The sequence below is a fragment of the Pipistrellus kuhlii genome, unplaced genomic scaffold, assembly GCF_014108245.1.
Source record: "Pipistrellus kuhlii isolate mPipKuh1 unplaced genomic scaffold, mPipKuh1.p scaffold_m20_p_2, whole genome shotgun sequence".
Lineage (NCBI taxonomy): Eukaryota > Metazoa > Chordata > Mammalia > Chiroptera > Vespertilionidae > Pipistrellus > Pipistrellus kuhlii.
Genome location: NW_023425515.1, coordinates 125,280,848 through 125,425,026, shown reverse-complemented (window position 1 = coordinate 125,425,026; position 144,179 = coordinate 125,280,848). Strand labels below are relative to the sequence as shown.

Genomic DNA, 144,179 nt, shown 5'->3' with positions numbered 1-144,179 from the left:
TCTCTCTCCTCTCTGGTAAACAGGGTATTTAGTAGTTGCTGGCAGTCATCCCAGGTGGGCTGGTGAGTGTAGAATACAGACTCCAGTAAAGTTATCAGCCCCTGGGGGTTCTGCAAAAAGGGGGGATTCTGATTCTTCCAATTGTATAAATCCGAGGTGGTGAAAGGAACATAAGTCCTTAGGCTCAGCCCATGGGAGTCCGTTTCTCCCACCTCCCTAAGCGGTAACAGGGCAGCCAGTCGGCTTTCACTAAACTGAGCTCCCGAACGAGTGTGGGGAGGGCTGAGGGGGAGCTCATCAAGGGTGGTCCCTTTCCTATCCCCCTCACCAGAACTGGAAGAGTCAGGTGACACAGGGGGTTCCTTCTCGGCGGCTCCTTCTCGGGGCAGGGGGGGATACTCCACTCTCATCTGGGATCTCACTGGGGGGTCAGGCCCCTTCTCCTTGTTTGGCGAGGTAGTGGAGGCAGCTGCGGCCACATAAGGGGGTGGGCAAGGGAATTTCAGGCCCGACATCGGGTCTTCCTCAGGAGCCTCTAAAACAGGGGGTGCTGAAGGGGCCTGACTCGGCTTCTCTCTGCTCGCCTGTGGCCGGGCGAGTAAGACGGACCCGGGAGGTCTCTTTCCCAATTTTCCTTTGTCAGGGAGACAACCACACTTCTTCAGCCATTTGGGATTATCAAAAAGAACATCAATCCAGATATCAATGTATGGAATTTGGTCCGGATGCCAGGGGCTTCCATAAACTATCCGCCGGACTCCCGTACAGGGCCCCATGTCTACGGTCCCTGTTGAAGGCCAATCAACACCAAATCTCGGCCACTCCAACTCACAGAGACTCCGGAGAGTGAAGGCATCTACAGAAACACCATAGCCTTCACCCCGTTTTCTGAAGTCAGAAAAATTTTTAATCATACATTCAAGGGGACTTAGGTGACTCTCCTTCGAGTTTCCTTGCCCCATTTCTCTCTTTCTTCCCAATCTATAAACAGTTAGGCAACAAATAAGTCCAAAACAAATCCAAAAGAGGAAAAACGAAAACACTTTTACCAATTCTCACACACTTGATTGCGGCCGCACTCTCTCAACACTCACAACACTCATTCAGACCAGAACAACACTCACTCAGACCAGAACCATGGAGTCTCCACATTCCAAAACCAACCAGAACCAGGGAGTCTCCAGACTCCAAAACCAGGCCTCGGTGGTCGTCACCACCTCGGTTGCGAACCGGGAGTTTAGCGGCGTCCTGCCTCCCGAGTTCACGATAACAGGGTACGTACCAAACCAGGACAAGAAGCTTCAAGAAATTTAAAAGAAAAACCAGGCCTGACTTACCGGCGCTGAGCAGGCAGATCCGGGCGTGGTCCGATGTTCCAGAGGACGTGAAATTTCTTAAATTTTTTAGAGGGGCTTACTGAGAAGCCCCCCTGGTGGGATCTCACTGGAGCCTCCAAATGTTACGAAGCGAGTCCCCAAGAGATGGACCACCGGAGCCAATTTAATTAAGCATGCTAGAGTTTATTACAGATTCGAATCCGGGCTCAAACCTTGGCTGACGCAACAGCCGGCAAACACCCAGGTGAGAGCCCTGATGGAGGGGCAGTCCCTCCTCTTATACCTCCCTTCCCATTCCACTGCTGGTAAGTCACTCCCGATTGATCCCTCAGAACAAGGAACTGGCCCTATCTCTTGGGCCCATTAGGTTGACTGTCACATGGTTTGTCACACCCTGGTTAGCCCCTCAGGACAAAGAACTGGCCTTATCTCTTAGGCTAGGCTGACTGTCACAGTCACACATGCATCGGGCCTTTAGTACTATATAATAAAAGTCTAATATGTTAAGTGTCTGTCCTTCCATTCTACCAATCAAAGAGTAATATGCTAATGACATGCTAAGGCCGCTCAAACACTCACTATGATATACACTTACCACCAGGGGGAAGATGCTCTGATCAGTTGATTAGCTTGCTGCTGGGATCCAGCTGATGAGGACTGAGCAAGACAGGCCGTACATGCCCTGGAGCCTTCTTGCAGTCCCTCCCCACCTGGCCAACTTCTTGCATCCCTCCCTGGCCCTGATCAAGCACCAGGCGGATCCCTCAGCCTGGCCTGTGACTTCTCACAATCTGGGCTGAGGGTACCTTCCTCCCCCGCTCCACCAGAGTACAGAATTTCATGCACCGGGCCTCTAGTTCTCCATATAAGAGGCAAGATATAGCATAGACGAGCACTGCCTAAAAGAAATATGAAGAAAGACACATATAAGTTTTAAATTTTCTAGAAACTACATAAAGAGGAAATTAATTTTAATAACATATTTTAATGCAAAATATCATCATTAAACATTTATTCAACACCGTAATTGATGAGACATACATTGTGTATTCCTCTTATTGTACTAATTTTTTTTTAAATCTAGTGTGTGTTTTATCCCTATGTAACTTCTTAATTCATGTTGGCCACATTTCAAACACTCAGTAGATATACAGCATAAGTGGCTACCATATTGGATAGTACACTATCCAATATTTTTTATATGCTTTTGCTATATGGTAATAGTTTTTGTCTGATATTTCCCAGCTGTAAACACAGGTTAAGATAACCATATCTACAATTACATTCTAGAGATTAAAAATTAATAAAGCTGGTAAAATTTTCTTTCATGTGGCCACGGCAATGGCGCCCTATGATCCAGCTGTAACTGTATCACATCTTTACTTAGAAACATACTTCCTTTCATTCATGACAGAGACTATACACATGACTGACTAAAAAAATATTCTGGTCACAGTTCCAAAAATATAAGATCACTTTTAAGGGAGCACTAACAGACTGTTAGAGAAAGAGAACTAGAGAAAACCTCAAACAAGTTTCCAAATTACACCCTCTCACTCACTGTACTAAGCTGGTCCACAAAGAGAGATGAGTGATGCAGGGAAACTCATGCAGCCACCTAAGCCGATCCAGGTTGAGAATCCCCATTTCTATTTTTGTAAAGTTTTGTTACAATATGTTGAATGTCACCACATTCAAGCCTACTGTGTATGTATTTCTACTGCACAGTATCACATCGTATCTCCCCATATGTATTCTGAGTTCTTTTTTTATTATTATCATCTCTTACTACTCTTACTCACTCTACTTAAGCTATGTTGGTTTCCTCAATTTTTACTCAAGCAGGTCATGTACTCACATGTCTTATAGCCTCAGACTTCCTACACTTTCCTTATAAATTACTCCTCCCTTGATATATTCATGAACAAGTTCCTCACTACTCTCATGCCTTTACTTTATTATTATTATTATTATTTATTAATATTTTTACAATATACAAAATAAATCTATTACCAGATTTTAGATACAAAATAATTAGCCATTTACATGCAATGAACATTTATATTTCAAGAAAAGTGATTTTGAATATAATAATATTACCTGTACTAACATATTATATCACAAAAGTTGTAGAAAATCTGCAAATAACAGGATTACTTCTATTATGTTCTAAGATATCTTTTTCCTCTAGCTCTATTTTTGTTCATCAGTTTACATTGTTTATTACATTCCACAAATAAGTGAGATCATGTGATATTTATCTTTCTCTGACAGGCTTATTTCACTTAGCATAATGTTCTCCAAGTTCATCCATGCTGTCTTGAATGGTAAGAGTTCCTTCTCTTTTAAAGCAACATAGTATTCCATTGTGCAGATGAAACACCATTTTTTAATTCATTCATCTGCTGATGGGCACTTAGGCTGTTTACAAATCTTAGCTATTGTAAATTGTGCTGCTATGAACATAGGAATGCATATATCCTTTCTGATTGGTGTTTCTGATTTATTGGGATATATTCCTAGAAGTGGAACTATTGGGTCAAATGGAAGTTCCATTTTTAATTTTTTGAGGAAACTCCATACTATTTTTCCACAGTGGCTGTAGCAGTCTGCATTCCCACCATCAGTGCACTAGGATTCCTTTTCTCCACATCCTGGCCAGCACTTGTCATTTGTTGATTTGTTGATGATAGCCATCCTGACAGGTGTGAGATGGTACCTCGTTGACATTTTGATTTGCATCTCTTGGATGATTAGTGGCTTTGAGCATGTTTTCATATATCTCTTGGCCTTCTGTATGTCCTCTTTTGAAAAGTGTCCCTTTATTTTTTATTGGGTTGTTTATCTTCCATTCGTTAATATTTATGAGTTTCTTATAAATTTTGGAGATTGAATTCTTATTGGAGATAATATTGGCAAATATTTTTCTCTCATGCAGTGGGTTTTCTTGTTATTTAAGATACCAATGGCATATTTCACAGACATATAACAAACTCTCCAAAAATTTATATGGAATTAATTCTGAGAAAGAGGAACAAAGCTGGAGGGATCATAATACCAGATGTTAAGCTGTATTGCAAAGCCACTGTACTCAAAATTGTCTGGTACTGGCATAAAATAGACATACATACAAATGGAACTAAACTGAGAACCCAGAAATTGACCTGAGCCAGTATGCTCAATTAATATTTGACAAAGGAGTCAAGAGCATACAATGGAGTCAAGACAATCTCTCCAATAAATGCTGTTGGGAAATTGGACAGATACATGTACAAAAATGAAACTAGACCACCAACTTACACCATACACAAAAATAAACTCAAAATGGATAAAGGACTTAAACATAAGACAGAAAACCATAAAAATATTAGAAGAATTAGGCTGCAAAATAGCAGACATATATCATAGCAATATCTTTATTGATACAGCTCCTAGGACAATGGAAACTAAGGAGAAAATAAACAAATGTGACTACATCAAAATACAAAGCTTCTGCACAGAAAAAAAAAACCTTCTATCTGAGTTCTTATAATACAAAACTTAGACATGAACAAGCAAAATGACTTCTAAAATGTAGGAACTGCAGACGAGCTCTGAACTAGAGGAACGAGGCTAAAATACAGCTGGTTTGCAGATTATATACAACTTTGGAACCAAGGGAGAAAAATGAGCTATGATAAAAACTAGCTGCGTGACCTTGAGTAAATCTCTCAACCTCTCCATGACCCAAAGTTCTTATCCCCAAAATGACTGGCAGTGGGAGGATTAGATGATTTCTGAGGTCTCTTCCAGTTCTGAGACATTTATTCTAATACATGCTAGACAGGTGATTTTATAATAATAGCCTTTCTAAGTTAGTCTTCTGCTTAGAAGAAAAAAGAATGCTGCCACCTGTTCTCTTTTTGGGCACTCCTAAGGATTTATCAAATGATACTAAATATTTTATAAAGAAAAATAATTAAATTTCAAGCAATCACTACCACAAAAGTTTATCTCTAAGAACAAGCTTCCTATAACAGTAAGTAACAGACAAACAATAGCATGGTAAAAATTATACTTTTTTTCAAAAAATGTTACTTAAATAAAAGGGGAAAATGGATCTCTTATAACAAGGTCATAGGGATAGAATTCTTTTATTACATTTTGAACTGAAAGCTAATTGTTTTGTTTTAAAGGCTGTTAAAGTAGTTTCCACCACTTTCAATTCATTCCATTGATACATATATAACACCTTCTTGAAGCCAGGCAATAGTGAGCTAAATTGACCTGTCCCCATGGGTTTCATACTTCAATGTATAGATCTAAAGGAAATTAATTGAATGTTCCCTTAAGGACTGCCTATGTATAATACAGCCACATTAACCTTCTATATTAAAAATTGGTTTTTGGGGGGGAAAAGCATCTCTCTAAAGATATAAACCCTAATCCATGTTTACCTTTCTACATGTACATGTGATAAAGAAAGCAGAAGTGTGCACATTGGTTCTAAAGAGAGTCCTGGAAATACAGACTCCCGGAAATACGGAGTATCATGTAGGCTAAAGTAACTCCCCAAACCCAGAAGGTTTCTGAGTCACAAAGACTGTAAGTATATATTTCTATTACACACAACACATGCTCTCAGAATGGAGCTAAGACCCTCCTCCTGATTCCCAGCAATTAGCAATGAGGAGAATTGGTGGGAAGAAGAATGCAATTGTTCAAACTCCATTTTCTGGTTTCCAATTGAATAGACTCTAAGCAACTAATATGTATGTGTTTTGACTAAAAAAAAAAAAAAAAGAACAACAGCCCTGGTGCTCCCTTTCTTCTTTAATTAAGAGTTCTCAAATTCTAGTAAGAGCTTAATGGTTGCCAAATATCACTCTTGCTACTAACTGTTTTCTGTTGAAACAATGTGAAATGCAAAATCTTATAGAATATTTTCCCAATAAGAAAATGTAAAATTGTGAAACTTATGCAAAATATTGCAAATCCTGTTATGCTTTTCTTTCTGAAAATACAATAAACTAAATGTACCACTGGTCATTCTTGGAAACCAATATTGGCATTTCTCACTCTTATGACTATAAACCTAAGCTCAAGTTCATTTGTGTTATGAACTTGGATTACTATGGTTCTGGAAAAAAGATGAAATAAGAGCATCCCTGTAGCTGAACAAGGAAAACATATAGTACATTCAACATCATTTGCCCCATATCTATTGAGTGTCTCTTGTAAAAATTGATGTCTACCTCTGATAACAAGAGGGGTGGGCAGAATCTAATGTGGGTGTATCACGTTTTAAAAGAAAGCAGGGGGGAAAGATCACTTCTATAAGGCACTAGACAAATGCCAATTTTTATGTACTGGTTTCTTTCAAAATATTCAATCACACCTAATAATTGGCAGGAAACAAAAAAAGGCTTTCACTTCCATGCTGTGCACTCACTCCCCTGGGGTACATGGCCATTTGTGACCACTAGCAGCGGCAGGGAGCAACCTCAGGGAGACCAGATTTGTTCAATTATGCCTCTACCACCCAACCCACTTTTACTGTTGTTAATACACTGCAGCATTGTGGGTTACAAAGGGTCCTTAAAATCATAGAAGTAACATGTTTCTGGGTGTATAGAGAACTAAAGGATTTTTTTAGTAAAGAAAAATATAAAGACAAGGCAAAATATTAAATTCAGTTGTTGTTTCCTGGACACTTGATTTAATAAGCTTCTCAATGGTGCGTGAGAACTAAGAACATGCCTCACTCCTGGAATAGGATAGACGTTTTATGAAAGTGTCACAAAAAAAATAATAATTTTTTTGTATAAAATGCTTGCTTCGTAAAAATTTCTACTTTTGCCACTTAAGTCCATGGTTTCTCATCTTCACTAAGCCTAAGTAAAAATGTATAATTAGTTGGTTCTGATCTCCAAAGAAGGATAATAACATATGAATCTTCTCTCTGACAAATTCCATAGCTATATGGATGGAATACTTCAATTTTAGGTGATATTCTATGCTTACTGAAATAGATTAACTCATGAATTTCACCATTCATGTGTACTTACAACTACCAGTACAGCAGAATTCCGAGTGACTTATTTAATATGAATTACTAGAATATACAGAATGAATAAGCCTCTGACAATCACTTATTTCCCAAATATTTTTTGAGCACATAGCCTGCTCCCATTTACTCTACTAGTTGCTGAGAATACCATACAGAAGAAAGATATAGTTCTCCTGCATTGTGATCCTTACAGTCTAATGGGAGAGATCAGAGGCAAAAAGCAAGAATAAAAGGTTATTAAGTGTTTTGTTTGGGGACTAAAAGGGCACACACAGAGGATAACCTAGGCTAGTCTTGGATGCCAAAAATGATTTCAAAAGAAACATAATTACTGAAGAGAGCCCAGGAAAGCAGGGAGAAGTTAGCCAGACAATAATAAGCAACAAATACTCTTAAAAAATCAGCTTAAGAGTGAGGAATGCTTATGGACATATGTTGCTCCTAAGCTATTTCATCATGATACTTTTCTTGCAGGAGAGAAGACTTGAGCATAATTTTCAGAAAAGAAAAGTGTGGCTTTAGGGTAAAACAGCATTCTTTGAGTGTTCTATCAGTCTTTTGGTCTTCAAAAAACACTTTGCCTCTAGGATAGGGGTGTCGAACTCAATCAGAGAAGGGGCCAAAATCTAAAATCCAGCCTAAATCGCGGGCCGAATGGTTTACTGAACAGTCATAAACTGTCATTGTGATGGAAACGCAGCGGAGTGCAGTGATGACAGCGCGGTGCGGGCCACATTGCAAGGCCTGGCGGGACGGATTTGGCCCGCGGGCCTTGTGTTTGACACATGTGCTCTAGGACATTCCTAGATGGAAATGTACTAAAGCACACCCAACCAATTGAAAAAAAAAAAAAAAGTGAGGGGAGATGAACAGTGAGCATACATTTCCTTGAAATATTTTGGATATCTCTAGACTTTTAAGATAAATAAATAAGTGACTCGTCACTTTAAGAAGAGTTATCCACAATAATGCCACCAAGCTCTCAAAGCCTAATGCCAGATCACACACTTCTTTGTCTGCAGAATAATTTCCCAATAATGAAAGCAAGAGCAGTAGTAGAAGCCATGGTACCAGCAGTCAAATTTTATTGAACTTTTACAAAGTGATACAAGGGCTTATGTTCAGGATCTCATTTCACCCTCACAAAACTTCTGTGAGGTAGCCACCATCATTATCCTTATTTTATGATGAGGTAGCCCAAGCTTTGGGAAGTTAATTAAGGTGCCCCGGGTCGCAGCTGGTAGGAGCCTGGGGTAAGATTTAAACACAGGCTTGCCTATATCCAGGCCATTATATGAACTTGCTTACTGCTTCCAACACTATAGACAATGCCAATGTATACTGCCACGTAACAGAGAAGAAAGGAGAGGTTCCCGTGGAACAGGAGAAAGATGTGAAGGGATCACGTAGGACTTCAAAACTGACTTAAGTTATTGAAATCACGCGGTATAAGTTGATTAAAAGAATCTGCAAACAATACCAGATATAGTGACAACTCTTCCATATTTACTATTTTGCACATTTTGAATGTTGTGTCTGCTCTTTGAACAGAGGTCAGGCTTCCTCCTTGTCCCTAGGTAACCAGCATTCAGAGGACAAGTCTGAAAAGGAAAAACTTCCATTCTTCTATGTATTGAGTATATAACAGCATCATATTTTAGGAAAGAATATATTTTAGAAAGAATAACTTCAAATCTTTACTTTGAAACTGTTTCATCTCTGTCATCTCTAAGAGAATAAATTTGGTGAATTAGAATTGAGTTCTCATCTCAAGTAATATCATTTGCCCCTTTGTCATAGTTTTTATTGAATTGTTTAAAACCCTCCTCCATTTTTAATACATTGATCTTCTTCAGTATACACATATTAATAATCATACCCACATAATGATTATACCAATATTCAGCAAACTACAAAACTAACCCATTGCTTGACTTTGTAAATAAAGTTTTATTGGAACACAGCTGCATTCATTCATTTACATATTGTTAAGGGCTGCTTTCTCAACTAAGCTGAGTGGTTGCAACGGAAGCAATATGGTTCATAAAGTCAGAAGGATTTTACTGCCTGGCCTTTTAAAACAGTCTGCAGAGAGAGAAAAAACTTCATTATTTTTCTCTTAAAATTTGGCTTTACTCATTTATTCATTTTTGTTAATCAACTCATGTTTGTGAAGCAACTTCTATGCACCTGGCATCTAGGTAAAGACTAGGTTACAGACCCATTAAGAAACAAATTAACAAAAGACCAGGTAATGACTGCTCTAATGAAGCAGGAGTGTGGAGAAGAGGAAACCTGGACAGCATCCTAAGGGAGGCAAAGAAATTTAAATTATTTTTGATACAGAAGTAATCAAAGGGGTGAAAAGCAAAAATATGTTATGTTTTGGCCTTTGCTAGGAAACACAAGAATCATAATGAAAGTAGTGGAATGAGATTAATAGAAAGAAGGGTAAATGAGATAAAACAAAATTAAACCATTATAGTAACTCAGATAATTCCAGGTGAGGTGCAGCTTAGCATTTAAAGGTATTTGAGACTTTTAATTGCCCTGGCCAGTTTGGCTCAGTGGATAGAATGTCAGCCTGATTAGGGCTCATGCATGAGGCAACCAATCGATCAATCAATGTGTTTCTCCCACATTGATCTTTCTATCTTTCCCTTTCTCTTCCACTCTCCCTAAAAATCAATGAAAATATATCCTCTGGCTAGGAGAAAGAAAGAAGAGAGAGAGAGAGTATTAATGGTTTAAATAATGATGTCAAAAAATCAGCTTTTATGACTTTACTAAAGGAACATTCTGTCTTATTGTTAGATGTTCAATATTATAGAAGTGTTGACATGGTTTGGAAGAGATGTAGCTTGTTTGTGAGATTGGAAGAGTAGATCTTCTCCAAGCATCTAGTGTTATTACCACTAGCTCTGCCCCCAAGTTATAAGAAGTACATAAAATCAGGTATTGGACAGAAGGCAGTAAGGGAAACCCTTTAACCTGGATCTAACTAGATTTGGTACCTCAAAACAACCAACTGCTATTTTTCCCTTTTGTGTTTATCAACAACATGCCCCAAACTCATTGGTCCATGTTGAATCTTTTAATTGGAAAAGCCAGCCTTGTGTGTGAGCAGAAAATAAATACCTCATGAATAAATGACTGATGAGTGAGTGAGGGTGATTATTCTTTAGCTTTTGGGGCAGTGACAATAGATGAAATGAATACTATGGGTCTACATTATCAAAGTGAATACCTAAAAGTTTCACTATAGTTAAGGCAGCATAAATGACATTTTAAACTATGCTTGTTTTGGTTTGGGTTTTGACCCACTTAATATTTACCTCTCTAAGATGAAAGCCATACCAATGAAAAATTCTTACCAACCTAAACAACCAGATAGGATGCACACCAAAGAAATTCAGTGTAATCATTTTATTATTAATCAGACTATAAACATTTGATTTGAACAGATACCTGGACAAAGGCTATACTTAACATAGAAAGTAGGAATCCGTCATTTAACAAATGTTAATTAATTTATGCTAACATTTTCCCTTACTTAAGTGATTTTAAAGTGACATTTATTTCTATAACTTTGAACTGAGATACTCAAATGATTGTCCATTGACCTAAGCAAAGTAAGTAGCACAGACGAAGGGTGAAAAAGTTCACTTACTAAAATAACAAACAAAATTGTTTTATTTTGGAAGGAGCACCACAACAAGACAATCTTTTATTCAACAAATAAAAATTGACATTTAATTCAGTTAAGAGTGTTACTATGGTTGGAATCCTATACAATTAAATATTCTTTTAGGGATTCTCAAAGTGAGTAAGGACAGGAAATATAAATTACAACATCAGAAAGTACACTCTTTTAGCTTCATAAGCTATATTTATATGCTGAAACATAAACACTACTGGGATATAAAAAAAAAGAAAGAATATTGATGGATTTCTTGGCCCTGACATTACTAGAGCATTTTGTTTTGTTTTAACTGTGGACTCTGATGCAAGTAGAATGTACTTTTTGGAAACATATATATCTAAATGGTTCTGAATGTTTAAAAAAATAAACACAACCCTAAATAAAAAGAAAAATTGAACATCAACATTTTCTCTTGTCTATTTTAATGTGGCCAAGAAATCTTATGTGACAAGTTGAAAACAATCTACATTTATTCTTTTCCCTCAGGTCACCAAGCTTGTTTATGTGATATCACAGCATGTTTTTACAAAAATTAATTTCAAGTCAAAAGACAGGACAACTCCTTTCAGCAGTAAAAGGTAACAGGAGGATACTGTGGTTTAAGCACATAATGAATAACAAGAGAAATCAAAATATTCTTGACTGTACATTGCTTTTCTTTTTCTCCTGGTGGACTTTCAGATTGCTTTAAAAGACCTACTAAAAATCTTCCACTGGAAAAGATATAGTATAAATCACAAGTAGTGATTTTAGTGGAGAACACAGGAGCAGGGAAAAAATGGGTCATCTTATAAAATTGATTATGTGAGCTCTCTACATGCAGCACATATGTCAGCAACGGGGGAAAACAATCTCCAGATAAATTCTGCAGATTTTCTTTCTTCTGGAGAAAAACCTGTGTCTTCTGTACATTGCAAAGCAAAGAGGGAGGGGGTAGCAGTTAAGATATATACATGAGATAAACATCAGACCAGCTTTTGAAAAATGAGCCAAGCCCCAAAATAGCTCAGAAAAATTATAATTAAAAAAGTGTGTGTATGTGTGTGTGTGTATTTTTTTTTTCCTCTCTCCTTCTCTCCCCTCCCCCCTTCTAAATCTGGAATCCTTACTATCTTATTTTAAACAAGCCAGAGAGTGCAAGCTTCAATCTGTTTGGATAGAAAATAATTTATATTAATGTTTTGTTCAAGCCCAAAAGGGAAAGGGAGTTTAAATATACAGTGTATGAAAGATGCATGCCCAACTTCAAACAGCCTAGTGCACAGAAGAGGAAAAATAATCTGACCTTCTTAGTCATTCCCAGCAGCCTTTAAGCTGAAATATCTTGCAATTTGCAACATCATTTCAATGACCCCAACAGTAAGAGATTAACCAAAATTTTATAACTGTCCTGCTCTTTTCCTCTCGGACCTCTTAGGGGATGGAAGGAGGGAAGGGAGAACAAGAAGGTCAAAGAACAAATGGAAACAAAACCTGTATTTTGCACCCTTCCTCTGCACTGGAGAAAGAAAAGCAAGGTAGATAAGTCTGTATAATACTGAACCAAATCTCTTTAATTCCAGTCAGCTTTTATCATCCAGTCACTGAGTCTGTGTGTGGAAAAATTCATGCTAATTCCCCCTAGCAACAGCCTCAGCCTATCAGAGACTTTATGCACCATGCAGCTGCCAGCCAGGGAGAATAACTCTAAGTAGGTCAGGCCTGTATTTCTAAAAATGCTACGGTCTAATAACCCCACTGTCCCGTCTGTCTGCCCTGCCCCATAATAACCTCAATTGCTTGGTGACACAATGACATACTACCCTGTTAGAGTGCAATCACATCATGCTACATTATTCTGCTGCGAGCATGACTGCTGGGTGAAGGACCCTCGGAGGGGCAGCATTAATCAGGCAGCCATTCATGTCCACCCGCACTTCACTCTGGAAATGGGGACTGCATTAATGACCAGCTGTTTGAACTAACACAAACAAAATAATGCCTTCCACCCTGTTGGGTGCACAGAATACCCTATTCTGCTCTGGCAGGTTCCGCTTCTTGACTAAATCGAAGATGTAAATTAAACGGGCTCAGACAATGTCGGCTTTGGCAATCTCGATGTAAGTATATTTAAATTATATTACGTGTGATTCAAAAAAGCTATTGATTTAATATACACAGCTTTCCCTGCCTACCATTTTCCCTTAATCCACATTAAAAGGGGAAATGCATACACGGGTAATGCAATACATATACACGTATTACCCAGGAAGCCAAATGCACAGAGCTGAACTAAAATTGACTTCTTTCGGGCAGAGAAACAAAACAGGTCAGGAGTAATTGTGCCGCGTGAACACAAATACAAATTCAAAATGAATGCTGTGGAGGAGCATGGAAAACAAATAAGAGTAAACATTCTAGCCTCCCAACCAATCAGCGCCTCCCTCCGTCTCTTTGTGGGGGCTGTAGGCACACCAAATCTCTAAGCGCAAGGGACCAAGGGACGAGGAAGGGGAGTGAGCACGGCTTTCAGATCTCAACCAAGGCAGTACCCCTGCTTCCCAGGGCGGTACCCCTGCTTCCCGTGGGGTTGCCAACAAACTGCTATGTGGCTTCAGGACAACCGAAGCTTCTCCAAGGTTTAAACTTGGGCTAGGAACAAAAGTCAAACCCTTACAGCCATTTTTTGAGTTCTATAAAATGGGAATTTTAGAATTTAATTGACCGTATTTATTTGAATGTCATTTTTTACTCCTCTCCATTTTAATGCAAACACATACACCCAAATAATAATAATAATAATAATAATAATAATAATAATAAAAGTGTGGATGCAGATCTAGGAGATTGGCAGTGCTGTTTTTGGCTATTTGAGGAACTATCTTGTATGGCTGGGGCTTGCATGGACATTTTCTTGCATGATTAATCTGCATTTTTAAGGGTTCGGAGTCTCATTTCATGAACATACCACACCACCACCACTACCACCCCTGGCAAATTGAAAATTCAGCCTTCAATTATGCAGAATTCAGCAAGTCTTCTATGTGTAATCCGTCAGTATTTGATTTACAAACAGAGAAAATTCCTTAATCCATGTGCCCTTGTCTGAACTGGGCTTGATAACTTAGTTATGACTATCTTCTCACTCTGTGGCACACAGCACACAGTTATTCTTGGAGCGATACAGGCACTGACGCAACCAGGAACCGCTAATTACAAGCTGCTGACATTCTGCTTGTCTTTGCAGCTTTGAAGTTCTAAGTCTGTTTTTCTCTCTTGTGAGCTTGCAAAGTTTCATTCTCTTCCCCCCAATGCTCCTCACCACCACCACCACCCCTTTTCCCCTCCATGATTTCTCCTGTCCTTCTTCCTATTGTAAGTCTTTCTGGACTCACTCTAGGACTCCGTGGAGGAAGTGAGAGCACTCAGATTCTCCAACTTGCTTTCTTTCCGTCCCCTCCCTGCTCCCCTGCACACAGATCTACAGTTTGGAAGTACAGTAATAAGATCCTCACCCATCCCCACCCACAGGAATGCATCAACAGCTGGCCAAACATAATCCAACACACAGAGCTGCCTTTGTAGAAATAGTAACAAACAGTGGAAGGGCCAGACAGGCGTCCCAGCAGAGCTGCCCATGACAACTGCAAAAGCTCCTCATTTCCAGGTCTGAGCGGACTCCACCGAGCTGAGCTGCAGTTGGAGCACCACTGCTTCCTCATCTGAGTCAAAAACCCGCCTCGGTGCTTCCTCCATCCTCGCCAGGGGCTGTTCCGGGGGTGCCAGCCTCTCCGTACCGCCACTTAGACGATGCTTTCTCTGTGGCCATATTCTGCCACATGGCTCACACCCTTGAAAATGCCACACTGCAGACTCCCAAAGCTCGTGAGCGGCACCCACACCTGTACCTCACTCAGGATCTAGCTGCGAGCCAGTAGGACCACCTCTCTTCGCCAGAAAAGGCTTTCTCCTTTTAATTATAGGCTGAGCCTTGGAATCCTAAAACATGTAAATCTAACACCGCATTCATCTCCATTGAGCGTCTAGCGTCTGAAGCCCGTGGTAGCCAGCTGGTCTCAAAGTCATCTGGGATACATTTATTTTGATTAAATCGATCAGATTTCTATTTACAGGATAGGATTTTTCGCCATACTGAATACAGCTGTGTTTACAGGGGATTGTAGGAGAAGAAGAAAACAAAACTCCACAATCAGCCCTAGCCCAGCACAGAGCACTCAGAGCGTCAAGGAGTTAAAGCTAAGGGGCTTGCTTTCACATCAGCGAGCAAACACTGCCTGCAGCTGCTCTGGCCATGCGCGCTAGCCAGCCAGGAAATGGGTGTTGAGCTGGAGCTGAAAGTACAAGCTGCAATCAAGCCCGATCCAGCCAAGGGACAGACTTCCTGTGTAAAATGGCCAGAAATCTCTCTTCTTTATGGCATGCCTCTACATGCATGCACATGCATTTAAATCCGTGCAGCAAGGCTGCTGTTCCCTCTGGGGGCACTGGCGCAGCTCGCCCAGCCCTATCCGTATCTCTCTTGACAGCGCCGGGGACATCCAGGCTACAATTTACAGGTCCTGCATCCATGCACAGGGTTATAAATTATCCATCCTCCCTAGGCTGAGAATGCAGAGCCAGCGGCGGGCAATCATGCGGCATTCGGCATCTCCTCTTTCTTGTCATCCACTCCTCACTGTGCCTCTCTCCAACTCCGCCCGGGCAGGCAGACACGTCAGATGCCTGCTTTATCCATCTTCAGCTGCACTCTCAGGTACAATGTCACCACATCTCGACATGGTCTCCCCCCCCCCCACTTCCACCCTCCACCCTCCTAAACCAAGCCCTGGGAGCAGCCCGAGCCAGGGGCCCACGCCAGGGCTGCTCTGCCCTCGCCCGGCGGAGGAGCGGTGGGCACTGGATGGATAGGATTCCTAACTTGCCCTTCCGCGGTCCTTGGCGTCCTTCCTATTCGTCCCACCCCGGCTCTTCTGCTGCTTCACACTGTCCTCCGCGTGCCCTCCTCCAGCTGCGAGGGGCCTGGCCGAAGCTGTGAGAGCAGGTCCTTCTTGGCACCGTGCGCGCCCGGAGTCAGGTGCGGGCGCCGGGCGGGACGAGGCGGGATGCAGCAGGTGCAGCTCAGGTAGCCGGGGAGGCTGGTGTGCCAACGGCGATACAGCCCTGGAGCCTGGAGCAAAGATGGTCTGGCTTCAAGATTTTTTAAAAAGAGAGAAAGACAGGAAGAAAAAGAAAAAGAAAAAGAAAAAAAACATACACACGAAACAGCGCAGCTCGGTGCCTGCATGGGTAAAGAGAAGAAAAAAAAAGACACAAACCATAAAAAAACAAGAGTTAAAATCAAATTAAAAAAAATAAAAGAATGCATAGATCAGAGTACTTCATGCGACTTTTATTTCTAACGTTTTTCGGTTTCTTGGCCTCCCCGCGCCCCTCCAAAATCTCTCCCGTGCCCGAACATCCTGTCCGTGAGCACCGAGTCTCAGAGGCTCTAGCTCCAAAGTGCAGACCCAGCATCACATGAGAAACCACATGACAACTGGAGTCGGCTGCTGATGTGGTCCACTATTTGGCGGAGACACCGGGGAGAGGAAGGAGACAGATCTCCAGTGTGAGGTGCCCCTCTCGCTGCCAGGAAGAAATTTCCTAAAAAAGAACAATGAGGAGAATGCCTTTCTGTAGAAATGCCTGTGGCTGCACATACACTTTTATTTATGCACACTTACGTAGACTAAAGAGACCGTGGGTCCTTAAAGACGTTTCGAGGATGCTGTACCGCAGACACTAGCTGGATGGCAGCAATATTATTTCTAGATTGTATTAGTCAAAGCTGATTCTACTTAAGTGGATTCCTGAAAAGCACACACCATGTCTTCATAGCATGATCAGGCTTGGAAAACCAATTCTATTATCTCTCCCTGCAATCTGTATCTGAACCTGCATTCTGAATAATTTATTTTTAGACTAATAAGATGCTTGCCAAGACCGCTCCTTTCTTCCGTGAGTGGTGCAGGCAATATTCATCCAAGTGGGGAAAGCTTGTCCCTTTGTAGGGAGAAGAGATGGTTTTCGTCATTTTCAAAAAATGCAACTTCTTATTTAAAGGCATACAAATGCATAGCAATAAAGGTCTCCTGCAAGTAATCATTAAAAACAAGTGAAATGTTTCTGCTTCATTGGATTGACATGCCTCTTAGTTGCAGTTTGGCATCTCTTGTTGGTAAATGGTAGTGATATTTTTCTAACACTGTTCATGGCTGCTGCTAGAGTCTTTAAGCCACACAGATACTGCTACTTCTCAGCAGGGCGAGAGCAAACAATTGCTTTCTGGAGCACCTCTCTGCAGAGGTGCTGCACTGCCTGCCAGGTACATTTGACCAGTTACATTAAGGCGTGTAGGAAAGAGAAGGCCTCAGGCCTATGTATTAGATTCCATCACTCATCCTGGAATGAAAGAAGAACATATTTGGGACATAATGCCCCAAATGTGAAAGGTATACGTTTGTAGAAAAACAGCTCATGCTAACTAGAACCAGGGATAGGAACTGTCTACACCTTGCCTTTTTTAACTGTGCAGATATCGATGTAAGTGGCCTTTAATTTGGTCAAGATGCACTTGGCCTTCGATAGTGTGAACGTGTCAGAGACTATACTAGACACTGGGGTCCAGTGGTGAACAAAATGGGCATGGTCCCGCTGTTGTGGAGCTCACAGCCTGGTAACGGCACACATCTCTCTTTCTTCTAAGACAACCTCTTTTCAATGTGGATACTCCAAAATTATCCACAAAGAAACCCAGCAGTCCCTTTATTACTCTTTCCTCGCCATCATCCTCTAGGAATTCACACATCCCAAAGATTCTTTCCTTGAATTTAAGATGTCCTCTACATTCCCTGTTTCTAGAGTCTAAGCTCAGATACTTATGCCCTCACACTCAACAGTCCTCTGCCTAGCCTCCCTCTTTTTGTTTCAGTCCATTTGTCAGCCTAACCCCAACCTAATACTACCTCCCCACCAGGTCTGGATGGTCTTAGACAACCCTTTGTCCAATACCAAGGATTACTCCTTAGTTTTTTACATTCAGATGCTACTAGAACAGATATCCTATGATCCACTTGTACCTTAACTGTTTAAATAAATGGTCTGGGGGTCGATGAGGGAAGAAGGAGGATATCTGTAATACGTTCAACAATACAGACACATTTTTTAAAAAACAAATAAATGATCTCTTCCTGGTCCTTGGAGTACATCATGCACTGAACCAGAAAAAAGTAATAATTTTGGCTTACTTTGGTTAATAACTAGGCATAAAGCACTATAGGGAAAACATGCTGAAACCAGTTTGGCTCAGTGGCAGAGCGTCAGTCTGAAGACTGAAAGGTCCCAGGTTTGATTCCGGTCAGGGGCATGTACGTTGGTTGCGGGCACATCCCTGGTAGGGGGTGTGCAAAAGGCAGCTGGACGATGTCTCTCTCTCATCGACCTTTCTAGCTCTCTATCTCTCTCTCTTCTCTCTGTAAAAAAATCAATAAAATATATTTTTAAAAAGCACTATAGGGAAAACAAATAATAATTTTGGCTTACTTTGGTTAATAACTAGGCATAAAGCACTATAGGGAAAACAAAGTAAAGAAAGCAGCCCCTTGAGTTTCAGAACTGCTAGCTATCTCTTCCAGTTTTATTTTCTATAAAAATAATAAATAGGTCTGAATATACTTGCTAAGTGAGCATTGAATGAGTTATGCCATTGAAGAGCTAAAAAGGGACAGATTACTTCTACCAAGATGTAAAGAAAGGCCCCCAAAGAACCCTGAGATTTGCAAATTTGCAAATATTCATAAAAATCTGACCAGGCTAGAGGGTCAGGTTTGGGTCATAACTATAATATCAATGGCAACAGTGAAACACTAGCATGTTTTATGTGCTATGGTCCCTTCTAAGCATGCACATCAGTGAACCCACTGAATCTTAACAATCTTATGAGCAAAGTATTGATTTCATCAGCTCTTTTCAATTGTACAAAGCAGAAGCACAAAAAAGAGGTTAAATAAGGTGCTCAAGACTGCAGAGCAAGTAAGTGGAAAAGCACTTCTGGCCCCTGAACACATCTTCTGACCACCAAGTGGAACCACCTTGGAGTTGCAAAACCAGCTGGAGGGACATCAGAGAGGGGGGAATACTTACCTCTGCCTAAAAGTATGTGAAGGGATAGATTTGGTTCATGGGTATTCATTTCGTAGTAGTGGGACTAGATTGAGGACAGCCACATTAGCCTTATAATGTGGCTCTCCTTTGTCTAGTCCCACTACTTATTGTAAGCCATGGAATAACCAAATTTTAGGACAATGAGTTTAGTACCCATGACTGAGATGGATAGGGGGAGGAGGATTGGATAGAAGAATAGCAATAAAGAGGCTATAAAGGGATGGTGCCTGAACTCTGCTAGTTTCAGAAGAAAAATTGAGATGGATTCTGGAGGCTTTATAAAAATAAGAAATTACATTACTAAGATAGTAGGGAGAATGATGATAGCAAAGTTGTCCGCATGCTTTTTTGAACCTGGAAAAATAAAGAAAGCAGTTCCTTGAGTTTAGGAATTGTGTCATTAATCTTTGTTTGCCCAGTAGTTAAAACAACACATTACATTTTTTAAAAATGATGAATGAGTAAATAAAAAGAATGGAGGTTAAAAATGGGGAAATTAAAAGCAACGCTACATATGAAGAAAAATTCTGCTGAATTTTATATTTCATAAGACATCCAAGATAAAAGGTCCATCATGAAATTCTACACAGAGAAACAGAACTCAACCTGTTGACAGGAGAAGGAAAGTCAGGCCTGGCTTACCAATGATTTTGCATGGTATCGATGACCAACCAGAAAGTGGACTGCTGCAACACTAAGACCAGCTCTGGGCATTCATGAAGGACAGTGGGTAACAAAACTATCACAATGGGTGGAGATTGGGGCAGTGCACCTCTCCATCCACTTTACTTGGATGACAAATAACCAGACACGCAAGGAGATACTGCTTCATGGCTCTGGCCATGCTCTTGCAGCAATAGCCAGGGACATGAAAGAAACATGGTCGGAAGACCCTTCACAATGACATTTGGACAGAAGTTTGTTGGACAGTTCTCACTCAATGGGCAAAATATACAAAAAGAATTTGTGTCTCGTATAATGCTCAACACAGTGAAACCTCCCAGTTGAGGACTTCATTAATCAAGATAAAGTGGCACATTCTGTATTTTCCTTCATCTACGGAATGAAAAACCACAAACAAATCTCCCAATGCAGATTAAATCATGATGGTTACAAGAAGGAAAATAAACAAAAACATGAGGCAGGATAAGGAGGGAAAAGGGGATCAAATACAAGAGGACAGAAGAGATGAGACTTTGGGTGGTGAGCCCATAAGGGAGTATGCTATGTTGTACTATAAAGTCATACAAGTGAAATTTATATAATGTTATTAACCATGCTACCCCCAGAAATTTAATAATGAAATAACTTTTTAAAAAGTCTGTTAGTTCCACTTTCATTCAATAAAAGAGAAGACATTTTTCTGTTTTTTTTAATAAAAAACCCCACATTTTTGTTTATCTACCAACATATATATATATAAATTCATTTTCTCTTTCCTGTGTATCACTGAATAAAACAAGGGATCAGACTTTGGCTCAGATTTTGATGATACCTGCCTTCTCCCACCACACACCTCAGATACTACTCTTCAGGCCTATTTAGATCAGCTGGTGCTTGCTCCCCCTGCTCCAGCCACCTCAATCTGTGCCAACCATCTGCACACCCATCTCATCCAGGTCCAGCCTCAATCCGAGTGCTGCACTTACCAAGGCAATAAAATAAGTGTGCTCACGTACTTTTTCTTTTTTTTTCACACATAGCAAAGAAAGACACCACAGCCTTCTCTCACAATCTTAGCTAACCAGAATGCTAAATTAACAAATGCACCTCATTTCTTAGGCAGTTAATGAAGGTTAATATGACATAGTGCCTCTGGCTCTGGAAGTAAAAAGGGGTGTTATTACCTCATATTATAGCTGGGGGGAAAAAGTGTTAATAATCTTTCTCATGAGCAATAAAGAATTGGGCTTTTAATACCCAGATATATTTTAGAAAAAGGCTAGTATATCATCTCTAAGTGGGGTTCAAGAGCAATGTTAGATAACTAGGACATTTCAAGAGACTGCTTACACTAGAGACAAAAATAAGAGAAAAAGAAAAAGAAAGAAAAAAGAAAAAATACAGCCAAAATCATATTTATTCCTTCATTCTTGAAGGGAAATATAAATTTATATTGGGGGTGTATTTACTTATATTGCTTTAGATAAATTCTAATAAGTAATATTTAAATATTAAGAGGGAAACTTGGATCTCACAAATAAGTGATTTTGAGTAAACAGGTAATATATGAGCAAGGTCATTGTTTTATTCAGTGATGCACAAATGTTATGTGAGCCTGCTAATTAATATATGCAGTGTGTTAAACATTATGGGAGGGGGACAAAATAAATGAGGCACTGTCTAGGCCCATGATGAGTTCACAATACCCTTACTCAGGAAGACATATCCTTTCCTATGACAAAGATGACTTATTGCTTTGGAGGACAGTAAAGCACAGTAGAAGTTAGTAAAAAAAAAAAAAAAAAAAAAAAAAGAATATACCTTCTCAAAAGGAAGTCAATGCATATAGGCCACTTTGATGTCTTACCATAGAAGAATTAGCTTGGATGGATGATATAAATATTCAATAAGTATGACTCTTAAGAATGCTATGCTTTATCTTTGCAATCCTGGGAAATGTTAATGATGTGATGATAGTGTAGAGAAAGGAAGGGTCTATAGCAGTGGTTCTCAATCTTTCTAATGCTATGACAATTTAATACAGTTCTTCGGGTTGTGGTGATCCCCAAGCATAAAATTATTTTTGTTGCTACTTCATAACTACAATTTTGCTACTGTTAATGAATCATCATATAAATATCTGTGTTTTCCGTTGGTCTTAGGCTCTACAACAGCGGTTCTCAACCTGTGGGTCTCAACAGGTTGAGAACCGCTAGCAAGGTCCTCTAAGGCCTTCGAAAAACACAGATATTTACATTATGATTCATAACAGTAGCAAAACTACAGTTATGAAGTAGCAACAAAAATAATTTTATGATTGAGGGTCACCACAACATGAAGAACTATATTAAAGGGTCGCGGCATTAGAAAGGTTGAGAGAAGAAACCAAGATGGTGGCATAGGTAAACAACTGGTCTGCCGCCTCACACATCAATTTCAAAATTAAAACTATTATAATATAAAGGACATCTATCACCAAAAACCACAGGAAAGCTGGCTGAAAGAGAAAGGAGCACAAGCGCTGAAAAGCTGAGGAGCTTAGGTACAGAGGCATGCAAATCGGGCTGGTGGCAGGCGACTGGGTGAGCGGCTTTTTTTTCAAGTTAAAGGGAAACAAGCTCCTGATCACTTTCACTTTAAAATCCAGTTTCAAGGGTCACGTGGGGTTCCCAGATGCCTATGAGGAGAAACCGGTCTGTCCGCCATCGCTTGGAAAGTGAGGGCAACTCTCTTGCAGAGGTGCGCGCAGCAATCACTGATTAGTGCGCTGGATCCCAGGGACTCAGGGACTTGGAAATGCTGAAGGGCAGGGAAGGCTGAAGGCAGCCATTGCTGTTAGCCATACCGCAGCCTAGTGACGTCCTGAGACCCTCGCCCCACTCTGAGGCCCCGCCAGCACATTCTACAGACCTCCCAGGCACCACACAGCTGCTTTTGCATGTAAATGGCCAGTACTGTGGCAGCTTAACAAAATAAACTGCAGCTCCAGCAACAAAACCACCAAGTCTCAAGCAAATGAACTGTACTCCATTGGTGATCCAGAAGCCAGTGTTACTAGTGGTCAGTTCCAACCCCCCACATCCATAAATGACTCATTCGGGAGATGGACTCAGTGAGCACCAAAGCCCCACTGAAACAAAGAGTGTCTCCAGCACAGCAGTTCTTCCTTTATAGACACAGCTGGTCCTCACAGACAATTGGCCTGGAGATCAATTCCTTCTAGGATACCAAAAACAATCAAGGCTTAATTACACCAAGACTTTGCACTCAGCCCACAAAGGGATATAGCAAAAGCAACCACCTCAGGTGATTGGGGAAGCTGAGCTACTGGTCCCTATAGGTCACCTACCACACAAAGCCTCTCCATGAACAAAGGGAGGCAGCCATAATGAGGAGACACAGAAGCAAGTCACAAATGGGAGAGATAGAGGAAAGTAAACTATGGGATGACACAGAGTTCAGAATCACATTTATAAGATTACTCAAGAATTTTCTAAAAACCTTTGAGTAACTTGATGAGACCTCCAAAAAGCTTGGTGAGACCTTCAAGGACCTTAGTGAGAATACCAAAAAAAAAAAAAAAAAAAAGAAAAGGACCAGTCAGAAATTAAGCATACACTGTCTGAAATAAAGAATATTCAGAAACTCAACTGTAGATCAACATACCCCAAGGATAAAACCAAAGATATGGAATATAAGGAAGAAAAAATCACCCAACCAGAGAGGCAGAAAGAAAGAAGAACCTAAAAGTGTGAGGATAGTGTAAGGAGTCTCTGGGATGGCTTAAAGAGTACCAACATCCAGATTTTTGGGGTGCCAGAAGAGAGAAACCAGGATATTGAAGGCCTACTGAAAGAAATAATGACAGAAAACTTTTCCTACCTGGTGAAAGAAATAGACTTACAAGTTCAGGAAGCGCACAGAACCCCAAACAAGAGGAATCAAAAGAGGACAACACCAAGACACATCATAATTAAAATGCCAAGGGCAAAAGACAAAGAGAGAATCTTACAAGCATCAAAAGAAAAACAACTAGTTACCTAGAAGGGAGTACCCATACAACTATCAACTGATTTCTCAACAGAAACTATGCAGACCAGAAGGGAGTGGCAAGAAATATTCAAAATTATGAACAACAAGAACCTACGACAAAGATTACTCTACCCAGGAAAGCTATCATTCAGAATTGAAGGTTTCAAAAGAAGACAGAAGGAAGGCCAAAAGCCACATGAAAACATGCTCAAAGTCACTAATTATCCGAGAGATGCAAATCAAAACAACAATGCGGTACCATCTCACACCTGTCAGAATGGCCAACATCAACAAATCAACAAACAAGTGTTGGCAAGGTTGCGGAGAAAAAGGAACCCTTGTGCACTGCTGGTGGGAATGCAGACTGGTGCAACCACTGTGGAGAACAGTGTGGAATTTCCTCAAAAAACTGAAAATGGAACTCCCATTTGATCCAGTAATCCCACTCCTAGGAATATATCCCAAGAAACTAGAAACACCAATCAGAAAGGATATATGCACCTCTATGTTCATAGCAGCACAATCTACAATAGCCAGAATTTGGAAACAGCCTAGGTGCCCATCAGCAGATGATTGGATCCAAAAACCATGGTACATCTACACAATGGAATGCTATGCTGCCATAAAAAAGAAGGAATTCTCATCATTTGCAGCAACCTGGATGGAATTGGAGAACATCATGCTGAGTGAAATAAGCCAATCAATGAAAGAGAAACACCACATGACCTCACTCATTTGTGGATAATAAAGATCATTATAAACTGATGAACCAAAAGATAGATATAGAGACAGTAAAGCAACAAGCAGATTGTCAAATTTCAGCGGGGAGGGGAGGAGGATCTGGGGGAGATAATACATCAACCGAAGGACTTGTATACATGCATATAAGTACAACCAATGGACATAAAACTCTGGGGAGGGAGGGGATGTGTGGCAGGTAGGGAGGGGGGCAAAAAAAAATCAATAAAATATGTAAAAATAAATAAATAAATAAATAAATAAATAAATAAATAAATAAATTGTTTTTTTTTTTTTTTTAAAAGAGCTTCACAGACAACAAGTGAATCTAAAAATCAAGTGAATAAAAAATCTGAAGAACAAAATGGACTGATGAATATAATAGAATCAGGGACATAGAAAGGGATTGGACTAACAATTCTAGAGAGTGCAAGAAGAGATTAGACAAAAATCTTACACCTATGAATGAAGATGGGGCGGGGGTAAGGGCATAGGGAAGAGTTGGGAATCGGGGCGGGGGGAGCTGTGGGGGGAGGAGGAGAGAAAGAGGAATGCCTGTAATAATCTGAATAATAAAGATTTATTATATATATTTAAAAAAAAAAAAAAAAAAAGGTTGAGAACCACTGGTCTATAGGCTTACTTGGTAGGTAGTTAGAGGACTGCAAATTCCATGCTGTGTTTTCCAACTTCCCCCAAATGGATCCTGAATTAAGATTAGCTCTTCACAAAGCTGACTGACAAGCTGACTAATGACTGGCTGCTGGCGGAGTACTGATTTCCCCTTTTTCTGCTCCCCAGTATTATTACCCCAATCCTTTCTACAGGGGCCAAATGACAATTTGAAGGTGGAAGGACTGTGTTTGTTCACCTGTCAGTGGTTTGACCTTAGACTTCGCAGAGCACTGTCAGGAAGTCAGTTTTTCCATGCTCTTTACAGTAAACAAAGACAGTGTGGCTGGGATCCAAATGTTACAGAAGGTCAGGGACCAAACCGCCACGAAGACAAAGACTGCTTCCAGAAATTCAAACACAAAATAGATGTGAGCGCCATCAACATTCCAGACTGTGATCCTGTCCATTCTCAGTGTTTGGTTCAAACAATGTGACACATACCCAACATCAGTGCATAATAGAAACTGAATCATAAAACCCCAGGTGCTGGAAACCACCTTAAAGGTCATTTGTTCAAGGGTCAACTGTATTTGTAAAAACTCACCTCTCTTTCATGGAAGACCCAACACCCATGAGGACATGAGTTTTTTGAAGGCAATGAGGACACTTCTGCTTTTCCCGTATCACACAGTACTGCACCGAATGAAATACCTGCTACCTAAAGTGGCCTGGCCTAGTAGGAAGACTACTGAACTAGACATCAAAAGCTCTGGGTTCTGGCCGAAGCCGGTTTGGCTCAGTGGTAGAGTGTCGGTCTGGCATGGGGAGCTGCATAGCATTCGGACAATTTATGGTTATGTGGAATTTTAATTAAATTTCTAACATCAGTTCTTTAATATAATGGCATAAATAAAATATTAATCCTTGGTTAAAGTTTCCTACAGACTTTTGCTGAAATTAGATGAAATTACATTAAATTATCTCAAAGCAAGTGAATGGCATGTTCATGAAACAAAAAGTTCATATGTACAGAGTTGTTTTTTAAAAGAATGTGCCAATTAGGTAAATGAGGTAAGTCCCACTGGGGGCTCTGGAATCTTTACCCTCTGATGAAATAACAGTTTTGAATAGGTGAACCAATTACTGGGATTCTTGAGGTAAGAAATGAAATAAATGTCATAATGTGATATCATCGCTTTCCCATAATCCAAATGTCTTCTTAAAATGTCTTTAATTAACTATACAGAGAGAACCTTTAGGTTGAAAAGATCTAGTTTCTTTCACATTTTTAACTGGAGCCATGACAACAGTTACTTGATGTCAATCAGCAGTGCTCACAATGGGAATACTATTCACATTCTTAGGTAGAGGGAGGGGATGATAGCATATGGTCATAATAGAACACAAGCCCATCTTGAGACCGTGCACGAGAGTAAAATTAGCTCTGTGATGAGATTCTAAGATACATCCAACCCTCCTAACATTAACCTGACAGAGCACAATAGTTGATCTTTTCGCTATGTTATTAGACTATGCATTTTTCTCTTAGATCAAAAGAACTAAAAATAAAAATTGGAACAGTAGGCTTGATTTTTCTTAAAATCAGAGCCCTGTTTTGATGCAGTCTTTCTCTGTGCATGCCCCTTCACTGTCTGGCATCATCCTCCTCCTCTGTAAAACAAGGAAGCCACCACATGTCCAGGCGCTGATGTTAAGAAGTATTTTGTTGTTGCGTTTTTGTTGTTGTTGTTGTTGTTGTTGTTATTTGGCTTTTTAAAACCTTCTGTTTCAACATGTAAACTACCATAACTGTCTATGATTCCGGAGATCCACAAGTCATATTGTCTTTTATTTATTTATTTTTAAATATATTTTATTGATTTTTTACAGAGAGGAAGAGACAGGGATAGAGAGCTAGAAACATCAATGAGAGAGAATCATCGATCAGCTGCCTCCTGCACACCCCCTACCGGGGATGCGCCCACAACCAAGGCACATGCCCTTGATCGGAATCGAATCAGGGACCTTTCAGTCCACAGGCCGATGCTCTATCCACTGAGCCAAACCAGTTTCGGCCATATTGTCTTTTAATTTATCTCGTTTTCAGAAGACTTATTGCAGAGTCTCTAGTGCAAAAATATTATTTTAGCCTCAAATCATTGTCTGAGAGTCAGACAGAGAGATCTCAAGCTAAGACCTTGAGATCCTGAATAAGAAGCCACAGCTATGCAAAGCATTTATATTGTACTTCAGACAGACAGCATTGGGGAGATGGACTGATGCTTTTTGGCATTTGCAAAATATATGTAGGTAGCACATTGTTACATAATTAAGTGCCTAATTATACTTTATATGAACAAAAGTTATAAACATTAACTTTTGTCACCATTATAATAGAGACTCTAAAATGCAATTAGCACAAATGACCACATCTCCATTTAAGGAGTGAGGCAGACTTTTAGAGGAAATTTTAAAATAATCAAAATGCCATGTTTAAGATGCCAAATGAATACAGATATATCACTGGCTGCTAAAGCAGTGAGGCTTTCTCTAGCAACAGAGGAGGCAGCCATATGCCTGAGACATTCAGCTAGATTGAAAGTCTCATGGAAGATGGCTCCTGGATTTGATGGCCTTTTCTACTGGCCCCCAGTCAGGGCTGCAGTGTTCTGGTGGCTATGGGAATGTGAAGGTGCAGAAGGGAAGAAAAGAGTACCCAAGTAAGAAAGGCAAGTGATGTTCATTTGTCCTTCCTTTGCGTGAATGCATGGTTTATGTAAAATTCATTCCACAACATTACAAATTGAAATTCTTAAAAAATTCTAGAACAGGTAATACATGGGGAGCCAGACTGCAAATGGCAGGCAGTTGAGCTCCCGAGTTCTGGCACCAGAGTCCATTCCTTGGCCTTTTATTTCTTCCATCTTTCTCCCCCCTCCCACCAGAGCCCAAGACTCCCAATGCAGATCCATGGCAGGTCTCCCTCTTGGGTCTACTCAGATCATCACATTATTATTAAGACAACAGATGGCAAAATGAAATTCTAATAATATGTTTATACTAGTGAGAACTATTCAAATCACATCCTATAGAGTTTTAAAGAAAATTAAAGCAGGGCACAACAGTTGAAAAGTTTGCTCATAGTACAGAAATATGACCAGAAAGATATGCAAATGTATACATCAACACGTGGGGCTTAGACATGGCTGGGAGCATCAGAAAGCCAGTGAGGTGGGGCTTTATATAAAAGTGAGCCAGATGAACTCAATCAAATCATTATACTGATGACACTGAGTGTATATTAAACATCCATGATAATGATCAGGTTTTCTAGAGGAAGTTTAGAAACATCTAATTTTTGTAATTCTGCAAACCCACTATAATTATTTTCATTTTACAGATGAGGAAACTGAGTCCCAGTAGCTTCCTCAAGATCAAAAGAGCTAACAAACATCTCAGGCAAGATTCACACCTTGCTCTATTTCAAGCTTGTGCTTTTGAGATTATAGTCATAATACAATAGTTCAACTTCAAAGCATCATCTAAATGAAAAAGGATCAGTAGGGAAGTCTGGGTAAACAGGATTACTACCCAGACATTTGGGTTGTTAAAATAGTCTGGAAAGAAGTACTGGAATCGCAGAGTCACAGATCACAGGCTGCTTGTTCTTTGGTAATGGGCCTTAGTGCTGTACCCGCTGAAAGTAAATGCCAACTCTGATGTGAGTCAGAGTTGCCTGGATCATCTCAGAGCCAAATAAATAAAATTAGTTGCTGCAAAGCCTTTGGGGAATTAACCAGAGTGGAAGTAAACACATAAACTTAGAGCATGAGTGCTGATCAAGTCTGAAAACAAGGAAACTTGAAGTTTCTATGAGATATGACCAAGATGTAAATGAGAAGCCGAACAGGCAAACTGTAGGAGAAAGCCACGCCTGAGATGCTCTATGATGGGCCCACAGACAAAACAATGGTGAATTCTAGACAATAAGAAATGTTGATGAGATGGAAAAACCACCTGTTTTATGTAAAGCTCTGAATAACCAGATCACAGTGGACAACCACTCAAATAATGCCTTCATAAAACAGTGTTATTGAGAATAACTCAATTCACAGGGAGCTTAAGGCAGCCAGTATTAGATAGCCTGTCAGGGAAAATAGAATGATAATTACAGAAAAGAATCATATCCTCAAAAAAACAAAAATTAATCAAACTAAGTTTGTAAAGTCTATCTTACAGATACATTGTCTGGACTCATGCTCTCAAAAATACTGCTTTTGATCTTATGCCAATTTATTTAGCTAATTTAATAGGTGTGTCATACTCTAAACTGGATATATTCTATGACTCATAACATTTTAGAACCTTTATAGTTTCCTAAAGAGTCTTAAAAAATTTTTAATCTCAGGAAATAGAACCATTTCCCCAATATTAAACAATAATGTAATGGTTTGTGTCTGTTGTAGAAAAATCAACCTATGGAAACACATTTAAATATTGAATGACTCTAATCAACTTGAAGTAATTCTTCATCACAAATGATAAACACACTTCATTGAATAGCACTGAGATTAAGTTGAAATATTTTATCACAAAAATATTTAGTATCTGTAAAATTTTCAAATAGTTTTGAATACACAGAAAAATTGAAACTAATTCAGAGAGTTCCTAGTATCCTCCATTATTAACATCTTAACATTTGTCACAATGAATAATTGATGGAGTATTTGCTAAAGTTCATATTTTACTCAGATTTCTTAAAGTTTTACCTTAATGTCATTGTTCTGTTCTGAAATCACATGTAGGCCACCCCATTAAATTTATGTGCCATGTGTTTTTTGATGCCTCTTAGATATGAGTTTCTCAGACTTTCCTCACGTTGGATGGTCTTGACAGTTTGAAGAGCACTGCTCAGGTATTATATAGAGTGTCCTTCAATTTCAGTTTGTCTGAATTTTTTTTATGATTTACCAGGGATATGTGTTTGGGGGAAGAAAGCCACAGACATGAAGTGGTTTTCCATTCTCATGACATTGATGGTCACACAGCATCAACATGCTTTTACTGTTGATGTGAACCTGGATCACCTGGCTGTGGTGGCACATGATACATTTCTCCACTGTAGAGTTACTCTCCCCCTGACCCCCCTTCCAATTCTCCATGCTGGGCTCTTTGGAAGGAAGATTCTACATGCAGCCCATACTAAGGAGTGGGAATTTATATCCTAACGACTTGTGGGCAGAACATCTAAATTATTTGGAATTCTTCGGGGGGGGCGGGGGCGGGGTGGCCAAAATGGTCATTTCTCACCCATTTATTTAATTATTTTTATATTAATATAGATTCATAGATATTTATGTTAAATTTGGGGCCATAATCCAATGCTACCACAATAAAGACATTTTGAAAAGAGATTTATTCAAACTCATTGGCCAAAATGGCCCTGCACCTTTTATCTCCTGGCTGAGCAAAGAGACTATGGGTGGAGCAAAGTACTTGGATGTCATGTATACCTTCAAGACTAAGATGTTGAAGATCGCCAGGAAGGCATTTTACAGAGACCATTACAGAGAAAACATAGATATATGCCAGTGTTCCAGGGGACTTTCCCCTCTATTTCTGATATAGTCACAATAAAATTCAATATACATTCAGTGGCTTCAAAGTTAAGCATGACTTTATTATTGAAATTCTTAAAGCAGATACTGGGTCAATACTTAACTCTCTGAGAGACAGCTTTGATGATGTAACTGGGTATCATAAAATCAGATGCACTAAAAAGACATCTATTTCAGGTATAATTGTGAAAAACATCTGTTTTTCTAAAACTATTTACAAAATGGTGTCATACTTGAAAATATAGGAATAGAATTGGGAGTTATGGGAATATGCCATATATTTTACTACATATCATGTAATAGCCCAAAGTAACTTTAGGCATAAAATTCCTGAAAAGACTTCATAATAAAGAAAAGTACATGAACGTTGTGCGGCAGAAAGATACAGAACATAGTGCCAACTGGCTGGAAATAAAGACAATAAAAATTTGTATGTATTCATTCATTCAACAAATATTTATATAGCACCTGCTATTGGTCAGCAGCTGTAATAAAATCTGGATATATCATACTGAGTAAAAACAGTTACAAATTCTTCTCTCGTGTACTCTGTTGGGAAGATAAATAATCAAAGAACAGCACTGTTGAAACCTGTGCAGGAAGGGGAAAACTCAGCAGGCAGGTGCTCGAACCCTGCAGGTTCACAAATCTTCAGGAATGGCCTTTGCTTGGCAGTGGGGAAATGACCTTGTGAGTCCTTGAAGTATCCCATCAGAGAAAAGTGTCTTTGTGGCCTCGGGCCACAACAGTATTTAATAACTGATTCATTGCAGAAAAGACTGAGAATGTATTGCTGGAAATATGAAGAAAAAGAGGAGACTGATATACTCTAGAAACCAAGAGTTCGTATTCAAAAGGAGGAATTTTTTTAAATGCTATTAAGAAATTTTCTAAGAGACTATTGAAAACAGAAGGTCACTGTAAACTTAGGAAAAGCTGTTTTGATGGAGTGATTAAGAGGGAAGCTAAACTAGAGAGGGGTGGTTGAGAATAAGAAAATGTAGAGAGAGAAATGTGTTTAACAAATTTGGACATAAAGAAGAGGGAGGAAAGAAAGGGTGGTTTGTATGTGTGCAAGATGGGAGAACTTTAATTAAGTTTTAAAGTCAAGTGAAAGAACCCAGTTGAGCGGGTATAATTGAGAATACCTTGTAGAAGAGGTTACATTGATAGTGTAAGCTTCTTTAGCCATCAGGATCAGACTGATGTCACTAAAATAGTATATTCTTACATATTCAGGTAAAACCAGTTAGCAAAATGATACTTTTCATAATATATGTTGTAGAGACTAGTAATAAGTCCAGGCCCTGCCAACTTCTCCGGTTTGCTCCCATACCATTCTCATATTGATTTCCTTATCTTCCTTAGCTCTCCCTGACTTCTTCACAACTTACTATGTCATGTCCTCCTCAGTTAGATACTAACGCATGCTCTTCTTGTGACGGACAGTGGCCTACACTCTGCGCAGGGCCTTATTTCTTATCCAGTTTCTAGTCTGGTAAAAATGTTCAACAAATAATTATTGTAGATAACTGAAATGTACTCAAAATACTCACTTACGCAAAAAACCCTCTAAAATGCAATATGACTTTAGATATTTATTTCATTGTGATTCTGGTTTTTGGTTACCAATATAATATTTTTACCAATATAAGTTCAAATCATATTTAAAGAGGATGTTGGAATATTTTAAGTATTTTGACTTTATGTAATTAGCTATATTCTTAGATCCAGATTGATTTCCCACAAATACAAAAATGTATGCATGAGCCATCTTATTATTTTATCATGAAAAATAATATTTTCAAGTGAACAGATGACTGTACTTAGCATATAATGAATTCTTTCCTACTAAGCAAGCAATATATAGAAAGCCAAGTTTCAATCAGAATGTCAATCAATTAATTTACAATGGAACTGTCAATTCAATCAGACATTCTTGTCAATCTTACCAATGCCTTTTCAGCCCAGACAAACTACAACTGCAGCTTGGTGAACCTTATATAAAAATGTGATTGGGAACATAAGACAGAACAATGTCTTCTAGGAGCAAAGAGTGGAAGCAGGACTTTTTTTTCGAAGGGGCACAAATGAATTGAGGGCCTAGCAAGAAACTCTTCTTATAATTTGATTGTCTTGATAGCTATATGACCCTATCAGTGTTTTATGTGAATACCTAGAAGATCTTAAGAAGTTTCTTTTATTTGTAGGACACAGTATTGGTATAAGAAAGTCACATAGACCAGTGGTCATTAGAGCCCCTGAATATGGGTTCAAATCGCAGTTTAAAACTGAATTTCTTGGCAATAAGCAAACAACTAGGAATAATCCCTAAAATTTTCTAAGCTTTATTTTCCTGGTCTTAAAATATAGATACTTTAAGAGTCATGAGTACCTCAAAAGCCATTTTGAAGATTTATGAGAACAGTGTAGACAACGCTTTTAGCACATACATGGCACATAAAAGAGGCTCAATTATCAGTAGTGTAATGTTCACTGCTAGTCATGTTCAAGTCCCATATTCAGGAACTCCAGACTGTGCTTTAATGGGCACCAACAACATTTGCCTTTGTGATTTTTCTTTCCTATACTTTCTTAGTCACTAACCATGCTATATTTATACAGCCTTTCACAAAACAGGATACAAAATTCTGATTATGTTTCTGATTATATTGTCCAGTCCTGCCTCTCACTTTTTCCCAGAGACTACCTTGATTAGAATCTAGGGACTCTGTATTCTTTTGAGTCATATATTTATAGAAAGTTTCTTATTAACTACGATATATAAAAATCATAACCATTTTGAAGGGCTTTATGCAATTTAACTCTCAGCATACAATGTTGTATCCAAGTTATTAGGGTATACTTTCTCATAATGCGCATATATTAACAACATAGTGCAGGGGTCTTTCTCAGCATCTGCTAGGGTTCAGGAATCTGGAAAAGGGGCTGTGCATAAATGAATGAAGAGGCTACAGAAGAAATAAGAATTTGAAAGGCACAGGGAAAGTCAGATAGAAACTCAGTTCTGGTAGTAACTAAGCTACTGGAATCACCAGACTCAGGGCTTTTTATTCACACATTTCCCTCTAGCAAAGCAGATATACATATCAAAGGTAAATTCTGGTAAACAATAAAGGATGATCAGGTTTAGGGAATTGCTCTAGTAGCAGGTAATAATATGCAGGTTCTCAGGCCTGGTGAAAGAGTCCATTCAACCTTTTGAGGATTTCTCGCATTTATTATGACCCGCTGGACTTAGCATCCAGCAACATAGTTTAAGTTTCTTCAAAGAACTAATATGGGACCAGTCCAATGAACTAATATGGGACCAGCACCTTTGAACTGATCTATAGGAATCAATACCTAAAAAAAAAATACTTTTGCACAGATATTGCTTAGAAACAACCTTCAGTCTGTTAGGATTGTCATTAATGAATCAAGACTCAACGGGGCAGAAAAATGGATAACAGGTATGCAGGATCTGTTCAGAATGCAAGTAGTTGATTCTAGCTGTAATCTAATCAGCCTCATCAAAATGACAGAAAATATAAGACACTGAATATTCACAGGATAGCTGAGCAGAAACCTACCCGTTACCAAGATCTTCAACAAGAGTCTAAGTGGAACAGAGGACTTGCTCCTTTTTCAGCAAGTAGCAGGGAGGCCTTGATCAAGCTATCTTGTAACTTAGCAAAGGAGTGTGCCTGTCAGTTCATACAACTTCTTAAATGTGCCAATTAGCCCTTGCAACAGAGAGGCTTAATGATCATAAAGCATACTATACATCATGACATATAACACTGAATAATTTAGGACCTGCAGGATCTTTAGGGACATGGTCCGACAGCTTGAGAAGTCCCTGAACTCTAAAATAGCTAGGAAACAATTGATTAAGCCTTCAAAAATTCTGCAAAAAAAACAAAAACAGAAAACAAACAAACAAAAATAGCTTCTAGCCTTCTAGCATTTATAAACTAGGCTCAAGCACCTTAAAAAAAAAAAATAGAGCTCAGCCATCTTGGCTCAGTGGTTGAGCAATGATCTATAAAACAGGAGATCATAATTTGATTCCTGATCAGGGCACATACTCAGTTTGCAGGCTCAATTTCCAGTAGGGGGCATGCAGAAGGTAACCAATCAATGGTTCTTTATCATCACTGATGTTTCTATCTCTCTCTTTCTGTCCTTTCCTCTCTGAAATCAATAAAAATATATTTTTTAAAAAAACATAGGGGTTGGCCAACACTAATGTAAGTCATAGCAGTTTCAGAGAGCAAAGAATAGACTCATGACAAACCTGAGTTATTTGGTAATAATTATGAAGGAATAATTTTGATTTGAATATTTTATAACAGAACTCCTTGTAGGATGAAATAAATTTTGAGCAAAAGTTTTGGAAAAACAGAGTGATTTAGTTTTAAATTCCATCTTTCAAGTCAAATATTAAACCACCTAAAAGGGAAAGGAAGGAAGTATTCAAAAAAGGTAAGAGCAACAAGGAAAACAAAATTCCCACCATCTAATTAATCTACATAACAGGACCAAAGAATTAGTCCCTTTGATATTTTAAAGCGTTTGGGATGAAAGAGACAGATTCCAGAGGGGGGAAAATTTTTAACTCTTTCTATTCCTATTTGTATCCTGTTTCCTTGTTAGGAATCTGAATTTAATAATCTCTACAATTTTCTTTACATAGATATAGGGAGAAATGAAGCAGTGATGAAGACTTGCTAGATCATAGAGTAACAAGATAATATACTTCGTGCTGGCTTCATGAGATCTAGAAAGTGTTTATCAGGTTGACTTAGGATAAAGTATTAATATAGATTATTAAGCACCATAATTTTTTATTGAAAAAAATTTGTAATTTTTAATGATATAATACTTATGTTCTGACAAAAACTCTATAAAAAGTAATTTAACTTATATGTGATCCAGTTTTCTCATTAGCAAAAAATGTTACTAATATAGTAATGGGAGAAAAAATATATTTCCCTAGGACATGTCTGGTTAATAAATTACATTAAAAAAAACTAAGAAAAGAGAAAAGATCCATCATCTTTATTAAAGTGTGCTAGTGTGAAATTTAAGGCCCAGAGATAGCAATTGCTTTGGTCTGATGGTGGTCTTAACCATTAGCAAGAAGGGGAGAAAGAGCCCCCTGGGAGAGGGGAGTGGAAGGAACCTTTCCTTGTAGAATATTCAAGTCTCAAAATGCCAAAATTTTATTGAAAACCTAAGGAAGACATTGTACATCAAACACACCAAAGCTGCTGTCAGCATACTCAGAATTTACCTTTCTTTTTAAAGGCATATCAGAGAAAATATATTTTGTGCTTATATATGCTGTTCATGTTTTGTAAAATAGATCCAGCCTCTCTCCTAGTGCATAACATATAATATATATTACAACATATATTTCCTATGATGGGCATTTGTAAAAAATGCATCAGGCTCAGAAATACAGAGATTACAACTATTAATCAAAGGAGTTAGAGTCTCTTTCAAAATGGAATCAGAAAAGCTTGATTTGTTAGTTTGATGCAGAATATTATCCACAGTGTTTTTTATGTCCTCATGCCCACTTAAAGTTGAGAGAGTGTGGTTTTCAAAAAGTATGTCTTGAAACATTGTGCTGGGCACTGAGGATGCTCAGATAAGATAATTGGCCTCCAATTCATGGGCCTCTTATGTTGCTGTGAAGAGGAATGAAAAGAAAGTTAAGATTAGAGTACATATAACAATACAGTTAAGGACAAAGAGGCAGCAACAGAACATTATGTTAAGTGAAATAAGTTAAACAGAGAAAGCTAAGAGCTATATGGTTTAACTCATATGTGGAATATAAAACTGAAACTCATGAACACAAACAGCAATGTAATGTTTGCCAGAGGGAGGGGTTGGGGACAGTAAGGGGTTCTAATATGAGGTGACAGGAGATTTGACTTTGGGTGGTGGGCACATGGTCCTATATACACATTTTGTAAATTAGTAATCCACACATGTAACCTATATGTTCATGTTAACTAATGTCACCCCAATAAAATTTAAAATAATTAAATAATAATAATAAAGATAAATAAAAATCACCCATGGGGAATTGCAAATAGTTCAAAGTGCTCTTATAAGTAAGGGAAATTCCATTGAAGGCCTTTGTAATTCAAGTGACTTGAAATGTAACCTGTATGAGAGGAGGGAAATAATTTACTAATTAATACTCATTAGTTGAGTGTCATCTGAGCAGGTTTTTTTTTAAAAAATAGAAGAGGCCCAGTGTACGAAATTAGTGCACAGGTAGGATCCTTAGGCCTGGTAGGCAATCAGGGCTGACCTGTGGGGCGACCAGTAGGGCAATTGAAAGGCCCCCCGCTGGCACCCACCTTGGTAGGCCTAGTGCTGCTCCTCAGCTGGCTCCACCCCCCGCCCCCACCACTGATCACCTACCTCTGCAGGGTGACAGGTGGGGAGATCAGGGAGGCCTGGCTGTCACCTTGGGCTGGGGGCAGCTTCTGCATTGAGCATCTGCTCCCTGGTGGTCAGGGCGAATCATAGCAGCCAGTTGTTCCACTGTTCAGTTGATTTGCATATTAGGCTTTTATTATATAGGATTTTTTAAAATTGATTTCAGAGAGGAAGGGTGTGGGAGAGAGAGAGAAAAATCAATAATGAGAAATGGGGTAGCATGAGACTTGGTTGGCATGTCTCTAAGGAGGATTCTCCAAAAGGTCCAGGGGTCTCTGAGGGGACATTGCCACAAAAAAAAAGCAGCTCCTAGCTTGACTTTTCCAAACAACTCCAATCCACTGGGGTATTATGCCAGAATCTCTATGTCTAGTTTCTAAAGACCTGACCTCGTAGAAGTATTGACCATATATTTTCATTTGGTATCAGTTTTCATTTGGTATTAATTTTTAATTGATACATATATTTTCTCAAGGATACTTACCCTGCTGATTATACCTAGAGGTGAATTTGAATTCAAGGTATTGTTAAAATAAAAAGCCAAGGAGACAGATGAACAAGACTGCTTTTACTTCTAAAGTAAAACAATCCCTTAGCCTCCCTTTCACAGAAACCTATGTCGGAGTAATCTGTTCATCCATTACTTAGGGTCTGCTGGTCAACCCAGCAATGAGAGAGAATCATTGATCAGCTGCTTCCTGCATGCCCGCTACTGGGGATTGAGCCTAAAACCCAGGCATATGCCTTGACTTGGAATCAAACTGTGACCTCCTTTTTCATAGGTTGATCCTCTGCCATGGAACTATGGTGGCCAGGCTGAGTAGGTTTTTTGTTTTTGGAAGTATCAAAAGGTATTTTTGGAACTTTTATGCAAGTTGGAACAGGGTGGTGAGAAATAGGTGACAGAGAGTCTAATTAAGACAAACAGTGTGATAGACCAATTATATTTATGAATCATAATTGAGAGAATTTGGTATATAACTGAATGTAGAAGGAAAAGATACAGGAGGATCTTTTAAGAACCCAAGTCAATATTGAGCATCTTTTCATATATCTATTGGCCATGATGGAAAACTAATTATTTAGTTGCTCTGCCCATTTTTGAATTGGTGGTCATATTTTTGTTGTTGAGGTTTATGAGTTCTTTATATGTTCTGGGTAGTATCCTTTTATCAGAAGTATTGTTTACAAATACTTATTTATAAAGATATACATACCCCTATATTCACCGCAGCATTATTCACAATAGTGTAGATATATAAACAACCTAGGTATCCTTTGATGGATGAGTAAATATATATATATATATATTAGATATATCCTATATAATAAAAGGGTAATATGCAAATTGACCATTTCTCTAACACACAAGATGGCCACCCCCATGTGGTCAAAGATGGACATCCCTATGTGGACACAAGATAGCCATCAAAAGATGGCCAGCAGGTGAGGGCAGTTGGAAGGAACCAAGCCTGCAGGGGAGGGCAGTTAGGGGGGACCAGGCCTGCAGGGGAGGGTAGTTGGGGGGGACCAGGCCTGCAGGGGCGGGCAGTTGGATCAACTAAACCTGCAGGGAGGACAATTAGGGATGACCAGGTCAGTAGGGGAGGGCAGTTAGGGTGACCAGGCCGGCAGGGGAGAGCAGTTAGAGTCAATTGGGTCAGCAGGGAAGCAGTTAGGCATAAATCAAGGTGGCAGGGGAGTGCTTAGGGGGTAATCAGGCTGGCAGGTAGAAGCAGTTAGGGGCAATCAGGCAGACAGGCAGGCAAGCAGTTGGGAGACAGCAGTCCTGGATTGTGAGAGGGGTGTCCAACTGCCCCTTTAAGCTCAATCCCACCAGGCAGTCAGACATCTCCTGAGGGGTCCCAGATTGGAGAGGGTGCAGGCTGGCCTGAGGGACACACCACTTCATGCGTGAATTTCATGCACTGGGCCTCTACTATATATATATATATGTGTGTGTGTGTGTGTGTGTGTGTGTGTATATATATATATATATATATATATATATATATATGATAAAATATACAAAAAGATGAAATATTTCCATTTACATCATGGGTGGATCTTAGAAAGTGGTCAGATAGAAAAGGACAAGAACTATATGATTCCATTTATATGTGGGCTATGAGTCAAAAAGCAACAAATGAATAAACAAAACAAATAAACAAAATCGTATAGATACAAACAACAGAATAATGGTCACCAGAAGGGTATGGGGTGAGCCAGAAGACAAAGAGGGTAAGGGGTCAAATATATAGTTACAGAAGACCAGATTTTGGGTGGCGAGCACATAATAGAGTACACAGATGTACTACAAACGTGTACACCTAAAACTTATGTAATATAATTAACCAATGCTACCCCAACAAATTTTATTAAAAATTTGAAAAAATAACATGTTGTCAAGAGGTTATGTGGGATGAGAATAAAACATAGGCCATGGGTGTTCGTTGGTCTGTGATTTGTTGGTTCAGAGTCAGACTTTGGTAATAAGATGAGGAAATGAGAAAGGAGAATCAGGGTCTATTTAGAAATACTTTCAAGAAACCTGACAACTAGGAAATTTGAATGAATAATGGAAGTAAGACAATCGACTTTTTATTTAATGCTTATGAAAAACTTGAGCATGCTCTTTGGTTGAAGGAAAGAAACAGAGGAAGGGAGAGATTGAGATAAAGAAGAGTGGAGGAAAGTTAATCCAGTAACTTCCTAAAATTACTTAGGTTAATTTCATGCAAGAAGGTGGCATTTTTCATGAGGTAGAACAGAAAAACATTTCAGCTATAGGTAATAAAACATATGCTGGAGAGAGAAATGGAGGAGACTGTGCTAGATCATATTTATCATATATTATAAGGCAAGTTTGTGTGTGTTAAAAAGGTATGTTATGTGGTTAATGGTGGAAGTAGGAAGAGGAGGCTCACATTCTAGATAATAGCAAACTTTCTTTTTTTCACCATCCTATGTCAAATATCTATCACAATTCATGGCACACAGAGAAGCTCAATAAATACACATTAAATGAATGACTGAAATTTGAGGAATTTAGGCACATAGCAAAGTGTAGGCCAGCCTACATGTCAAAATGAGAAGAAAAGCTAACCAGGGGAAAGTAAAAGGTATTCCTAATATTTTTAATGTGTCCAAGAAAATAAAAAGCCCAGAAGTGCTATAATTTATTTATATGCCCTAATGCAGAGCACGGGATGACTTGCAGTGATCTTGGGAGAAAGAAAGATATACAACCTTCTCAGGAGTTGTTCAACTATGCCTTCCTCATACGTGTTTAGTACACAGGTCTCCATTGAATGAATGAATAATTAATTACCGACAGTTGGCAGATAACAAAAGCAACTTTTTATCCAACATCTAATACTCTTCAGAAAAGATGGACAACACAGAAAAGTGAGTTAATTACACTGTCAGCTAGTCACCTGCCTCTGCGGACTACACAGAAGAAAAAAGCAGGACCAGCAGAGTCCTCTGCAGCAGCACGTGTCCAGTTCAATAAATGAGAGGGCCAGGTCATCTGTGCTTGGAAGCCCACAGATGACTTTCCCCTGGGTAAACCCATTCAAATCTGAAAATGCAAATCCCTCTCAGATCCCAACTAAAGGCCACCGAACACAGTGAATATAAGGCATATTATTAGCTCTCTTTCGATGAAAGGCAGTTGCCTGGATTCCCAGTGACTTGGGCGCATGATGGGTTTCAGATGCTATGTTCAGGTGTCATTTGAATTCACATTTTAACTAATAACTCACAGTATGTTCACTTGTCCTATTAAAAAAAAACCTGTATTCTACCTTACCAGGTCTGAATAATTTGTATAAAATTGATTGCTACAGTTCTCACTAGAAGCTCCTAATTGCATTCCTGGTATAACTTAAAATGATAACCTTATCTTAATTAGTAGCATGATGCAGAAATGCTTTTGAAAGCCTCTGAGAATTAACCTGCATTTTTAAACAGAAGCCCTGGGGCTTAAAAAACAACTTAAAAATATTCCTGTTGAATACGTGAGCTAATGTTCATTTATCAAAACTACAAAAGGAAATAATCACATAGTGAGAGACTAAGCATTGCAGCTAACACCTCCTCTGATCAAGCAGTGTGCATTTCTCTTGCAGAATCACACGTAATGTGATAGTCAGGTCTACATTTCCAGGGCGCCCATTGATCCTTGGTGCCCACAGAAGGGTCTCTGATTATTCTAATGAGACTCACCTCCTTAATAAGTGGAGCACTAGCATTGTGAAAATGAGTAGACACAGGGAATTAATCACCATAAAGAACACCTCCGGTCCTCCCTTAGGTTCCACACCAGGCTTCTCCCCCAATCAATCCTAGTTCAATTAACTCTGGCTTTTCTCATCCACTCCAAGCTTTCCAACAGCCCTTTCTCGTCCATCCATATTTGCAATGTCTCAGTGAAAGAAAAAGATTCGCAAAGAAAGAGATTCCCTGTGGGAAAGGCTATCCTCTCTATGTGTATATTTGCCTTATTGCCACCTGGTCAAGAGCTACACACTGGTTCCCCGATGATAATCATTGTCTAACAGAGCACACCAGGATATATAAAAATTAACGTTCCATCCACCTTAAATGAGGCAAAGACAAAAAGACTTGGCAGCAAGTCATCAGAACAAAAACTCAAAATAGATGTTAAAGATTCACCAGAACAGTGCTTACAAATTGAGGGGCCTTTTAATGCTATGCAGCTTTGCATATGTATAGTCTTAAATGTCCAGTCAAGGAAATATATTGGGTAGATCATGCTATCATCCCTAGAACTATTGCCACCTCCAGAACTATTGCCATTTCAAACACAGGAGAAAACGGGTATGGGTTAATAAGTTTAAAAACAACCTTTTAAAAATATTGTCAGTACCTTCATCAATAGTATTAAACACTTTTAAAAATGTCTACTATATTCAAGGAGTTGTGTGTTGTAATTGCTGTGAAGGTAAATTGCTCTTATAAAATAGTAAAGTATCATTTTATGTGGAGCCTCTTTTCAATAAGATTCATTATGTCAGAGAAGGATTATTGCATGGCATATATAGGTATATACTTATATAATCATCTATATGTTGAAAGTCTCGTCCGTGTATATATCACTGGGCACATTTTCTCTTATTTAAAATTCTATCTCTGGGCTTAAGGACAAAAATTAAAGACTAAACATGTATTAGCACTGTGAAAATTCAGCCTGACAAACTCTAGTGGAAAAGACATTTTAATCAACAGATATTTCAAATCTGTTTAACAAGACTGTTTGTTCTAAAGAAGGAAAGACCTCAGATAATTTAACTTGCTTTTAGTTTTGCTGGTGTGACAACCACATACTGATTGCATCTTCAGATTGCAAACCCTAAGTATTTTTACCTTTGCAGTTATAGTCTCATTTACAACGTTAATGTACTAAACAGGGACTGCATAAAAATATTCAATTATTTTCAGACAGCTTATGTAACATTGCTGCTAATTCTAATGCCCAGCAAGCATAATCATTATAACCTCTGCTGTGATCCCAACAAGGATTTTCAAGCTCCTTATAAATGCATTAATCATCCCTATGAAATTCACTGCCTGCTTTTAAGGAATGAAGATAATGTATGTTACCGGGATTCCACTGCATGTAGAATCATTAAAGAAAGATAGACCGGAATTTATGATTAAGCCTTTGGACAGCAGGGCACCATTTTAACCATAAAAATTACAATCTGCAAGGATAGTGGCTAAAGCAGAGGAACCATTAAATACTTATAATTAGCATCAATCAAGGTGACACTACTGTTGACAACTTTATTACTTTAAATATACTAATCAAATATGTCTGCATTGAGATGGAAAGATTGATAGACAGAAAGACATCCTGACGTAGCATAATTTAAAATGATCTGCTCGAAAGGTAACAAACAAAAAAAGTATTGGCATTAGTCAGGTGGAATCCAAACACAGTTCTCAAATGGAGAAACTCAAAATGGACCTACTGAGTTGGAAGGGTTCTCATATGGATGCTTTATCGCCAAGTATTCCTCCAAACAAACCCATATTTGTATGTCACTTCTGTACAACCTACTGGACTTGCTTAAATTTGTATAGGACAAAATAATAATATAACTCTGGTTAGTATAAATTTCAGGCAGCTCTGTCAGATAAACAAACAGCCAAACACTCAGCCCAGCATTTACTCACTCTCAAGCCCTCTCCTTCTGTGTGCACATGGAAGTGAAAGATAAAGGGAGTGTTGAACTTGGTGTTATTTACATAATTACAATAGGGGCTGTCAATATTACCTAATTGCATTAGTGCTCAATTGCATAGCACACAGACTCTAAAATATGCTGTTTTATTATTACTGCGCATATAAATATTTCAGTCTAATGAACAAGAAGCTGCTCAGCATCTTTGCCACCCCTTGAGCCCATATGGCATTAGACCATAATGACTGTAATTTTTTAAAAGGTGCTCTTCTCCAAACAGTTTCTGGCTGTTCAATGTTCACAAACCGAATCCTTGAGGTTGAAAGCATAGACCACAAAGAAAGGATGTGAAGTAGTTCGCAGATAACAGTCTGGCTTGGCATCCATTCAGAATTATGGATGAAGATTTGGCAAGGCACCTCCCAAGGGGACAGCTTCATCTCTGCCAAATGAGATTATAATGGCAAAGGCTTTCATTATGAAGATGACAAGCCCCAACAATCATTTGGCTCCAAAGTTCAACTTTATTTATAGGTTCCTTAATTGGTGCATCTACCACTAGGTTTAAAGTCCACTTTAATTCACTCTGAATTAGACACTTGCTTCTTTCAGAAAAAAAATGTGTTTGTTCATCAAAAACTGGACAGAGATGAATCAATGAAAATTCCCTATTGTTTCTTTCCAAGCAATGGAAAGAGCACTGAGGAAAGAGGAGGGGAATCAGAGTTGATACAATTGGAGAGAGCCAATTACACAGAATGCATTACCCACAAGTCACTGAAAGAGGAGCAGCTAACTCAAACCCAGTTCCTTTTTTAATTTCATGGTTAAGGGAAGAAGATTTTGCAATATAGCATGATAGCCTTACAGAGGCAAAGTAATGAGAAAAATGCTGCAATTGGGCTATTGAAAATCCCACTAGTTTAAGCTAATATCTATCAAATCACTTCTCAAACATTATTCTGCAATTTCTAAAAAGTTCCATGCTCTGACCTTTTCTCAAATGATCACAACAAACTCTTCTGGCTCTTAAAAGCATAGTAGCTTATTTCATTTAAATAGGTTTTTACAGCTTACGGAGTTATTTTACACATATTACCTCTGTGAGGTAGCTATGATTATTTCCACTGTACAGATGAAGAGATAGACTGGGAGAACTTCGGAGTCCTTCCAATGGACCCCTGGATGTTAGGTCTGCTAACTCAAAACCCTCTTCACTATACTGTATTGACCCTGAGTTGTCTTCCAATGTTCCAGAACTTTATTAATTAAAGAGAGAAACCAAAAATTATAGATGATGATTATCTATAGTAAAACACATTTTACAGAGTACTTTCAGCAAGAGAGAGCTGCTGCTGGAGAACCAACAAAATGTATAATGAACATGAGAGAATCCTTCTAGTCTGAACATGGGTTTGCTTTGTTTGGAGATTGGTCATCTTTCTTCCCTACTCCAAGATTTTGTTTTTCACTATTAAGAGTCATTTGATTCTCACTGACGCACAAAGAGTTAGGAGGGTTGTGTAATATTGCATGAGGCTGACCTTACCACTGGTGGAAAAACTGCCAGCCAGACACAACGTGTCAGCTAAGAATGACTCAGGGATGGGCTCAACAGTATCAAAGACCTTTATATCAAATCCTTAACAAAGAAGCTTAGTGTAAACAGGACTTCAGGGCTGGGAAATGACACAAGAAGAGGACAGTCACTTCCTCCTCAGAGGACATGGCTTTTGCCAAAATTTGCTGAAATGTGTCCACATTAGTTCCAAATACACACGAATTAGAGGACTCATATCAATATATGCTATGTTCTACCAGGGACACAGAGAATAGTGTAGTCAAAGGCTAGGAAGGAGTGGGCACTGGGTAGAGGAGGGAAATGGAGAAAATGGGGGGACATCTGTAATATTCTCAACAATAAAGATTTTTTTAAAGTATTTAAAAATCTGTGCTGTGTTCTAGGTCCAGATGAGGAAATATTTGAGGCCTGGAAAACTTTCTTTCCTACCCTCCTTAAATAGTTCAAAGCTATTTACACTTTTCAGTTAATATCACTTTTATATCAAAAAGAAGAAGAAAAAAAGATGATAACATTGAAAGAGCTAAGTGGAAATGGGAGAACTAAAAAGAAAAAAAAATATCTGCATGTAAAACTACATAATAGATACAAAGGAAAAAACCTCTCATCTAATAATAATAATGGCGAGAGTAGGCTCATTGTAAGCACATCCTTACTACCTTCTCTTTTACAATAAATACTTCAATGCCTCTTTCATTGTTACCCCAGCTATAATTCAAGTATATAACTTCAGCCCTCAGTTGACTACATAAATACAACTCATGCGAATTAATTTAATTTTTTTTCAATTTTTAAATATAGCTAGGAATATTTTTAATTACATTCATATGTTGCAGAATGAAGCCATTATCAGTAGAAAATTTGAGCTATAGTAAAGACATTGAGTTAATAAATATGGAAAACTTTGGTAAATCAAATAGGCTTATCAGTATAAATGTTCTCCCAACTTATCAAAAAATAATCCAAAAAGTCATTTTAAACTATATATATGTTCTGTTGTCATTTCTTTAGTGATGGATGAGAAGATATAATTTATTTAACTGAAGAAATTTCTGTATCAGGCAATGAATGATATAAAATGTGTAATAAAGAGACTTTTCACTGTGGCACACACCAAGATGGGTTTACTCATCAGTGGTGGTTAGTAAAGATGCATGGGAAAAATTGTGCTTGACAGGAAGACTACAAATCTACCTATACTAATAAAAGCCTAGATGGACCTCATGTGATGCCCTCACGTCATCACAATATGGCTGCTCCCTTGTCATTACAATACGGCTGCCCTATGTTATCACAGGATGGCCAGTACAAGATGGCCAGCAAAGGAGGGCAATTGGGGGCAACCAGGCTTATATGGGAGGCAGTTAGGGGTGAGATCAGGCCAATCGGGGAGGGCAGTTGGGCACAACCAGGCTGGCACGGGAGGGCAGTTGGGGGCAATCAGGCTAGCAGGGAAGTGGTTAGGGCGCAATCAGGATGGCAGGCAGAAGTGGTTAGGAACAATCAGGCAGGCAGGCAGGCAGGTGAGTGGTTAGGAACCAGCATTCCTAGATTATGAGAGGGATCCCAGATTGGAAAGGGTGCAGGCTGGGGTGAGGGACACCCCAATACACGAATTTCATGCACCCTCCTATACACGAATTTCATGCACCAGGCCTTTAGTCTTATCTAACAAAAAAAAAAAAGCAATATCTGCCGAAACCGGTTTGGCTCAGTGGTAGAGCATCGGTCTGCGGACTGAGAGGTCCCAGGTTCGATTCCGGTCAAGGGCATGTACCTTGGTTGCGGGCACATCCCCGGTAGGGGGTGTGCAAGAGGCAGCTGATTGATGACTCTCTCTCATTGATATTTCTAACTCTCTCTATCCCTCTCCCTCTCTGTAAAAAAATCAATAAAATATATTAAAAAAAAAAGCAATATCCACATCATTATCATTCCCACACACAAGATGGCTGCCCTATGTGGTCAAAGATAGCTGCTTCCATGTGGACACAAAATGGCTGCCCAAGATGGCCAACAGGGGGGGCAGTAGGGAGCGATCAGGGATCAGGCCAGCAGGGATCAGGGCAGTTAGGGGTGACCAGGCCAACAGAGGAGGGAAGTTGGGGGCAACTGGGCCTGCAGGGAAGGGCATTTGGGAGGGGAGGGGGAACCCAGGTCTTCAGGAGAGAGCAGTTGGAGGGATCAGACTGGCAGGGGAGTGGTTAGGGAGTGATCAGGCTGGCAGGCAGCAAGTGGTTAGGGGCAATCAGGAAGGCAAGCAAGCAAGCAGTTGGGAGCCACCAGTCCTGGATTGGAGAGGGATCAGGCTGGGCTGAGGGACACACCCCCTCCCATGCATGAATTTTATGCACTGGGCCTGAATAATATAAAAATGCTAAAGAAATTTAAGACATTAATTTATAACCCTCTAATGGCTAATTTGGTCCAACTTTGAAAGTAAAAATTACGTAAAAGGAACAACATGCACTCTTAACATCCTAGAAGAAATTATTTCAATAGTAAGCTGTATGACTGGTGGTGGTACTGCATGGTCCAATGAACTCTGATGGAAAATAGAAAAAAAATTCCTACACAAGAAGTTGAAACCTCCTTTGATGTGTACCTCTCAAAGAAACAGACAAATTGGGTTATCCATACGCCTGACTAGTTACAAAATATATTACCAATGCAATACCTATAGGTTGATTTCTACAATCATGACCAGTAGCTCAGCAAATTAAACTAAATAGAATATTGTGAATAAAAAGCTAACAATGAAATGTGACATACAGTACACAAACATACTCAAAAGGAGGATACTCCTGAACATCAAATTATAATTTCTCTTTCAATTCTAATAGCACCCATCTATCTAAATCTGGGTTATAGATATATAACATATAACATATAATCACTCTCCTGAAACAGGGCAAAACATGCAGCACTTCAGGGATCTAGGTCAGAGTTAAAAATATAAGCCATAAATTCACTAATGCTAGAGGTGAATGAATAGCAAAGAAAATGAGATAGTCTCTATTACTTTGTACTGAAGTACATAAAAGGTTTGAAATTATCTTACAGAATATGTCTGCTTTCTATCTTTTGTATTCTCTTGGTTTCTGTCCATTATATGTCTAAATCCACTATACATCAAATAAGAATAAATCATTTCTAATTTAATAGTTACACAAATCCTTTGAACTCATACATTATTGACAATGACATAGAATATTGACCTTGAGTGTATAAAATATTGACTCACTTTTCTTTCTTTCTTTTCTTTTTTACATTTTTCCTAGATATGAAATGATTAGAATGCATTTTCCATAGGTCGTTTTGTTTTGCCAAGATGTACTCATAATCTATTGCCTAGACAGATTGTTCTTCTGAGATTTTGTCTAAAACAACCAAATCAAAAGAATCAGTGGCATACTAGATAACAAAAGATTATTTTATTTAAATACATCACAATAAAGCTTTGTGGCACATGGCCTTAAATTAAAAAAGGAAATTGTATAAGAGGTCCTAACAAATAATCTGCAAAGAGAGTAGAGAGTTCCAGAGAGAAATAAAATGAGGCCCCATAGAGTCACATGTGTGGTGGGTGGCTCCTGAGCAAGGAGGAGGACCTGGGCTGACAGCTGGGCTCTTTCTTTTCTCTCTCTCATCAGCTACCTGGTCCTGAACAAATCTTCGATGTCCTCACCTGAAACATAATAATATTGACATTTCCTTACAATGTTATGGGAAGAAATAGAGAGGGTATATGTAAAAGCATTCTGTACCCAACAAAATATTACAAACTCATAGACTATAAACGTAAACACTATACATATATAAGTTATAAACAAAAATACAGGCAAACTAGTTGTGCTGATTTGAAATTTACTCATTATAACACAGATGTGCAAAATTTAATTAAAAAAAAACCCACAAACCTGTGTTTCCAGCCCTAAATTAAAATTTAAATTCAGTGATTGGAGTGTCAGCCCATGGACCAAAGAATCACAGCTTTGATTCAGTTGCAGGCTCGGTCCCAACCTCAGTTGGGGTGAATGCCAGAGGCAACCAATCAGTTTGTCTGTCTCAAATCCATGTTTCTCTCTTTCTCTCTCCTCCTCCTCCCTCCTCTCCACTCTAAAAAAAAATCAATGGAAAAAAATATCCTCAGGTGAGGATAAAAAAAAATGTATTTCCCATCACATAATTGACCTCATCTTGATCAAAAGTCTTCATTCCCACTTGGTATAAAAACCAAAACAAAATAAAAATGTAAAGTTTGTTCATTTGTTATGACTCAGGTTCTTCATTAAATAGTTAGTTTGGGATACATTTTACTCTTCCTGGTTTTCCTCTCCCTTCCCCCTTCACCTCAAGAAGTTTATGCAATATTGTGGTGGTGGGAGCGGAGCTTCTGCAGCCGTTAGTGGCCTTCCTGGGTGGGCTGCTACATCCTGAGTAAGACAAACCGAATCCAGCCTTCTCCTTGGGTTTTGGTCTCTACCTTCGCTCTACCTGTTCAGAAGTGTTTGGGATGCTCCTTTCAGCATAGGCATGGGGCAATGTTTGCTTCTGTCTGTCTTCCCTGATTGACCATACTCTTCATCTCAGCTCTCACTCCTCACTCCTCATCTCAGAGACCTGGCTGTGTGCAGTGTTGGCACCTCCGGTGGAGAGGAGCAGTCTCTGCCCGATTACCCTTGCTTTCAACACAGAGACCCCTAGAAAGTGTGCTGACTTCTACGAAAAGCTCAGTTCAGTATCTCTGCCACACCAGAGCATCTCGGCCAATTCTAAGACATGAGGTACCTGGAGGAGAGGTGAGTAGAATGGCCCTTTCTCAACATGCCCTTTTCAACTCTACTGCCCACCCCACGGTGGTTTAGAGACTCCCAAGAAGCATTTCCTTTGAGTTGGGGGGAGAGAAGTTAACAAGGCCTCTTTTGCTCTCATCTCCTTCCTTAACCTTCTTGTTTTCTTTTTAGATCACCATCCTTTTTGTTCCTATTCCCAGTCTCTCATCAAGCACCATTTGCACCACCGGGGGGGAGGGAGAGGAGAAGTGGCTTCCATTCCTATGTGGTTAGGTCCCACTTTTATAAGCTTTAGCCTTATATCCTCAGGCTTTCTTCTCAATATGTAAATGGCAGCTTTAGCATTTTCAACAAATCATAGCTTGTGTAAAAACTTTGGTAGCAAATGCACAATGACACATTTGTTCTAGAATAGGCTGTATCCACTCCACACCTAAAGCAATAAAGGCCATTGATTTTATGACTGTGGCAGCTGCAGGGCAACAAGGTTTACAGGGAATTTTTTTTAAAGCATCATGACATACTTAACGTTTTTTTCCTTACTATATAAACTAGGTAGTTTAAGATTATGGGAGATTTCAAGAGTTTCTTGAATAAAGGAAGAAAAATTACTTTGTGAAATAGCAGTCAGGGAGATGTAACTAACCCATTTTAGAGACGACTGAATGAAGGCTCAAAAAAGATAGATAATTTTCACAGCACGTGAGCAGTGAAGCAAAAATTTAGATTCAATTACTGATATGATAACTTCAGTGTTCTTTTTACTATCGTATGTAATAAAACCCTAATATGAAAATCCACCAAATGGTGGAACAGCCAGTTGCTATGACATGCACTGATCACCAGAGGGCAGACACTCAAGACAGGAGCTGCCCCCTGGTGATAAATGCATTCCCACAGAGGGAGTGCTGCTCAGCCAGAAGCCGGGCTCATGGCTGGCAAATGACAGTGGTGGAAGCCTCTCCTGCCTCCATGGCAGCCCTAAGGACCCTTCGGGGATGTCTGCTTCCCAACTTAGGCTAGCTACCCATGGGGAATGGGCTTCGATAGGCAGACATCCCCCAAGGGGTCCTGGACTGCAAGAAGGTGCAGGCCAGGCTGAGAGATTCCACCATGACCACTCCCAGTGCACGAATGTCATGCACCAGGCCTCTAGTAAATATATCAATAGAAGTCCTTGACAATGTCAGTCAACCCAAAAGGGAAACCATGAATATGAATTCCTGAAACTTGCTATTCAAACAACAAAACTACATGACCTCAAAGAAGATTTAAAAATGGGAAATCCTGATGAGTCATTAAACTTCTTTATTCATTATTTTCTTAATTCAACTACCATTTAGTGAATACTTCTGAAATAACAAATATTGTACCATGTATTGGAAATCTTATAAAGGTAATTCTCCCTATTCTGAATTAAATCCCAATATAGTGGGGAAGACAAGAAGATGTAATTATAACACACCTAAGCAAATTCAGTGCTATATGATTTTAAAAAAATAAAATCCTGTATACTAAAAGCGACCATAACGACAGAACAACCAGAACAACTGCTCAACCAGACACTATGCACTGACCTCCTATTGGTCCCTTTCCCTGGTCAGCAGGCTCTCATTGCTTGATGCCTAACAGGGACCCTAAGGTGGGTGGCAGGGAATGTGGGTGGTGCCAGACCAAGGCCCCCGCCCTGCTGGTCGCCCCATGCACAGAAGGCAACCTGTGGTAGAGTTGGGGCCAGTGACCAGGCGGGAGTGGCTGACCTCGCAGTCCCTCCCCTGGCCATAAGGCTTCAATCACCTGATGGTGAACAGGAAACCAGGGTGGGTAGCGGCAGAGTGCGGGGGGGGGGGGGGGGTAGGGAGCAGGACTGGTGAATGGGTGGAACGGCTGACCTCTTGGTCCCTCCCCACTACCCACAGGCTCTGATCACCTGGGATGGGTGGTGGGGATGTGGGCAGTGCCAGGCCAAGGTCTCTGCCCAGCTGGTTGCCCCACACACAGAGGACAACCTGCAGTGGAGGTGGGGGTGGCGAACGGGCGTAACAGCTAACCTCTCCGTCCCTCCCCCAGCTATCAGGCTCCAGTCTCCTGATGGCAAACTGGCAACCCAGGTGGGTGGCAGCAGGGGACAGAAGTGGCTGTCAGCAGCCAGGGAAGATGGTCCTGGTCACAGGCCAGGCCTAGGGATTGTACCTGCACATGAATTTCATGCACTGGGCCTCTAGTTTTATATATATATATATGTGTGTGTGTGTGTGTGTGTGTGTGTGTGTGTGTGTGTGTATGTGTATGTATATGTATATGTATATGTATTTATTAAATATATATATATTTAATCCTCACCTGAGGATATGTTTTTAATCATTTTGGAGAGAGAAAAAGAGGGGGTAGAGATGAAAGAGAGTGGGGGCGGGGAGAGAGAGAGAGAGAGAGAGAGAGAGAGAGAGAGAGAGAGAGAAAATTATTGTTTTTATACAAGTCTGGCCTAGGGATCAAATTGAACTGCAACCTAGGTATGTGCCCTGACTGGGAATGAAACCCACAACATTTTGATGCAGAGGATGATGTTCCAACCAACTGGGCCACCTGGCCTGGGGAGTGCTATATGATTTTAAGTATCATGAGGCTCTCAGGGTTCACAAATAAATTTTCCCATGCCTCGAATGTTTATTAGAATTCATAGTAATTCTACAGTCCCAACACATGTTGAGATGTAAGGGATTACTTAGACAGTTGAAAACGCTTCTCTCAATAAATCTGCAAATCACAAAGAGAAAGACAGAAATGCAGAGTGTACAGCAACTTGGAAGTCATGAGAGCCACCCATCTCCACTTCTTGCCTATTTCTCACTGGCCAATTTACCTTTCAACAATCTAAATGAACTGAAAACAGTCTCTCTTTGGGGCACCTGCAGTTGCCTATACACACACATACTGCATTAAAAAAAAATTGGTAAACTTCATTAAAACATCTTCCTCAAATATGACCTTTTCCAGTGATCTCAGAACAGTGACAGGGAGAATCCCCGCAGAGGAATGTTGTGACTTTGAGTCAGCGTTTTGGTGTCTGGTTCTGTGAAGGTTTTATGAGAATAGTGCAAGATTTCCTTTGATAGCTAAGAGTGACAACAGTATTCGAATGCCAAATGTGGTGAAAGGAAAAAGTAAAAAATGTGTCAGAATTCTATTCTTCCAAATCTCAAAACTCAAACACCTGCCCTGATATATTAAAATCCTTGACTTAAAAATGGAACTTGCCCTGGTGGGTTTGGCTCAGTGGGTAGAGCATCAGCCTGTGGACTGAAGGGTCCTGGGTTCCATTCTGGTCAAGGGCACATGCATGTTTAAGGGCTCATCTCCTCTCATCTCTGAAATCAATTAGATAGATAGATAGATAGATAGATACATAGATACATAGATACATAGATGCATAGATATTTAAAAAATGGAACTTAACAAGCTGCTGCATCACTTAAAATTATTAACTCCATTTAAAAAGTGCAAATTATCCCCTAAATACTAAATTGTCTAGAGACATTTAGTAAGGAAAACAAAAACCCATATCCATTTTTCTTCTCTTGTGAAAGGGGATCATTTACATAGCCATATATATATATATATATATATATATATATATATATATATTTGATATATGCTAATTACATGCTAACATAAATATTTAAAATATAATCTATAAAAACAGCCAGTCAAAGAATTATCAAAATCACACAAAGGCAAAAAAAAAAAAAATAGATCTGCTTGAAAACAAATTCTGTCATCTTGCTTATTCATGTGTAAACATCCAATATGCTCAATGCTTTGACATCTCTATTCATCTCAAGTTTGAATCAGCTATAACTATTTGACCTTTAACTGTGTTATTGATTCATCAAAAATTCTGAAATATGTTACATAGGGGACTAACATCATATGTGCAAAAATATTTTTATGGCATCCTGTTTTAAGTGGCAATTCCCATAAGGATTTAAGAAACCCTAAAGAAAGAGAATGTTTTTATTTAATTCACGTTTGTACAATTATTCATACCTAAAACTATTTTTTCACTACGCAGCTTATATTTAAAACATCTTTTGCACCTGTGTTCCCAAAAATGCTTGACAAGAATATTCTAAAAACTCCAGAGCTGATGAAAGGCAAAGAGAATTAGTGTTCTATTTTTGCTCTACTGGTGCAGTCAGACTTCTTTAGGCAAGATCTAGGCAAAAGGAAAGACACCCCCTGGATTAAATGGCAAAAGTTCCAAACTTTAACTCCAGGTTCCTCTGCCTCAAGCAGCAAACTGGCTATTGCATCTTGCAAACATATGCAGAAAACTAGGCCAAATATGATTGATAAACTTGGCCAAGTTCTTCCATGTGACCCACTGTGACAGTCAAGCTAAAGTTTCCAATGTCAATTTTATCTCCAAATGAAAACTTTTTTGTCATTAAAATGTGTTAAAATTAAAGATATACATAAGATAAACCCACCTCACACGTTTGGAGTAAAAAGCAATGCATGTTTTAAAATAACAAATATGCTATATTTGTTTTATTGAAAGGAGTGAATGTTTAGAATAAGATGAATATTATGGAAACAGAGCAGACCATACAATCTTCTCCACACAGCTGAGTATTTAGAAGCATAAGGAAGAATGTTTTCAGTGCTTGTGCCAGGCAAATGCCTTCTAGGTTGACCAGAGCAATGGGCTGTCTTGACTAAATCTCTCTTTTGAAATTTGAAATTTCAGTATTTCTAGAAGTTCTACTAATTGCCAAATATAAGATTAGATAGACACATGCTTTAAAATGTTGATAATCGACTTATATAAATGAATATCTCAACACATGTGACATTTTGTGGCATCTGCTACTAGGAATGATGATAAAAATTTGAATGTGTATACAGTCCTTGTTCTCAAAGACATCACTGCAGTAGTAGACACCTGAAACTCAGCCTACTTTGCTGTTTTCACCGGGTGCTTTGGGCTCTCCTTTTTCAAGCCATTTTCCATTTTGTCAAGTTAGATGGAATGACTGAGTTATTGTGTCTGTTACATGTTTCTGTATTAGAGTGACAGTTGTTTATTGCACCATTACCAAAAGCTGTGTTCTGACAGAGTGCATATCACACATCAGTGAAGATGAAACAACTTTGTCCTGGCTAACTCATTCAAGAAAACCTATAAGAAAGATATGTGTGAGATTAATATATGTGTCTATAAGAACAGATAAATTTTTATCTCACATAACAAATATATTGGAACTGTACCAATTGTATATCTTTTTATATTTACATAAGGGTATTTGTATTCCTAGAAAACTCTCTCAGTACATATCCCAGACACATCAACAAACCTTATACCACCTTATTTATTTGTCTTATTTTTCTATTTATTATTTTTTCTTATAACAACAAACTTTCTCATTCTGCTATTTGCTTCCTCTTGTCTTGTAAATAGGCTCAAATCACACTTATCCTTGAAAACCAACCATCTTCCCACATCATTCATTATCTGTACATCAATCCTCTTCTTATCCAAACTTTTTGGGAAAGTGGGATATCTTTAGTGAACGATCTTTTTTACTCCATATTCATTTCTGAAACCAGTGGATTCTGGTTTCAATATTTACAATTCTATTGAAACTACTTACTGCTAAAGTGAGATAATTTTCTAAATTGCAAAGTCTAGTGGAAACCTTCCCTCACTAATCTGATTTACCAGCTCTGTTAAATTTGGTCTTTTTTATTGCACCCCTTTCTTAAAACCAGATGTTCCCTTGAGCACTTTATTCTGAATCAGCAACCCTTCTGATTTTCCTCATTCTTCTCAACAATCCTCTGCAGTATTGCACAGCCTTTATGCGGACTTTGGAGCTAGATTATCTTGACTAAAATGTGTTTTTCCATTGATTGGCTGTGGGATTTGGGGCAACTCATTTAATTCTTTCTGTTCTTCTGTAATTTGGGAATTATACTAGCATTAGTCACTCAACACCTATTGGCCAAGTGGTGAGGTTTGGGGTGTATTCTCTGTTGTTCTTGTCAGTTAGGCAGACACCCAGATCCTGGGTCTTAAAAATGGGACCTTCTCCACTCCAACCTGCAGGTCTGGGCCCGAGATGTATGCCTGTCCCTTAGGACACTCTTTCAGCTGCAACGAGTTTTCATGAGTGTCCTAATAAGAATTTATTGCTCTTCTTTATGTGGGGTTAGGTTTTTATTCTATAAGAGAGAGACCTGCTTTTCCCTCAACCACAGCTGATCCTCTCTGCCTGGCCTTCTTACAAGAATGATTTCTCAGGACATCTGTTTTCTGTGCATATCCTATGCATCAGTAGAAGAGCCTGGAATACTGCAAATTTCCCGTATGTCTGCAGTTGGCGGTTGGCAATTAGTTAAAAATTTTAGTTGAGTTATTCTTATCAGTGTCCTCACACACTTGGTTCTGGTAAACAAGTGTTTGACCCTCATTTCTCCATGGAGACACTTGTCCTCCAAGTTGGTTTCCTTGGGCCCTCAGCTCTCTCATAGGTTCAAGGAAAAGTTATGCATTTGTAAATTTTCTACCATGCTGTTGCAAAGGTGGGAGCATTACTTTTTGTGTCTTTCTCCTTAGAACCCAAAATATTGATTTTTCAACCAAGGCCCAAAAGAATGACTATGGGGAAAAGAAAATCTTCTCAACCAGTGATGTTAGAACAACTGGGTATTTACCTCAATATTTGAGGAAAGGGAAATAAAGTTGTATCTATATCTCACATTTTCCACAAAAAAAGTACCGTAGATTATCAGAGATCTAAACATAAAAATTAAATTATAAAAATTTGGAGGAAAATATTAGATATCTTTGTGATCACGAGAAAGCAAACATTTCTTAGGGTAGAAAAAATGTTAGCAATTAAAGCAAAAAGTTGTAAAGTGGACTTAATCAAAATTAAAACATTTGTTCTTTGAAAGACTATCTTTAGGAAAATAAGTAGGAAAGCTACACTCTGGGAGAAAATATTCATAAGACAAATATCTGAAAAAGGGCGTCTATCTAATTCTAACATTCAATAATAAAAGCACATGAGACATCATTACACACCCACTCAAAGGACTAAAATTAAAAGACTAACAACACCATGTGTTGATGAGGATGTGAAAAAAAAAAAAAAAGAACTCTCTTATATTGCTGGTGGAGGATAAAATAGCATGGCCTTTTTAGAAACTAGTATGGAAGTTCCTTATGAAGTTAAGCACGTGTTGATCTTTACCTGAGAGAAATGTAATAATATCTATAATAATAAAAGGGTAATATGCTAATTAGACCAGGCATCTTCTGGGGAAGCAGCCTGGGTCTCAGGTACCTGCTGGGGGCCAGAGGAGGAAAGCAGCCTGGGTCCCGGATGCTGGCAGCCGGGGGAAGGAAGGCCTACTCTTGCACAAATGTTCATGCATCTGGCCTCTAGTATACATATAAACCTGATATAAAAAGCTTTATGTGAAATGTCCCCAAACTGGAAACAATCCCAAGAATCCATCAGCAGGAGACTGGGTAAACAAATTCAGGTTCATTCAGACAACAGAACACAATGAAAAGGAATGTACGCAATAGAGCAATCTCATGGATGAACTTTAAAAATCTTAACAGAAGGGAGAACCCAACCACAACAACTGCATACTGTATGATTCCATTTATGCAAAATTCCAGAACAGGAAATACCAATCTATAGCACAGAGTCAGAACAGTGATGTTAGGACTAGTGGTAATGGGCAGGAGCAATTTTTCTGGTGATAGAAATGTTCTATATATTGATGGGCGGTGGGGGGGAAGGTTACATTTATCAAAACTTGTCAAACATATGCTTGAGATTTGTGCAATTTTCATCTGTAAACCTATAAATTACATCTCAATAAAAAGGCTAAATGTGAAAAAATTAAATGCGTATGTACACATCTGAGGTTTCTGACTACGCTACATGAAATAACACTGTCCTCTCTTTTCTTACACTTTTGCCTGCTTTAGTATTTTTTATAAAATTTAATAGAAATTGATATTCAAGCATATGTGTACCTATTAATCATCTGCATTGCCAATTAGAAGGTAAGATTCTTGAAGGTAAGAAACTTTTTAAATTTGCCATTATATATCCAAGGGTAATGGCTATGATGAGAAGGCAATAATTAATCAAATTGATGTCAAACTTTGATTTGTTTTATTGGTTATTTTATTTTCTTCTCTGCTTGAATAGTGGTTTGGTTTTGTTTTTTAATGAAAACAGATAAAGCATGGGAATAGCACTTTGAAATCCATAAGCACTATACCACTTAAAGAATTATGAAATACAAAAAATTATCTGTCAGTGGAAGATACTCAATGTAAGATAGCTTAAAGTTTTTCGGTAGAATGGTTTGTTGTGGTTTTAACTTTTCTTCTAAGAGATGCTTTCCAAAGCAAGAACAAGACTGGGAAAGCAGACAGCACACTGGCAAGGTAGAGCTTCTATCTAACTGGCTAAGTCAGAGGGATTGCTTAGTTTCCTCAAGTTCATGACTTTGCCTTAACTCTGTGGCTAATGGAAATTCATTATAAGACAGCTTTCTGGGATTAGTGTGTTGTAGTAGTATCAGTCAGATGGAGAATTGCAAGCTAAGCCTCAGTTCAAGCTTTTACAGATTTATAACTAATTAGGTCCTGTCCACACCTCACATGAAATCATGTTAGCAAGACCCATGTTAAAGCACATTTATAGATAGCAGAGGTATAACACAGCCCTTTAGGCTATCCTGGGCAGCACTGTAACAAGATTTTTTTCTATTTCAAGATTCTTTTTTAAAAATAGAATAAATGAACTGGTTTTAAGGAAGCCCCAGATTTAGCGCCAAGGTTCCAAAATGAAGGTACCTCGGTCACAGGTCAAAACCTAATGGAAAATCTCTCTCTCTCTCTCTCTCTCTCTCTCTCTCTCTCTCTCTCTCTCTCACACACACACACACACACACACACACACACACACACACAGTCTTACCAGAGAACATAAGCACAGAGTTTCAATGTATATTAATTTTATAATAGGCTAAATCATTACCCAGCAATTTATTATAATCTAAATTTTAAACTGTGCTATGGTAGTGAATGCTACAGATATCTAAATTAGATTGAAGGAATCTCTTGAACTAACATGAACGTAATTTATTTGAATGTAACAACCCAATATTACTTATTTAACTTGGGACAGCATAATTTATTACACATATGTAAAAGTGGCCCCTGACTCCCAGAACATAAGAAACTGTTCAAATATGAACAATTTGTGTTAAATAAATTGTGTAGTAATACCATCATTCACCTGTTACATGAACAAAAATACTATTAACCATCAGGGTACAATATTTTAGTTTATCTCAGAGAAAGAATGGACTATTGTAAGGATCTCCTTTAATGCTGGGTGGTAGGTTAGTAATAGAGCTGTGGAAAGTGGTTCCTAAACTTATGGCAAGCAATTATTTAAAGATCTGTGGACACATATTTCTTACATAGACTCTTTTTCTTCCTTATTTATTAAATTATTATCTGTGTACATATCTTACATAGACTCTTGTGTTACTAATCAACTCTGAGACTCAGCTCAGATGGGGGAAGGGCACAATGGGATCTCTGTGAAGCACTAAGTTTAAAGAAACTAAATAAGCCAGGAAAAAACCCTCAGCTCGGCAAACAATTTGACTCATTATTGCCTTTTATTCATGGTCACTGCCAAGGCTTACCCTCCATTAGGAGGATTTACCCAGCTTCACCTGTTTACTCCAATTTGGCTTCTATTTAAAATAAAGAAAGTCACTTGTAAAGCAGCAAATTTATGCATACACACACAGACACACACACACACACACACACACACAGACACACACAGACACACACAGACACACACACACAGACACACAGACACACACAGACACACACACACAGACACACACAGACAGACACACACAGACACAGACACACACACACAGAGACACACACACACAGACACTCACAGACACAGACACACACACAGACACACACACAGACACACACAGACACACACACAGACACACACACAGACAGACACACACACACACACACACACACACACGAGTATATACTTATAGTTCAGAATTGAAAAGAAAGAAAGGGGAAAAAAAGACTTTGGTCTTTCCCCTTGTGAAGACGAGCAATCTCATTTGGCATTCATAAATGTTACCAATAGTCAGAGTTTTAATCATGCAGGACCTTCCTAGGAATTCCAGACAATGACAAGTCATCCAACAATTTAGACAAAAACATTTAGCTTAAGAATGAAGCCACTGTCTGTCTATCTCTGTTTCTCACGGGCTTCCTTATTTAATTCTGGAAGGAAACAAAGACTTGTAGGAAACAGTTATATTTTTAAAATAGGTAAATATCTATACGACAGTAGTACTTTTCCTAATTATGTGACTTTGTTTTGAGAAGGAGCTGAGCTGGAGGCCTGAGGATCCAGCTGACTCAAATATAATAGAAAGGCATGCCCTTTAAGGTGCTTTTTCAGACCCACTGGGTGTCCCTACCCTTATTGCTAGTCTTTAACCAAAAACTAGTCATAATTACCTGTTCCTGCTCAGCATCAATTCAAACCCTTGGTGAGATTGCTAAACACGGTACCGGAGCCCACAAGCTGTGAGTACAAACTGACAGTCTCTGACAGTTTTGGTCTGGGCCAGAATCTGAACCAAGGGGCAGGGCAAAACTCCCATCTGCTGTCCATCTGCCATCCTGTCCCATCAAAAAAGGTTGTATCATGAACCACATACAGATGGGCATTGCAACAATCTATTAGGGGGGAAATTTGGGTTTGAGACTGTTAGAATTATAACCTTTGATTCAACATAAAAAATCCCAGTAGTAATGAAAATCATGAATAATTATAAGATCTTTTTAATTATGTAAAACAGATACTGCATCTTTTGCCAACATTGAAAATAGTGTTTGTAGTCAATGAACTAAGTATATAAACCTAAAACCAAAGATGAGTTTAAAATATATATTCATGTGTGTGTGAATATTTATATATATATATATATATATATATATATATATATCCACTAGATACTGTAACATGTATGTGGATATATGCATGTGTGTGTATATATATTATATTAATAATATCTTCACTTAAAGTTGTTTTCTCAATGGCACAAAGTTAAGTATAACAATGTGATTAATTAAATGGAAATCTTTTGGTAGTGTGCATTTTCATCAAAAGCCTACCCTATATAAACAGGAAACTGGAATAAGTCAGCTCATGTTTTAAACAAAAGACTTAAGACATAAAGGGAACAGTAAACTCCTGAGCTAAACCTAAGTGCTGTTATGTTTCCATAGCGAAATAAAAAGACTTTTGCAAAGCAAATAAGCATCCTAGACAAAAGGCAGTTATTCAGTTCACTCAACATATAATGTGCACCTACCATGTGGCAGGCAAAGTGCTAGACACTACAGACAGAGAGTGAGACACAGGTGGTTTTTGTCTCTAAGGAACTTGCAGTTACAGATACATGAATTGCTTACTATTGTATATAGGAGAGTGAAATAGTGCAGTGGGGGAAAGTTATGGAGCCATGTGAGTTAGTGATTAAAAAAAAAGTGAGATTTTGTATTTGCATTATGTTTTAATTTTTATATGCTTTTTAATAGATTTACAAATTTTATATTTTTTACAGTTCATATAGGAAAATTGAATATAGACTACCTTTGCTTAGAAAAGAGAAGAATAAACTTTCAAAAATGTTAAAATGTTTGTGTAACTTTTATATTTTAGGACCATTTTTTCTTTTTATACTAGTAGCAAAATATTTTCTAAAAGTTGACATAAAAAAGAAATTCAATACACATATCACTATATTCAAAATAACTCATAATGATCTTAACCAATATGAAAAAGGTCAACTATATTAATAAAAAGACATGTATGAGAAAGTTGTGTCTTTATTCATAATAGCCCCCAAATAGAAACCAGCCAGCAGGAGGAAAATGAATAATCAAACGGGGCGCATTGATAAGATTTAATACTCCTTCATGGGAAAGGAAGAACTACTGATACACACAGAACATGGATCTCAAAATATTATGAAAAAGAGAACACCCTGTAGGATTCTATTTATCTAATAGAATCTAATATATGAAGTTTAAAGACAGGCAACTAATCTGTGCTGACAAAAGTCAAAAGTGATTAAGTCTGGCTGGGGGATGAGGGATATTGAAAGGAAAGGGCATGCAAGAAGTTTTAGGGTGTTAGAATGTTCTGTTTCTTGATCTGAGTTACATATATTTGTTAAAGGTGTATTTGTGAAAAGCCATTGAGTTTTATACATAACATTTTGTTGAATGCAAATTGTATCACAGTTTTTAAAATGTAAAGCATTCAAGTAATTTGATACAATGAAATAGAGGATAATCAAGTATTTTGTTGTTGTTTTTAATCCTCACCTGATGATATTTTTCCATTAAGTTTTAGGGAGAGTGGAAGAGAGAGGGAAAGACAGAGAGAAACATTGATGTGAGAGAAACATATTGATTGGTTGCCTCCTGCATGACCCTCTCTACCAGAGCCTGGGCCTGGGAGGAGCCTGCAACCAAGGTAGTGCCATTGACTAGAATGAAACCCAGGATTCTTTAGTCCCCAGGCTGATGCTCTATCCACTGAGTCAAATGAGCTAGGGCTAATCGGCTATTTTAAATCTTTGTTGCCATGTAACATAATATCTGACTAAATAGTGCATCATTTTACAATAGTGCATAAACTCAAAGAACTGCTAATTTTGTGACTACAATTTCAAGGGGCAAATACAAATAATAAATGCTTGGAAAGTGTCCATTAGGAAATTCTTTCATCTGAACTGCAATGTGGTCCTTATCTGGGCTATATTTAAATAACTTTATCAAATTCAGGTTCCATCTTTAAGCATATGGAAAATCTTGTGCTTTATCACATGTCCATACATCCTTTATTTTCTAAAAACATTTTGGCCTTATTGTTACATAAAATGGCCTGCTCTCATTCTTTGTTTCCTTGAGCCACTTAATCACTACCAAAAAAAAGTAGAACTATACATTACATGATTCATATCAGCTTCTGATTATTCTGAGAAATAAAAAAGAATACTATTTCCAAAGTGTACATTATTCAGACTCAGTAATATACCCTTTAATTTTGCTATATTATCATTATATAAATAATCTTCATAAGGAAGTTGTCACTGACCTACTATATGTAATTCACAATAAGAAATATTATCACCAATGTTAATTCTTAGACTTTTTATTTTTAACTAAAATATATGTACTAAGTAACCACAAAGAAACATTCCTAAGGAACTTAAATACTATCTAAGTATTAGTTTTGCATTATAGTAATAATACCACTTTAAATTACATATGGCTTGATTCTGCATTGGGATCCAAGCACTTCACATATATAATCAATTTTATTTTTAATAACCCACTAGAGGAGGAAAACATAGTACTGTCTTCCATGCCCTTGAAATGATGACAAATGCAATGAATGTATAATCTAAAATATCATAGCAACTAGTTTTTAAAGAGTGTGTGTGTGTGTGTGTGTGTGTGTGTGTGTGTGTGTGTGTGTGTAATGGACACAATTTGGCAATAACTCTTGCTCTTCTCTGCACAATTTGCATATGAAGAGAGAACTTTGTCACAACAGTTTAGATAATTTTATGAGAAAGATTCTGTATTGATATATAATTCATTTTTTTTCTAGGGGAAAAAGTTCAGTGTGGAACTAAAAATGGTGGAGTAAATCCACTATCATCCATTCCTCATGCTGATTACAACTAAAAACTTTAAATTATATAAGTATATAAATATATATACCAACCAACTCTCAAAAGCAGGCCGATTATGTGAGAAATAGAAACCTGAAAATGTAACCTGCATTGGGATGTTTCCCATTTTATTTTTTGTTTGTTTTCTCTTGTGCAGTGTGATTCTAAGACTAGACCCCAGTGCAAAAGTGGTGAGGCAATGGCCAATGCTGAAGCAGGTAAAATCCATTATTCTGATAAGAGGAACCATAAATAAAAATTCTACAGGTCAGAAAGCTTGAGGAGAATCCCAGAAATGAAAGAATGAAAGGAAAGTGTTCCCTTAATTCTGTTAGTAAGTATTTTAATTCCTCAATTAGGCCCTGGACAGATAGCTCAGTTGTTAGAGCATCATCCCAACAAGCCAAAGTTTGAGGTTCAATCCCAGTCAAGATTCACCCAATGAATACATAAATAAATGGAACAACAAATGGATGTTTCTCTCTAAGATCAATCAATCAATAAAAATTAATTCTGAAACTAAACATGCATGAAACAGTCTCAAATGAAGATACCAAAGGTTTTGGAACTTGGACAAAGATTTTAGCCTTCTGCACACATCTCACTCTAAACCCTAACTGCACATCCACTAGAACACATAAACCAATACAGTTTAAGATAGAAAACTAAACTGATCTCCAGCAGCTCCAAAAGAAGTTGAGACACAATTTACAGTTTGAATCTAAGTGGCTTAATTGCCTGCTAAAATAAACAACTTCATCTCCAGATGATTGTAATAGTATAATAGACTTTATGTGACAGAATATTCACAGCATCCAGAATGAAACATTCAAAGAAATAGTAAAATATGACCAATTCTTCAAGTAAAAGAAAAAAATAAATCAAAATAAACAAAGAAAGAAACAGACCAAAAGCATAAAATGATCTTAGTGATGGCACTGTCAAAAATACTTAATTGGCTATTATAATTATGCTCCATGAGTAAAAGAAAATACTTTTGAAATGAATAAAAATATAGATATTCTCAATAGAGACAAATAAACTTTGAAAAATAAATTAAAATGTTGGAAATGAAAAATACAATATTTAAAATGAATAAATTTGCTGGCTAGATTCAAAAGCACTATGGATATAATACAAAAAAATCAGAAACTTAAATATAAATTAATAAAATTATAAATATGAAAAAGAGAGTGAAACAAAGAGTAAAATAAGTAAAAAAATATCTTCAGAGACTTATGCAACAATTTCCAAAAATCTAACATATGTAATTGAAATACCAAAAAAAGAGATAGTGGGAAAGAAATTTTTATTTTTAATAATATATAAATTTAAGGTATACAGTATGATGATTTGAGATACACATACATTCAATAAGATAGACCATATTCTGGTCCATTAACAAAGTCTCAATATTAAAAACAATTAAAACCATCCAGCGTACATTATCTGAGCATAATGTAGTTAAATTAGAAAAGAGTAATAGCATCTAGATAAACACCAAATATCTATAAATTAAATAACACACGCTTCAAAATAATTGATGGATAAAAGATAAATGCACAAGAAATTAAAAATTATTGTAATATACATAGCAACAAATATACAACATACTCAAAGTTGTAGGATAAAGCTAAAAAGGGCTTAGATAGAAACACAACTTTAAGTGCTTATATTGAAAAGAAGGAAGATATAATAGTAAAGTAGACAGACAAAATCTAGTAACTAGTTACCTGAAAAGATCAACAAAGTTGACAAAACTCTTAATGGAATACTAGAATGTTCAAGAAAATGAGAGGAAGGACACAAATCAACAATATCAAGAATTTAAATAACATAATCACCCAGAACCAGCAGACTTTAGAAAGGATAAGAAGATATGCAACAACATTACACTAAAATATGTGAAAACCACATAAAATTGACAAATTTCTTAGAAAAATATGTAACTAAATGTGATACAAGAAAAACAGAAAGATGGGATATATATGTAAAATTAAATTATCAAACACTTTTCCTAGAAGAAAAACCCAGGCCAAAATATTTTTACTGGTGAATCTTGGGAAAAACTGTCAAAAAAGAAATAAGACTTATTTTACATAAATATTTTCAGAAAAATAAAGAAGTTGAGATCACTGCCCAACTTTGTTTTTTCAAGGCCAGCATAAAACTAATACCAAAATCTAATAAAGATATAAAGAAATCATATTTCAATATCCCTTATATAGATATAAAGGTCCTTTAAAATATTATTAAATGTTATCTAATTGTGTGTGTGTGTGTGTGTGTGTGTGTGTGTGTGTGTGTGTGTGTATATACAAGGAAGACTTTTCCTAGGAATGTAAGGTTAATTTAACATACATAACCCAATGCCATTCAGCATATGAACAGAATAAAGGGGGGGAAACATATAATCATTTCAAAAACTGTGTGGGGAAAAAAGCATTTAAAAAATTCAATACCCTTTCATAATTTAAAAAACAAACAGACAAACAAAACAGAACAAAACAAAAGAAATACAACACCTGTTAGCAAATTAGGAATAGTAGGAAACTTTGTTAAACCAATAAAGAACAGCCCTAACCAATTTTGGCTCGGTGGATAGAGCATTGGCCTGTGGACTGAAAGGTCCCAGGTTCATTTGCGGTCAAGGGCATGTACCTTGGTTGCGGGCACATCCCCTGTAGGAGGTGTGCAGGAGGCAGCCGATCCAATGTTTCTAACTCTCTAACCCTCTCGCTTCCTCTCTGTAAAAAAAAATCAATAAAATAGCCGAAACCGGTGTGGCTCAGTGGATAGAGCATCGGCTTGGGGACTGAAAGGTCCTGGGTTCGATTCCGGGTGAGGGCATGTACCTTGGTTGTGGGCATATCCCCAGTAGAGGGTGTGCAAGAGGCAGCTGATCGATGTTTCTCTCATCGATGTTTCTAACTCTCTATCTCTCTCCCTTCCTCGCTGTACAAAATCAATAAAATATATTTTTTAAAAAATCAATAAAATATATATATTTTAAAAGATTATAAAAAGCAAGTAGGAAAAATTACCAACCCAAATCACACTTTAGAGTAAAAATCTAATTTCAACAAATAAAAGAATGCCTGCCTGCTTCCAATACTCTTATTCAACACTTTTACTGCAAATCTGAGTCATTGTGCCCAGCAGGCATGGCTCAGTGGTTGAGGTTCAACCTATGAACCAGGAGGTCATGGTTAGATTCTAGGCCCAGGTTGTAGGCTCAATCCCCAGTGTGAGGTATACAGTAGGCAGCTAAGCACTGATATTTCTCTCTCATCAATGTTTCTATCTTTATATCCCTTTCCCTTCCTCTCTCTCTAAAAATAAATTAAAACATATTTTTAAAAAGAAGTAAAACTGAAAATGTTTGCATGTTATATGCTTGTTTACCTAAAAATATGGTAAAAAACATAAAAACCTACACAGACTAATAAAAGATACATTAGTGGCAAGAAAAATTGAAGATATTTTATTCTTTTTTTTTTTTTACACTAGCGGAAAAAGAGACTACATAGAAATAATTCTTAACAAAGACATCTAATACCTCTGTACTAAAACTGCAGAATGCTGCTGTATTACAGAATACACAAATAAATGAAGAGCTGCACCATGTTCATGCATGGCAACCCTCCCCAAACTAATCTACAGATCCAATGTACTTCCAAACAAAATCTACCAGGCTTTAATTTTTTAAAAAAAAATTATTAACAGCATAAATCTAAAGTTAATTTAGAAATACAAAAAACCTAGACTGTTGAAAGTTGAAGAGTCGTCTCATTTCAAGATTTACTATACGGCAGGGCAAAAGTAGGTTTATAACTATGAGTACATAAAACACAGTTTATTCTTATATCATTATTTATTAATTATTGTATTATTTCCCATACATACAACTACAAACTTACTTTTGTTCCAACCTGTATATAGCTACAATAATCAATAATGTGGGTTATTGGCAAAACTATGGAGATATTGATCATGGAACAAAATAAAGTCTCCAGAAATAGAGCCATAAATGCATGTCTATTGAGTTTTGAGAATTGTGTCAAGGAAATCCAATGGAGAAAATAAAGTCATTTCAACAAGTAAAGCTAGAACAACTAGAAATCAAAATTGGGAGAGAGGGGAATGATGATCCTTACCTCACATTCGACGCAAAATATTGACTCAGAATGGGTTATATACCTAAATGTACAACATAAACTTTTAAAAGAAAACATAGAATATATTTATAATCTTATGGTAGGCAATGCTTTTGTGCACACACACACACACTCAAACACAAAACATTAAAGCTAAAATTAATAAATCAGACCATCAAAATTTAAAACTTTTATTCTTGGAAAAACACCATAAAAAGTGAAAAGTCAAGCCATTCTTGTTCAGGAAAAAAATATTCTCAGCATAAATACCATACAAATGACTTGTACTTAAAATATAAGAAGATCTCTTATAATTCAATAATAAGAAACAACCTTTTTTTAAAAAATGTACAAAAGATTTGGACATAAACTTCATCAGTGATATGTAAATGGCCCAAACTAAATGAAAAATGCAAGCCTCATTAGTCCTCAGAGGAAAGCAAACTCAATACTTCTACACACCAAACACTACAAGCAAAAAGAGAAAATAAGAATTCTCACATGCAGTAACAGACAAGAGTGGAGGAAGTGGGGGTGAGGGGAGAGACAGATGAAGGAGACTAGGAGGTACAACCTTCCTCTAATAAAATAAGTCACAGGGATGCAATGCACAGCAAGGGAATATAGTCCGTAATATCATAATAACTTTGTATGGTGACAGATAATTACAATATAAATGTTGAGTGATTATGTTGTACACCTGATATATATGATGTATATAACATAATGTAACCTAATATAATATTGTATGTCAACTATGCTTCAATTAAAACAACAACTTGCCCTAGCTCATTTGTCTCAGTGGATAGAGTATCAACCTGTGGACTCAAGGGTCCCAAGTTTGATTCTGGTCAAGGGCACATGCCTGGGTTTTGGGCTTGATCCCAGTCTGGGGCATGCAGGAGGCAGCTGATCAATGGTACTCTGTCATCATTGATGTTTCTATCACTCTCAACCTCTCCTTTCCTCTCTGAAATCAATAAAAATATATTAAAACAAAACAAACAAAAAACAACAACACATTCAGTGAAGAAGGCAGGCCAAAAGAAAAGTATACACTTAAGTTCTATTCATATAAAATTCTATAAGATAGAAACTAATTACAGTGAGGGGAAAAAAGAAAGTCAATGGTTTCTTGGGGATGGAATTGGAAGGAGGAAGGAATTACAAAGGATTTCTGAGGAAAGATTTTCTTTATCTTGATATGGTGATGGTTTCCCCAGTATACAAGATGTCAAAATTGATCAAATTATATTAAATGTTTAATTTTTTATACTTCAATTATACCTCAAAAAAATTGCAAAAGTCAGGCTGGCGTGGCTTGATTTGAGCATCAATCCATGAACTGGGCGGTCTTTGGTTTGATTTCCAGTCAGGGCATATGCCTGGGTTGTGGGCATGATCCCCAGCAGGGGTTGTGCAGGAGAGGTTGTGATTATCTTTCTCTCTCATCCATGTTTCTATCTCTCTTTCCATCTTCCTCTCTCAAAAAAAAAAAAAAGAAAGAAAGAAATCAGTAAAAGCATGTTTTTAAAAAAAGGTATAAAAAATATATAATACTATTGTATCCTAATAAAGAGGAAATATGCTAATGGACCATCACACCCTCACAAGATGGTGGTGTCCACAGCCAATAAAGAGGGAATATGCTAATTGACTGCCACACTCTCACAAGATGGCAGCACCCACCTCCATAAGATGGCAGTGCCCAGTCCCCTCAAGCCCATCTCATTGAGCCGGAGCCCCCCAGTCCTTTCAACCCTGCTGGGGGGTGGCAGGTGCCCTGCACCTCATCCAGCCAGAGGCCCCAAGTCCCCTCAACCTCACCTCACCCAGTCCCTGGAGTATTCAGCCTCAGTGCCCCAGTCCCCTCAGTCCTGCCTTATCCAGTTGGAGTTCCCTAGTCCCTTCAGCCCCACAGGGGAAGGCAGTTGGGGGTGACTGGGTTGGCTGAGGAGGGCAGTTGGGGACGATCATGCTGGCAGGGGAGCAGTTAGGTATCAATCAGGCTGGCAAGAGAGCAGTTAGGGGGATACCAGGCTGGCAGGCAGAGTGGTTAGGGGCAATCGGGCAGGCAAGTGGTTAGGAGCCAGCAGTCCCGATTGTGAAAGGCATGTCTGACTGCCAGTTAGACATCCCCTGAGGGGTCCCATATTGGAGAGGGTGCAGGCTGGGCTAAGGGACAGCCTCCATGCACAAATTTCATGCACTGAGCCTCTAGTAACTCTATAAAACATGAACAGAACATAAAATTTCAAAGCTACCAGTACACATTTGGTTTAAAAATTTTCATTTATTCTGTTTATATGGTATGATTGTGTGTGTGTGTGTGTTTTAAAGATAAAAAGAAAATAATATGTTTGAAAATATGATATTATACTAAATTACAGTGTTGCAGTCTTATTACTTCAAAAGGCAATACTACACAATGTTGCTTTATATACTTTTATTTTACCATGCCCCAGTGGAACATCTAAAGTCTTATAATTTATCACATATACTGAATATCACACTTAAAAATAATCTATAAGAATGTGTGGCAATACTATGAGGGTATTAACAAAAATGATGAATTTTACCAAAGGGATCACTTCCCTACAGATAGATTATTATCTACACATGGCTTTATAGTTATATATTTAATATAAAACTGCAGTATTTATATACTAAGTGGCCAGATTATTATGATCTCTGAACGCATAATTATCTGGACACTCAGTGTATATTCTATATAAAAAAAGGCTAATATGCAAATTGTCCCCTCAACCAGGAGTTCGACCAGCAGGCAGGGCAGCCAACTGTCCATCTCCCCTTCCCCTGGCCAGGCTGGCCGAACCCCACCTATGCATATCCACAAATTCATGCACCGGGCCTCTAACACTCTAACATATATATATATATATATGTAATGCACACACACACTGAGTGGCAAGATTATTATGCATCACACACACTGAGTGGCGAGATTATTATGCATTCAGAGATTATAATAATCTGATCACTCAATGTATATTATAATCCAGAAGACATAGTATTTAAGTAGAAATATGCATATAATACTAACATGCCTTAATCTTTATATATAAGAGCCTAATATGCAAATTGTCATGTCCATCTCCCCTTCCCCTGGCCAGGCTGGCCCAACCCTGGCCAGGGGAAGGGGAGATGGACAGTTGGCAGTTCAACTGGAAGACCAAGAGTTCAATTGCTTGGTATGATATGTGCTGACCATCGGGGGGTAGCTCAGAATGAAGGAAGGCCCTGGCCAGCAGCTGGAAGGGAAGTTGGCCCTGATCACCGGCCAGTTCTAGGGACCCTGTGCATGAATTTTGTGCACTGAGCCTCTAGAAAATATATAACATCAATAATAACACTGCATTCATATGGCTTATTTATCCTCAAAGTGCATTCATTGGAATCACATAGAGGTAATTGTGATAGAGGAATTATACTAAACTCTATGTCAAGAAAAGATTATTTTAAGGTACAACTTGGCTTCTATTTGGCTCTGTTACCTTGAACAAATTACTAAGCTTCAATTTTCTCACCAATAAAATGAGGTTGTTGGGCTTTATTATCTTTTAACTCTCCTTCAACTTTGAAATTTGCTTTATTTTTTATCAACACACTAATAAGGAAAGCAGAATCAAAGGAAGATACTGAGAAAGAGTAAGGGAGTTGTACGAAGTCATAGGACCAATTAAGGTCAGACTTGGGATTAGAGACTAGGTCACCCACACCTACTAGATCTGCCCTCTTTCTACTACCACACACTGCTCTGTGTGCCCCCGATGGCTGTCTTTTCAACGGGACACATGCCCATCATCTGCAGACTACTGAATTTTTGCTTGGATGAATAAAGAATCAAAATTTACAAAAGGGCATGATCTCATGACTTTAAGATACCTGAATTTTATTTTTGCATCTAAAACTCCTAGTACATGCATGAGCTTAGAAGGAATAAGATTTCTCTTCTATTTGATTTTATATTGGTACTTATCTTTCATGGATATTTAATAAAGGTGCGGTCAATATCATTTCCTTCAAGATTAATTTTTGTTTTTTAAAAAAATGGTCAATTTCCTAAGAAACTGGAGAGTAGCCGCAGGGCCAAAAAGCACTGCTGAGGCTTCATGCCCTCTCTTAGCTTCACCTGATGGGCTCTGGGTGTTTGGATCTAGAAACTGGTGCAGCAACAGAGAAGGAATATGGGTTGTAGGATCAGAGCCACTGCAATGTTAATACCAGCTATGTTGATTAATAACTTTAGATTTTGAAGAATTGGATTTCAATGCCTTTACTTAATTTAAAAAAAAAATCACCATTTTTAGATTAGAAAGCTAGACTGAAGGCTAGAACAGAAAAACAGCCTCCTCCCCTAATACTGTATGTGAAAACTTTCACATATACAGAAAAGTTGAAAGAATTATTACACAGTGAAAGCCCATTTCCTTCCACCTAGATTCTATATAATTAATATTTGGCCATATTTGCATTTTTATCAGCTACCTATGCATCTTCCCATCCCTCTCTTCTTATTAATCTATTTTATTTTTGATCCATTTCAAAGGTAGTGGCAAATTTAAATGCACTTTACCACTAAAAACTTCAGAATGCGTGAGACAGCCTTCAAAATCTTTATAGTCTTTCACTAGTAAAATAAATATACAATGAGCATAGATTGTAAGTGTACTACTCAGTAAGCTTTAATAAGAGTGTATACCTAGATAACACAAATCTCTATCAAGATGGAGTATTAAAAAAAAGATAATTATCATCACCCCTAATCTCCCTTCCTGGTTAATCACTGCCCCATCCCTCCTACTCTAATAGATTTTTATCCTGAATGAATTTTACTTGTTCAATAACTTGTTATAAATGGGACCATATAGTTGGTCCTCTTTTGTGTAAGATTTTTAATGTAATATAAAAGTTTTGGGCATTCATCTATGTTGTATGAATCAGTAGCTTTTTTCTATTTTTATGGCTGAAACGTATTCCATTTGTGAACCTCACAATTTACTCCCCTCTTAATACAAACTTCAGCTATTTCCACTTATAGTTATTCTAAATACAGTTGCCATGAACATTTTTCTGCAAGTCTTTTGGTGGACATGTTTTTATTTCTCTTGTAAGAATTACTAGGATTGAAACTGTAGATCCCAGAGCACCATAATGTCTTATAAGAAATTACCAGACATTTATCCAAAGTGGTTGCATAACTGTAGATGCCCATGAAAAATCCTAAAGTGAGTTTCTCCACATTCTCACCAACATTTGCTGTTAGTCATGGTAAATGTAACCCTTCCAATGAATGTACCTCAGGTGTTTCAATTTGCATGTTCTTAATGCTTAATGGTGCCAAGCATTTTGTCCATCCACTTATTATCCATTTGTACTTCTTCATTGGTGAAGTATCTGACCCAGTTCTTGCCTTTTTTCCTTTTTTATTGAATTTATTGGGTTGACACTGGTTAAAAAATTTTACAGGTTTCAGGTGCACAATTCTACAACACATCGATTGTACACTGTATTGTGTGCCTAACACCCCAAGTCAAGTCTCCATCCATCACCATTTATCCCCCAATACCCTCCTTCACCTCCTTCCATCCCCTCCCCCCTTCCCCCAGTACTCACCACACTTGCTTCGTCCATGAGGTTTTTTTTCTTCTTTTGCTCAATCCCTCAAACCCACCCTTCACCCCCACACCTATCAGCCTGCACTCTATCTATGAGTCTGATTCTGTTTTGTTAGTTCATTTTGTTCAATAGATTCCACATATGAATTAAATCATGTTATTTGTCTTTCTCTGACTTGCTTATTTCACTGAGCATAATGTTCTCCAGGTGCATCCATGCTGTCAAAAAGGGTAAGATCTCTTTCGTTTTTTTTATAGATGAGTACTATTCCATTATGTGAATATACCACAGTTTTGTTTTATTTTGTTTTTTAATACACATCTGAGGGTATTTCCCACTGATCTTTATAGAGAGTGGAAGGGAGGGAGGAGGGGGAGAGAAAGAGAAACACTGATATGAAGGAGACATGTTGACTGGTTGCCTCTGACAGGGGGATGAAACCTGCAACTGAGGTACTTGCCTTTGATCTGAAATTGAACCTGAGACTTTTTGGTCTGCAGGCAGCCACTCTAACCACTTAGAAAACGGACCAGGGCAATACCACAGCTTTCTTATCACTCAGCTACTGATAGGCACTTGGACTGTTTCCAAATCTTGGCTATTGTAAATAACACTGCTAGGAACTTAGCAGAGTTGCCTCAAAAAATAAAAACGAACTGCCTTATGACCCAATAATTATACTTCTGGGAATTTATCTGAAGAAACCCAAAACACTAATTTGAAAGATATTTGCTTCTTTTTGGTATTGAATTATTTGTTGCTTATTACCAAGTTGTAGAAATGTGTTTGTTTGTTTTTTATGTTCTGGGAAACAATCTTTTGTCAGATATGCATTTTGTAAAATTTTTAGCAATGTCTTTTGATTAAAATTTTCAATTTTGATGACATCTAATATATCAGATTTTACAATTTTTTGCCTTCTGCAACCTAAGAAACCATTGCTTATCCAAAAATTGCAAAGATATTCTGTTGTTTTATTCTGAAAACTTTACAATGTTAACTTTCATTATTAGCTATGATTCATTTCAAATTAGTGTTTTAGTGAATGATGTAAGGTAGGAGTTAATGTGGTTTTTTACAGCATCATTTAAAAAAATAATTTCCTTTCTCCTTTGGTACTGATGTTGGAAATCAGTTGACTATATGACTATGGATCAGTTCTGTTCCACTGATCTACCTGTTTCTTTTTCTGAATATATCACAAAGTCTTGAATACTGTAGTTTTATATTAAGTTATGAAGTCAGACTTTGTTCTTCAAACAAAAAGCCTGATGAGATTTTGGTTAGGATTACACTGAATCTATATATCAATCTGAAAATAATTGATATTACAATATTATTGATATTTCTAAGGAATAAACATGCATCTCTTATATACTGAGATTTTCTTTAATGACTTTAAGCATTTTTTTTTACAGTTTTCAGTGTGGATATGTTACATATGTTGTGCCAAAATTATTCCTAAGTATTTTATATTTAATCCTGCTCTTGCAAGTGAAAATTTTAAAATTATTTTTCCAATTTTTGGTACTAACATGTAAAAAACCACTTAAGTTTGTATGTTGACACTATACCCAGCAACCTTGTTAAATTCATATATTAGTTCTGATCGTTGTTTTGTAGATTCTTTAGGTTATCCTATGAACTGAAAACAGAGAGTTTTGCTGATTTCTTTTCAATCTGTATTTCTTTTATTTCTTTTTCTTCTCTTATTTTACCGGCTAGGATCTCTAAATCAATAATAATCAAAAAGATCACAGTCAACACCTTTGCTTAGTTATCAGTTTGAAGGTGAAAACATTCAGCATTTCACCATTAAGTATGATGCTAGCTATAAATGTTTAATAGAGTTAATTTTTTTAAAAAAATATATTTTATTGATTTTTTACAGAGAGGAAGGGAGAGAGATAGAGAGCTAGAAACATCGATGAGAGAGAAACATCAACCAGCTGCCTCCTGCACACCCGCCACCGGGGATGTGCCCGCAACCAATGTACATGCTCTTGACCGGAATCAAACCTGGAACCCTTCAGTCCGCAGACCGATGCTCTACCACTGAGCCAAACCGGCTTCGGCTCATAGAGTTAATTTATCAGATTAAAGCTCACTCATTTATTATAAATAAATGTCTTATTTTGTCAAATGATTTTTCTATATTTATTTAAATCATCACTTAATTTTTTTTTCTTTAATATGTGGTTCTGATGAGTAACGTAGATTAATTTTCAAATGCTTAGCTTTGCATTTCAGGGATAAACCCAACTTGTTTGTGATATATTAGCACTTCTTAGCAGTGTTTCCTTCTGTTTCATAGTACTTTGTTAAGATTTCTACTTTTAAAAATTCTTTTTGTGTGTGTGTGTGTGTGTCTTTGAATGGCACTGGGGTTATGATAGCTACATAAAATGTGTTCTCAAAACCTGACAGACTTTGAGTAAGAGTGGTAGTACTGCTTTCTTAATCTTTGATAGAATTTACTAGTGAAAACACCTGGGCTTCAATTTACTGTATTTTCCATGTATAAGATACCCCCCACATTTCCAACCCAAAATTAAGAAATCAATATTTAATTTTTTTGTTGTTGTTGTTGTTGTTTTTTGTTTTCCTCTTAAGGCCTTCTTCTTTTTTGGCATTAAGGAATTGTTCTTCCTGTTTTCTCCACTGTCTAATCATACACTCAGTGGGAGGAGGTCCAAATTGTCTCTCTACAGCTCTATCTCCATGGTGTTTTGCAAAGCTGATTACTTTCAGTTTGAATTTTGCAGAGTAAGACAATTTCTTACCCGTATTCATCTTTTTATTTTTTGACATCTTTATGGGCTCAGAATGCTCTGGTCCCTGTTGTATCTATACATTCTCCACCTCCACCTCCAATTATGGCATCAGCTGACATAAGTTACAATAAGGCTTGTGATTAGAGGAGGCCTGTTTGACAAGATATTGTCAATGATGCACCTGAGCGGCTCCCTCTTTGGATGATTTCTGTGTGTAAGATGCCCCTTGATTTTCAGTCTAACAATTTTAGGGGGGGAAAAAGTGTCTTATACACGGGAAAATATGGCACTTTTAATAATCACTATGTCTCAGAAACTACATAAGATAATATGCTAATTAGACTGGATAGACCCAATGTCTTCTGGACATCCTTCTGGACGTCCTTTTGGACAAAGCCATGGTGGTGAGGGCCAAGGCAGAAGTAGTTAGGAGCAATCAGGCTGGCAGGGGAGAGCAGTTAGGGGCAATCAGGCTGGCAGAGGAGCAGTCAGTGCATCAAGCAGGCAGGCAGAGGGGTTAGGAGCAATCAGGCAGACATGCAGAGTGGTTAGGGGCATTGTTGATGCTTTTATCTCTCCTTTTCCCTTCCTCTCTGAAATAAATACACACACATAAAAAAAGGTTAGTTCTCTAAAATGTATTAAAATTTAATTTCAGACATGCCACTAATTTTTAAAAGAAGACACATTAGGCAATAAAGTTAATTACAATTAATTATAATTAATATCACCTAGAGATTACAAATATTCACTCCATCCATTTTTTGTTTCAAACATCTTATTTTAAAATTGCATTTACCTTATTTAACAAGTATGCTAAATAAGTCACTAGCTATACTACTCTTTCACTAGTCGTTTTTCATCAAATCAAGGGCATGATGACTATGTATAATGTATTAAACAGTGCAATGCTGATTAGGAAATAAATGAACTAATCATATTTTGCCGAAAACGGTTTGGCTCAGTGGTAGAGCGTCGGTTTGCGGAGTGAAAGGTCCCAGGTTTGATTCCGGTCGAGGGCATGTACCTTGGTTGCAGTGATATCTCCAGTGGGGTGTGTGCAAGAAGCAGCTGATCGATGACTTTCTCTCATCGATGTTTCTCTCTATCCCTCTCTCTTCCTCTCTGTAAAAAAATCAATAAAATATATTTTAAAATATATATATATATATTTTTAATCATATTTTGCCACATAAATCTAACATTTTTATTTGATCTGATTCTGAGAACAACAAACATCACAGATCTTTAGGTCCTTTATATTTCCCTAGTAACCCAAAAGAGGTAAATCACATTTGTTTCTCATGATGGGATATTTCATTTCGTAATGGGTTTAGAGTATGAGTAAAAAAACAAACAAACACAAAGCAAACAAGCAAATACCAATGGTACCAGGCACACAGACAAACTGATTGTGAATTGATTTTGCTATGTATGAAAACAACATGAGAAAAAGAATCAGAGATATGATCTCAACATACATTTTCTAATATTATTTCCTTAATTTAGACGTAGCAAATAAACAAAAGAAGCTAGCTAGCAACCTAGTCTGTCTTTTAGCAACTCACTTTTTTCATTCATTTTTCTCATTCATCTCATAAATGTGAATTAGGAATGCTGCAAGTTTCTCAGCACAGAGGGCTAGGGAAAAATTAGGTTGACAGGATTCAGTTTTGACAGTGTATCCAGCTGTTTATAACTTTTCATTTTTTCCATAAACCTAACTGGTATCAGTATATGTAAAGTTTCAACACTTCCAACTCAGAAATGCTTCATAGAAAAAAAAAATGCTTTCCTTGGAGTTACAAATGCCATTTGGTCTAATTTTTCAGCAAGGGTTTGTCTAGTTAGATTATGAGATTTTTTCCTAAAGAGCAACAGCAAGAGATCGTCTCCCATGCTGTCAGAAAAGAAGTTATATTTTTGTTCCTTGGAAAAAACATATAATGTAATGGGCAAAATATCAAGTGGGTAGGGAACCATTAGGCCATATAAACCTCCAAAGAGATCACTAAGTAAATGGAATTCTGAATAAGACATTACGCTCATACACTTGGGTTTCAAAATACAGTTCAAGCAGGCAGAGGGGGCTGTGTTTTATAGGAGCAGGACACACATGAAAGGTTCCTGCCCAGATAGCAAATGACTGCGAGAGTCTGAGGGCTGGCCAAAGTCAGGAATTACTTAGGGAAAACTGAATTTCAAACCCTGGAAAGAATAACTGCATAAAAAAACGAGCCCAGTGAGAGAAGGCAGGATCAACACTGACACTGCAGGGATGTAAGTTACAGCTGGTTCAGAAAGAGCACAGAACAAAGGAAGAGCATCTAGGATTATTTCTGCAAGTTTTCCTCCACCTGAGTTTCTCATCCATCAGATGGGTGTGTCCATAAGAGGTGGCTTAAAAAGCTAAAAGCAAGATTTAAGATTCAATTCTTAACTGCGCACTCTACATTAGAGCAACACACTCTACATTAGAGCAACTCCCAACAATATAATTTTCCATTCTTTCATACTTTATTGACAACATACTTTTAGAGCAGCTCAAAAGCTTCCTTAGGCCGAAACTGGTTTGGCTCATTGTATAGAGCGCTGGCCTGCGGACTGAAAGGTCCTGGGTTCGATTCCGGTCAATTGCATGTACATTGGTTGTGGGCATATCCCCAGTAGGGGGGTGTACAGGATGCAGCTGGTCGATGATTCTCTCTAATTGATGTTTCTAGCTCTCTATCCTTCTCCCTTCCTCTCTGTAAAAATTCAATAAATATATTAAATTTTTTTTAAAAAAGCTTCCTTAGCATCTCTATTTTAGGTAAGCCCAATATTTTAAAAATCTAAGTTTAAAAACTATTACACCTTAAGCTAATAATGCCCCAATGATGCCATTATTTTATTTTAACCAGGCTTCACAGGCATTATTTGTTTCAGGTATCCATACATCATGCGTTCGGGTACCCATTTACTTAGTGTGCTGATTAAGAGCAGGAACTGGGGAGTCAGGCTGTGTGGGCTCAAATCCCAGGTTCACCAGTTACTACTGTGTGACCTTGGACAAGCGATGAAACCTTTTGGAAATCACTTTCCTCTACTGTTCAAAGGGGGAAAGAGTGATACCTCTCCTGGTTGTTGTGAGAATGAGTTCTATAAGAAGCATTGTAGAATAGTGTCTAGCCAAAGGTGGTGATGGTAAGAACCAGCTGTTTCTGCTGGTGTGCTATGAGAATACAAATAATAATGACTTTTTAAAAATTTTTACTGGGTTTGAAAATGTTCTATTTTAAGAAATTAAAAGAAAAGCATGAGGCCCTGCCCATTTCAACTATGATATGGCCTGCAGTCAAGTTTAATGACTAAGATGGTATCTACAAATCCATCATGATTTGGAAAAGGGATGACTCTGTTATAACTCAAAGTCATTACAGTAGTCCCCACTTACCTATAGTTTCACTTTCCACAATTTTAGTTAACCCCAGTCAACCAATATCTGAAAATATTAGATGGGAAATTCCAAAAACAAACAATTCATAAGTTTTAAATTGCCTGTCACTCAAGTATCTCACTTCATTTCATTACATAGGCACTATATCATCTCACATCATTACAAGGGTAGGTGTAATACCATAAGATATTTTCAAAGAGAGACCAGATTCACATAACTTTTGTTATAGTACTAGAGGCCCGATGCACGAAGATTCATGCAAGAATGGGCCTTCCTTTTCCTGGCTGCTGGCACTGTCTTTGCTCTGGGCCAGAGCCGCCTTTTCACTCTGGACCAGATCCACCTTTCTGCCTTTCTGCCTCCCATGCTGCCCAGAGGCCTACAGTGGCTGGGGTTGTATTTGCATATGCAAATTAACCCACCATCTTTGTTGGGTTAATTTGCATACTCATTCCTGATTGGCTGGTGAGTGTCATGAGGGTATGGTCAATTTGCATCTTATAATTTTATTAGAATAGATATTGTTACAACTGTTCTATTGTTGGTTATTATTATTAATATCTTACTGTTCCTAATTCATAAATTATACTTTACCATATGTACATATGAACAGGAAAAAACAGTATATATACTGGTTCAGTTCTATTCACTCTAAGTCTTGAAATTTACCTTCCATGGAAAGGGAGGAGTACTGTGTCTCAATTGCTGCAATGTTCCTGAAAATAACTGAGCAAGTTGTAAATGCTTATGTGCCTGCCTCAAATAGACCAATAGATGTGTTGTAAAAACTCAATTCAGATTTTCCTAGCTGTCTTATCATCACCTCCTTCCTTGAATACTATGGCCAGTTCTCTCTGTGAAAATCCCTGTGAACAGCACTCTGGGCATTGCCACAAGGGCATGGAAACCCACAAAGTGACAAAGCCAAAATGGGGGTCTCTGGTAAAGGGCGCAAGGATGCTGCTTTCCAGGTGTCACGAGCCCACAGGCCATGGGAGGAGCCTGTCATGGGGCTGCAAGTTTCTTACTATCTCAGAATTTTTAGACAAACAGCTCTGTAGGTTTTTATTTATAGCTTTTCTGCTGTTTCCTCCAAACTCCCAAATTCAGTTTCCTCATATAGCCATTAAAACTAATTATAAAAATTTAGGTGTTTTTGCAGTTTATATAAAACTCTTTGTTTCTTTAGCAAATTCCAGATAATTTTGTCATGAGTGGGATCAGTTATAAATAAATGTCCACATACTGAAATTGTGCAAGATGAATATTATTCAGCTGCATTTATGTTGGGCCTTTACCAGCCTCCACTTCCAAGTTGTATTTCACATTGAAATAACTGACAGTGTACATAGAAGATGCAGTCCATGCAGTTTTATAGTCTTACCAGTGACCTTGGAATTAGTTGTTGAGCTTGGGTGAAGGTGGGGTAGGGATGGGAAATGGACAAGGAAGTTGAATTTTGCTATTTTCATATTTATATACCGCTATCTATAAGCATGTAAGAAACTTACATGAGGAAAAAATAATATTTTGAAAAAGAACATACACAAAAAATGAGAAGTCCTCCTTATATCACACTTTGCTGGTAATTACTGTTGATTTACCTAAGGGCAGCAATAAGAACTTTGATCCCAACATTTCTAAAGTGGTCCATACCTATAATCTTTGAAGGAAAAAGTAAATTGATGGCACAGATTAGCTTAAAAATTACTGTTAGGTATTATTTACTATAACTAAAACCTGGAAACAGCCTAAGTGTGCATCTTAATAGATGAGTGGATGAAAAAAAGCTGTGGCACATTTATATCATGGAATACTATGCAGATGTAAAAAAGAAGAATCTCTTATCCTTTGAGACAGCATGGAGGGATCTGAAGAGTAGTATGCTAAGCTAAATAAGCCAGAGAAAGATAAATATCCCATAATTTTACTTATATATGGAATCTAATGAGCAAAATAATTTGATAAAATAGGTCCAGAGTCATAGAAGCATGCAATAGAATGAGGATTCTTGGAGGGGGAGGGAGAGGGGGGAAGAGAAGAGATCAACCAAAGAATATATATATATAACCCATGAATATAGACAATAGTGGGGTGAAGGTCTGGGAGGGAAAGGATGTGGGGAGGAGGGTTAACGGGGAGGGGGAGAGGGGACTACCTGTAACACTTTCAACAATAAAGATACATTTTTTTAAAACGTATTATTAGGTTAGAAGTGCTGCTATTGCTGGGAAAACAGAGTTCTGAACCTTCTCTACTACCTACATGCCAGCACTGTCCAATACAGTGGTCCCTAGCCACCAGTGCCTATGGAATGTTTAGCATGTGACTAGTCCAAATGGTGATACTATTTTGGTTATAATGGTTTAAATAAAACACTATCAATGCTCATTTGACTTCTCTTTACAATTTTTATGTGGCTACTAGAAATTTTCAACTGCTTGAGGAGGTCTGTGCTACATTTTTCTGGGACAGTAGCGGGATAAGGCAAACAGAAGAGAGAGAGAGTGGGGAAGAAAGGTCTCAGAGCAGGCAGGCATGGAACAATAAGTACAAGGAATTTCTGCATGACAGTCCTTGTCCCAGATATCCCAGTCCTCAAAGTGACAAAGAAAACCTTGATGCAGAAAACCTATATATTGCTAGCTGTGCTTTTAGTAGACACATCTTTTGCAATAATCAAGAAACATTTATTAAATGATATCCATAACTTTGAGCTGATAACAAATGAGTTGTACAGGGAAGAGGGTATGCATACAAATTATCACTTGCTGGTAGCTCGTAAAGGGGACAAGTGACACAGTCACAATCGTCACCCCTCCCAACTACAATTCACAACCACTTGGCAAATGGTCTAATTCAGTACTGGCAAACTATGGAATGCAAATCAAATCCAGTCATCATCTGTTTTCTAAAAATAATTTTATTGGAACATAGCTATGATCATTTGTTTACATATTACCCACAGCTACATTAAAAGAAAAGTCTAAGGTCAATACTAAAATAAGAGTGCTCTTTTTAGATGAGATGTTTTTCCTCTGCTTAAAATTCTCCAATGGCTTTGCAGCTTACTTAGAATAAGGGAGTATAAAACCAGTCATTCCCACCCCCCTGACCTCATCACCAACATGCCCTTCTTGCTTCTCCTAGAATGCACCAAACAAACTCTGACATCATGCTTTTGCCTTTACTGAACCCCCTAAAAGGTTCTTTTAAAAATAATAATAATAATAAAAATTTTATTGATTTTTTTACAGAGAGGAAGGGAGAGAGACAGAGAGCTAAAAACATCGATGAGAGAGAAACATCTACCAGCTGCCTCCTGCACACCCCCCACTGGGGATGTGCCCACAACCAAGGTACATGCCCTTGACCAGAATCAAACCTGGGACCTTTCAGTCTGCAGGCCGACACTCTATCTACTGAGCCAAACTGGCTTTGGCAAAAGTTCTTAACCTAAGAATCTATCATCAAGTTCCCTTCTTCACCTCCTTTAGGTTTTGTGTATATGTCAGTGACCACTGAATATAAAATAACAACCTCCTTCCATTTCTGTACAGCATTATCATATGGCTACCATATATCTCACTTCAATGTAGCTCTTATTTCCAACTAGAAAGAAGCTCCAACAGGTCAGGAATAGGATTTTTGATGTTTTCTTACTTCTGTATCCTTAGCATCTAGAATGGCCCATCCTATATAATCCTATATAATAAAAGGATAATATGCAAATTGACAAATGGCAGAATGACTGGTCACTATGACACACACTGTCCACCAAGGGGCAGACACTCAATGCAGGAGCTGCCACCTAGTGGTCACTGTGCTCCCACAGGGGAAGTGCCACTCAGGCAGAATCCTGGCTCATGGCAAGAGTCTTTCCCGCCTCTGCAGCACCACTAAGGATGTCTGATTGACAGCTTTGGCCCACTCCAGAGCGGGCCTAATCTGTCAGTTGGCCATCTCCCAAGGGCTCCCTGACTGTGAGAGGGTGCAGGCCAGGCTGAGGGACCCCTAGAGTGCACACATTTCATGCACCAGGCCTCTAGTATGTACCTAAAAACGTTACTGAGGAGTCCATTATCATTGTATTGTATTTGCATATAAGATAGTGAAATGTAGGCAAGATGTGATTCCTGCCTTAAGTAGTAAGAAATATAATTAAATAATAAAAAATGAATGTATCAAACCTTGGTTGCCTGTTCAACTCGTGGTTAAGGACACATTCCCATGTTTTAGCTCCATCCCCAGGAGGGTGCAAGCAGGAGGCAGCAAGCAGGAGGTAGCTTATTAATGCTGGGCTCCCACATAGATGTTTCTCTTTCTCTCTCCCTTTCTGTCTCTCTAAAAATCAATAAGCTATTCTTTAAAAAAGCAACAATGCATTGACATAAAGTAATAGATAAATGGAAATCTTATATAATAAAAGGCTAATATGCAAATTGTCTCCTAAGGAGTTTGACCGTGAGATTGGGAGTTTGATGCTTGCTATGACATGCACTGACCACCAGGGGGTGGTGCGAAACATGGCAGATGACCAGTGGCAGTGGTGGAGTGCTGAGGGAAGGAGGGAAGGAGGAGGTGGAGAGGCCGGTAGATGGGGAACCAGGTCAGCTCTGATCTCTGGCCAGGCTGAGAGACCCTACCATGTACAAATTTTGTGCACTGGTTCTTTAGTAATTATATCTCTTTCTTTTCTTCCTTCCTTCCTATTCTTATACATCTGTCCATCAACCTAGCCATTCACCTACCCAGTAGCAAAAACACTTTTAATAAGGGAAGCATGAACGGTCTGAGGAAACTCCAGCTTTGATTAATGTTGAAATGATTTTCAGAAATGTATTGTATAAACAGGAGCAAAACAATTGTCCACAGTGAGAACTAGAGGAAGGAAGATGACTCAGAATTTATGATGACCTAGCTCAGTGGTTTTTATACTTGGTTAAGCAAGTGTTTTTTTCTAAAGAGAATTTTATAGAACTCAAATATGTAATTTGAAAGAATGGGGTGAAGTCTCCTCTTTCTGAGAAGCCTAGAGACATTACCTTTCTTTCCCCTATGATGTCATAAACATCTTTCTATTTAATTAAGACAACTTGAAAGTGGCCAACTTCTAAAAATGGGATCTGAGTTTTCACCACTTTTATAATTTTAAAAAATTACAAAAATTTTGGGAAAATTAAGAAAGTAGGAATTGGGAAATCTGGCTTGATACAATTAAAAAACTTTGCCCATCAACAAACATCTTAAATGATACAATAGACTCATTTTCTAATAAAGAGATATCCATGCTCAGCTCGGCTGCACCTCTAGCCTCACCTTAGCTATTTGTCTTTTTTTTTTTTTAATTAAATAGAAGCCAAGATAAATGAAAATGTAGACATCAGTAGCAGTAACCCGATAAAGAACCAGAAACCAGTGCTGCTGACATCGCAGGTAAAGAGCAAGGCATGAAAATGAGCTCTTCATTCAGTCTGACTGCAAGGAATGCTCCCAGAACAATCCTTATACAATTTCCCTTCCTGTTCTTCACTTCCTATTGCTAATATTTAGACATTTGCTTCTGAAAGACAGAGAGGTCCACTTTTCTGTTGAATAGTTCAGTTGCTTATCATCATTTGAACCCACTTGAAAAGAGGAGTGATAAATCTTTATGACCATCAATAAGAGGGGTTGGGGGGAGTGCAATCATGCAATATATCAGTATCATCCAACAAAGACTGTGACTTAAAGTGATATGTAGTAAAGGGTTATGTTTACACAAAGTTTTGAGGTCTCATATTGTATTGATTGCTTAAATCAAAGAAATACAAAGACGTATAGATTTCACCACATTTATATTGTACCTGAACAAATAATTCTATTTTTCTTGACTTAAAAAGTCAAACTGAATGAAATATTTCTCTATGATTCTTAATTTGTGTGTCACAGGCCTTCTGCCAGAGGGTGCTCTAAGAACCAGCAGCGTTACATGCAAGACTATATATAACTTTACCTTGGGCTTCAACCATCAGCAAAGGGTTTAGATATTAATTACCTACAAGCTTAAGGTAATTCTGTTGGGTTAAATGTGAAACTAGGTATGATAAAAATGTAAGGATTACAGCATAATATGAAGTTATCAATACTCAACAATAATAGACTTAGTTATCCTACTACTCTAGCTGCAGCCCAGTTTCCTATCCTAAAAACCCTAGTCAAATAGCTTTACCCTAAGTTATCAAGTAATATGCATTTAGATTTTCAGAATCAGCTCACCAAGACATAAAACTTTTCATTGGTAGGAAATTGACAAACATAATGCCTAATTCTAAATGGCACAATATTTCTTCTTTAGTTTTGAGCCAAAAATATACTGACAGCCAAATTTCAAAACTAAAAAAACAATTTAAGGATGGAAACAGAAATAGCAAGTAGGGCCAATTATTGTTCTCTTCAAGTGAAATTGTCTCTCCCTCTCTTTTTTTTTTTTTTGTATATTTTTTAGAGAGCTTTCAAAACATAAATAACACCATGATGAGCTGATTCAATTAAGTCCCACCCTGATGTTAAGAATCCAAGTCCTCAAACATGGTTCTCCTATTTCACATCAAGATATCCTTTAAACAACTCATGGAAATTAGTGTTCAGGAAAAAGTTCAAGACTACAAACAACTGCCCTCTGTTCTCGGATTCAAGTCCTAAGTCAACAAAAGCTTCATTTACATTTCCTGCTATCTATGAACAGTGACGTTAATGCTATTAATAAACTATTGTCTTTGATCAATAGTATGTAAAATATACATCCAACCACTTCTTCAGAAAATGATCCCAGGTCATCATAAATGAGTAGAAGATGTGTAGAAAACACTCAAACATAGGTTGGAATGGGTATAGTCTTATATCAATACTATAGAAGAGTAAGGCTGAAGAGGTGGAAAGGGGAGAGAAAGAAGATGAGATGGAAGAAGAGGAAAAAGAAGAGGAAAGGGAGCAGGAGAAAAAAATCTTTTGCACACAGGTATACTATGATTTACACATAAATGCCAGAGAATGATAAAATGTAGCATAATACTAATAAAATAATTTAAGTTAAAATAGTAAAGTGCCACTTGTCACAAATAATATGTTAGTCAGCATTTTTTTTAAATTACAGCATCCATTAGTACTTAGTTTTGGTAAATTTAATTTTGTGGTAGATGATGGATGGTTCTATAAATGGAATATCAACATTAAGTATCAAAAACAATAGCCTTCATCCAACAATTTGACTTTCTGTATCTCTCAGATAAATAAATAAAATATAGGAAAAACACCCTATCTGTATGAAGTGGTTCATTTTAGTTTAAAAAATAAACTACTCTGGTTTATAAATCCATAATGTTTTTCCCTTTTTTTTCAATATTTTTATTAATTTAAGAATAAATGGGAGGGGGGGAGAGAGAAATATCAATGATGAGAGAATCATTAATTGGTTGCCGCCTGCAGGCTCCTCCCTGCCTTACCCTCCCACCCCCAACTGGGGATCAAGCCCACAACCTGGGCATGTGCCCTGACCTGCCCTGACCAGGAACCAAACCTTGAACTCCTGGTTCATAGGCCATTGCTCAACCACTGAGACACTCTGGCCGGGCTTCTTTATTCTTAAAATGCTTTTGTCGTTTCTTTCAACTGGGCCATAAATGCCTTGAGGGTAGCAACTGTGTGTTCTTTCTCTGTCACTGCTGTTCAGTATTCATTATTAGTAAAGTAAAAGTTAAGTAAGATGGCTAATGAGCAACAGATACTGTTTTTGTAAATGGTTAGATTATTAAACTGGATGGCAATTCTAGATGTCTCCTCAAATACCCATAAGGAATTTTTATTTTTTAATGTAGATCTTTATAATAAATGAATTCTTAGCAGAATGCTAGTGCTTTATATTATTGTTTTAGTGTATTTCAAAATATGTGCCACAAAAATAAAAGAATGAGCTTCTGAAAATTAAAATTCTGATTGCTAAGAAATACTTAAGGAAAGGGTTAGAAGATAGAATTAAAAATTCCCATAATGTAAGAACAAAGAAAGATAAAAATGTGAAAGAAAGATATGAGATGTAGAGGATCAAGTCAGGAAATCCAACATCTGATTGACAGGATTTCCATTAAGAAGATGTAGAAAAAAAAAACCTAAGAAAAACATCAAAGTAAAAAAAGAAAATCTCCCAGGGTCACAAGAGATGTAGTTTCCCGATTACTCCAAGTAATAATCAGAATTAATAAGACACAAACATCATTATGAAATTAGAGAACACCAAGGTTAAAAGAGACTCAAAAGTTTAATGAAAGAAAACAACATTGAAACTAGAAAGAAATCTCAGTTTTTTTCTAAGGTTCGTTATTTCTTCTCCCATCAAGGAAAAGCAAAAAAAACAAAGATCAAACACTTCAAAGTTAACAAACCGTATAAGAAGAATATGGTCCAATTTTGGAACAAACTGAATGTTGTATGGTTTCAATAAGTTGATAAAATTAAGTAAGGAGTCTGCATTTGACCTTTCATAGAGAAACACAGGGGTTATGAAATTGCAAGAGCATATAATCAGAGCATCTTAACAGACCCTGTAATGAACATTATTTGTGTAGATATAGCATAAATACTAATTACTAGTTTTCAACTTTTAGTTATCAACCTAAATAGTTAACACAGAAGACTTCAAAATAGTTATAGAATATAATTGTTAACAACCTTAGCAATGTGAAAACAAAGTATATTTTATACATATTGGAGAGTAGAAGGCTATAGAGCTTTAAAGGAAAAGAGAATGTCTTCTTGAAGTAGATTTTTACATATACTGTTGTAAAGTTATCCAAAGAATTCAGTACAGCTTTTTTTTTTTAAGTGATATACATGTTTAAAATTTGTATTGAGAAAAATTATAGGACACTGATACACTCATTTCCATTGCAATTGGTGTTGGATTGTGTTTGCTTTTCTTTCTGTTTACATTTGATTCAAAGCCACTATATTAATAATTTACAATTAAAAATCAAGCAAAAAATCACATGTGATATATTAGTCTCGTTGATAGAAGGCATTACAACATATGAAATACCATTCCAGGCCACATTGTGCAGAAGACACACTGTGGCATTTAACTTAGAGGCCAGATAAAATAATGCTCATCTTGGAAGTCTACCCCACAGTGATTTCTGAGGATCACGAAGACCCACTTTGGCACGCATGAATCTTTAGAGGGTCTCTGTACTAGACATGTACTTACTCATTTCAAACTAAGAGGAAACTCATGCAATGACTCTGGCAGAGGGACTTCCTCAAAATGCTGGCCCTGGTGGAATGGGAACATTCTTCAATACGAAATGGTTTTCCTCTACTCCCATCTACCTATACTTTGAAGGACTTTTATTCCCAATATTCAGGCCACTTTACACATATTTTCTTAATTTTCCTAGTGTGAAGAAATCATTTTGCAACTCCATGAATAGTGGACAAGTGACCACCATTAATCTCCCTTTTTAAAATGGACAAACAGGTAAAGAAATTAGTGACATCACAATGCAGTAGCATCAAAATTTCTACAATATCTACTGACTGACTTCCTAGACCACTTCTTTTTGAGCCCCCACTAAGTTATTTCATGACATTTTAATGATTACTGGAGGAGTTTACAAATTCAAACCAGAACAGTTACACACAGCCCAGAATACATGGTCCTAATGGATTTCCAGCATCAAGTAGTGAAACTGCTTCTCAGAATGTTTTCTCATTAACTTCCTGAGTATTTCGTGAACTCATCTGAACACAGGAGAATAGTAAACTTACACAGGATAAGGAAAAGATTAAAAATTTAGTAATGAAAGTATATAAACATAATTAAAAATAACTGTATTCAAGTTTCAGGATTTACTGAATATTTGCCCTTCTGAAGATTCTGAGGATTAAAAATTTCAAGGGAAAACAACAAAACTCAAATGAGTAATAGCTGGTTTTGTGTGTGTGTGTGTGTGTGTGTGTGTGTGTGTTGTTTTTTACATTGGGAAATGTTTCCTGTAAACAGAATTGTAAGGGATGGAAGAACAAAAGGGGGTTGAGAACAGTGTCTGTAAGGAGGCTCCTCACTAATGAAGCATGAAGTCACTGGGGGGGTGTGGAGGCACTGACTGACCCTTTCTACCCAAGTGTCAAGAGTGCCCTGCAAAAGTAGGTCCTCCCTGCAATTGGGCCAACTTGCCCATGAGGAAAGTAGAGTCTGGGAACTATCCCCAAGAGAATATAGCTTTGCTTACATTCCTACTAGCAAGCAGACGGGAAGCATTCTCAGCCTGACAAAGAGGCAAGCAGAAGCCAAGGCTAAAAGTAGATTGCGTTTCTGAGGTTCTAACATTGAAAGAACGGAAACCATATGGGGATTACTTTATTATTCAACTGAAGCCTTCAGGTGGCTTTAAATTAAAAGGAATATTGTCAACCATATCCCTGAACCTTTTTTGTTGTTGTTGTTCTCTTTTCCATCCCCTCTTCCTCTTTTCAAAGTTTACAAGCTCTGTGATTTAGTAGTGGAAATTCCCTAAATATAAATTAAGCATTATGTCCACCCAAGAAATTCTTCCTGGCACTCAACCAGTAGTTTGGCATTAAAATCTCTCATATGACTCTTGGGAGTGTAAGTTAACGTGTGTGTGTGTGTGTGTGTGTGTGTGTGTGTGTGTGTGTGGTGTGTACACAATGATTTTTTTCTTCTTTAGAATTATTCTGTTCTATTGAAAGATATTTGTTGCAAAGTATACACTCTGTGTATACTAAAGAAATGTAGTGACTATAACTGAAATGTAAGTCATGCCTCTTAAGAAATTATACCCAGTTTCTGTGCAACAGTAGCTATCAGATTTCCTGACACCATCATAATTGTGAATACTCCCTCCACAGCCCAAGCATCTATTCTAGGGAATTCCACCAACTCTAAAGAGATAATAAAGGTGATGCATTAGTCAGGGCAGGCTAATGGACAGCAGACAGACCACCCGCACTATCACCCCCAAACCCTAATGACTTGTAAGCACCAAAGCCATCTTCTTGCTCACACTATGTGCTCACCCTGGATCAGGAGATGTTTCCATCAGGGTCCCTATGAGATAAGACTGTACAGGCTCCATTTCAGTGTGGGTTTCCATTAAGGTAGAAGGAAGGTAATGAAGCCAACTCCACAGAGACTCTTGCGCTTCAATTGGGGGGCAACATAAATGACCTCTGCTCGAGTTTCATGGGCCAGTCAGTCATATGGCTATGCCTAATCTCAAAGGGGGAAAGGAAGTATTACTGTCCTATGTGTCCCCAAGCAGGTCAGTTGATATAATCGTGATGATCCCTGATGACCAGAGGAATTTTACAAAGGCTTTAAAGAACAAAAAAGCCTTCTAGAACCCATAAAGGGGGTTCATAGATCCCACCTTATTTTATTTATATTCCTAACCCCAAGGACAGGGAACTCAACTTGGGCTTGACAAAACTCCAGAAAGATAGTGGATAATGTATCTATGATAGTTCCTACTCCTTTATACCCCAAGGTTAATTTGGCAAGTTAAGTAAAAACTTTCTTTTTTGCTGTTAATAACAGACAGCATTAAATGAATGAATGATACCACCTATGTGCTTCAAGAACTTCCTGGGTTCTCCACGGGCCAGGAAAGTGATGCTCAGTCTTGAATAAGCTTGTTAAGACAGAAATTCCCAAGGCTATAAGAAAGAGTTTCCTTGTTACTCTTTTAAAGAAGATTAAAAGAACATTTCATTACTTACCTACCCTTAATGCAGATGCAAAATTTCTTACCATTAAAAACTCAGGGTCAGGGTATTCCATTTTAATAGGAATAAGTATCTTTACTTAGTACATACAGAACACCAAAAAGAATGTCTGCATAAATCTTGCTTTCCCAAGAATCAGTCCAAAAAATTGTTATCTAAGAGAGAAGTTAAAGGTCAAATAAGAAAGAATACATAGAAGTGGAACCTTATTTTCTCTAGCTTAGAAATACTTCCTGAGCATTCCTTCTCTGGTACATTAACCCTGCCCCACACCCTGAACTTTAAATTGTAAGAGTAAAGGAAATTTATTGGAAGGAGACTTGGGAGGCTTTTAGTCATGTTAGAATACTGCTTACTGTTCAACTAGATACATGGAGAGACTTAAATAAAAAATTCCTGCCAAACAGTATCTGTACAAGAAACCAGCTGTTGTTATTTATGGCTACACAGGACTCCAAACTCTATTATCTAAGCTCAGAGAACTACTCTAGCAACAATTGCACGGGCTTTGAAGCATTTCAGGCCGCAGAACAAGGCCCTTATTTTACAGAGAAGTGCTAAGACAGTTTATTCTAAGAACTCTAAAAGCTATCAAACCTGAAAAAAAGGTTGGGGGGAAACCTCATCCTAATGTAGACTCAGCTTCTAAATTACTTTCCTTCTCCCTGTCATTCCCAAGACTAGGCCCTCCCCTTCACTCCTAACCCCACTTCTCCATGCTCATCCTCAATGACTGAAACCATACCTTGAGATAGGACCAGATGCTGATGATGCCAATTTAGCACTATATTTCGGTGGTGAGGCTTAAATGAATTCATATACCTCCATTCTTAAGTGCCATTCAGTACAATTATCTCACTTGAAAGGTTTGGAAGCATTCACTTTTTATTTTTTTTATCAACATCAAAAAGTGACTGAGAACTGTAGACCTACAGGAAAGAAGCTCGACTGCTGGCTTTTAAGTATTGACAAGGACTAGTGTAAAAGCAACAATTAAGGTAGCAGTTAACAGACATTTAATGAGTATTTTCTAATCACTGTGTTAAGACCTCTATGATCTCATTTAAATCTTAAAACAACCCTATGAGTTGTGCCTAGTCACTTCCTTCCAAAGAGGATAGTATGAAAAGGGGGAGAGAAGAGTAACTTTACAGTGGGGAAACCCCACAAACATGACTGCAGCCAGGTGATTAAGGTCAACAGCAATAGTGATAAGCCAGGTGGACGCTATAAATCCTTGGTAATGAAGTGTTGAGAATGATAATGCAACTTTGTGGTCATCTCTCAAACACCTACAACCCAGTCTAATCATGAGAAAGAACATCACATAAATCCCAAATAGGGACAACCTATAAAACTCTCCCCAGTAATTCTCAAAACTGTCAAAGTCATCAAAAACAAGTCTGAGAAACAGATGAGAGGATTCTAAATAGACCTGCCAACTAAATGGACTGCAGTATCCAGGATGAGAATCCTGAAACAGAAAAGGACATGAGGGGAAACCTGTGAAATCCAAATAAACTCTAAAGTTTAGTTAATAAAATACCAATGTCAGCGCCTTAGCTTAGACAAACATTCCATAGTAAGGTGATGTAACAATGAGGAAAACCAGGTGACAGGTACATAAATACACTCTTTCTACCTTCGCAACTTTTCTGTTAATCTAAAACTATCCTACAATAAAGTTTATTTAAAAACCCCTCTGAGTATGGTGCTATTATCTCCCTTCTGGAGATAGAAAACTATAGGTTAAACAGCTTCTCAAACTTACAGGCTACAAAAGAGCAAAAGAACTTAGATATGTTCATTTCACATTTAAGCAACCAGTGGACTAGGGCTGTAATATAGCCCTATAAACAACATCTATGAAAACAATTTTACCCCAGACACATGCTGAGAAAGTTAAACTAAAGGAATTTATTTCCTCATGACAATGCACTTTTATTTTAGCACACACTTTAACAAAAAGGGGTTATAACATTACTTCTAAATATTTCATTTTTATTTTTTGCCTTAGCCTGTTTTGCTCCTGGATAGAGCGTTTGCCTGTGGAAGGGTCCCGGGTTCAATTCTGGTCAAGGGCATGTACCTTAGTTGGGTTGCAGAATCCTCCCTGACTCGGTTCCCAGTCAGGACACATGCAGGAGGCAACCAATTGATGTGTTTCTCTCACATTGATATTTCTCTCTGTATTTCCCTCTCTCTTCCACTCTCTATAAAAATCAATGGAAAATTATTATTGGGTAAAGATTAAAAATAATAAATATTTCATCTTTATTTTCATCACTAATTTCAATTACTCAGGCAGTGCCATGTGATGATTACTATCTAAACAAAATTAGCTTAAGATTTTTGCCAAAATGTCAATGTTTCAACATTCCATGAGAGAAAAAGGCATTAGCCAGTGGAAACTTCACTCTATAATCCTCTCTGTTTCAACTAGGCTTACTTGTTACCACCCACACCATCTATCCAGACGATGGGTATTTTGGTGCCTGTGAGTTCAGCCTGTTGCTTTAACAGGATGAGAGGGTTACAAGTTATGGTGCCCTTTAAGAGGAAATGACATCAAAGTAAGGAAAGACTAGCACACACTTAGGGTTTTTTTCAGATCCTGAGAGATATAAGATCAGCTGTGGCTGCTCCAAAAACTTAAAGAAAACTAAATGCCCTCTAAAATATAAATTCTATCAATATTATCTCCTAAACCACTGTTTCCCACAATGTGAAGCCAGTCCCTCTGGGAAAACTCCAATATCCTCCGAGAAAGGCTCAAGCAGTCCAAGATATATTCTTTTTTCCCCCTTGAGATTTGCCAAAATCAGACAGTAGGACTCAACAGCTATTTATAAATACTGTACTTAATATATTGTCCCCCGTGAGAATATAAAGTGGAAGTGATCCAGCAAGTAAGAAAACTGACTGCCTTCTGTGAGTGATTAGATTAGCTTGCCTAAAGACATGTTTCTCTCAATCTTATTCTATTTACAAGTCTTTATTATTATTTTTTTTTTAAGGGCAAGTGATTCCTTGAATGTTGATTTATTTTATCACTCCGGGCTTGTCTCAGGAGTAGCTACCCCTCTTTCTACTTCAAGCTATCCCAAGGCAGTTCTTTAATGGCATCATATCTGTTTTAATGGAAGAGAAGGATAAAGAGAAAAAAGTAGAAGTAAATATGACACATTTTCCCACAATAGCACAGCAAAACTGCAGTAGAGAAGCAGATGAACCTAACTTTCCCCATTCATTGGACAACGGAAACAGAACTAAATCCAAAGTTTAACTTCTTCCTTCACCAATGGGAAAGAAATGAACCAAGTTCAAGAAGTCATAATTATTCCCAAAGACACACACACACACACACACACACACACACACACCATAAACAACTTGGCAAATTGATACTCATCTAAAATGAATCCTTCTTCTCAAGAATCTATGTTATTTTTATAGCGTAACTCATGAAAATCTTTTCATTTTACAGCCCTGGGAGGTTTAGGCTGGAATTTCTAATTTCTAATCTCATACCAGTGGGAGAGGCCATGTGGAAGCTACCCTGCTAGGATCATTGTGGTGAGACAGACTGCACATCAGAAGACTGCCCTTTGGGTAGATTCTTGGGGGCTCAGAGAAGCACTTAAGCCTCTAGATGAGTATCTCCAAGTCAGCCTGAATCCTGATCCTCCTCCAGTCAGACATCCCTAATCTAAACCGCCTATTTATATCCTCCACAGTCTCAACATTCCAGATGGATGGACACTGAATTCATTACACTAATCTTCCACCCTTCAAATCCTGTCCTAACTCCCCAAAGGACACCTGCTGAACATTAAACCCAGATTGAGTTTCAAAGCCCAAAACCTACAAAATAAGGAGAGGTTAGATTTTTCAAAGCTCTTGCCGATAAGCTTTTTCATGTTCTTTCAAGTTTTCATGAATGGTGTCAAGTTCTCCCAATGATTCTCCTATCTGCTTTTGGCTCTCCCGGCATCTGAAGTTGCCAACAATCCACATGGTAGGAAAAGTTTAGCCATGTGAGACTGTGGGGCAGATAAAACACATATGCAAAAATATGAAGCAAAGGGTTACTATTTATTCTTACTACTTACATGTCCATCCTAGATTTTTCATATCAGCATTAAGTGTTAATAAAACCACATACAACAGCATATCAAATGATCTAGTCATTTGTCATGTGAAAAATACATAGCAACATGACAGAGTTTTATATTGTGCCTGGTATACACAGACATACATATATTGTTGAATTAATTAATCAGTAGTGTTTGACATTTGTTAAACAGTCATCTATTGAAAAACTGAAAAGCTCCTTCCCTTCCTGGTCTTCACAGAGATTTCTAGATAACCTTTATGCTTAAAAACGCCATTTCCATGACTGTTCTATGCTGTATTTAATATGCAAGTAGTACATACAAATATTAGAAAATTGTTAAGAACAGATAAAATAAATACATTTAATTACTCTCAAATCAAATAGAGATAATAATTCTTTTTTCAATCTTCTCCCAAGGATATGTTTTATTGATTTAAGAGAGAGAGGGAGAGAGAGAGACTAATTGGTTGCCTCTTTTATGTGCCCCGACCCAGGATCAAACCCAGAACCTTGTGGTGTATGTGATGACGCTCCAACTAACCAAGCCATCTCACCAGGGTGAAATATTAACTTTTATATGGTTGTTTATGCATAATCTTCCAAATATTTCCAATGCCTATCTGTTCATACATACATGAAACACAGTTGTTTGTAAAAAAAAAAAAATAGGATTATACAAAAACCTATAACATTGTTTTAATGCTTCACTTGGTATTTTATTGTATACTAGAGGCTAGGTGCACAGAATTGGTATAAGAGTAGGCCTTTGGGGAAGTGGCTACCTTGATCCCTCCCTCACAGCCATGGCAGCTGTAGCCCCAGCTTCATTCCTGAAGGATGTCTGGTCTAATTAGCATATTACACTCTCATTATTATAGATTTCTACTATAATTTATCACCTTACTACTGTTTAGACATTTATAATATAACTAGAGGCCCAGCACATGAAATCATGTGCAGTTAGGGACCTTAGGCCTCACCTGCAATAAGGGCCATGTTCTGTCCATTCACCAGTCTCCAGTTCTACCCCACAGCCACCACCGATTGATTGGAAGTAAAGGTCAGGAGGAGGGACCAAGACGTCTGCTTTCCACCTGCTCACCAGTCCCCACCGTGCCACTCACCCCAGTTCCTCTGTCAGCCATCCCCTGATCAATCAAAGCCTGTGTGCAGGGGGGAATGGACCAAGCAGTCTGTCTTCCTCCTGTTCACCAGTCCCAGTTCCTGCCCACCAACACCACCAATTGATTGGAGCCTGAGGGCCAGAGGAGAGACTTAGAAGTCTGCTTTCCCCTTGCTTACCACCAATTGATCCTAGTTTGGACACCTTGATTGGGGTGTTGGGGGAAATCTAGCCCCGATTAGGCTGATTCGATGGCCACAGTGGGTGTCATAGTGACTGATTGTTAAGTCATTATGGCTGTGACGTCATTACGGTCTCTGAAACATTGATCAGCTGCCCTCCTGCACACTCCACACTGGGGATGTGCCTGCAACCAATGTACATGCCCTTGACTGGAATCGAACCTGGGACCTTTCAGTTCACAGGCCGATGCTCTATTCAAACCAGTTTCGGTTCTATGATTTTCTTAATAACATTTTCTTCATACTAGCTTAAATTATTGTAAAAATACAGTATATGATATATATCATACAAAATATGTGTTAATCGACTGTTTACATTATAAGTAAAACTTCTAATAGACAGTAAACTATTAGCAATAAATTTGGGGGGAAGTCAAAAGCTATTATATATCTGGATTTTTGTCTGTTCAGGGGTTGAGGGGTTCAGCATTCCTGGCCTTCATATTGTTCAAGGGCCAACTGTATTGCAAAATAATCTCCAGATAGTATATAAAATCTCATCTCCCCCAAGTAGTATGTTTTTCCTCAAACCTATAATAACACTATTATATTTGTTCTCAAATTTAGCTAATTTTGATGGTTAAAAAGAGTCTTGTTTTACTTTGCATTGCTTAAAGAAAGGGTGATTTTCCACATATTAGGATACAAATAATATGCATAACATTTTTAAGCATCAGCTCAAAGTGGATACTCATAACCAATAATACATATAATCAGCTTTGGGGAACTAATAACTGTGTAAAATATATCAGGATGGTTCAACTCAGGATGAAATTTGTGTTTTCTTTTTTTAATAAGAAAATTAACCTTATTGTCAGACACTTAACAATGTCTTAAATGTTCATATTCTCTCTTTATTTCATGGCCCACTTGAGTTTTGCTTTAAATGTGTGTACACATGTATATAGATGTATGGGTATATACATACGCATATCCATATATCCATATACACATATCAATATATATGTACACGCACAGGCAGATAGTAGACCTTGCATTTTTTTTTCTAGTCTCAGTAAATCCGCTGAGATGCCATAAGTTACACTTGCTCTGTCCCATAAGTACGTCAGGCTTGTACTGGCTGTGTGAGGCAGGCACAGCCCACACAGTCATCATAACTGACATCTGCGGGCAAGGCACCAAGGTACACCTCAGTCACGTGGGTCTGCCGGAGGATGCTCACTCAGGCACCTGCTTCAACGGTGTGAGTTCAGCCTGTGGGTTTGCCTTGATTGATGTTGGCCTAACTGCTTCACATTCTCTGTGGGTGAAGGGAAGTGGGCTCAGCTCAATGCAGTTGTGGTCCCTTGCACTTCCACTTGATATCACACTAGGAAGAGCCAATTACAGAGGCAGGCGCATGCGCCTGCAGGCTGTCCACGCCCTCACTTACCCAACAAAGAGGCACCCAATCTTAAAATAAAACAACAAAAAAGGCTTTGAAAACCAGGAAACCAGCAAGTGAAGGAAGCATCTGTCCCTTTCATTCTGAAAAAATCTCTCCCATGAAACACACACAAAGGCGCACACACACCACCACCACCACTGGAGGACTACTGATGATACTACTTCCAGGCCTTTTCAGAGATTTTTAATTTTTATTAACTAAGTGAGTTTGTTTCTTGGCCAAACTATCACAGAATTCATGAAGTCATTCTGTCCCACAAAAAATGGGAGCAGGAGGGGAGGGGGAGGAAATGCCTACTTGAGCAAGCTTCACAACTTTCAACAAGGTTCAACCAACCATAAAAAATGTTGTAATAAATCATGTCCACGTGGATAGCTTTTCATCTTTCCACATCAATTTCTTATTTTCAAAACAAACTTTAAGTCTGCTAAGATAAAAACCCAATTTTGGATCTTTGCTACCCCATAGTCAAACCCAGTGGGCCATGCATGTCCCAGATGAATGATCTGACAAGATTCCCGGCTTCAATCATCCTCACACTGACCTTGCCTTTCAGTCTTTTTTACTATGAAATTTGATGGAGAAACCATAATTTTAGAAAAAAAATGATAGCAATAAAATTCAAGCAAAAATATATGTATACCTGTATAACTTATTTAACAAAGTATATGCAAAAAAATTCACCAATTGGATTCCAAAACATTTCTGTCTCTTAAAATTACCCCATCCTACCCAGGCAAGGGAGCTGTAGAAATTCTAGAAAAAAAAAATGGAATCATGGTACTCAGTTGAACTATGAAACACTGTCATTTTTGTACAATTGAAATATTGCCTACTTCACATGGATCATCCTAAATATTTCCTTAGCTTTAAACATGCCACAATTCTTTCGGTGATTTGGATAAAATGTTGATGAAATACAGAGAATCTTCATTTTCTTCATCCTTCATTTTCACTTCCCCTGTTCACCTCCTTCCCTCTTTCATTTCACCCCACCTCCCAACAGTGTCAGATGAAAGCAGGAATGAGAAGGGATCCTGAGTAATCACGTAGAACCAGAATCTGGGTTTGGGCCCAATTTCAAGGTCTAGAGGTAGACCTATGCTTCTAAATTGTTTTAAAAATAAGACTCTAAAAATAATGTTTTATTCTCGAATGTCTTCTGTTCAGGGACCTTTTAACTTAACAGTGACATTCCCTCATCCAAGGGGAGTTTAAGACAGCGCTTGAAAATGTAATTTTTTAACACTATAACCGAGCTGATCACAACTAATTTATTACATTTTACCCCAATTTTCTCCCACTGATCCCAGAACTACCTTCCCATTTTCTAGCCACCTTTTCTTCTTCTTTGTAAGAAGCTTTGCACTGGAACTCAGGAGAGTTTTCCAGACACCTGCATGAAGTATGAAAAGAAATGACTGAACTGCTACCCTTTACTATTTTGAGACAAGAGTGTACATTTAAGTAAAATATCCACCCATCTTTGCAGGAAGTAGGAAAATAGGCGGAAAAAACTTGCATTTCTCAACTGCATATATATAATAACCAGGAAGCCCCTGCCCCCCACATGTGTGGCAGCCAAATGTGTGCTGGAACCTTCTGATTGATGTCAAAGGTCAAACATCAGAGAGAAAAGATGCCAACTGAATGTAAAAATGTAGAAAAATATCCTTTGAAATGTTAAAGAATCTGTGAGCATAGAGTGCTTATTAACTGCTGCCTTCGGTGACAATGAAAGCCTAACACAAATGAAATTTAACCCTACTTTCAAGAAAATATATTAACTGATGTAGTACTCTCATTCCTGTACCTTTCCTGCCATGTAGATTCTGAATATTTTCAGTCCACAGGGTTCTCATCAATCTGATTTTGAATGTAATTGGGATGGGAATGGGGCAACAGAAACTTTAGGACTTAGATCCAAAATGACGAAATCATAACCCAGCCAAAAGAAAAGTAATGTGATCTAACTTACAAGATTTTTTCTCTCTTTAGTAATGCCTCCCTAAACAGCTCAGTTTCTATTGCATTATTTCCTTACAGACACTATAATTGTGTACTGCAAGGCAAAAAACAGAAATATAGGAACCCCAAACACAAGTCCCCTCATTGTCCTTAGTCACAGAAGTGTTTATCTAATTTTATAACATGGTCAATGAGATTTTAAATAATTGGTATCAATTCACCTAGGATACATGGCAACTGAAAATTACAATGATGGCTAATATGAGCAGCAATTTCACCTGGTAAGTACACAGCTCTCTTTTAAGGATGTCGGATGTGCTATGTCCCTTAATGCTCTTTCTAGCAACCATATGAAGGGTAGAACCACATTCCCACTTTATACACGAGGAAACTAAGACTCAGAAAAGTATCCTGCCCAAATTGACAAAACCAGTGGCAAAGCTAAAATTCAAACGCAGTTCTTCCTCACCCCATATTCCTCATCTATGTATTCTCTCCTGAACTCCTCCTGTAGAGAACTAACTGTAAGGATGGGAGGTGCAGACTCTAGTAAGAGGTATACCCCCTGCCTTGGCCCACTCAGGACAGATATGGATAACTGTTACTCAGCCTTAGCTGATATTTACCCATGGGAACATGCAGTTCTAGGGAAGCCAGAACTTCTGGCTTATATATAAAAAAAAAACCCAATATTTGTAGACAAATTTAAAAAATATTGGTAGTTGGTTCTTTAAACACACACGCACACACACACACACACACACACACACACACACAAACAGAGAGAGAGAGAGAGAGAGAGAGAGAGAGAGAGAGAGAGAGATTGCCTTGTATGGACAAACACAACATGTGTAACAGCTAGATCAGGCTCTATGAGCCATCAGTTTATGATATCTGCCCTACCCCACATCAGTTCCCATTTATTATACCCACCAGGAAGCCATACTGTCATCCAAGTCCAAAAGTTCCAACAGAGCCTTTATTAATTTATATTAGCATTCCATACACTTGGCAAGTCAAAATTTCAAAACTCTCCTTAACACTGGAAATAGTCTCAATGAACTGATGAGAGGGATATGTTTTAACAACAGAAGCACCTATCTCATCCCATGTTCAGTACCTGCAAATGAACAAAAGATACCATCACAGCCACTAAGCAGGCAAGTCTAATAGCAGTGCCAGCAGCCCCCGGGTGCCATTAGTCCATATTTTCCCAGCTCTACAAACCAGAAAACATTTCCAAAAGGTAGATCACTAAGGCCAAAAGAACCTGCAGGAACGGCTATCCCCATAACCTTTACTGTCCCTCTTTGCCCTTCAAGTGTGATGATCTGGCGGTTCTGGAACTCTTCCGAGAAGAGGTAAGACTCACTCTGCCAGCCCCAGCTGTTCAGAGCTCAGCCCAATCTGTTCCATACAGTTGGCTGTATTATAACAGTAATGCGACTGCAATTCACCTTCATTTGCTGCAAAGATCATTAACTATCCCTCAGAGAGATACGGCATTGAAGGAAGAGAGTGCCCGAGGCATAATAAATGGGAGTCTCTGGGTAACATAGTTCAAAAAGGTAGGATGATGCCAGCGAGGCCACCTGACAGTTTCTATAGTAGAGAAAGGGGAAGAAAACAAGGGCAGGAGAGATGGGACATCAGAAAGAGAAAAGCAAAGCAAATATGCCTGGCAAACATGTATGTTCAGGTGAAGAGAGAATAGAGGACAAAAAGAAAAAAATTAAAATAAGGACAACAGGACATTTAGTGTTAAATCACAGTAGAGACATGATTCTACTTGCCTAGTAGCTCAAACATCCTACTATAGAACTGTAAGTAAATTTGGACTGAGAGCAAGAACAGAGAAAATGAATTATAATCCTTGCAGAGGAAAAATGCAATATTCTAGACAATTCTTAGTAATGTAAAACAGGGTGAATTCAGTGAAACCTGCCATATGTCTGAAACCAGATCATGTATCTGGCCTCCCATTCAGAACACTGCTCAATTACAGTGTAGAGTGGGTATTTCTTCATTCAATTCATAAATTCAGTTATTAAAGTCTTATGTGAGTCTCATTTGAATTTGTTCTCCAACCACTCACTCTGTCTTTCTGCCCAATAAACCAGCACCATGAAAGCACCCGGAATCAGGGAAAGTGTTCCTTCATAAAAGTTCTGCATGTTACATAAATACCTGAAAGATCTTCAGTGATAATGAGAGCATCGGAATCAATACTTGCTCTGAGTTACAATGGTTTGTACTAATCTAAACCAGATTCCAGTCAATAATAGATATTTGTTGGCTAAGAGGGAAATGTATGGGCAGACCTGATCTCCTAAGAATTTACTTTCTTTTTCCATCACCACTTAACCCTATTCCCTCTCGCACCTCCACCTCCACCTTGCCCTCCCCTCCAACCACTGCCCTGTTGCCAGTGCCAATGAGTTTTCTTTTTCCTTTTTTGCTCAACACCCACATCCATCCCCAGCTGTTAGCCTGCTCTATATGAGTCTATCTCTCTTTTGTTTGTTAGTTCAGTTTGTTCATTAGCTTCCACATATGAGTGACTACACAAATTTTAAAAAAATAATAATAAAAAATCACACACACATACACACAAAACCAGTAGGTCCATAATCTATATCTTCTTTATTATTTTAAACTTATTTTCCTTAAACTTTCCCAGCTGTGAGCAATTCTGTCTTCTATGGTACTTTTTTTTTTTCTTGTATTCTGAGGATATGGGTGCTGCTGACAATTTGTGAGAAGTCAGAGTGCTGCTAAGTTCTACATTGAACAGGTAGCCCCCTACAATACAGAATTAACCAGCTCAGGATGTCAATAGTGCAGAGGCTGAGAAATCTGCCTGAGAACTCTTTCAGGGACTGAACCACCTTTGTTGCTATGCTCTGTGGTTTTCAGAAGTAGCAGAGCAGAAGGAGTTTCTAAATGACATCTTGCTATCATTAAAATACCTTCTCTCCACGTAGTAGTAACAATTGACATAAATGAAAAAGAAAGGCAAGGGGCAGACATTTAAAACCAATTTAGAATTACATTGGAACCCTGGTAAATCCTATTATAGCACCAAACTTTGCATAAGGCTCTAACCAGTGATTCCATTACTAAAATGTCAAAAATGACTGCAATCGTCTAATTAAATTCACCTAGAAGTGAAGGTTGCTGTAAAGCATATGGACCCCAAGACAGCAAAAAAGTGGGATTTATATGAATAAAAAGGAAAAACAGCCTTTGTCATTCCTTGGGGCACACACACCTGTCCATACCCCAACCAGAAGACTAAGTTAAAGCTTTTATATGAACTTTGAAGGAAATAATCTCATCTGATTTAGTGGGAAACAGGAAGGAAGAGAGAGATTTGGGACTTAACCCTTTCCTGAAAGAAGAAAGACAATCCCCCTAATCACACCTGGAGACTAATTAACATTCTTTGATGTATTCATCTGTCCTCACCCCAAGGGCTCAGTGGAGTCATCCTAACGTTTATAGAGCTTGGTAAAAATGATTTGCTCTGAGGTAATGTAGTGTGAGATCAGGTCACCTCCCAATCTTGCCAAATAAATAGAACTGCCAAGGATCCCTTCCTGTTGCTCCAGTCTTCAGACTGATGTGGTTGCTCACCTGGCTGGCTCTCTTCTTCCCATTGATCCTCATTTATTTCCTCGGGGTTTTAAGTGTGTGTGGCGGGTACAGGAAGGCCTGGTGTGCTCGGGCTCTCTGGCTTTCCTGGATTCTTCTTGGCAGTCACACTTGGACTCAACAGCTCCCAGGAAGAAAAAAAGCAAAAGGGAGGTGCAGTCCTTAACAAGGATAGAGCTGTGCCTTCCCAGCCCAAGGAGAACATGCCCTGCCTTGTCAGGATGGGGAAATCACTTTTGAAGTTGGGCCCGGGCCTCCCCAGTGCAGACCATCCACCAACTATTGTTCGTTGCAGACTTCCACTTGACACAATAGAGACACAATGACAAAGGAATTCATTCACTGAATATTGAATGCTCGTCATACACAAGGTATTGGGAGCAGAGAAAATGGACTGGGGAAAGGCATTGTCCTCAGAGTAGGAGAAAATAGTCCAAAGGGAACTTTAGTTGAAAAGCCTTTTTTTTGGGGGGGGGGGGGGGCGGGTAGGGGCTGACTGTTCCCTCTTATGTAGGAAACACAGAATATGAATTTGGTGACAATTTATTAAATTGTCAATGTTTCTAATTGACAGGAAAAACACGGATCTGATTCTGTTACAGCCCTAGCCACTCCTAAGATCTAACCCCAAAGCTGCCTTTTTAAATCACTGTTGACAGAATCTCTCACTAGGGTGATGGAGATAACAGCAGGTTATTAATCTCTAGTTTTAAAAAGGAGAACATTTAGGAGAAGGGGAACTGGATCATTTCTACTGTAACCAGGGCAATTAAAGAAATCTTTACTAGCCAATACACTTATACCACTGGAATGTGTGTATATATATATATATATATATATATATATATATCCTGTTCAGTTCAATCCCAGAAGGAAAACAGCAGTATCCAGCAGTGGGCACTGGAGGTATTTTAAAGCCTTGGCAGAATTCTAGAAATTACTAAATCAACCAATGATGTTACATTGAATGGAATTCTCACCCTAACTCTAATTATATTAAAACTCCTAAAGATTTCTCTCCTGAAAGTGCTTTTCTCTAATCAAGGAAGATTAGAGTGAAAAGAAAGGATGTATGTGTGGATGGGGCTAAAAGAAGGCAGGGAAAGGCCCACAAAATTCACATCCATACCCACAATTCAGCAGTACATCTTGTAAAATAGATCACTTTTTTTCATTTACGAAATTAAATCCACGCATTATTCCACACTACCTTGTTTATCAGATATATTGAACAAATGGTAAATATTTATATGACAAAGTGAATTATACAAAATGTGACATTTTATTGTATGCTAAGAATGTCCTTTCTCAAGTAAAATATTCTAGAATAGATACAAAGTTGATCATCATAATTCCAAATCATCCAGTAGTTTCCCTGAATCGGAACATCATGAACAGTGTATTCAAATGTACTACCTTCGTGTGTGTGTGTGTGTGTATGTGTGTATGTGTGTGTGTGTGTGGTGTATACACAGGTATTTATTTTTGGCATCATATTATGATCAAGTTTTAGCACTACTCTCTTTTATCTTACACAGTCATGTCTGGTACACCCAACTAGTTTAACAAGAAAAGTTAACAGAATTAACTTATGTAGCTACAGCAACCAGTGTTAGAAAAATTATATTTAAGGATATATTTTTCTGAGTAAATGTGGTAGACACAACATCTTTGAGTTCCTCTGGGGAATATAAATAAAGTATCAGTGGATACCTGCCCATTGCAACCCTCCTGTAGTTTGTGGTATTTGTGATTTATGACAGGAAAATCGTTCATTTTCCTAATGATCTTGGAGAAGTCTGCTGAGTTTTATATAATGTCACTGAAGAGACAGTAAGTCAAAACATATAAAACACCCTTCATACTTATCATAGCCATCTGCAAAGTTTCTTATATGAACAAACTATTTAACATCATGTCAGGCAGATTTATGAGTTGCCCAGGAATTGTAAGTTATTTAAACATGAGCATTTGGCTGTCTCTGTATAAAACACCCATTAGCAAATTTAAGGTACTAAACAGAGGAAGTCTTTCCCACTGACATGCCATGCTGGTCCAGGATGGCGCCCAAAAAAGGCTGAGAAGCAGCGGCATGGACAGAGTGATAAAGAGCCACATCCTAATGGCACAGCAGAAAAATAAAATTTCCTGAGAAAAAATAAATATGAAAATGACAGGCACAAATGACCAAAAACTTTGCATTCCATTGTGTCATAGCAGGGAGCTTAGTGCCACCCCATTCCCCTACCCCTTCCCAACCCGCTTCATCGGTCTGATTAAAGCCTGATATGGAACATACTTACTTCTAATTCAAATCTACCCAGCGAACGAGGAAAAGTAAAAAATAAATACCAGCAGCAGCAGGGACAGCCCAATGTTAGCCAGTAATAAATGAAGATTGGACAGGGAGATCCCGGAGCCTGAGTGTTGGTGGCAATTCCATCACAGGTAAACTCCGCTGGTGACATGTTCAGTTGTTCCTGCCTGTGAGATGCTGGTAATTACCCCTGTCCTTCCAGCGCTCCAGGTGTTGGCACATTCTGGTCTCCTGTGCCCTCCTGCCCACCTCTGCCTGACCAGCTCTGCGATCAGAGCCTCAAGTCAAATGTCCGCTGAGAACCACAGGAGGAATTACTGCCTCCCTCCTTTGTGCAAATTTAGCACTTCTTTTATTTTTATTACAGCTCATTAAAAAATATTTTTTATTGATCTTTTAGAGAGAGGAAGGGAGATGAGAGAAAGGAACATTGATCAACTACTTCCTGCACACCCCCCACCAAGGATGGAGCTTGCAACCTGAGCATGTGCCCTGACTTGTAATTGAACTGGTAACCTTTTGGTACACAGGATGATGCCCAACCAAGAGAGCCATATGGGCCAGGGCTAATGTCACACTTATTTTAAAAAAATATGTTTGTATTGATTTGAGAGAAGAGAGAGGGAGAGAGGAATAGAAACATTCAATGAGAGAGTAACATCAACCAAACATCGGCTGCCTCTACATGCCCCCCACTGGAGATTGAACCTGTAACCCAAGCACGTACCCTGACCAGGAATAAAATCAGTGACTCCTTGATGCATAGGATGATGCTCAATCCACTGAGCCACACCAGCTGTGCTAATATAGCACTTCGAAACTGCATTGTGACTACCTGAGTGACGGGCAGTTTCTCATACCAAAATCCAAAAGCCTAGAAGACAGATTCAGCATCTCATCCATCCATTATCCCTAAAGTCTAGCAAAGGGTCTGGCATATATAATTGTTCAATAAACATCTCTTGAATATGTGTGCCAGTGAACAAAGAAGCATTTAAATTATCCCAAAGACTAAAGGGAAAAAAATTAGCTAAAATGAAAAGAACTTAGTTTGTATATTTCTGCCCCCCCCAATCATTACACTTCAAAGGATTCTAAAGACAGGGTATTTTTTTTTTTACATAAAGGAAGACATTCTCAAACAGAAAACGATAAACAATCCCATGTAAATTTCCACGAGGACAGTGGGCATTATGAATTACAACTGTGAAATGTTAGTCCTTTGAAAGCTATGTGGTATTTACTTTAGTTCCTCTCTTTCATCTTTCTGATATTTTTTTGTCCTTCAGTTAGAGTGGTTCTAACTGAAGACCAAGATGACATAGCGACACCTATGTACAAAATTTCCCCTTCTCTCCAAACACTGAGCCCCTATCCCCAGAAGAGACTTTAATTTCCTGGAAGGAAGCTTTTCCTAACTCTTCCAAATTACTTAATCCTTGCCCATCCTATCACTGTGCCTGGAGTTACACATTATGACCACTTTCCTAAAAAGTGGGCACACCATATAATTAATGAAAAAATGGGACAAACTTGAAAATACGTACACACAAAACTATTTTCTAAGTCAACTGAGGCCAAGTAAGGTTCTCAGAGAGCCACAGTTACTGGCTTCTCAGGCTAAGAAGTGGCATTGCAGAGAGGCTGTGGGGTCAGAGGACCTGGATTTGAAACCACACTAGCTTTGGGACATTGGCAAGTTATGAATTTGACTGTGCTCTCAACCTCCTTCCCCCCCCCCTTCTTTATGGTTTTCTTTTTTTAAAAGAATTTTTTCTTTCTTTATTAAGGTATTACATACGTGTCCTTATCCCCACATTGCCCCCCAATCACGCCCTCACCTCCCTGGTGTCTATGTCCATTGGTTATGCTTATATGCATACATACAAGTCCTTTGGTTGATCTCTCCCCCTCTCACTCACCCTTCCCAACTTTACAATAGCTAATATTTGGAAGCAGCCTAAGTGCCCATCAGCGGATGAGTTCATTAAAAAACTGTGGTACATCTACACAATGGAATACTATACTGATGTAAAAAGGAAGGAACTCTTACCATTTGCAATAGCATGGATGGACCTGGAGAGCATTATGCTAAGCAACATAAGTCAGTCAGAGAAAGAAAAATATCACATGATCTCACTCATTTGTGGAATATGATGAACAACAAAAACTGATGAACAAAAACAGACCCTGAGACAGAGAAGCATCGATCAGATGTGCCTCAACTTCTTCAAGTCCAATGGAAAAATAATGATGCCTACTTCACAGTAGCACTACATGAAGAAAAAAATACAGATAAATCAAAGAGACATCTATGGCTCACATTAAGCATTTAATAATAGAGTTATTGCTATATGGTCATCTTCATATTCTCTAGTCTTTTAAATTATTACTTGTAGAACATTTCAGATGAAGAGCAAATGTTTCTCCTGAGCAAATCTCTGCCACAAAGACACTGCCATTCTGGGCATATGGCATAGATGGCAGTATAAAAACCAGATCCTAAAATATCATGTTTCTATAGAGTATGAAATCATGAAGGTTTTTAAAGGAAATACAATATAGCCTTGGTTTTACTACAACCCATATGACTGCACAGAAAACACCTTTATTCTCCACATACAACTGAGTAAATAAGGAAAACACCCTAGTGTGACTAGCAATATGTTTTGGACCAGATTACATGGCTCTAACAGCTAGCTTCCTTATCTGTCCAATGAGATTAGTCATTGTCACAATCATCTTTATTATAGAGACTGCTTTTGATAAAACTTAAATCATGAATATGAAAGCACCTAATATATAGAAGACCCGAATAAGTTTATTATTTTTATTCCTCCCAATTTCTATTGAGATCTGTGAACTTGCCGTGATTCACATCAGATTTTCAGGATTCCCTTGTTACTTTCTGTCCCTTTCACCCTGAATCAGGTCTGAAATGGGGGAAAAAATACTAAAGAAAGCAAAACAACTTTTTGTTTCTGAAAATCCCAATTAAGCATTCCTGATGAATGAGCTCCCTATTTATTTCAGCCAAGAATATCTGTTACAAAAGTATGTGAGCTGGGAAAGGAAAATATTCAAGGGGGTCAAGAAAGGGTGAATGGTTATCACAAAACTGTGCAAAGAAGACAGATGATGGAACATGCAATGTTAGTACCAAGTCAGTTATAAAAAGAACAGTGACCTCTATCTCCTGACTTTAGAATTAGCAGACAAAGGGCAATACAGGTATATTATGATGTCCATTTTTCACTTTGAAAGCAGATGGTGAGCAGTATCTGAGAATATAGTATTGTATACCCTTCTAGATATTTCTGCAAGACTGAATAAAACAAAAAATATAATTCTGAGCATGTAAGTAACCCAATAAAATCAGATTTTATTTTCTCCCTCCTCTTCATAACTGAGCAACATACAAAATCAAAGATTCAACATAAATGTAAAAAAAAAAAATTTGTGTGTAGCCTTTTAAGTGTATTAACGTGTAAATAGTTTACTTGTGCCCCAAATCTATTATTAAACTTATCTTTATTTGTAGCCAATGTGTTTTGATATTTGATAATAGGGGGGGAAAATTTACCACTAAATAGAAAACAAGAAAAAGGAGTATTTCTTAAATTCCAAATATCTTATATCTATATATTGCAAATCGAATTTAGCTACAATAAATAGTTCAGGGAATGGATATAAATTTATGACCCTATATGATATTTACTTATGTAGTATCACAGATGAAAACAAGAGTCAATTTATATATTTATTTATCTTAGCCTTTAGGAGACTAAGGTTCAGGTGGTGATGTAACTTGAGAAAGTTCACACAGCTAATAAGTGTAGCATAGGAATTTGAGTCCAGAGTTTTCTAAATTCAGCATGTCCACTGCCTCCTCAAATGATGGCTCATCTGAGAATGTGTGCTCACCAAAGAGAGCTGTGAAGCCCACTACTAGAAAGGCAGAGTGAGTCAACCAAAGGTGGTCATTGAGCATTTGCTTTTTATGCAGTAGGTGTAAGGAGCCACTCAAACTGTTTACTAGGCAAATGATGTGGAAGAAGACTGTATTATTGTTACAGTCAGATAATATTTTTGATCTTCTTGACCAATTGGTTCAGGTACATTGTCCAAGGAAAAGACTAGGCAACAAGTCACTCTTTCCAACTTCCAAATTTCTAGGATATATCATATTTGTCATGGTTATCTCCTATATCTGGATTAAGCCTCCAAAAAAAAGTTTCCTGTATTGTGAAAATCCAAGGCAGCTTTTATAAAATCTGCTAAATGCATTAAAAAATGAAAAAATCAATGTTTCTAACTCTCTAGCTCTCTCCCTTCCTCTGTGTAAATAATCAAATATTAGGAAATATATATATCAAAGCAATGTAATGAAGCCTGGATAGTATTTTTAACAAATGGTGCTGGAACAACTGGTCACCCACATGCAAAAAAATTAATTTAGACACAGGCCTTATACCCTTCACAAAATTAACTCAAAATGGATCACATACCTAAATGAAAAACACAAAATTATAAAACTTCTAGAAGATAACAGGATAAAATCTAGGTGAATTTGTTTTGGCAGTGACTTTTTAGATATAATGCCAAAGGCAAAATCCATGAAATATCAATAAGCTGGACTTCATTAAAATTAAAAATTTCTGCTATGCAAAAAACACTATCAAAAGAAAATATCTGCAAAACATATACCCAGTAAAGGACTTTGTAGAACCAAAGTGTGCACACACAAAAAAAATTAAAACTCAACAAAAACCTCAATTAAAAATGGGCCAAAGACCTTAACAGACCCTCATCAAAGGAGATATATAATAAGCATGCAAAAAAATGTGGTGGCACTAGCTGTATGAAAATTATTTGTATTTTCCTCTCAATTTTGTGTGAATCTAAAGCTGCTCTAAAAATAAAGTCTATTTAAAAGAGAGAGAGAGAACCAAAGATAAATAAACTATAGTCATACTGATTCTTATACATTTAATATTCTTAGAAAAATGCATAGCATTTCTTATCTTCTTAGAGTGAAGAGAAAATATATTCATGGATAACAAAGCTCCATGAGATCCTCTATAGAAACATACTATTGCAGGTGGAGGACAGTGACAGGTAAGGGTAAGATAAGCATTCATTTAAAGGCTATGCTTGAACCAATGGACACAGACAGTAGTGGGGAAAGGGCATGTGCTGGGTGGTGGCAGTGGCCAGGGAGAGATCAAAGGGGAGAAAAGGAGATATATGTAATACTTTAAACAGGAAAGAATTTAAATTAAAAAATAAAATAAAGGCTATGCTTGCATACATAGAAACAGCTTTAAAATACATACTCACTGACAGTGAGCACTAATTAGACTCCTATATAAAAAAGGGCAATATGCAAATAGACCAAAAGGCAGAATAACCGAACAATCAATCAAAGCATAATATGCTAATGATATGCTAAGACTGCTCAAATACTCGCTATGATGTGCACTGACCAACGGGGAGCAGATGCTCCAACCAGTAGGTTAGCTTGCTGCTGGGGTCCAGCCAACTGAGACTGAGTGAGATGGGCCAGAAACGCCCTGGAGCCCTCCCAGGTTCCCTCCAGAGCCCGAACATATGCAGTTGGGTCCCTCAGACTGGTCTACACCCTCTCACAATCTGGGACCCTTTGGGGAATGTTGGAGAGCCAGTTTCAGCCCTATCCCATAGGCCACTCCCTTGACAGAGTGCTAGATACAGGGCTCATGGCTGGTGAGCACTGTTGCAGCAACTCAAGCCTCTCCTGATCAGGACTGATTAAGGGCAAGCCCATGGCAGGCACAGTGGGGCTGGAATGAGTGGGGGTGGCAGGTAGGAGCTGCAGGTAGTGTTGGACTGAGGGTTTTGGCACGATCTCTGCAGGCCACCCAGAGGGACCCCACCTATGAACAAATTTGTGCATCGAGCCTCTAGTAGAGTAATAAATGCTATCCCTTGACAAGTGTAACATAGATAGCTTTGGCTTATGCCACTTCAGAATGTAAAAGATAACCTAGAACACCACTGTCAGGGGACATAGATGCCTAGCTTGTAGTGCAGATCAAACAAAAAATAAGAGAAAAAGTTCCCACATGATGTTATGTATAAACTGGTATAAAAGTGATTTATGTAAGAGATACTGTTTATGTTGGAAAGGTATAACAAGGTTATAAACAGCTTTTATTCAGTTGGTTCAATACCAATGCAAAGCTCATGTCTTAAATGGCTCCATGAGTGGTTCATCAGGAGCCAACTACAAGTCTACAAATCTGTTTACTTTAAAACAAGACAAGAACAGCCTGGTTCATTGTTCATGCATCTTTCTGAGGAACAGATATAAAACTTTCTAAGGGAACACTGCTATCTTCCAACTATAGCTTTGTTGGCTTTCCTAAGCATCTTTATAATTTTTCTAACTTTTTTCTGAAAAGAGCCATAAACTATTAACAGAGGTTTATGGTAAAGAGAAGCATCTGAGCATACGCTAAAGTTGAGACTCGGATTTTTGAAGGTCAATTAAAATCCTCTTATTATCTAAGGGGAATACTTAAATAAATTCTGATTTGATGATTCCATTTTTAAAGATTCCAAAGAAGTGATTCCCAAAGGAATATCTAATCTTAACTCAGCTTTTCAGATTTTTTAATTATACAGAAGTTCCTTTCTGAAGACCCAATGAAAGATACGACACCATGTCTGCTTTACTCCACAGTTTCTTCTGTTGCTTTTAAGAGACAACTGTCCTTGACCAGTTTCCCTCCACTGGGTAGAGCAGGCTAGTCAGAGTCAGAGGAAACTTTTTTAAATTTTATCTCCTGTGTGCTTTGATTGTTGAGTATGTTAATGGCAGTAAACAACCTTGAATAACAGGTAGTATAAAATACAAACATTGTAATCCTTAATAAGATAAACTATAATCAGAAGTACTGAACTTAAAAACAGAATCATGCCTGGACCGGTTTGGCTCAGTGGATAGAGCGTCGGCCTGCGGACTGAAGGGTCCCAGGTTCAATTCCTGTCAAGGGCATATACCTTGGTTGAGGGCACACCCCCAGTGGGGGGTGTGCAGGAGGCAGCTGGTTGATGTTTCTCTCTCATTGACGTTTCTAATTCTCTGTCCCTCTCAATTCCTCTCTGAGTACAATCAATAAAATATATATTCTTTAAAAAACAGAATCATAATACTGAGAGAAATCTTAATGATAATTTGGTCTAACACTTTATTTTATAAATTGGAACATAAAATAATTTTATATTTGGATATGAGGTCCATTAAAACCAAGTAACTATCACCTTTACAATTCTAGTTACTGGCAAATCCAGGTCCAGATCCCCAATCTTGATTCCCATTTCTTTTTATTACATTGCTGGAATGGAATGGAATGACCCTAACCCTATGTTTACCATTTTTAATCAAACTATCAATTCTCTTCTTTTTCATGGTTGGGTGTAAATAACTTCTTTCCAGAATTCATAAGGATACCTGGTACCACGGAGTGTGTGCTTGGGACTAGGCTAGAGACAAGCCCTAGGAGAGTGGAGGGGCCTGGTTGTGGCAGGAGAGTGTGGAGCCTGCAGGGAGAGGCCATGGGAACTGCACCACCAACACACACACACTGAAAAGGCAACTCTCCAACACTCCGAATGAAAACCGGTGGAGAGAGCAATAAGATGTTCATCCCACTCTTCAATGAAGAGAAGGGGGTTGGAGTGGAGGAATTAGGCAATACTATTAGAAAAGAACTGCTTAGAATAAGGCGAGGGCAGTAGAAGGTAGAGATAGATGTTCTTTATGTATGTTCCAGGTCAAACAGAAACTTGGAGCAGAGATAATGCAAAAGCCAGAGCTCACAGGCTAAAAAAAAAACCCAAACAAACAAACAAACAAAAACCTGCACAGTTCCACTTCTCCCTCCAGAGTTCCAAATTTGATCCCTAGACTATCAATGTAAAAAAGGCCCAATACTAGTATTGGGAAGAAAGACATTCCTAACTCTTACAATTTATGAAGATTGAAACTGATGAAACTGATGAGACAGGATTGCCAAAGAGAGAGAGAGAAATTTATTTATTCCCCCAGGTCAGAACTAGGTAAATATCCCCAAGTGATTATCATGGATGGGAAAAGGTGAGCAAAAATTATATGGATGTGAATATAAATCTTGCTTTTAATTATATTTGCCTTATCAATAGCAACTCTTGGGCCTGAAACTTCTAATCCAAAGTTTCTAACTCCAAGTGTCCCAAACCATGGGCACTCATTAAAGATAATATCTCATCGAAACTAGTTTGGCTCAGTGGATAGAGCGACAGTCTACGGACTGAAAGGTCCCGGGTTCGATTCCAGTCAAGGGCATGTACCTTGGTTGCGGACACATCCCTGGTAGGGGGTGTGCAAGAGGCAACTGATCGATGACTCTCTCTCATCGATGTTTCTAATTCTCTATCCCTTTCTCTTCCTCCCTGTAAAAAAATCAATAAAATATATATTTTTTTTAAAAAAAAAGAGTTTTAGAGCCCTAACTGGTTTGGCTTAGTGGATAGATAGACCATCGGCCTATGGATTGAAGGGTCCCAGGTTTGATTCAGGTCAAGGGCATGTACCTTGGTTTTAGGCACATCCCCAGTAGGGAGTGTGCAGGAGGCAGCTGATCAATGTTTCTCTCTCATCAATGTTTCTAATTCTCCATCACTCTTGCTTCCTCCCTGTAAAAAAATCAATAAAATATATTTTTAAAAGTTTTAGATAACATGGTCACTATACATATTTGAAAACCAGATATTCAAAAATACTGATTATATATAATGCTACCAATTTACATTTGAAATTGGTTTTTTTTAAATATATATTTTATTGATTTTTTACAGAGAAGAAGAGAGAGAGCTAGAGAGCTAGAAAAGTCAATGAGAGAGAAACATCGACCAGCTGCCTCTTGCACACCCCCTACCGGGGATATGCCCGCAACCAATGTTCATGCCCTTGACCAGAATCGAACCCGGGACCCTTCAGTCCACAGACCGACGCTCTACTACTGAGCCAAACTGGTTTCGGCATACATTTGAAAGTGTTATACATAATAAGTTCCTTAACATTATATTCAAATGTATGCTGCACTGAATATTTCTAATCTATATGCTATATCATATCATACGTCATGCTTTGGCATACCTTCCCTTTGATGAATTATTCTTTAAATGTATTAAAAGAATAATAACTACCATAAAAAAAGATAGTATCTTATCCCTCTCACTCTCCATATTCTTTGCAGACATTTAAGAGCTGAGAAGTAAAAGAGGTTTTTAAATACTGGGTTTTAGTTTATAGATTTCAGTTCTCCATGTTCTTTCTACCCCAAAATTATTACTGAAATATAGAGTTGGGTCCTTGGAAGGGAAAATAACCTAATGTTTAGAAATAAAACAAAATATGGGCTTACTTTAATATACATGGTGAGGGGTAGGTGAAGGTTAATAGTTTTTTCCAACCCTGTTCTAGCATCAAGAGGGCCAAATCCCCAATGACAAAGGCAATACTATCTTCCAATCAAATAAATGAAGCCTTCTATGTTATTCTTTATACAAGAAAGATAAGGACAATGGACTCAATATCAATTTATAGAAGTTGGGGAAAGATACCACTCTTCACTGAAAGTGAATGTTTTGGCCCTGCTGGTGTGGCTCAGTGGTTGAGCATCCATCTAGGCACCAGGAGGCTGTTGTTCCAGGTCAGGGTACACGCCCAAGTTGCAGGCTAGATCCCCAATGGGGGACGCACAGGAGGCAGTCTATCAATGATTCGCTCTCATCATTGATGTTTTTAAATCTCTCTTACCCTCTCTCTCCTCTCTAAAATCAATTTAAAAAAAAAGTTAATGTTTTGGGTTCCATGTAGGCTTTGGGAAAATTAATATAAATCCTCTTGAAAGCAGAAATAGTAATCCAAACAAGTAATATTATCCCCCCAAAAAAAAACAAAAAACAAAAAACAAACAAACAAACAAAAAAACAATCTTTGGATAATTGGGATTAGAGAAGAATGGTGTTTTCTGAATCTTGTGCCATTGTGGATATACGATAATTAGCATTCACTGTTGAAATTATGAAGCAGTCCCTTTGCTATGTTATTCAAAAGCCTTGACTCCCTATTTTCAGATTAAAATGAAGACTAAAACACTGAACTTCACCATGTCTGAATGTCTGTGGGCTATTTTCCCCTCAACCAACAAACTTACTTAAGCTCCCAACTTTTAAACTGCTAAAACCATGGAAACATTAATAATGATCCTCCTTCATTAATCCTCAACTTCCCCTCCCACTTGTACTTTTGACCAGTTTATTCACTTCAAAGCAAGCAACAGCATCCTGTTCAGCTGCTCAGCAGTACCTCTGTATCTTCACCAACACCTCCAACCAAAGCCACAAGAAACTCCATGATCTCCACATTCCTCCTCCTCCTCCAGGGACGGCAATTATGTAACCTCCAATTTTTTTAATTTTATTTTTTTATGTTTTCAGTTGCCATGGGAAAGAATGTTTGGTCAGCTCCATCTGCAAGGGGTAATTACTGGCTTTTCCTACACATACACACCACACACCTACAAGGCTGCAAAGAAAAATAATACATAATTAAAGAATTTTTCAAAAAGGCCAACCAAGTGTCAACCAAACAATGTTTTGCTCTGCTACTGGTAGAAATAAACAAGGGCAGCTATATATTGCCAGCTAAACTCAGTATTTTCAGTTTAAGTATTAATATGAATTAATATTTCCTCCTAATTTAATATTTGTCAGGAACTATGGACTAAGCACTTTAAATGAGCCATCTTTACAGTATATGGGTAAGCTCCATCAATATAAATTTATAATTCTAATTTTACAGAAAATTAAGGAGGTTAAGAGAGGCTGAGTAATTCTCACAGGGCTAATTAGTGGTGGAGTCAGGATTCAAACCCAGAACCCACAGTCTTGCTGGCCTGGCTTGTCACTCGTGGTGGCTCCTGACCACAGCCTGTGTTGTAACTTCAACTAGCTTCTAGGCTGGTCCATTGACCTGTTGAAGGGACTCAAACTACCACTCAAACATCTCATGAAGAAAAAAAAAAAAAGAGAGACAAAATATTGTTGGTACCAAAATGCACAGGACCATAGGTCATAGCAGTCAAAAGGATTCTCTTTCATTATCTCAGTACAAAGTAAGTATGCATGTGTGACATTCAAATCGTGTGACCTTTTCCTTTGTCTTAATCTTTTCATTTCCTGGAGCTAACTTCTCGATGTTCACAGTTCTTGTTCATAAAAATACTCTCTGCTAAAGTACATCATAAAGTTAACTTTGACTCTTAGCAGATTTGCGAGTTTGCAATAATGAGAAGAGCAATTGATCTGCTTTCATTTACTTTATTTTCCTGGGAGAAGAAATATTTCACTTTGGCCTCTTTGTTAATTTAGGTAATCAATGAGATTCTCATAATCCTTACACAGGGGACCTGATTCCTAAGGGTGCAAGGTATAAACAAGTCCCAAAGAAATCTATGTTAATAGTGTAAAGTTTAAAATATGATTTAAAGAAAGAGAGCCTTACAGTAGGCTGGCAATATTAATCATTCTGTTTTTTTTAACATGTCAACAAACACTAGCCTAGTTTTCAGAAGGACCAGACTCATCCTGCCCCCTCCCCCAAAGCCCCTCATCTCCCTTAACTCCACCTATCACAGAAGATTCCAGACAGTGTGGAGCGCAAGACCACCCCTTCTCCTTCAGCATAGCAAGTCCGGCAGTCACAGTGCTGCCTTGCAAGAGTTTGGTAAGACCTGGCTCCCGTCCCTTGGCCTCATCTGACCTTGTCTCTCTGCCATATCACTCATCTCCTGGAAAGGAACCTATTTCCAAGCCTCTTCCACATCAGCGGCAGGAAAGGAATTTTGAGTCTCTGAGTGTTAAGTAAACTGGGTGGAAAGAAGTCCAGCCTGGCTTCCGTAGGGGGGAGATGAGACGGAGGGCTCTGGGGAAATACAATGATATACTTTCACTTTGCCAGATTCCCATCCCTTCTCTGGCCTCCGGCAATGCCAGGAGAGAAAGCCAAAAGGAGGTGGGAGGATAAGTGGAAACAGCTCCTCCTCTTCCCTTGCCCTTCCTGGCTGGCTCTCTGTAAACACGTCTTGGCCACCCTTCCTTCCCCACGCAGGAGCCTGGGAGCCGCACAGGCCTGCCCGGCTGCAGGGCCCGAGCCGGTGCCTCCAGAGCTCCCTGAGGACCTGGACATGGGGGTGGTCAGGGAGGCGACAGGGTGGATTCAGGGAAGCCCGTCCAAGGCCATGACCTTCCCCTAAACAACTAGAGCTGTTGGAGTCGCCTCCCAGAGGTGAGGGGAAGGGTGTTCAGATAAAAGTCCTTCTCTCAGCACCACACTCTTGACCTCCTCCTGGGGAGCAGCGCAAAGGACTGAGGTGGAGTCCAGGCCAGCACTGCCCAGAGAGGGGAGGGATTCCGCCTGTGGGAATGGAAGGCCCGCGGGAGAGCAATGAGGTCGTGATGCTGAAATCCCTGCTCACAGACCCAGGGCCAGAGCAGAGCCTGTAATTAAAAGTAAACTTGGCAGCGGCTCTCCTAACATAGGAGGCAAAAAGTTAATGTCTGATGAGCTGGGGCCCATGCCAAACTCCAGCTCAGCGCCCTCCCCACAGGGGACTAGTTCAAAGGAATGAGGTCTAGGGGTGGCAGACCAACCCAAGGCGGCAGCAGGGAGCCCCTCTGCTGGGCTTGGTACCACCGCGCCCGTCTCTTCCACAAGCTCTGGACACCATCTCGACCACTAGGCAGAGCTGAGGCTGGCCTTTGCTGGACTTCAGATATCCCTGGCTCCATACGCCAGGTCTGTACTGTCTAGTGAGCTGGCCACTAGAAACACATGGCTCTTGAGCACTGGAAATGTGGCCAATCCAAATTGAGAAGTGCTATGAGCTTAAAATGAGCAGCAGATTACCAAAATTTAGTATGAAAAATAAAGTAGACTATCTCCATTTTTAATATTCATTCCATATTGAAATGATAGTGTTTTAGGTATGTCAGGTTCAATAAAATGTATTGTTAAAATTAACGTCACCTGTTTTCCTTCCTGTTTTTTTTTTTTTTTTTTTTTAACATGGCTACTAGAAAATATACCTCTTGCATTACATTTCTATTGGACAGGATTGTTCTGGGTATATCATTAATGCAATTGAATGAACTAAAGAAAGAATGCTGACTTTAAATCAGCACTGATATTTTTTTCATCCACAGAGGAGTAGTCAATAGAAATGGTTAAAAAAAAAAAAAGAATGAGGCATCCTTGTTCTTTGAAATAACTGTGTATCTGGAGCTACATTTAATTCTGAGTCACTTGCTCTGAGAAAATGCTTACTAACCACCCAGGACTCCAAAAGGATGAGAGGGCGACGGACTGTCGGCCAAGCCACACCACTGAGGCCAGACTGGACCTCCAGGCCTGGGAGACAGCAGTGCAGAGGACAGACAGCACCCTTCCCAGCACACAGACTGTCAGAGGAGATCAAACAACTACTCTGGGAACCCCAGGGTTTCCCAAGCTTCTTTCCATCCTAAGCTAACTATTACCTCCATCTGTCTGTTTGCTTTTAATATGCTCTTTAAAGCTGCTTTAGGAAACTTCGTTACAAATCAAAATCACTATGATTTATCACCCCACACATATCAGGATGGCCACTTTTACAAAAATTAAAATAGAAACATAACAAGTGTTGATGGAGTTGTGGAGAAAGTGGGAGCCATGTGCACTGTAAAATTCCCACCAATAGTGCAGGTATGGGAGACAGTATGGAGGTGTCTCAAAAAGTTAAACACAGAATTACCATATGATCCAATAATTCCACTTCTCAAAGATATATCTGCTCACCCATAGACACTGCAGTATTATTCAAAACATCCCAAATGTCCACTGGCAGATAAATACATTTTAAAAAATGGGGCATATACAAAGGAACGTTGTTCAGCCTTAGAAAGGGAAAACCTGCCATATACTACAACATGGATGAATCTCGAGGACATCATGCCAAGTGAAATAAGCCAGTCACAGAAGGACAAATACTGTATCATCTCACTTATATGAGTCCTTGGAGTAACCAAGCCCATACATCATCTTGCAGTACTGAAACTCGGTACCCATTGTTGTTCACCATTGTACACCTAACAATGGTTTAAATGGCAAATTTTATGTTATGTTTTTTACCACAATAAAAAAAAAAAGAAAATGCATAGCATAACCAATTTTACTGCTACTGAAGAATTCACAATGAAGACCCTGATCCAGTCTAACATTTTATCATCTTTACCATAATAAAAAGAAGAAAATGTACTCAGATATTTGCACACCAGTGTTTATAGAAGCATTATCCAAAAGGTGGAAATAATCCAAAATCTCCGTTGGTGAATAAGCAGATAAACAAAATGTGGGGTGTGCATACAATGAAATATTATTCAGCCTTTAGAGAAATGAAATTCCAACACCTGCTACAACATGAATAAACCCTGAAGACATCAGGCTAAGTAAAACACACCAGTCACAAAGGGCAATACTGCACGATCTCACTACTATTAAGTATCTTAAGCAATCAAATTCATAGTGACTGAAAGTAGAATGGTAATTGACAAAGGTGGTGGGAAGCAGGCTTAGGAATTACTGCTTAATAGGTAGAGAGTTTTGGCTTGGGAAGATGTTAAAGTTCTGGAAATGGATGGTGGTGATGGTTGCACAACAGTGTGGCAGCATATAATGCCATGAAACTATACATTTAACAAATGGGTTAAAGTGATATATTTTATGTTATGTATATCTCACCACAATTTAAAAAAGAGAGAGATAGAAAATGTTATGGGAGGATAGAGAGGAGAGAATCCAGTTGAGGCAGGAAGATCTGAATGGCCCTTGGATTATCGAATAGGAATTCACATCTCTCCCTGCAGGGCTGCCTGCAAATGCTGACGGGGCATCACTGCTCTCTCTCTGTAAAGCAGACAGTCCCTGTGACAGCATTCTGTCTCCCAGGAAGTGTACCACCTTTTCACTTTGCTGCTTGAACTTGCCGTGAGCTTCAAAAGACACAACAAGAGTGTGCCCATGAATGACAGAAAGGGAGGGAATGTGTGTGCGCACACTATTTTGGATAAGAATGATCTATTTCTTTCAATCCACCATTTACTAGTATATTCTTTCCCCGTGTCCACTCTTGCCTATGCCAAAGTCAGTAACAACAATAAAAAGCAGCAGTACTGATGGCAAGACAATTCTTTCAAATACTGTGTTATTTATACCATGATCTAGCAAGGTAAAAATAACAATAGTTATTAGGTCACAAGCTCTTTAAAAATCACAGCGTTTATCATGAAGACCATTTCACCAATGAGGAAACTGAGGTTGATAAAAGCATTTGTCCAAGAACAAAACGGAGATGAGATTTCCCCCTCGGGTCTGACTGACTCCAAACTAGAGTTCCTGACTGCTGCGTGAGGGTGCACTTTGTAAATGAAGGCCGCCTAAACAGGGAGAGGAAACAGAAGAACAAGTGGGGGAAGGCAGGGCAGGTACCGGGGAGCTAATTCCATTGCCAAGACAGGAATGAGACCTACCTACACCCACGTACGGTGTGAAACCAAATGTTTTAGGAGGACCAATTACCATGACAATTTGAACACTTTCTTTTTTAATTTCTGAAACTCTGCTGTATAAACAGGAACCAAGAGAAAATGACAACCTACAAAAGAGAACGTCTGGCTGGGGGAGGAGGTGACTAGTCTGCTCTCCGCCAGGGCCCCTCCCGCTAAATTACTTATTAAAGGACTTAGACAAGAGGAAAAGAAAATATCAGAGGGAAAACAGCAATGTACTCCAGCCAGGGTACTGACCCCTCATGAATGATAATTTCCACAAATTGTTTGTGCTTTCTAAAAGAGTACGCTTTGTATCAAAGACGAGCCAGAGAAAGAGTCATCAGAGGGCTGGATTCTTAGTTCACAGCTTTAATTGATGTTTCGCCTAAACCCAGGTCACAGCCCCAACATGTTCACCATGGAGCTCAGATTACTGGTCAGTTCAGTGAAAATGGGACAGAAAAACTCACTAAGGAGCAACAGCTCCCTGAATCTGTTCACTCATATCCTATCTCACCCGGAAATCCAGAAAATTACCGCCAGACACATCACAGGATCAAAGCCTTTGCGTCCAGGAGAAGCTTAAAAGGACACAGACTTTTCCATTTGCTCTGCTCTTCCCTCCATGGGATTATCTTCCGAAATCCCCAAGCGTCTGCCCCTGACACAGCTTTCTCCCACACCACGCTGCCCACCCTCTCACCTATCCCCATCCATTTTCAAGAGCCTGGCAAGCACAAAAAGGAGAAACAAAGGGCAAATGCCACTCTGTGGCCTCTGTCTGGACTTAGCCAAGCATGGTATGTGAATCAGGTGTGTGGAATGGAAGTTTCCATGGCAACAAGACTTCAAGGCAGGCAGGGGAGTCACATATTCTTTCTACCAAGGTAACAGAAACACGGAGGCCACCCAAGAGAGGCTGAAGGGGGACACAGCGAGTTCAGAGTTCTCTGGTGACTGCAAGGACCTAGGTCCTCATTGCCTCCTCCCCACCCTCTGCTGCTCCTTGAAATAATCTATCGTCCCTCTTTTGGGGAAAAAGAAGGGACACATTAAAGAAGTCTTCTCTTAAAGGGATGCTTATGAGGAAAAATGTAGAAAGGACTACAAGAGGAAAGTGTTTTCTTTAGTAGACAAAGCAGCTCTTTTAGGCAACAGGTTTGGTAGTCCTGGCAGCCTGGCCCGCGCTGGCTCCTACCAAGCTTGCACTTCCACCAAGCTGCTTCCCCTTACCTTGGTGAACCCAATCAGTAATGAAAAACTCCTGAGCTACACTGTGTTTTACAGATTTTTTTTTTAATTGTATTCGCTGTAGATAGCTACTTTAACATTATTCTAAACTTTTAGGAAAAATATTTATTGTGGTTTTATTTTTAAAAGCTTGGTTTCTTAGACCCATGACTTGGAGGCAAAGAAAAATGTATACAATTTTAATAATATCAAAGTTAGCTTTAGTAATCTAGCTGGACAGAGGTAGTCTGAAAAGTCAGGTGGTCTATGTTGCTGTTAGGGCTTCTTAAGCTATTTTCCTAACTTGAGACCAAACCAGGTAAGATTTTCCACCCTTGTTTAGCTCTACTCCTCTGAGTCTGTCCGATGACTCCAGACACTGAACAAGAGAACTGCTGTGCTGCCTCTGCTAATGGATCTACTGTGGCTTCTCATCCTCCCAGTGGCATCCCAGAAGCCCTTCTGCCCTGCACGCCTGATCGTGCCACTCAGGCTCCATACCTTCCAGATGGTTCCTCATTGCAAATCTCTCATCATGGCTTCCAAGCCCACACATGGTCTCACATCTGCTTACATCTTTAGTCCCATCATCTCCCATTCTCCAATGTACACTCCACATTCCAGGCAAATTCAACTATTCTTAATTCCCCAAATTTACCATTATCCTCTTATCTTTTGCCCTTGATGTTACTATTTCCGAGAGGGAGGGGAGGGGAAAGAAGGGGAGGAAACACCACACTTAATTACTACTTTCTTAATATTTCAAACAAGATATCACTCACTCCAAGAAGCCTAAGTCCTTAAAGTCCTAGGTGCAATCGCAGCACCCAGGCTGCCCCAGCTCAGCACCATCATCCAATTCTCTGTCAGCTTCGTGTCTATGATCCCATCCAAGTCAAAGCAGGAGCAAGAAGTGTACCATGTTCAATTTGGAGCCCAGCACATAGGAGGTGACCATTCAAAATCTGCCAAAACCATTGAATGAATGAATGAATGAATGATCACAACGGCAAGCATGGCATGGTTGATCACAAAGTGCACCAACCACATCTGGGCTCAAGCTTCGCAGTCCTGTTCTGCTGCTTGTTAGTTCTGTGGCTTCAGTGAACCTCATATTCCTGCTTTTTTTTTTTTTTTTTGATTCCTGCTTTTCTACTGGTGTAGCAATGCTTGTCCATGATTATTATAACCATAAAAAAAGCATCAAATGAGTGTCAAATTCTTTGTGAATATTTTAATAAGTCTATGGAGAATGTCATTTCCAGAATAAGAAAGAAAAGAAAGGAGAAGTGCTCTGAGATTCACCGGGGCAGAATCTGAAGTAGAAAACTGGGGAGCTATAGATATTCATGGTATACTGCCACATACAGCATAGATTGGCTTCTTTTTGTTTTTTTCTTTAAACTATACGAGAATATATTTAGAAAGTCAAAGAGGTAGAGAAGGGAGCTGTAGAAGAAATGGGCTCAAGAAATAAGTGACAGAGGCAAAAGAAGGGCCCTTGGAACTTAGGAGAGGGAAAGGTAAAGATAATCCACCCATGAGCGGCCAGGCCCGGAGCAGCCGGGTCTGGTGCGGCCAGGCCCGGAGCAGCGGCTGACAGGCTGGGAGCAGCCAGGCCCGGAGCGGCCGGGCCCGGAGCAACCGGGCCCAGAGCAGCCAGGTCGGGTGTGGCCAGGCCTGTAGTAGCAACAGCCAAGTCCAGAGCAACTAGGTCGGGAGTGGCAGTGACCAGACCCGGAGCAGCAACTGCCAGGCTGGGAGCGGCCAGGCCCGGAGCAGCCGGGTCCGGTGTGGCCAGGCCTAGAGCAGTGGCTGCCAGGCTGGGAGCGGCCAGACTTGGAGCAGCGGCTGCCAGGCTGGGAGGGGCCAGGCCCGGAGCAGCGGCTGTCAGGCTGGAAGCAGCCAGGCCCGGAGCGGCCGGGCCCAGAGCAATTGGGCCCAGAGTAGCGGAGTCGGGTGTGGCCAGGCCTGTAGCAGCAACAGCCAAGTCCAGAGCAACTGGGTCGGGAGCGGCAGTGACCAGACACGGAGCAGCTGGTTGTGGAACGAACCAGAGCAACAGAGGCCAGGCCCGGAGCAGCCAGGCCCAGAACAGCTCGCTCCTCACCTGCCCCTGCCCCACGGCTGCCTCTCAAACATGGCTGGAAACTTGTGCGGGAACTTGAGGGTCTGCTGAATCAAGTGATGAAGGCTTATATCTGGATGTGTTGAGTTAGTATAGTGCTGGGGTGTTGATCTGTGAGTGCCTTGGGTGGGGCCTGGATGAGGCTGGTTGTCCTATTTGGAAATGTCTTTTGTGTGAAGTGTATCATTGGGCATGTGGAGGTATTATTGATATGAGAAAATGCTAAGTAACAGATTTGCTATCTGAAAAGGGATTTACTATCGGGGAAAGGGAGGGAGGAAGAGACTGAACATAAACTGTGCACCAATGGATGAGGATGAGGGGGCAGAGGGTGGGGTGGGAACCTGGTGGAGGGGGGAAGAAATGAGGAACCGTGTAATAATATGAACAATAAAGATTGATTTAAAAAAAAAAAAAAAGATAATCCACCCAGGAAGAGGGGGATTGGGGGGGGGGGGGGGATGGGAAAGGTACAGGCCTGCTCCATGAAGGGAGAGTGCCTACTTCTTTTTGACAGATAATTATGCTCCCCTCTTCCCCATTTTGGGCCCAGACATTCTTATTATCCTCAATTTCCCACTTATATACCATGTTCATTTCCACCAAATACTACTATGTAGTATTAACAGTTCTTGAGCTTTAGTTTATTCTCCTTCCAACTATTAAATGCCCTCTCTTTCCCCATGCTCCATGTGAATCTTACCAATACATCATTATCCATAATCATCCCCATCTATAAGGCCTTTCTTCAATTAAGTAACTCAGCCACATCTCTCCTCCTGATCTTTTAGTGCAATAAGGGCCCACACTTCCCTCTTCAATGCTTTATCTTCATTCTTTTCACATATGTGCCATTCCCTTTCTTTCTTTTTATTTATTTATTTATTTATCTATTTTTTAAATTAAATTATCTTTGTACATGCCCTTTCTAAAAGGACCTCACACATCTGAAGAGCCAAGTCTGGGTTAAAAACAAAGGGAGATGGCAGAGGAGGTGAGACGTAAAAAGTGTACTAAGAATTAGAAAATCATATTAACTTGTCTGCCAAGAAAACAAAATTTTATAATGAAAGATGAGAAATTTAGCTAGCTAGCCAGTTTCTGAACTTTAAGATTCTGTGGTAGTTGAACATGACACATTATGAAGAGAGCATCAGGTAATGTTTCAGAGAGAAGGGAGCAAGTAGAGAACATGGTTTCCCAAGTCAATATACCAAGTGATTTCTTATCCTGAAGAAGAAAACCAAGAAGAAATGAAAAAGCAAAATGAAATGAAAACCAGATGGAAAAAAAACCCCACCAGAATGATCAATCAACAACATTTTGCTGAGTACTGTTGTCCCCTGTCTGGGAAACTGTTTTAGGTGTGTGCTTGGGGTACACAGGGTGGGAAGGTTCTATGCAGAGAATGAAACAACAGTATCTGTACTTGCAAGGCCTGGTAGTCTACATAGGACGACAAACATACAGAGATGGCAGCATAAATAAAGACCTAAGTCAGTGCATGAGAAGTGCCAAATGAGCACTGCAGACTAAGGATAGATCACTGCATGCTGAGGTATTCAGGGAAGATTTTTCTCAAGAGGTGACCTAACTGCTCTATTTTTTTCTTTTATTTTTATTAAATTTATTGGAATGCATTAATTAATAAAATTATATAAGTGTCAGGTGTATAGTTCTATAATACATCATCTTTATATTGTACTAGTGATCTGGTGCACAAAATTTGTGCACAGGGCCAGGGGGCAGGGGAGTTGTCCCTCAGTCCAGCCTGCACCCTTTCAGGTTGGGGACCTCTTGAGAAATGTCCAACTGCTGGTTTAGGCCCAACTCCACAGGTGGTTAGATATCCCTCTCCCAATATGGTACTCCTGGCTCCTAACCACTCACCTGCCTGCCTGTCAGCCTGATCACTCCTAGCCTTTCTGCCTGCCTGCCTGATTGCCCCTAACTGCCCTCCACTGCCAGCCTGATCTCGCCCCCAACTGCTCTCCCCTACCAGCCTGATCGCCCCTAATGGCCTATGCCTCAGCCCCCACCACCACGACTTTATCAGGAAGGAAGTCAGACATCCGACTTGAAAAATGGCTGGTTGACCTGGTCTAATTAGCATATTTCCCTTTTAGTAATATAGATAGATTATATAGGATAGGATTGCTTAAATGAGGGGGAGAGGAGCCTTTTTCAGCAAGAGGAGATGCTCTTGGAAGACAAAAATACATAATCCCTATATTTGAACTGATAGCCAGCCAAATGCACTATACTACCAAACTGGTCATTAAAAAAATTGAACCACTTTCCTACACCTTACACCAAATAACTGTTGTCCTTAAAACCTCTCTACAGCCCCCACCTTAGGTTCTTAATTTTCAGTTCAACCAGATTAGGTTCTGCTTGGTCGGTTTCTATGCCAGTCAGCATCAAAAGCTTTGCCTCCTAGGCAGCCATTGGCTCCTCACACTTCACCCAGATTTGGTTCTGATTTGTTGGTTTCTATGCCAGTCAGTGTCAAAAGCTCCACCTCCTAGGTAGCCATGGGCTCCTCACAGGTCACCCAGATTTGCTTCTAATTCTTTGGTTTCTATGCCAGTCAGTGTCAAAAGCTCTGCCTCCTATGCAGCCATTGGCTCCTCACACATCACTCAGATTTGGTTCTGATTGGTTGGTTTCTATGTCAATCAGTATCTCCAGGCCTATCAATGGGCCTGATCAGAGAGGCAGAGCTGATCAGCAGTCTGAGCAGAGGCAGAGAGAAAGAGAGGCAAAGCTGCTGGCCAGGCCCAGAGCGAAAGAGAGAGGCTATGGATCAGACCCTGCTTCTCTCTCCCCAGGCTTCTCTCCAGGCCTGATCCACAGCCCCCTTGGCAGTCAGTGCTGGGTTTGGGCTTCCGCAATTGAGACAGTCAGTCCTGGGTCACCATAGCAACCCAACACTGATTTCCAGTTGGTTGAGCCTCCAGTCTTTGTGTATGTTACAGACCCTGAATTTTTATATGTTAGGATTGTGTGTTCACCACCCCAGGTCGTCTCCTTCCATCACCATTTATGCTCCCTTTACCTTCTTATACCTACCTCTCCCCCATTTCCCTCTGGCATTCATTATACTGCTGTTCTTTCTGAGTTGTTTATTTTGCTTAATCCCTCCACCTTTTAACCCAGCTCTGCAACCTTCTTTTCCTCTGACAATGTCCAGTCTGTTCTGTGCTTATGAGTATACTTTTATTTTATTTATTAGTTTATTTTCTTCATTACATTCCATGTATAAGTGAGATAATGTGATACTTGTCTTTCTTTGACTTGTTTTGCTTAGCATAATGCTCTCGAGATCCATAAATGCTGTCAAAAAAGGGTAAGAATTTCTGTTTTATAGCTGAGTAGTATTCCATGGTGTTGATGAACCACAGCTTTTTTATTCACTCATCTACTGATGGGCACTTGAGCTGCTTCCAGATCTTAGCTATTATAAATAACACTGCAATGAACAGAGAGGTACATATATTCTTCTGAATTAGTGTTTCGGGTTTCTTCAGATATATTCCCTGAAGTGAAATTGCTAGGTTCATAAGGCAGTTCCACTTTTAATTTTTTGAGGAAATTCCATACTGTTTTCCACAGTGGCTGAACCAGTCTGCATTTCCACCAACAGTGCACAAGAAGTTTTCTTTTCTCCACAGCTTCACTAACACTTGTTTGTTGATTTTTATTTATTTATTTTTTTATGATAGCCATTCTGGCAGGTGTGAGGTGATATATCATTGTAGTCTTTAATATGAATTTCTTTGATGATTGGTGATGTTGAACATCTTATATATTTATTGATATCTGTATCTCCTCTTTACAGAAGTGTCTATTCAGGTCCTTTACCTGGTTCTTTAGCTGGATTTTTTTTTTGAGTTGTAGAAGTTCTTTATGAATTTTAGATGTTCACCCCTTATCAGATATATCATTGGCAAATAGTTTTCCCATTCAGTGAGTTGTCTTTTCATTTTGTTGATGGTTTTCTTTGCTGTACAAAATTTTTTAGTTTGATGTAGTCCCATTTCATTATTTTTTCTTTTATTTCTCTTGCCTGAGGAGAAATATCAGAAAAAAAATTATTGCTGGCAAATACCTGAGATTTTACTGCCTATGTTTTATAATTTTTATGGTTTCAAGTCTAATACTTAAGTATTTAATACATTTTTAGTTTATTATTTTTTTAAATATATTTTTATTGATTTCATAAAAGAAGGAAGAGATATAGAAACATAAATGTTGAGAGAGAATCACTGATGGACTGCCTCATGCAAACAACCCATTGGGGATCGAGCCTGCAACCTAGGCATGTGCCCTTGACTGGAATCAAACCTGGGATCCTTTGTCCACAGGCCAATGCCCCATCCACTGAGCCAAACCAGCAGGGCTTCAAGTTTATTCTTGTGCGTGGTGCAAGAAGGTAGTATAGTTTTATTTTTGTCCTATTTTCCCAACACCATTTTTTAATAGACTATTTTTATCCCATTGTATGTTTTGCCTCCTTTGTCAAATATTAATTGACTATAACTTATCTGTCTTAAAAGGTAAGACAAAGAAAAGCCTGGAATAGGATGCCCAGTGTGGAAGCATGTGCACAGAGAATGAAGTGGAATTTGCAAGGCTTATGACAATAGAAATAAATTCCCAGCAAGGGCATTAATTTGGAAAAGTGGGCTGGAGAATAGTAAAGACAAATTACTTAGAAAAGGAAAGAAAATTCTGAAGGAATTCAGTAGAACGAGAGAGAAAATAAAAAGAAGATCAAAACTAATGGGGAAGAAAAGAAAAATGAAGTTACAAAGCATTTATCACCAGACAAATTTTAAAATGTTAATGTCTGTGTAATCAATAAAGTATTAATTAAAATCCCAGTAGAAAAATAGAAATGTGTTTATAAGGAATTCATTTTAAAAATTCCAATACCAAATTGCCAATGAGACTCAAGAATAAAATTTCTAACAATACAAATAATTCACAAAGAAATATTAATTAAAGTAATAAAGAAGATATTATTTTTCCTGCCATATTAGGGAAATCTAAAAAAAAAAAAAAAAGAGGGGATAGGTCAATATTGGCTTAGGAGCATCTAGATGGGCATTCTGAAATGTCAGTGTTGAGAGTGTACAACTTTCTTAGGAAGCACTATGTGCAGGGGTCCTGAAAAAAACAGTGGTTTCTATGTAGTACACTAATTTGATAAAAGAGGATAATGAAAAAAACTATTCATACTCAAAGATGCTCTTTACAACATTGCTTAACCTAACACAATAAACTACCACCAAGAACAACACAATTGGTAGAGCAAAAAATCCATAAAAATTTTTAAAATAAATTGTGATAAAGTCCCATCAAGAATTACAATACAACCATCAAATATCATTTTTATTTTATTATGCAGAAAGAATTCAAAACTGTACACACTGTGATATAAGCACATAGAAATAAATACTAAATGGATTAAATACTAAATATATTAAAATTCTCTCTAGCTTATATAATTACATTTTATTTTTATTTTATTTTATTTTGGAGGTCTTTCTGTATTTTCTAAATTTTCTACAATAAACATGGATTACTATATAATTCAAAATTATATTTGGATTTTAAAAGTAATATAAGTGTTTTAATTGCAATAATATTTAGAGAAATATTATTTTCCATGGACATTGAATGGAAAATGAAAAGAATTCCCCACTTTCAGCTGCCTAATGCTAAAGTCTTAATCCCTAGATTGGAGCAAACTTCCCTTCCAAACCTAGATTCTGTATAACTTATAGAGATGACATATAGGATTGCTCCTTCCACATTTTATTATCCACAAGAAATGACTTTTAGAAAGTACTTTTATCACTGTTTCCTTCTAGGAAGGTTTTTATAAGAAGAGTAAATGTCAACTTAATTTTGGGTCTTAATTTTTCCAGATGCCTAAACCTAATTCTCTTTTCTCCTCTCCTCTCTATTTTCCTTCCCCATCTATTCTTCTCTCTCCCCCCTTCCGTTCCCCCTTTCCTTTCCCTTCCTTCCATTCCATTCCCTTCCTTTCCCACCCCCCTCTCTCTCCATCTCTCCCTTCCTTCTTCCCTCACTCTCTTTTGTAATATCTAGATGTGTTTCTTAAATACTACCCTCAGACCAAGATGGTAGCTCTTTCTTTGATTTCTTCTGTACATTACATAAGATTCAAAGTAGGGCCCTCTGTTCAAAAATAACTAAAAAGCTTCAAAAATAAACTCAATTTCAGTTGCACTTTTAAGATATTTTCAAGAACCATAGGAAATGACTGCATGTGTGGTATTGTATACACACAACAGTATGTAAGAAGCCAACATGCTATTGATTCCTAAGGACATGTGATGAACTCCTTTTCCAGACCCTGTGGGGGCTGGGACAGGAAGTAGAAACTGGCAACAGCCCACCACTGGAGAGGAGACAAAAAAAAATGTGGTGGTAACTCTAAATGAAAGAGAGAAGCTTGAAATTTTTCTATTACCAAACCAGGCAATTAAAACATTAAATGTGAAATCTGAGGCACTGTAAATTTCCTAATATGGTATAAGTGCTGAGTTTCCCAAATGATGTTTTCTCATCTTTCAACATATCAAAGAGCATGCCAAAACCCCAAAGAAACATTTCCATTTTGAAAACAAAAATAAACCACACACATCCACATTCTATTAATAGTGTTGTCTTGCCTTAAAGACTGCATCCTTAGTGAAAAACTCCATTGCATTTTACATAAATTTTAACATTATTGTAAACTCCTGTCCAAAATAAACTGAATGTGTGTGGGTGAGTTAGGTGGGACCGAGGCAAGAGTAATCAAACCCCTTTCCATATTTTCCTTAGTGGAGACCAAATGTTATGTTCCTCATCATCACACCTAAGGACTGTGTAAATACATTCTCCATATTTAGCAGCATTTCTTAAGAGAGAGTATAAAGAAGGAAATTGGCAAAAGATACATAGGTTCATGCCAAATCCACAACATTTGAAGACCTACGATACAGGGACATACGCTTAGAACTGAAAATCCCAGCAGAAATTGCTAGGACAAGCAAGGACATGTCAAAAATCCCCAAATCCAGACCATACACTCTTGATCTTGCCACCATGAAGAGGAAAAACAGCTGCCATGTGTCACTCTATGTTTAGAGACAGAATAAAGCCATTAAATGTGATCTCCTTCCTCAGACCGAACACTCATGAGCTGTTACCTGTGTGCCCAGCAGGGAGCCCACTGCCTGGAATGAGGACAATGAGAGGTGAATAACACAGAATTTGTTTGAAAGAGGCTTCTCTTTTTGAGAACATAAAAGAACCAACACACAAAATAACAGTAAGAAACATCAAAGGGAAGGGCACTAGACTTATGGTGGTGTATTTTATAAGGTACATAATGGTCTAATTATTATGTTGTACACCTGAAATTAATGTAATATTGTGTCAACTTATAATTGAAAAATAAATTTGAAAAAAAAAGAAACAACAAAGGGTCATATTGTCCATCCTTAAATCCTGAGCAACCCCAGAGATTTTTGGAGAATGTCCCTGCCAAGACAAGGAAAAGGGGAAACCAGAGTTGTATGGGGACCACAAAGCCACCCTGATCAGGTATGGTGAGGAGGAATGAAGAGAACCGTACATGTATCCGTTCCTCTGGTTCTACTTTGACTCAGAATCGGGGGACTCATATGTAACTAGGAAGAAAAGAAAGGGAGAATGGTGAGTGGTGAGGCAAAAAGATGAACTTTGTCAAGCCAACAGATGCAAGTCCCAATCCTAACCCAGCTACTTCCTTATATGAACTGGGCAGGTTCACAAACCTATTTCTCTTTCTTTTATCTAACAAACACAGATCTTAATAGCATTTGGCAGGTGCTCTTTTAAGCACTTTATAATACTTAATTTACTCATCCCAACAACAAACAATTGAAGTTAGTCCTGTTACTATCCCCACTTCACAAATGGGGAAAGTGAAGCGCTGGGCTGCCACGTACTTTGAAGGAAGCAAAGTCATGATTCAAACCCGGGAAACCTGACCCCAACGTCTGAGCCCCGAGGTTCTGTGTTGCATCATTTATAAAATAGTTCCTTGTCAAGACTGTGGCACAGATTCAATGAAATGTATGGACAGCACCCAGCACAGTGCCTGACAATTAGCAGAGGCTGAATTCTCTCCCTCCTCCCTCTGTTCCCCACTCCCTCTCCCTACACTGTGGGAGGCTGCAGACAAGATCCAAGGCAGTTACCTCAGTCTGCAAAGGCTCCAGGGCTGCAGGGCAAGCTAGAAAACCAGCCTGTCTTTATCCCCTGAGGCCTGGAGCAATGGCTCTAACCTAAGCAGAGATGCCCAGCATTTCCACACAGAGCCTGCCTCTAGTACCATCTGCATTCAAGGCACAAGCACTGCAGGTGGGCCTTCGGGAAATTGAAAGGTTTCTGACTTTCGTACTAGGAGCTGTATATGTTTATGTCAAACACAAACACATCTAAAATTTATACCATACCCACCACCAAGGGAACGTGATCTACTTTCCAGAATCTCCCATTGCCTAGAAAGTGGCAGAATATCTGTAGCAGTCTGTGACTTGTTTTAAGGTCTAGAAATGAATGGTTACCTAAAGAACAGAGTCCCTTTTGAAAATTATTAAGAGTAATGAAGCCTAGCGTCCTGGGAAATGTGTTGTAAAACATGAGGAAGTGGTTTCCAGCCCTTTAGGCAGTAGCTTCATGAGTTGAGGACAATAATTTAGAGGACAGAGACTATTTTAAATCTTCATATTAGTCTAAAATATCATTGAGAAAGGTGTACATATTATTGGTTAAGTGATTTATCTAGTTGGGCAAGTAGTGACCCACACAAAAGGGATCTGATATATTGGGAGTTTTCTAAGTACACAATGAGTACACGTTACTAACAGTAGGACATTTATAATGCCACCATGTAGGAATGCTGTCTATACACTCTTTTAATTTTTCTTCAATGAATAAAAAGTCCTATTTGTGCCAAAACAGTGTAAAAACATTATTTTTTTATTGTTGACACTATCACAGATGTCCCCCATTTTTCTCCCTTTGCCCACCTCCACCCATCCCTCACAACCCATCCCCTGGCCTTTACCACACTGTTGTCTGTGTCTGTGCATATATGCTCCTTGGCTACTCGCTTCACCTTCTCTTATCCAGCCCAATGCACCCCCTTCCCTTCTGACCTCTTTGAGACTGTTCATGTATCCATTCTATTTTGAAGAACATTATTTTATTGCAAGAAAAAAAATCACTACAGTGAAATATAGGAACTGTGTTCTAACTCTGAGAATGTGCTAGCATGGTTTAAAAGTAATTAAGGAGGAGAGCTGACTTTCTCCATTTGTACTCTTGGTCACTGTGGCTACTGGGTTCATTGTTGGCCTGCCAAATCTTGCAAAATTACAGTACTCCCATCCATGTGGTTTCTAAAACTATAAGCTTCTATTGTTAATAAGCTTGATTTTCTGCTTTAGAAATCCTAAGAGAGACTGTTAAGATAGACGCCACAGAGTCCAGGTGCACACACCAGGAATCAGGTTCTTCGTTCATTTTAATTACAGTTCAGCCCAAACGAGAGAGGTAGGTGAAGAAGTGTCTTTATAAAATATTCATTGGAATTGGCAAGGTTCTATTGGGGACACAAAAATGGCATCCTTCAATTTGTTCGTCTACAAAGAACCCCAATGCGAATGATGTGTCTGTAATCATATGCCAGCCACATTTAGGCTTGGCTCGGCCAGAATGTTTAAGGAGGGGAGACAGGAACAGAAAAGGAAATAGAGTTCGCAGGGAAAGAAGAAGGCTGGATGACGTTTTTCGTACTTTGTGGATCTGTGTGATCAGTTCCCTCTTACTGTTTAAGCTCTAGCAGGGAGATTTGCTATCTTCTGTTATTTCAAAAGCCATTAAATGGGGATGAGGGAGGGAAGAAGTGGGGGAGGAAGGGAGTTTTCATGTGTGTGTCTGTGAGTCAGCAGAAGCCGGAAGCCTAACAAAATGACTTCAAACAACAAGCTGGAAGGGAGGACAATAGCTTCCACCCCCAGACAGTGAGAAATTGCTTTATCCTAAGGGATCGTGACCACCCGTGTTCAGTGGAGATAAGTGAGCCTTCTTTGCTCTGGCCAACAGGAGACCTGCAGCCACAGCTGCTCCCAGAAGCTCTGGGTGGCCTCCACTCCAGCCGCTCCAAATGGTTTCAAGGCAAAAAACGCTGCAGCTGGGTGGTTCTCAGAAGCACGGGGGGGGGGAGGAGAGGCTGACAAAGCGGAGGGGTGGCGCCTTGCACCCCCCACCAGGTGCTCTAAATCCCCTCTCAGGGCTTAGGAAAGTCGCAGAGTCTGGAGGCTGAGCTTGAAGCAGCTGTGTGGGAGCCTGCATCACTGCCATGCCACAGCAACCAACCAACCCTGTGCCTCTGACTCCAGAACCTGGGAGGTTTCCCTGCCAGGCAGCCCAGTGCTCCAGAAGCAGAAGGGTAATGAATGCCACTTGGCAAAAGAGTTGGGCATTCCAAAGTCAGTCTTAAAGGAGAAAAAGACTTGCACATACCCTACAACGCAGACACAACGCCCCGTAAGACGTCCCTTTGAAGACTCTGGCAAACCTGACCAAAAACGTACATTTGCAGTAAACTTTTACATTCAAAAAATGTATTAACTGCCCTCTGAAAGAGAGAAAAAAGATCCTAATAGTTGAGGAAAAGTATAAGAAAGTTACAGCATAAGCTCACTTTGGGGTAACTGTCCTTTGCATAAAAGAATTAAATTTTAAAGCTTATTTCACTTATTAATGAGTACCTGCTGTTCAATTTATTGTACTTCTTACTTTCTTTCATTTTCCACTGTCAGGGGTTGTATGTCTTTTTAAATATTTTCATATCTCTAGCTAATACCTATAGCGTATATTCTACTAACAGAAATGTTAGTCAAAACATAAAATAAGCTGATAAAGCTGAAATCTCATATATAAGCATATAGTCCCCTGACCAAGTAACTCCAACTTTGTATATAAATTATTTTGAGAGAGAATGTGTTTGTGTATTAATCCTCACTCAAGGACATGTTCATCATTAATTCTAGAAAGAGAGAGGAAGAGAGGAACATTGTTGTGAGAGAGAAACATTATTTAGTTCCCTTCTGAATGCACCTGACTGGGAATAGAACCCAAAACCTGGGTATGTACTCTGACAGGAATGTGCACTTTGGAGCTCAAGAGGCCTTCTAACCAACTGAGCCACACCAGCCATGGTGAAAGTATATTTTTATTATACACACAACATATATTTATACACTTATTATATAACAAAGTATTGTGTGTGTGTGTGTGTGTGACAAAAGAGAAGGAATTATAGGACACAAAAGATGGAAAAAAATAAATCTAAAATTGGACCACTGGCTACCTTGTAAGTGCTGATAATACTATTTAATGCAAAAACAAAATGGAGTAGGTGTTAAAATTAAGTTATTTGACATCTTGATCACTGAAACGGAGGTTGAAAAACTGAGGAGATGGTTTCCACTGGGCCCTGACCTGCTGGGGGCTACATTAAGTTGTGTGATACCGCTGTTATAACACCTGCAAAATGGAGATAAAACTGCACGCTACCTACCTCAGAGAGCTGTTAGAAGATTAGATACCAAAAAAGAAAATCTGCAAAAGCCCTTTGAGTTTCTCATAAATATAAGACATGCGATGAAATAAAATACCAGCAGTCTCTACAAAACTCCTAGAAATAGGAAACAGATGCCAGCAATGCAACAGGACTAAGAACTCACAGAGCATTACTTTTAAGATCAGGGGGGTAGTGGGCAATTCTGCACACGCTTCCAGTGAAAAGATGCAAAAAAAATGATGCTGAAATTCAGATCTACTCAAACCAAACAAAGCATCCAGGGAAAGGAGGGTGAGGGGGATGTCCACATAGCCAATGGACCAAGAGAAGCAATCCTAGTAAATGAAATTCCATATTCCTGCTTAGATGTCTAGATCTACAAGAAGACAATCAAGTGTCAACATTATTTTGGTAGTTTTTCACGTGTAGTAAAGTCTCATATTAAAGTAAACTGGTTTCCTAGAGGATTAAATGTAATCACCCCTCACAGTGAATAAATTTTGAGCACAGAATATATAAATTAGAACATTTTAAACCAATTTGTACTGGAAACAAGAGCCAAAATGAACTGTACAAAGCCACCTAAAATATCAATTATTTGGCGGTTCATAGAAAATTGATAGATTATTAAATATTCATATATCCTAAGATAGTCTAAATTATGGAAAATTTGAAACTGATCAAATACATGCATTTATTATATATTATATCAAGCATTTATTGTGGGTCGTGTGTCAGATTAAAAAAAAAAAAAAAGATGTTCCTATTCCTGGTTCTCACAAAACTCAGTATAACAAGGAGACCTAGACACAGTAAAGTAGAATACAATGGGTTAAGAATCAAGTACAGACAGAGTGCTGAAGAAGTAGTGATGGCGTGAGTAACTGATTCTGCATGGAAAAGGAGAGGGGGTGCAGTTCAAGAAATTTTCAGAAAATCTGACACTTGGACAAGACCTAACACAAATTTCACCACACACGGAAGAAGGAAAGGGGCTTTCTAGATAAGGAAACAGCAGCCCCTATCTCAGGGCATGTCTCTGTCTGTCCTAATCAGTACATCCTAAATGAAGCACTAAGGAGACAATCTTGGAGAGCCTGAATTGCAAGGTCTTTGTGGCAGAGAGAAGGAGCATCACAGGATGATATTTTGAAAAGAGATTTGATATTTCCTATAATTTAATATATCAGACTGAGGTAAAATGAACATAGCAGGGGAGGTAATATTACCTGCCCCAGGCATGAGACAGGCTCTAGGGAAATGGACAGCATTGCTGAGACCAATCCTCTATGGGTAGGTGAGGTTGATAGAAAGCAGTTCGGCTAAAGGGGGTGATAAGCTTAACCATGATTCAGGAATGGTCAGGACTTGGGATTCCATGAGAAATAGCAAGCCCAAATTTGGTACGTAAAACACAGTGCAATAGACTGAATATACTCCAAAGATAACAGGTCCTAATCTCTGGAATCTGTAAATATGGCCTTCAATGATCAAGTTAACATTTTGAGATGGAGAGAGATTATTCTGGTTTAGCCAGTTGGGCCCTACAAGCAGTAACAAGTAAAGTATGCTTATTAGAGGAAAGCAGAAGGGGATTTGACTACAGAGAGAAGAGGAAAAGGCAATGTGACCATGGAAGTAGGTATTGGAGTGATGTAGCCATAAGCCAAGGAATGTCAGTAGCAACCAGAAGGTGGGAGAGACAAGGAACTGATTCTTCCCTAGGACTCTGAAGAAAGCTGACACCTAAATTTCTATTGTCTTAAGCCCCCAGATTGGTAGTTATTTGTTACTGGAGTCATAAAAAACTAATACACACAATGAGCAAAGAATCATCTCTCGGGTGCTTTTGGGTGTCACAAGCACCAGTCCTGATAAAAATAATTCAGGCTCATCAACCAAGAAGTTAAAGTCCAAGCCGAAAGATTAAAGAAATGATAGATTATTAAACTGAGTAACTGGCAAAAATTTTGGCAATAGGATCCCAATAAAAGCCCAGATTAGGTCAAGATAGATGGAAGGACTGCAAATCACAGCCACCAAATCACAGCACATGGTGAAAGGGAATTCACTCTGAATATTAGGGAGGAAATTAGGAGAGATACAGCAACCCAGAGGACATCACTGGGCCACTGAATTTCTGATCCAGGGAAGTGGCTTAATTTTAATTGGACATGGGAAGAGATAAGAGGAGGGTGGAAAACATTTACACGCATCTTGGCTTAATCAGTACTAACTCAGGAACTGAATCATGACTAGACCATGAAATTAAAGACATTAGTGGATCCAGGTGTGGAAAGATTATGGAAATTAGACAGCTGGGACATGGAATGCTAAAAAGCTTCAATTGTACTCATTAGCCCATAAGGGAAATAACGCAATGAGACCTTATTTGAGAGAGTGAGAACAGGGTATAGGATTATCCACATTAGACTGTATGGCCCGGTAGGAAAGTAATTGAAACAGCCAAAGCTGGAGATATAAGAATAAGAAAATAGAGATGGACTAGAAAAATATTTAGAAGACCTGGCAGAATACTTGAATGTGGAATAAGTGGATGACAGGGCATTGAGGACAGCATGTAAATGATAACACCAATCTTTGAAGTACACAAAAGAAAAGGTTATGGTAGAACAGAAAGAATGAGTTTATTTTTAGCTATACTGAGTTTAAGGTATTGATGGGTTATGCCAGGTGTGACACTAGAAGTCAATGGAACTCAGATCTAAAACTCAGAATCTCCAAAATGTGAGATATTTGAAAAAGTTATCTGTAATGTGTTCTTGCATCTTCATCCTCCTAACCCACCACCATAAAAGGGATGCCCAAAAAGTTCCTAAAGTTTTGATATCCAAAAAGCAACATTTAAAATACCATATACTCATAAGAAAAACCTTGCATTGGCAGCACTTTAAAAAATGTATTAGACATTTTCTAAGAGGGGAAAAAAATCTTACTATTAGCCATTTTCTTTTTCTGTTAGTTTTGAGGCCATCTGGTGGAATGGACAGCAGAGAACAGCTGTGCATAGATCAGGGGCAGTTGAGAAGGATGTTCGGGGAGGACACCGGGATGAACTGATGATGGAAAAGTATACTTCTGAAAGGACATCCAGTTAGACTTTTCCAGAGCAGTAACTACAGACTTACAAAGAGAACAACAACCCCAATATAGACATCTGGGAAAAAAATGTATGCTATACATCAGTTATAGATTCTGTATTCCTTTCTAACAAAATGCTTAGGTATACAGTGTTCCATTACAGAATGCAAATAGCTCCCCTTCCAGCTTGTAATTTGTCATGGCTCCTACTAGCTGAAATGTGGAAATGGCTTAGAGGGGGAGCATCTGAAATTCCAGATTAGACAGTCTGAGAAGGATGACATGTGGGAAGGCAGCGAGGTTTACTATGAAGATGAAAAAGAGTATGATATAATCTCAGTCCTCAACCAGTGAGTTTAGAGATAAATAAGATTCTTTAGCCCCATAATGAAGACCCCACAGCAAGAAGAGGTGACAATAAACTAGCACGCCTCTCTTAAGAAGCTTTTAGACTCACAAATATCCAAACTGAACACATAAAAGACCTAATAAAATATATGTATTCAATAAATAAACAAACATGAACAAATTAGATCTTATGTGTAAGACCTATTATGAAAACACATCTATCACAGTGTCTCTCTGTCTAAACTTCAAGGTCATGAGAAGTTCAGGCAGTGTTGATATTCCAGAACAGGGGACATTATCAACCAAAGCTAAAAACATATCCAAAATTAATTATTCCACTTTACATTTGCATAGTACTCATATAATGCTGCCTCACAACATCTCGTCTGATCCCAAGCAAAGCCATGCATATCTTGACTCCCCCAAATGTTAACCATGGATTCACTCCACATGTTTTTATTTAGTACCTATGATATAAGTCATTCTGAGAGAAAATATTCACATAAGCAATACCTGCCCTTAGGGAGTTAAGAACTGATTAAGTGGAAAACATAAAACATGGAAATATAAAAATGAAAAAATATTAAATGGAAATTTTAAAAAATGGACAGTAACAGTTAGGTATTCTTACAAGCCAAGAAATGAGATAATGAGAAGAGAAGGGTTATAAGCTTTTAAATGCAAAAGTATATCTGAAGGAAAGTGGGAAAACATGAACTGAAATGAAGTTCATGAGAAATGGATGAAAGATACATGAGTGGAAATGTGGGAAGAGGAAATCCCAAATGATTAGAACAAAATAAGTTAAGAGACCGATGTGATGGAAGTTATGACACTAAGCATAAAAAAATTTCTTGCTGCAAAACAGATGTTAAGGACAAATGGTGATAGGGCCAAATGTAGATGAGCTGATTGAAGAGTCTGGGCTTTACTTCGAACCACTCTCATTGCTAATCAGGAATAAAACATAAACTGTGGGCTTTACTCAGAAAGCTACACAGGGAAAGGAAGACTGAATATCTTTGACTCAGAGGCTAGTTAGAAGGCTGTTTTAATAATCTAGGCATGAAGCATGAGTTCCTGACCAAGTAAGAAGAAATAAGATGAAAGGCGAATGGTTGGGGGGAAAAGAGCACCAATGAAGAATTAAAAGATTTGAGTGACTATGTGGCTAAAAAGGATAAAGGCTAGGGAAAGTTAAAATTTGTTGTGATCAGTAACCAGGAGATTAAGGATGTCATTAATAAGGCACTAATTGGCAATAAAGAAGATGGACATAGTTTGAGAAGTGATTCTGTTTTGAAGACACTGAATTTGAGGTGGGGATTATATAACATGGATAAAATGCTTTCTGGAGAGGAAAGAACAAATGTAGACTAAAGATACAGGGTTAAATGTCATCACTTTGGGAAGACACTGAAATAATAATACAGATGTAGAGAAAACATTTAGAGAAAGAATTTAAGCGCTATGGACTAAAAAGGTTTTGGAATTTCTCAAACACACATCACAGTTTCTGACTTAGTGGCAAACTATCAGGAAAAATTTTAAACCTAAAAACTTGGAAAAACTTCAGAGATGAGATTGGACGTATATAGAGAACATATTTCTCAAACTATTTCAAAGACAAACATCTAACAAGCAAAAGTCATCCTAAAATATCAAACTATCAATTTTATGGTCAGTAAGGACATTAAATACAGTTCTGTGGAATTTAGCTATGTAAATATATTATGGTTAACTAATAACCTGATTTTTAATCATTTAATATCATAACCAAAAAATTTAAAAAAAATAATCAATGTCACCAACAGGGTCTGGAATTTTTAGGGCCCCTTCCCCCTCATCACTGACAACCACAATAACGGCCACTGGCATACATGTTTATGGTTTTTGGGGACCATAAACATTGTAACCTTTAGTGTCAAAAAGCCACAGAAGGTTTCTCAAACTGGGAAGGTAAATTAAATGTTTTCTCAGGTTATTTTCAACCTTCTGAGGAAGGACAGTAACAAGTTAGGAAAATTCCTTAACAAGTGAAATGGGGAAACTGAGACAGGTAGCTGAACAAACTGGCTGAGCAATTTACAGCCAGATACAGCAGTTACCTCCCTAGAGATAATATGTAGGCCTCAGTTGTGTTTCGGCTCCTGGACCAGAAAAGCAACAAAACCAGGTGGGGGAAGCCAGGACCTGCTGTAATGACTAATGACCCCCTGCCCTGGCCCTGATTAATTAGTGGAGACCAGGACCCTGAAAGAGCACACCTGGAAAAGCTGATAACTGTTCTATTGAGATATCCCCTAAGACCTCCCCTAAACTCCCAGCCTTTAAAAACCCTAGTAACAAAGAACCCAGCCTAGGCTTTTTCCCTCCCCCCTCCTCTTCTCCCACAGGCATGAGTTTCCTAATCTCTAAGGGCCCATGACACTTGCAACCAGTGGAGCAAAGGGTAGTGGCAGCTCCTCCCCAACTAACCCTCCAAACCACCTCCAAGGCCCCCTTTCCTTTGACTTTTTAGAGAACCAAAGCAGCACCAACTAAGTTTTCCTGTTGATTCTTCTATCATAGGCCCTCCCTTGTTTCACTGTCCCTAGCTGTAATACACATACTCTCAAAATCACCTGGACTCATGTTGTGAAATCTTTCCTTCACAAAGTCAAGAACCCACACACTACCAGACGGCCAGAGGCAGACCCATTCAGAGCCAGATCCCTTTCTGATAATACTTCTGGTAGAGAACACAAAGCTAGAAGTCACATCCACAGCAGCACAGAGTTCTGAAGCTCACCATTATCTGAGGTATGCATACACATGGGTTCTGCATACACATAAAAACATAACAATCAAGTTCTATCTTCCAGTTGAAGATGTCCCAGTGTATTAAAAAATAATAATTACATTGCCCTCCTGTCTAATTTCTTCCTCTTCCTGCAATAACCCACCAAAAATAAGAAGAAAACCACATTTTCAAATAACAAAATCTAGAGGTAATGCCTAACATGTATTAGTAATTTATTTAGTAATAATGGCCAATGTTTATTTATTACTTATGTATCTGATATTGTTCTAAGCTCTTAAATAGCTACAAAAAATACCTGTGCTAAGTTCTTTTATCATCAATCCCATATTATAAGAGTGAAACCAAGGCCTATAGAGGCTGAGTAAGTTGCCCCAAATTACAACCTTATAATGAAGTAGAGCCAGGCCTTGAATCTAAGCAGAAGAACCTCAATGCCTCATTCTCAACCTCCATGCTGTCTGTCCTGTTTCTCAAATACATGCTCCAACACCACATGTTCCATTAAACAACAAAAAAAGTAAACTATTGTTGAAAGACAGTAAACACTGTCTATGACATAAGTGTTTCTTGATTATTTCAAAAATCTCCAAGAGTACCAGATACAAACAAACCAAAGAAAATAGCAATACACACACAAACACACACTTTCTAAGGATAGTTTAAATAAAAGGGATTCTAGTTGGATGTAGAAAAACTTTTGACCATTTAGGTGACAAAAAAAGAAAGAAAGAAAGAAAGAAAGTTTAGGATG

General features: G+C 38.5%; 1 protein-coding gene and 1 long non-coding RNA gene across 2 annotated transcripts in view; both read right to left on the bottom strand.

Annotated features, from left to right (window-relative positions):
* Positions 1-515, bottom strand: part of LOC118723060 (protein NYNRIN-like) — a 4,791-nt gene extending 4,276 nt beyond the window's left edge. Inside the window, 1 exon segment of the mRNA XM_045583808.1 lies at positions 1-515. This exon segment is cut by the window's left edge and continues 490 nt beyond it. Within this exon segment, the coding sequence (XP_045439764.1) occupies positions 1-515 (515 nt within the window).
* Positions 516-48,636: 48,121 nt separating this feature from the next.
* LOC118723558 lies at positions 48,637-118,879 on the bottom strand. Its single transcript, XR_006742148.1, has 3 exons — positions 118,335-118,879; positions 116,837-117,098; positions 48,637-48,904 (listed from the first exon to the last, which is right to left on the bottom strand). It is a non-coding gene; the product is annotated as an uncharacterized LOC118723558 (long non-coding RNA).
* Positions 118,880-144,179: the final 25,300 nt, after the last annotated feature.